The sequence below is a fragment of the Oryctolagus cuniculus genome, chromosome 13, assembly GCF_051225735.1.
Source record: "Oryctolagus cuniculus isolate XC-2025 breed Fujian yellow rabbit chromosome 13, ASM5122573v1, whole genome shotgun sequence".
NCBI lineage: Eukaryota > Metazoa > Chordata > Mammalia > Lagomorpha > Leporidae > Oryctolagus > Oryctolagus cuniculus.
Window position 1 is genome coordinate 91,002,170 of NC_142879.1, and position 142,438 is coordinate 91,144,607.

The 142,438-nt window shown below is 45.5% G+C and overlaps 2 protein-coding genes and 2 pseudogenes across 8 annotated transcripts; 2 read left to right on the plus strand and 2 right to left on the minus strand.

The window, feature by feature from the left end:
• Positions 1-3,719: 3,719 nt before the first annotated feature.
• ACTA1 (actin alpha 1, skeletal muscle) lies at positions 3,720-6,604 on the minus strand. 2 transcript variants are annotated; one of them, XM_051838163.3, is made up of 7 exons: positions 6,530-6,604; positions 5,609-5,749; positions 5,192-5,516; positions 4,800-4,961; positions 4,503-4,694; positions 4,202-4,383; positions 3,720-4,107 (listed from the first exon to the last, which is right to left on the minus strand). In XM_051838163.3, exons 2-7 carry the CDS (start codon positions 5,735-5,737, stop codon positions 3,964-3,966), a joined length of 1,134 nt encoding a protein of 377 aa, XP_051694123.1. In that variant the 5' UTR covers positions 5,738-5,749; positions 6,530-6,604; the 3' UTR covers positions 3,720-3,963. The 2 variants fall into 2 exon arrangements, with proteins under 2 accessions (XP_051694123.1, XP_002722940.2); XM_002722894.6 differs by having other exon boundaries at positions 6,512-6,604.
• A 10,345-nt stretch (positions 6,605-16,949) lies between these two features.
• NUP133 (nucleoporin 133) lies at positions 16,950-81,756 on the minus strand. 6 transcript variants are annotated; one of them, XR_011381648.2, is made up of 26 exons: positions 81,135-81,469; positions 79,153-79,271; positions 74,995-75,098; positions 73,507-73,614; positions 71,045-71,179; positions 69,901-70,071; positions 67,837-67,992; positions 67,513-67,583; positions 62,497-62,644; positions 57,699-57,846; positions 56,662-56,819; positions 55,233-55,324; positions 49,282-49,445; positions 47,697-47,791; positions 44,479-44,703; positions 38,864-38,986; positions 36,376-36,475; positions 35,612-35,863; positions 34,842-34,975; positions 33,991-34,149; positions 31,404-31,539; positions 27,955-28,073; positions 26,387-26,467; positions 25,748-25,812; positions 23,997-24,101; positions 16,950-17,238 (listed from the first exon to the last, which is right to left on the minus strand). XR_011381648.2 is itself a non-coding variant. In XM_002722893.6 (26 exons), the coding sequence occupies exons 1-26, from the start codon at positions 81,314-81,316 to the stop codon at positions 17,102-17,104; spliced, it is 3,471 nt and encodes a 1,156-aa protein (XP_002722939.3). In that variant the 5' UTR covers positions 81,317-81,464; the 3' UTR covers positions 16,950-17,101. The 6 variants fall into 6 exon arrangements, 2 of the variants coding, with proteins under 2 accessions (XP_002722939.3, XP_069911982.1); XM_002722893.6 differs by having other exon boundaries at positions 23,997-24,085; positions 81,135-81,464; XR_016219154.1 differs by lacking the exon at positions 34,842-34,975 and having other exon boundaries at positions 23,997-24,085; positions 81,135-81,756.
• Positions 81,757-90,577: 8,821 nt separating this feature from the next.
• On the plus strand, positions 90,578-92,285 carry LOC103345745 (leucine zipper putative tumor suppressor 3 pseudogene; annotated as a pseudogene).
• Positions 92,286-96,604: 4,319 nt separating this feature from the next.
• On the plus strand, positions 96,605-97,637 carry LOC103345744 (MAP/microtubule affinity-regulating kinase 3 pseudogene; annotated as a pseudogene).
• Positions 97,638-142,438: the final 44,801 nt, after the last annotated feature.

Consider the following 142,438-nt stretch of genomic DNA (forward strand, 5'->3'; position numbering starts at 1 on the left):
TGGAAGGCCTCTGTGTGTGTGTGTGTGTGTGTGTGTAACTCTGTCTTGCAAATAAATAAATAAATCTTTAAAAATATTTTGCTCATTTTATTGCATTTCTAGCTGTTTGTTATTGAATTGTAGTTCTTTAAATGCCCTGAATATCAACCCTTTGTTACATACATATTCTACAAATATTTCCCAGAGTGTGCAGCTTAACTATGCACTTTCTTACTGATGTCATTTGATAAGCAGCTCTTTTAGTTTTTGATGAATTAATTGATTTTTCAGAATGAGAAAAGGGAAAAATAGGACTAGAGGCAATATGTGAAAAAAAAAAAAAGGTTGATAATTTTCCAAGTCTGTTGAAGGAATCAATCCACACATTCAAGAAGCCTATAAATCCTAAACAAAATCCTTTTAAAATATTTTAAATCATTAGTTATTTATTTGAAAATAAGAGAGACGAAGAACAGACAAACATCTCTGATGTGAGGTTCACAATGCCTACAGTCAGGGCTGGACTGGGCTGAGGCCAAGAGCCAGGAACTCAATCCAGGTCTCCGTTGTGTGCGACAGGGACCCAAGTACTTGAGCCATCACCTGCTGCCTTCAGGGTGTACATTAACGGGAAGCTAGAATTGGAAGCAGAGCTGAGACTTGAACCCAGGCACTTCTACATAGGATGTAGACATCTCCAGCATCTCCATATCTGCTATATTAAATATTTGTGCAATAATTTTTTAAAAATCCCAGTCCATGGGGCCAGCACTGTGCATAGCAGGTAAACCCATACAGACCCTGGTTCAAGTCCCTGCTGCTCCACTCCCATCCAGCTCCCTGATAAGGTGCCTGGTAAAGAAGTGGAAGATGGCCCAAGTGCTTGGGCCCCTGCACCTTCATGGGAGACCCAGAGAAAGCTCCTGGCTCCTGTCTTCAGCATGGCCCAGCCCTGGCCATTCTGACCATTTGGGGAGTGAATCAGTGGATGTAAGATCTCTCTCTCTCTCTCTCTCTCTCCTCTCTCTGTAACTCTTCCTTTCAAATAAATTTTTTTAAAAAAGATTTATTGTAAAAAAAAAAAAAAGGGAGACATTTGGGCAGGCAGGTGAGTGGGCTGACCCCACGCGTACCCCCATGGGCAATGCAGGCCTGTGGCATTAGCCCATTTCCCCCTAGTCCTCAGGACAGAGGCACCAGAGGGTGAAGTCATGAGCCCTCAGGGCAAGGGCTGGGGTCAGGTCTCCTGATTACAAGGAGAGATGTGTTTTCCCCCACATGACCCAATGCCCGGACTCCATCAGCCTCATCAGAAAGCACAACTGCACAGCAAGCCAGCCAGCCTAGTCACAACGGCCACAGGATCTGAATGGCTCTTGGTGCAGCCACAGCCTCCTACAGTGTCTGCGGTAAAAAGGGAGTTGAGGCATAAGAGACTTCGGCATGTTGGAGATCACAGCAATGAACTAAGGATGCAACAGCCTGAATATTCTCTGTACCTCTTGCACATAGTAGGTGGTTGTCATCACAATAATCCATTCCAGGTTCTGCTACAAGTCTAGTGACAGAGCAGGTGATCAAGCAACTGGGAGGAACCTGGATGGCAGAGCCCAGGGCGTACCCTGGTCCTGCATTGTTGCATTCTTCCCACACAACCTCAATTCCTCCTTTTAATTCCTGACACATTCTCTCTCCTGCTTTCTTCTCTCGTTCCAGTTTTTTTCCCTCGGATGCTGGTGATGGTAGACTTAAGGGAAAAGGTGTGGTGGCAACTGAATGAGATTTTGTGAAAAAGAAGTAACTCCAATTAGCGCCCCAGTAGCATGGCTGCTGGGTCTAAGGAAACACACCTTAAGCAGTCTCTAGGGGAGATTTTTGTTGTGCTTTTAAATGTTCTTACAGTTCCAAATACAGTTACCCCTCTGTATCCATGGGTTTCATTTATTAGGTTCAACCAACGGTGGACAGAAAATGTAGCCAGGCTTCCATGGTTGTATGTGCACTTATCCTGTAGAGACCCTTTTTCCTTGATGTTATTGCCTGAATAGTACAGAATAACAACTATTCGTATAGAATTTACAGCATATTAGGTCTTCCAAATAATCCAAAGATGCTTTGAAGTACGTGGGAGGATGTGTGTAGGTTATATGCAAACACCATGCCAGTTTTTATAAGAGATACTTAAGAATTTTGGTGTCTTTGGGATGGGGGCGAGGGGCCTGGAACTGAATACCATCAGACATTGAGGAATGGCTCTAGACAACTTTCAAGGGAGCATCTGTAAAATCTCATTTGGGTGTAATATAGGAAATACAGTTCACCAACTACCTGTAATCATAACTAATACAAAAGCAGGAAAGATGGACAACACTTAATAAATGCATGATGATTGTTTTTTTTTTTTTTTCATAGAGAAATGGCAGGAAAGTTAGTTTCCGGATTACACTCATTTTGGGGGAACCACATATTTCATAGTTTTTGCCCTTTTTCTCAGTAGAAGAGTAATGTCATAGGTAGGTTTTACAAACATTGATGATCCAGGAAATGCTACCAGATTATAATGAAAATCATCAGTTCCAAACTATCACAAATCACTTACTGATCCCAATCACAGGAGAAATGGGCCATTACCTCCTCCGATATCTCACTGAAATTTCAAGTCAGTGATTTGGGATCTGGTTAACAAGGGCTTCACAGCATAGCCAGCTGTGAACACGTGTGCTGTTTACTCAGACAGACACACAAGTTCACGTTTAGTAGGATCAATACGCTTATGTATTATCCTATCAGATATTCCTATTAATGGTTAGTCGTATTAGTAAAAGCTAGATTGCTCTGAAAGACTGGAAGTTAGCCTATTTTTTTTTAACTCTTATTCCTCCTGGATGGGACCATACATGTTCAGTGGACAGCATAAACATATGGCTGTGTGGCCTATAATACAGCCACATTTGTCAGTTCTACTCCTCAAGCCGCATGCAAACAAATTTGCAACCCTCTCCGAGTCAAATCTGTTTTCCTTAAGGACCACACCTCTTGGGATCACTGACTAGGAAATATTAAGCTCCTCGACAAAACGGGTCGTACTCTTCCATAGAAATTCAAGCCCAATTTACCCAAATTCTGTTTGCTTTATGCCTTTGGGGCATTGCGGGTACAGCAGTGTTTCCCCAGCTGTTTCTCAGATCCGCACCTCTCAGTGGCTTCACTGCCCGCCTTCCGTGGCTGTCCGCTCCACCCCCCGCCCCCTCCCCACCCCCAGCACAGCTCTTGGCGGCGGGCTCGCTGGGTCCTCCTCGCCCTTGTAGCTAGGGAAGGAGACTCTGCTTGACGCCACTGGAGCCTGGCACGAAGCAAAGGACTTCCCAATCTGGAAATCCCTCACAAATGAAAACTGCCTCGTCGCATGCAAGAATGCAAGCCTTTCGGTTAGGGCCGCCCTCGGTGGAGCGGAAGGGAAATGCGCTCGGACGCACGGCTCTGGACCCAGCACCGTGGTCAGCGCCCGGTAACCGCTCCAGCTCAGCCGAGCCGAGCGCGGCGCTGAGCGCTGGGACCCGCCACCGTCCCGCCCACCGGTATTTGGGAAAGGGCCCGATCGGGACAAACAGCGCGGGAGCCTAGGAAGAGGACGTTTGTCATTTGGATGAGTGCTGTGTAAAGTGATCCGAGAGGGTGGCGTCCCTCCTCTCGTCCCGCACCCTCAAACACACACCCCGAAAATTAACACAACAATCAACTTCAGGTAGTCTAACAGAACGTGACTTTAATGCTTCTTCAAGTTTTCCATTTCCTTCCACAGGGCTTTGTTTCAAAAATAACAAAATGAGGTAAAGTAGGTGAATGTATGTACACGTGGCGAGCAGTGCGTGGGTGTGCGGTGGCAGCAGTGGAAGTTGTCACGGAGGAAGCTCCCGCCCGGCGGCCGGAGCTCAGCCACCTGCCAGAGCCGCAGATCTGTCGGCCTGGGGACAGCTCGCGCGTCTAGAAGCATTTGCGGTGCACGATGGAGGGCCCGGCCTCGTCGTACTCCTGCTTGGTGATCCACATCTGCTGGAAGGTGGACAGCGAGGCCAGGATGGAGCCGCCGATCCACACGGAGTACTTGCGCTCGGGGGGAGCGATGATCTGCAAGACAGCGGGCGTCAGTAAGGTGGAGGCCCCCAGCGGACCCCCAACCCCCCGGAGCCCGCCCGCCCCGCGAGCCCAGGCTCCGGCCCACCTTGATCTTCATGGTGCTGGGGGCCAGAGCCGTGATTTCCTTCTGCATACGGTCAGCGATCCCGGGGTACATGGTGGTGCCCCCCGACATGACGTTGTTGGCGTACAGGTCCTTTCTGATGTCGATGTCGCACTTCATGATGCTGTTGTAGGTGGTCTCATGGATGCCGGCCGACTCCATACCTGCGGGGCGCGGAGGGGGACAGCAGTGAGCGGGCTCAGCGCGCACTAGAGCGCCACGGGGCCTGGCGCGGGCCCAGGAGAGCCGGGGCGGGCCCCGGGGACGGGCGGCCGGCGCTCACCGATGAAGGAGGGCTGGAAGAGCGTCTCGGGGCATCGGAAGCGCTCGTTGCCGATGGTGATCACCTGGCCGTCGGGCAGCTCGTAGCTCTTCTCCAGGGAGGAGGAGGAGGCGGCCGTGGCCATCTCGTTCTCGAAGTCCAGGGCCACGTAGCACAGCTTCTCCTTGATGTCGCGCACGATCTCGCGCTCGGCTGCGAGGGGCAGGGGCAGGAGGAGAGGAATGAGTTCTCAGCGCGGGGACCCCGGGGCTGGCGCCCGCTGCCTCGCCGACCCTGGGTGCCCCGGGAGCCGCGCACCTGTGGTCACGAAAGAGTAGCCACGCTCAGTGAGGATCTTCATCAGGTAGTCCGTGAGGTCGCGGCCAGCCAGGTCCAGGCGCATGATGGCGTGCGGCAGCGCGTAGCCCTCATAGATGGGCACGTTGTGGGTGACACCGTCTCCCGAGTCCAGCACGATGCCTGCGCCGGGTTGGGGCGGCTGCGTGAGCGGCCGGCCGCTCCCCGCAGCCGCTGTCCCGAGTCCTCGCGGGGCCCGGGGAAGCTCGAGGCTGGGGGCGAGCACTGCTCCCACCCCCCATCCCTCTCCCAGAGCTCTGGATGCGGACGGACGTGGGGCCCAGGCGGGGCGTCGGGGACTGGGGAGAGGACTCATCCGCGCCTGGGCTGTGCGTAACCGGTCTGGCACTCACCGGTGGTACGGCCGGAGGCGTACAGGGACAGCACGGCCTGGATGGCCACGTACATGGCCGGCACGTTGAAGGTCTCGAACATGATCTGGGTCATCTTCTCGCGGTTGGCCTTGGGGTTCAGGGGGGCCTCGGTGAGCAGAGTGGGGTGCTCCTCGGGGGCCACGCGCAGCTCGTTGTAGAAGGTGTGGTGCCAGATCTTCTCCATGTCGTCCCAGTTGGTGATAATGCCGTGCTCGATGGGATACTTCAGGGTCAGGATACCTCTCTTGCTCTGAGCCTCGTCGCCCACGTACGAATCTTTCTGACCCATACCCACCATGACGCCCTGCGCGGTGGGAGACACAGCAAACCCGTTACCGCAGTTCCGGCGGGCACCGGGATCCCAGCCCAGCTCCCTCCACCGAGCGGCGGGCTGACCTGGTGGCGGGGGCGGCCCACGATGGACGGGAACACGGCCCTAGGGGCGTCATCGCCGGCGAAGCCAGCTTTTACCAGGCCAGAGCCATTGTCGCACACGAGGGCGGTGGTCTCGTCTTCGTCGCACATGGTGTCTGGTTTCTGCCATCAAAGAGTTGGCGGAGAAGCAGGAGCGTCAGCCGAGGGGCCTCGGCAGCGGCGTACCCCGGACGCCCTCCCTCCAGAGCGCCCTAAAGTCATTCCGGGTCTCTAGGGTTCTGCCTCCCGCCAGGGCGGCGGCCAGAGGGCCCGGTCCAACAGTCGCTCCTGGGCTCAATGCTATAGCGCACAGAGGAGAGGGGCCTAGGGTCGCGAGACCAAACTGAGAAGTCCTGCGCTCTGGTACCCAGGGGCACAGGGTTCCCTGAGGCTTTGCGGGCCACCAGCTCCAAGAGCGAGGCCCTAGTGCCCACCCACTGTGCGCCTCCGGGGCCTCATTTGTTAGGGAGGGGGCACTGAGCTGTCTGCCCATTGGCTGCCCAGGTGCCCCATCCAAGATGGGGAACCCTTGCACCTGTTGCCAGCCCAGAGAGCAGTGGCCCTTGCTGCCTTTCTTCTCCAGTGATTCTCTCTTCAGAGAACCAAAGCATGGTTAACCTCTGTGAAGTCAATCTCCCTAGTTAACGCCCGCTCCCTAGGCGCATCCACAGTGCCAGGTACACCAGCCCGAAGGGGCTAGAAATAAATGCAGCTAAGTTTCCAGAGGTCCGCTGGCATGCTTGATTCCTTTTTAAAGCTCTGTGCCTCTGGGGACCGAACCAAGTGCATGGGGCACAGGTGAGCCGGCTGCATGATCCCCGAGTCCTTTAGGTGGCGCTCAGTGGTACCCTGTCCCCTCGTCCCGCTCTCCCACTCCCGCCCTACCTGGGCGGGTGGCTACACCTGCTGCGCTCCGGCTCAGGCCCTGGTCTCCGCGGGAGGGAAGCGAGGCTTCACTCGGCGCTGTCCGCTGCAGTGACCGAGTGTCTCCCTGCCCAGGTTTTATATAGCCCGGGGGCACTCCCTCCGCGCCGCCCCGCAGGAATGTCGCTGCCCTTCTCGAACCATATTTGGGTGTTGGGCACTACAGCCGCCTCCCTAGGCGGGTTAGTGCCCTATGCCCCCGCCCGGGGTGTCCTGTGCTGACCATAGAAGGAAAGGGCTGGCCTGAGCCCAGGTAACGCGGGCCGAGCCGTATATGGAGTGTCTCCCCAGCACGGCTGCCCCTCCCTGCTGGGTTCAGTTGTCAGCCAGAGGGGTAGGGTGGGGCAAGGGTCACCGCGTGCGCCCGTGGGTGCATTGTGTCAGCCTGTGCTCGGAGAGCTGCACCTGTCCCAACGGATTCCCCATCCTTGTCCATTCTGCACACACGGGCTGGTGCCTAACCGCTGGCTTCCCATACTAGCATTTCACCCCGCTGGGGGAGTTCTTTACTCAGACTCAAACTTCAACGTGCAGTTACTGGGAGACAGAGCAGGGTGTAGTGGTGGGCTTGGGAGGCCTGGAAACACCACTCCCACACCCCAGGCAAGGAACAAGGCAAGCCCAGCGCTGCCAGCCATTTCCATTTCCGTTTCCCCCTCCCCATCCCGGAGCTCCCCTGTGTCCGGAGGGCTGACCCAAGCCGGTCCCTTCCCCCATCACGAATAGAGTGACTGGCGGCTGGAGGGCGCGCAGCTGTCGCAGGGTAGACAACTGGCAGCGGGAGGCTGGGGTAGGAGGGGTGGGGAGGAGGTGCGGGGGCTCCCAGGGACAGGCTAGGCAGTGGCTTTGGCACCATCAGGAGCGAAGCCAGGGCACCCTGAGCTGTGGGCCTGGCTGCGGCACAGTCAGCTCTCCAGCTCCTGAAGAGAGTGAGGGTGCGATGGCTCCCTTTCTCCAGGACTGGCAGACCCTGCTTGGGATAGGCTGAGCTGAACACCCTCTTCCCACCTCCTCTCCCAATTCTGGGTGGCACTCACAACGTGAGTCCCTCTCCTGGGGCTGAAAGACAAGGGTCACAGGCTGGACTGGCTAGATCTGGAGGTGATGGAGGTGGCGATGGGTGAGGGGCTGGACTTTCCTCCCAGTAGAGAGGACGAGGACATTGCACTTGGGATGAGTGCTAGTTTTTCCTTATGCGAAAGCGGAACAAACTCATCTTTATATTTAGCGGATGATGCTGGCCAAGGCCAGGCTGCCTCCCAGTCCACCTTGGAGAGTCACCACCTAGCAGAGCCTGCAGCAGGTTCTATTTATATCACTGATATACGGGGATATGCCTTTCAGATTTTCTAGAAGAATCTGGATCTACTTATGGTAAGGTGGGACGGGAGGGGCGGGTCAATGGAGCTGATCTGGTTGGTGCCTGTCTCAGGTTGGGAGAAGAGGGGAGCTGACGAAAGGAAGGGGACAAGAACAGTTCTGTGGTAGGAAGTACAACTATAAACAATCATCCATGATGCATTCTGTGACATGCTTTAAGGGGCACATTACCAATGCGGTACAGACCCAAGTGGAATTACTCATTTTCTTGATGTGCTTAAGTATTCCCCAAATAGTTGTAATTCTCACTTGGTAATGAACTTGGCAACTGGGACAGTTGTGGCTCCTCCAAAAAGGGAGAAACAGAAACACATGTAGCTCAAAGGCGAGACAAGGCGTTTGATTAGCAGGATGCCTGGGTAGTGGGTCCAAAGGGTTGGTTAAAAGCTCCCGCAGGGCCGGCGCCGAGGCTCAATAGGCTAATCTTCCATAGGCTAATCCTCCGCCTGTGGGGCCGGCACCCCAAGTTCCAGTCCCCGGGGTGCCGGATTCTGTCCCGGTTGCTCCTCTTCCAGTCCAGCTCTCTGCTGTGGCCCAGGAGTGCAGTGGAGGATGGCCCAAGTCCTTGGGCCCTGCACCCACATGGGAGACCAGGAGAAGCATCTGGCTCCTGGCTTCGGATCATTTCGGTGCGCCGGCTGCAGTGGCCATTAAAGGGTGAACCAACGGAAAAGTAACACTTATCTCTGTCTATCTCTCTCACTGTCCACACTGCCTGTCAAAATAAAATAAAATAAAATAAAATAAATAAAAAGCGCCTGCAGTTTTGTAATTAGTTTTTCCAGTTGTCTGGAGAATGAGTGAATAATTGTGACAACCACATTCCAATTATAATATCCCATGTTCTCCCTTGTAGAAATGGGTCATGGGACACTTGAAGACATTGGCAAGTGCACTGTGCCAGTGGATAATTAATGGGAAGAACTGAAATTTGGGCTTTGAAGGTTAGAAGACCTGCGATCGTGCTCTAGAAGTGAAAATGCATTGACATTTGAAAGGGAAGTTGGGACATCAGTTCTTTTCAAACTCTAGTTCAGTGCAGTTAGACTGCTCCTCTGACAAGTTTCTCTATGCTCAGAGTCTACCATCCTCACACATACATTAAAAGCTGACTCTGAATAACACAGCCACAGGCTGAGATCTGCTAGAACAGCAAACCGTGGGCAGGTGCACAGGCCAGGCGTCTGCTCTCCGCCCACGTGACTGAGGCTGGTTTAAATAGTCCCTTGCCGGGTCACCACGGGCTCCCCTCTGTCCCTTTCTGGCCTTATTGAACTCTCATTGGCTTAGAGATCGGATGGAGTTAAGTGCGAGAGCCGCGTCTCCATACATGTACATTTTTGGGGAGCACAGCAGCTCTGCTCTCGCCTAAGCAATTGGGTTCCTGCCTGCATAGCCCTTTGAGAGCTAACACTACGAAAAGGTCAGCCATGTAGGGTATGCTTGACAGGGTTCCTGCTTCTAATTTTTCAAGTGCGGCCTCAGCGCTTCCTTCCCTGATGGGGCCCGCCACTCCCACTGTGCTCCTGTGTCCCCTTCTCTGCCTCACACATTCATATCCCCGCCTCGCCCAGTCTAAGCCTTTTCCATGCTGTTCCCTCTCAATTTAAACACGAATTTGTACATGTTTATGCATTTTCATGTTTCAGCTAGTCCTTATGATAGGTCCTACTTATTCTGTTTTGAAAACAAGAAACCCGAAGTTTAATGAGCTGAACCCGGCGCTGGGTTAAGCAGCGGCCTGTGGAGGACCTGCTGCTTAGGCTGCTCTTTGTTTTACTAGGAGAGGCCAGGGCAGGGCAGGGCAAGGACTGCCCAACGCTTGGTGCATTCTGGAAACATAACAGGTCATCAAGAGATTTTGTTCCATGAAAAGCCAAGGGCAGCCTGAAGTCAAAGCTTAGCCAGCAATGATGAGCTCTCAGCTTAAAAGAATGAGGGGGCTCGCTGACTACATTCAAAGTCAGAAACACTCCAATGATGAAGCCACTAAAACAGAACCTCACTCTCCTCACAAGCCACACATCTGAAAAGGTCACGGTGACTTGGGGCAGGGGAGAGGGCCTGGATTCCCTGTTCCTTTCCTCTGGAAGCTGCTGGCTTTCTCACTTAGGGCCATCTCTAAAAAGCCCAAGGATTAGAATGCAGCCACGTACTCTTCTGTCCTGGCGAGCAGCTTGCCCTTGGGAATCAAGCTGATCTGGACTCTGCCTCTGACAGGCTGTGTGACCTTGCATTAGTCACTTCCAGAAAGACTCAGCACTCTCAACTCATGACAGCACTTCCTCCCTGAGACTGATGATTTGAGAAATAAAACTAGGTAAGGGCTTGGGACGGAACATTTAGCCCACAGTACAAGGACTTTCTTCCAATAGCGAAGGGTCTGGAGAATGTGTGAGGAGGCGCCAGGAGAGGTGAGTGGAGAACATTGAAAGTTACTGGAGGTGGGGCCGGCACCGAGGCTCACTTGGTTAATCCTCTGCCTGTGGCACCAGCATCCCACATGGGCGCCGGGTTCTAGTCCCGGTTGCTCCTCTTCCAGGCCAGCTCTCTGCTGTGGCCCGGGAGGGCAGTGGAGGATGGCCCAAGTGCTTGGGCCCTGCACCCACGTGGGAGACCAGGAGGCGGCATCTGGCTCCTGGCTTCGGATCGGCGCAGTGCCGGCTGTAGCAGCCATTTGGGGAGTGAACCAAAGGAAGGAAGACCTGTCTCTCTAATTCTGTCAAAAAAAAAAAAAAAAAATTTATTGGAGAGTTGAGTAGTACAGCAGTTATCTCATATTCAAGTAGCTGGGTTCAAGTTCCAGCTTCACTCCTGATTCCAGCTTCCTGTTAACGCACACCCTTGGAGGCAGATGACGGCACAAGTAGTTGGGTCCTTGCTACCCCTACGGGAGACCTGGATTGAGTTCTGGGCACCTGAGTTTGGCCTGGCTCAGCTGGAGCCATTGTGGGAATTTGGGACTGAACCAGCAGATGGGAGGATGTCTCTGCCTTTTAACTGAATATTTTAAATGTTACTGGGGGCAAGCACTGTGGCATAGTGGGTAAAGCCACCACCTGTGGTGCTGGCATCTCATATGAGCAGTGGGTTGAGTCCTGGCTGCTCCACTTGATTCAGATCCCTGCTAATGTACCTTGGAAAACAGAAGACAATCCAGGAGGTTGACCCCCTGTACCCACGTGGGAGACCCAGAAGCCCCTGACTGTTGGCTTCAGATTGGCTCAGCTCTGGGTGTTGCATCCATCTGGAGAGTGAACCAGCAGATGGAAGAACTCTCTCTCACTCTGCCTTTCAAATAAATAGATCTTTAAAAATAATCAAATTGAACAGTCAATGTAGTTTTAAATGTATCTGGAGTGCACAAAGATTTATTCTAGCTTTATTTAAAATAGCAAAAACAATTCATGTTTCAATTTTTTTTTTAAAGATTTATTTATTTGAAAGGCAGAGTTACACAGAGAGAAGAGGCAGAGATACATACATACATACGTACATGCATACACACACACACTGGCATGGGAGGTGATTAGGAAAGACTTGAAAATGTCCTGGGCAGGGGTGATAATCAGAAAAATAAACATAAAAAAAGACTGAGAACCACGGATACAGAAAAATGCTAAATTTCTCACATAAGAGAAATGGGTTACAAAATAAAATGCTATTAAGATTTTGAATGGCAACAAGTTATTTCTGTGTGGAACATTATTGGGTTCAATTTTCTTCTACATGCTTTTTTATAGGTTTCTAATTTTTGACAGTATTTTAAAAATAAACAGAATTACACACTCTCATTCTAATGTACTTTGGTACTAGTTAATGAGTAGCTTTAAGATTTATGTATTTAAAAAAGCAAAGTTAAAGAGAGGTGGAGGGAAGGAGGCAGGAAGAGAGGGAGAGAGAAGGGGCTTCCACCTGTTGGTTTACTCCCCAAATGGCCACAATGGCCAGAGCTGCACCAATCTGAAGCCAGGAGCCAGGAGATTCTTTCAGTTCTCCCATGTGAGTGCAGGGGCCCAAACACCTGGGCCATCTTCTACTGCTTTCCCAGGCCATAGCAGAGAGCTGGATCAGAAGAGCAGCTGAGTCTCGAACCAGTGTCCATACGGGAGGCTGGCACTGCAGGCGGTGACTTTACCTACTACGCCCCAGCACTGGCCCCAGTGAGTGGCATTTTTATTTAGGACTATACAAGGGTACTTGAAAAAGTTCATGGGTAATGCAGTCAAACTTTTTTAGCATAAAACATTACAAAATCATGAATAGTTTTTTCATAATAGACATTTTCCCAGAATTTCTTTAGGTTTATTTATATTATTTGAAAGGTAGCGTTAGAGAGAGAGGGAGACACACAGAGAAAAATCCTGTATCCACTGCTTCACTCCCCAAATGGTCCCAATGGCTGGAGCTGGGCTGATCTGAAGCTTCCTCCGGGCCCTGGATTGGAAGTGGAGCAGCTGGGACTCAAACTGGTACCCATATGGGGATGTAGGCGCCATGGAGAGTGGCTCAACCTGTTATGCCATGGTGCCAGCCTCTGCAAGAATTTTTGAAGTAGCCATGTCTGGTCATTTTCCTTTTATGCATTCTTGGAATACAGTGTCCAGGATCAGGTAGGTGGGGCTGCAATCAGGTCTTTGTGGGTGGCTTCAAAAGGCCCAAGAGAGCTGGGCCTTTTGTCAGGAGTGTGTCAGTGCTGGACAGCATGGCCTGCCTCCCAGAACTGTGTGGAACAGCTGTACTCAGGTCTAGGCCTTGGCACGGGCAGTAGCTGATGTGTTAAGGAAACAAGGACTTGGTTTAAAAAAAGACAATTCAGTCTTTTTTTTTTTTTTTTTGACAGGCAGAGTGGACAGTGAGAAAGAGAGAGAGAAAGGTCTTCCTTTGCTGTTGGTTCACCCTCCAGTGGCTGCCGCGGCCAGCGTGCCACGGCCAGCACACCACGCTGATCCGAAGCCAGGAGCCAGGTGCCTCTCCTGGTCTCCCATGGGGTGCAGGGCCCAAGCACTTGGGCCATCCTCCACTGCACTCCCTGGCCACAGCAGAGAGCTGGCCTGGAAGAGGGGCAACCGGGACAGAATCCGGTGCCCGACCGGGACTAGAACCCGGTGTGCCAGCGCCGCAAGGTGGAGGATTAGCCTAGTGAGCCACAGAGCCGGCAACAGTTCAGTCTTTAAAAAGTCATCTGAAAGTGAAAGCCCCCAAACAGGGCTGTAAGGCGCCTGGACGTTCACGCTTGGGGTTTCAGCAAGTCCCTTACTGTCCATCTCCAGGGCTGCCGTCATCCTGGACACAACACGTGCACAAACTCCTCGAGACACCATAGTCCACAGGCTGATGCCATACTCCCTCCTCTGTGGCGATCAAAAACAGCACCAGCCCAGGACTGAGCAGCATTCACAGACAGGGTGAATGTGATATGCTCCACGTCAGTCAGATGTCTCTCTCAGTAGAAAATAAGTGATGGGGCCAGTGTTGTGGTATGATGGGTAAGGCCATCACCTGGGATGCTGGCATCCCTCCCACATGGATGCCGATTCATGTCCCTGCTGGGTGGCTTGGGAGAAGCAGCAGGAAATGGCCCAACTACTTGGGCCCCTGCCATCCATGTGGGAGACTTGGAGGAGGCTCCTGGCTTCAGGCTGGCCCAGCCCTGGCCATTGTGATCATCTGAGGAGTATGCCAGTGGATGGAAGAGCTCTTTCTCTGTCTCTCCCTGTGTTTCTTTCTTCTTTTCTTTTCTTTTTTCTTTCTTTTTTTTTTTTTGACAGGCAGAGTGGACAGTGAGAGAGAGAGACAGAGAAAGGTCTTCCTTTGCCGTTGGTTCACCCTCCAATGGCCGCCGCGGCCGGCGCACTGCGGCCGGCGCACCGCGCTGATCTGATGGCAGGAGCCAGGAGCCAGGTGCTTTTCCTGGTCTCCCATGGGGTGCAGGGCCCAAGCACCTGGGCATCCTCCACTGCACTCCCGGGCCACAGCAGAGAGTTGGCCTGGAAGAGGGGCAACCGGGACAGAATCCGGCGCCCCAACCGGGACTAGAACCCGGTGTGCCAGCACCGCTAGGCGGAGGATTAGCCTAGTGAGCCGCGGCGCCGGCTTCTGTGTAACTTTCAACAAATGAATCCTTTTTTTTTTTTTTTTTTTTTAAGATTTTATTTATTTATTTGAGAGGTAGAGTTACAGAAAGGGGTCTTCCATCTACTAGTTCACTCCCCAAGTGGCTGCAACAGCTGGAGCTGGGCTAATCTGAAGCCAGGAGCCAGGAGCTTCTTCTAGGTCTCCCAAGTGGGTACAGAGGCCCAGGTGCTTGGACCATCTTCTGCTGCTTTCTCAGGCCATAGCAGAGAGCTGGATCAGAAGACGAGCAGCTGGGACACAAACCAGTGCCCACCTGTGATACTGACATTGCAGGTAGCAGCTTAGCCTACTTCACCACAGCACTGGTCCAAAAAAAAAAACAACAAAAAAAAAACCAAAACATACATACATACATATATTTACAGCACTTGTAAAGTTATAATCAGTTACTTGATTTATAAAAAAAATCATTAATAATTCTTTGACGACTACATTGTAGAAACAATTTTAAAAAAATCTAAGAGAGGCCGGCGCCGCGGCTCACTAGGCTAATCCTCCGCCTAGCGGCGCCGGCACACCGGGTTCTAGTCCCGGTCGGGGCGCCGGATTCTGTCCCGGTTGCTCCTCTTCCAGACCAGCTCTCTGCTGTGGCCAGGGAGTGCAGTGGAGGATGGCCCAGGTGCTTGGGCCCTGCACCCCATGGGAGACCAGGAAAAGCACCTGGCTCCTGGCTCCTGCCATCGGATCAGCGTGGTGCACCGGCCGCAGCGCACCGGCCGCGGCGGCCATTGGAGGGTGAACCAACAGCAAAGGAAGACCTTTCTCTCTCTCTCTTTCTCACTGTCCACTCTGCCTGTCAAAAAAAAAAAAAAAAAAAAAACAAAAAACTAAGAGAAAATAATTTTCAAAATTGTAGCTGTTAATTTCCTTTTTTTTTTTTTTTTACAGGTAGAGTGGACAGTGAGAGAGAGAGACAGAGAGAAAGGTTTTCCTTTTTGCCGTTGGTTCACCCTCCAATGGCCACCGCGGCTGGTGTGCTGCGGCCGGCGCACTGCGCTGATCCGATGGCAGGAGCCAGGTACTTCTCCTGGTCTCCCATGAGGTGCAGGGCCCAAGTACTTGGGCCATCCTCCACTGCACTCCCTGGCCACAGCAGAGAGCTGGCCTGGAAGAGGGGCAACCCGGACAGAATCCGGTGCCCCAACTGGGACTAGAACCTGGTGTGCAGGCGCCGCAAGGCAGAGGATTAGCCTAGTGAGCCGCGGCGCCGGCGCTAATTTCCTCTTTACTACTAATTTTAGCTACTGATTATATGGGCTAGAGCTGAAAGAGTAAGACAGAAACACTAACACCGCAAGAACAGTTATTTCACACCCAGATATCCACCAGCAGTCAGGTACTATCAATGGCTTCTCCGTTTCCTTCTGTTGAACCAGGGATAACTGGGTTTGTAATTAACTCTACTCATCAAGTAACACCAAAGTATATTTGTGGCAACATGAAGGAGGCAGGAGTGTGTCCCCAAAGCCACTCTTACCTACTAGGGTGATCTAGGAGCAAACTGAATGCCTGCAGTTAATGTCTCTATAAATCCAAAGCTCTTCTTCCTAAGTACCTTCTTAGAACCCTTCAAGGCCGGCGCCGCGGCTCACTAGGCTAATCCTCCGCCTAGCGGCGCCGGCACACCGGGTTCTAGTCCCGGTTGGGGCACCAGATTCTGTCCCGGTTGCCCCTCTTCCAAGCCAGCTCTCTGCTGTGGCCAGGGAGTGCAGTGGAGGATGCCCAGGTGCTTGGGCCCTGCACCCCATGGGAGACCAGGAAAAGCACCTGCCTGCCATCAGATCAGCGCGGTGCGCTGGCCGCAGCGGCCATTGGAGGGTGAACCAACGGCAAAGGAAGACCTTTCTCTCTCTCACTGTCCACTCTGCCTGTCCAAAAAAAAAAAAAAGAACCCTTCAGTGTATTCCTGGCCTCAGTCCTGATGCTTGCTGTCCTAACCCGCATCTGCACACAGTGAATTCCCAGGCTGCTGATTTCTCCCCTTTGATTATTATAACCAGCTCCGTTAGTGCACAGGTTGAGCTATACAACCTGCAGGGAAGAGGCCACCATGGCTAGACCGGGGCTCTCTTCTCCATGTTTAACTTCTGACCTTTTCAGCTGTTGGAGCAGGCTGGGAGTGAGCCATCATCTGAGCCAAACCCTATGTATGCCAGCAACGCCTCATCCAATCCCTGATCTTTATTTAAGCCAGATAAACAGGGCGGTGACACTGGTCAGGACAAAGAAGCTTTGAGGGAACACTGCTGTCCACCTCGGTTACCATGTTAGGTGAAGTCATAACAGCTTCCATCATTACACATGCTTTGACCAGGTCAGCAGACTGCTGGCGCTGGAATGCAGTGAAAAACATTCTGAAAACACATAAGGCTGATTAATTCCCACACTGAAAAATCGCATTAGTACAATAAGCTTATCAATGGCAGTTTATGAATTAGAAAGCTGCTTTTTCCACTAAAATACTTTCACTAATGCTCATTCTTTCTGTAGAAAAGTTTAAACTATTTCCAGTGAATTCATCAGACATCAAGCTCACATGAATTCAGGTCCACTTTGTCTTATTTTTTTAGTTCCATAAGTCGGCAAAAATTGTGATTTATCTTATTAGATATTTCCCATTCTCCTTAACCAAAATAGATACCAAACACCCCAGTTTCTCTTTAGCACATTATATGCAGTCACAGCCATTCAGACAATCTAGTGCAATCTTGTGATTTTGAGAGTTAGAGAAACAGACCTAGAAGTCATTTGTAAATAGCCAGAAGCAGGACTCACCACACCAAGTGAGATGAAAAAGAAATGGCAATAAATACAGAAACAATTGATAACTTTCAGGTGGAAAAGGAGGAAGGAAATTATCATGTAATTGAAAACCAAAATATTAGTTATGTAACAATTTTATATTAGCTTCCAAATAAAGTATAAAAAATCCAGTCATACATTTTACAAAATGGTGAAAACATCTGGTTGCTAAAGGCCTGAAATATTTATGTTACACAAATTTTAGAAACAATGGTAAGTTTTAGAAAAAAATTATACTTGTCCCTGGACATAATATTCATAATTGGCTTTCAAAACAAACTCAAAGTATGGATTGGACTTGAGGCTTCCAAGGTGTTCTGCTTGCAGGAGGTCCTTCACCTCTGGTAAGTATTCACGGAGCTGAATACCTATCAACACAAAGACAGAAAGGCAAATTTTACTTCTTTAAAACTCAAATGAATTAAGATGATCGATGATGCAAACATCTGTGCTTCTAATTTAAACCATAATGCACTCTGCTCTTGAGAAATACTCTCTGCTAAATTCCTTCCATCTGTCAAACATACTTTCAGGTCTAACAATATGACATTCTTCAGAGACTCCTTGAGGGTTTTTCCCCCTAGTGGTCAAAATGGCCATTCTATTTAAAGTCTTTAATAAAATCTGAAATATTTTGCTTTTCTCACAGCTTAAGACGTAACTTTGATGGGTACATTTTTAATTATTACTTGAAAATAAGCATTTCAAATAATTACATGTTCCTCGTTTTGGGAAATATCCAGCAGAAACACCATGATGAAAGCTGACTACAGTATCCCAGAATGTATTACAGTTTAAGTCTAAAATTAGACTGGCCAAAGCAGCCTTTCTTCACAAGTCATCTACAGAACAGGAAAGCCAATGAACACTAATGAAATGGGAAGTTGAGACCTGTACAGGAACAAAAATGTACATACAGATTTCCTATATGACAAACTGGAGGAACTTTTAAATTACTTAGGCAACAGTATTTTACAATTTTTACGTTACTGTAAGATTCTCAAAATCAGATACTTTTTTAAAAACCCTCAAACTGTCCAGCATCTTATTTCTTGTACTTGTTATACAATAACTATCTGGGTTGATAAGGAGTAGGTGGTGTTGTGCAGCTGGTTAAGTTTCCACTTGCGACACTCACATCTCAGGCTGGAGTGCCAGTTTAAGTCCTGGCTGCTCTGCTTCTGATCAGCTCTCTGATAAGGAGCCTAGGAAAGCAGTGGATGATAGCCCAAGTACTTGGGCCCTTGTCACCCACATGAGAGACCTGGATGGAGTTCCAGGCTTCTGGCTTTGTCCTTACCCAGCCCTGGCTATTGTGGGCATTTGAGGAGTGAAGAAGAGGATGGAAGATCTCTGATGGAAGACTGCTCTCTCTCCTGCTCCCTCCCTCCCTCCTTCCAAGTAGATGACAATAAACACACATTTTTAAAAGTCAGGGTTGATAAAGTTATGAGGCTAAATCCAGAGCATTTCTGTATCATCTGTTACAATTAACACATGTTCAGATTTTTCTCTGTAAAAACAGTATTATACTTTAAAGAGCATGCCTTCCTTAACACTTATTATCTGATAGCTCTTTTTTTTTTTTTTTTTAAAAAAGATTTATTTTACTTGAAAGTCAGAGTTACACAGAGAGGACAGGCAGAGAGAGAGGTCTTCCATCTGATGGTTTACTCCTCAATTGGCCGCAACGGCTGGAGCTGTGCGAATTTGGAGCCAGGAGCTTCTTCCGGGTCTCCTACGTGGGTGCAGGGGCCCAAGCACTCGGGCCATCTTCTACTTCTATCCCAGGTCATAGCAGAGAGCTGGACCGGAAGTGGAGCAGCCAGGACTCGAACCGGTGTTTCAGGCCAGGGCATTTACCCGCTGAGCCACAGCGCCAGCTTCAGCTCCTTTTTCTTTAGAGCAGGGTTTGAAATTCAAATGCCTCCAAAGTCTAGGCAGGAATGAGGGGCGTGAATGCGGGCATCCTGGTAGGCTGAGTCACTAACTCAGCTAAAGCAGCACTCTACACCTCCTGCTGAGTGTCCCATGTAATTACTGTCTGGTGTATGCAAATCAACAAAAGTCAGAAAACAGAACTTACTAGAACCACTCTCAACTACTAGATGTTGGTGACTCATTAGAAAAAAACACTGAATTCCACATATGAATGTGGGCATTTTATCCTATATACATACAATGTGTCATGGAAAAACAAACTGTGTGGGTGATTTAAACATGGGCAGGATGCACTCACCCCGCAGAGTAAAATACCTGGGGAGCTGTCAAAGCCTGTGAAATGTATTGCGAGGTTCTCTCTCTATGCTCAGATTTTGTCTTTTAAAAAAACATTTACTATTGTACACATTAGCGAATAAAAGTTTCCAAAAACAACATCTTTGGCCTATTGTTATAATAAATATACATTCTTTTTATTTATATGTTTATAATATTAGTGCCAGATACCTAATTAGACACAACTCACTTCTGCGGCACTTTTACAAGAACCCATTTCATGGAAAGCATCATATTTGGGTCCTAATCATTCTCTCTTTTTTTTTTTTTTGACAGACAGAGTTAGACAGTGAGAGAGACAGAGAGAAAGGTCTTCCTTTTCCATTGGTTCACTCCCCAAAAGACCGCTACGGCCGGGGCGCTACACCCGATCCAAAGCCGGGAGCCAGGAGCTTCCTCCTGGTCTCCCATGCGGGTGCAGAGCCCAAGCACTTGGCCATCCTCCACTGCCTTCCCAGGTCATAGCAGAGAGCTGGACTGGAAGAGGAGCAATTGGGACAGAACCGACACCCCAACTGGGACTGGAACCTGGGGTGCTGGCACAGCAGGCAGAGGATTAGCCTAGTGAGCTGTGGTGCCAGCCTAATAATTCTTTAAGCTCAGCTGGAGAATCTCTCTAATAGGTACAGACAGACTATATCCAATTATTTCTTAAATTGTAGAAAAGAAGTGTTAAAGACACATTACAACTGTTTTCTAAATTTCAAGTAAAATAATCTTTAAGAAAGATCATTCATTTTGCTATACATCTTCATTTATTTTGTTTTAAATTTCCATTTTTTTTTTTTTTTTAAAGATTTAGAGTTACAGAGAGAGGTAGAGCCAGAGAGAAGTCTTCTACTTGCTGGTTCACTCTCCCCAAATGGCTCCTACAGCCAGAGCTGAGCTAATCCGAAGCCAGGAGCCAGGAGCTTCTTCTGGGTCTCCCATGCAGGTGTACTGGCCCAAGGACTTGGGCCATCTTCTACTGCTTTCCCAGGCCACAGCAGAGAGCTGGAACCAAGTGGAGCAGCCAGGACTTGAATTGGCGCCCCTATGGGATGCCTACACTGCAGGCCGGGGTTTTAACCTGCTGTGCCACAGCGTTGGCCTCCCTAAATCTCTAGTTTTTAAAAAAGATTTATTAATTTGAAAAGTTGAATACCAGAGAGAAAAGGAGAAAAACAGAAGAGGGAAATTTTCCATCTGCTGGCTCACTCCCCAAATGCTCACAAAAGCCCGAGCTTGGCAGGCCAAAGCCAGGAGCCAGGATCTTTGTCAGGGTCTCTCACACGGGTGGCAAGGACCCAAGTATTTGAGCCATCATCTGCTGCTTCTCAGGATGCATGATCAGGAAGGGAAGCTGGATTGAAAAGAAAGGCAGGACTCAATCCTGGGCACCAATATGGGATGCAGGCATCCGAGTGATGGCTTAACTTGTCACAGCAATCACCTCCATTCATTTTTTGACAGTGGAAATGTTTAACTTTCTTGTTCTTTACTCAGCTTTGAGAACAAAAGTACTCATTAAATATCCTGACACTGTGGGGCAATCAAGTTTCTGTTTTTCATAAATCAAGGTGTAGGACAATTCCAAGCAAGTTACAAGCAATCAGCTGTAGAACTGTATTTACATTTGATCAGCTATGAAATAGGAGGCTGACTCTCTGCAGAACAGTGCTACCAGGTCAATGTGGACAGGCTCTAAAAGGAGAAGCACACCGAGTTTGCGCTCTTGACCTCAGAACACTGGCTGCTGTGGCTAGTTCCAGAGTCTTCTCTCCGGGTCCTCCACTTCACCTAGGTAAGCCAGTGCCTCGAAAGTAGAGAACTGTCAACACAGGGTGGAGGAGCCAGGGGCAGAATCTAGGACAGTAGAGATGGGGCTGTGGATTTGCAAATAATTCTATATACTCAAGAACAGATGTTTCCTGAGCAACTGACTGCTGTGTATCAGGCACACTAGGCTGGTGTAATTCAATATTAAATAATGTATCTTCAGATGTATGTACAGAAAATGTTCAAATGGATATAAATCAAAACTATGAATAAAATTCACCTTCACTTAGAAGGACTGCTGAATTTACAACAGCTTTTTGTCATTGTGCTTCTTCCAATCAAAACTAAAATGAGTGTCCTTGGGATAGCCATTTTGCCTAGCAGCTAATGCTGGTTAAGATGCCCACATTTGGGGCTGCCACTGTGGCATAGTGGGTTAAGCTGCCACCTGCAGTGCCAGCATCCCATATGGGGGCCAGTTCAAGTCCCAGCTGCTCCACTACCGATCCAACTCCCTGGGAAAGCAGTGGAAGAGGGCCCAAGTACTTGGGTCCCTGCACTCATGGTGGGAGACCTGGAAGAAGCTCCTGGCTCCTGGTTTTGGGCTGGCCCAGCTCTAGCTGTTGCAGCCAATTTGGAAAGTGAACTAGTATATGGAAAGTTTCTGTCTCTTCCTCTAGCCCTCTGTAACTCTGCCTTTCAAATAAATAAATCTAAAAAAAAAAAAAAAAAGCCTACATTCCAGCATGCCTGGGTTTGATAACCACCTTCAGTATTTTTTTTTTAAAGATTTATTTATTTGAAAGGCAGAGTTAGAGAGAAAGAGCTTACTTCTTCTTAAGACACAGAAAGAGAGAGAGAGAGCTGCCATCAATCAGTTTACTCCCCAAATGCCCACAATGGCCAGAGTCACGCCAAGTTGAAGCCAGGAACTCAATCCTGGTATCCCACATGGGTGGCAGGGACCTAACTGCCTGAGTCATCCATCTGTTACAGGGTCTGCACTGGTGGGAAGCTGAAGCTGGAAACTGGGAATCAAACCCAGGCATCACAATTTGTGACAGGTGTTATCTTCATCAGCATCTTAACCACTGGCCAGAAATCTGCCGCAAGAACAAACATTTCATCTGTAAAAGTCTGATTACCTGTTTGTATCTTTATCCTCAAATGGAATTTTGCTCACTGCTTTAGATACAAAACATCCATGCAGGGGCTGGTGCTGTGGCACAGTGGGTTAACGCTCTGGCATGAAGAACGAGCATCCCATATGGGCACCGGTTCTAGTCCTGCCTGCTCCTCTTCTGATCCAGCTCTCTGCTATGGCCTGGGAAAGCAGTGGAAGATGGCTCGGGTGCTTGGACCCTGCACCCATGTGGGAGATTGGGAAGAAGCTCCTGGCTCCTGGCTTCGGCTTGGCACAGCTCCAGCCGTTGCAGCCATTTGGGGAGTGAACCAGCAGATGGAAGACCTCTCTCTGTCTCTCTCTGTAACTCGATCTTTCAAATAAATAAATTAAAAAAAAAATCTATGCAAAACATATTTCTTGTTTCCATTTTGTTTCTAAATTGGATTTTAGTCTCTTACTATTTAAAATGCATTTATAGGCTGGCGCCGCAGCTCACTAGGCTAATCCTCCGCCTAGCGGCGCCGGCACACCGGGTTCTAGTCCCGGTCGGGGCACCGGATTCTGTCCCGGTTGCCCCTCTTCCAGGCCAGCCCTCTGCTGTGGCCAGGGAGTGCAGTGGAGGATGGCCCAGGTGCTTGGGTCCTGCACCCCATGGGAGACCAGGAAAAGCACCTGGCTCATGGCTCCTGCCATCGGATCAGCGCGGTGCGCCGGCCGCAGCGCGCGGGCCGCGGCGGCCATTGGAGGGTGAACCAACGGCAAAAAAGGAAGACCTTTCTCTCTGTCTCTCTCTCTCTCACTGTCCACTCTGCCTGTCAAAAAAAAAAAAAAAAAAAAAAAAAATGCATTTATAAACATATTTTCTAACTTGTTCTTTATTTTATTTTATTTTTTTATTTTTGACAGGCAGAGTGGACAGTGAGAGAGAGAGAGAGAGAGAAAGGTCTTCCTTGCCGTTGGTTCACCCTCCAATGGCCGCCGCGCTGCTGCTGGTGCACCGTGGCTGATCCGAAGCCAGGAGCCAGGTGCTTCTCCTGGTCTCCCATGGGGTGCAGGGCCCAAGCACTTGGGCCATCCTCCACTGCCTTCCTGGGCCACAGCAGAGAGCTGGCCTGGAAGAGGGGCAACCGGGACAGAATCTGGCGCCCCGACCGGGACTAGAACCCGGTGTGCCGTGCCGCTAGGTGGAGGATTAGCCTAGTGAGCCACGGCGCCGGCCTCTAACTTAAGAATGGTTCATATCCATGGGGCTGGCACCGTGGCTCACTTGGTTAATCCTCTGCCTGCGGTGCTGGCATCCCATATGGGCGCCGGGTTCTATTCTCGGTTACATCTCTTCCAGTCCAGCTCTCTGCTTGTGGCCTGGGAGGGCAGTGGAGGATGGTCCAAGTGCTTGGGCCCCTGCACCTGCATGAGAGACCAGGAGGAGGCATCTGGCTCCTGGCTTTGGATCAGCGCAGTGCTGGCTGTAGCAGACATTTGGGGAGTGAGCCAATGGAAGGAAGACTTTTCTGTCTCTCTCTCTGTCTATAACTCTGTCAAAAAAAAAAAAAAAAAAAAAAAAAAAGAATGGTTCATCCTCTATTTTAAATGTTCAAGCTTCATTAGAGTTAAATGAAAAATTAAAATACATGATTACTTCTCTCAGTACTGATTTTTCCATGTTAGAACCAGTGTTTGTGCCCCACGGGTGACGTTTCTTGCCCATCCTGACTCAGCAAGGTAACTTCACCTGCTTCAGGCACCCAGGGAACCAGGAGAAAGACCTCGCCTTGATACATGTTCTTCCAATAACAGAGGTAGAAAAAAAGTTCTTCCTTTATTAACAAATCCCTCTAATTTTGAGTATGATACTGTTTAATAATCTTAAATCTCCCTGTCATCTGAAATCTCAGCAAGTCTCCATTACTCAAATTTTAAACTGAGAATTGACACTGTAATTTCCAGTGATAACAAACCACTTACCATCTTTTAAGAGTTTCTGTAAGATTTTCACAAATATGCTGTCTTTAGACACTTCAATTGGATCATCTTTACCATCAGAACTGGACCAACTAGAACACAAAATCACTATGAGGGGAAAATGAAATCATCGGCACAGCTGAAATAAATGACTTCTGTTTGCTTATCACAGCTTTGTTCTGATGGCTCTGAAGATACAGAATCTGAGTTCTGCGATACATTCTGAAATCATTAGGATAAAGAGGCTTTAAATGTTCGACACACTTATAGTCTCCATAATACATACAAGATGCAACACTCAGTAGCTCTTCACTTAGTATCACCATCTATTTTACTTCCAAAACCAAATAGTGAGGTATCCTCCCAAAGAAAGTTCTGTAAGTAAGTAACAAATCTAGTATGGACTCTCAGGTATGATCTTGCACAGCACAGGAAATAGTTAGAACATGTTATAAAATATTCTGTTTCATACAGGTAAAATGGAAACCACTGCCTAGTAATAAGAGCAGCTTTCTTTGATCTAGATAGGTCTATCTGCTACTGAAATATAAACCTGCAAAAGCACTGCCTAGAGTAATTTATGTGTATGTATCCTACATGACATCTTCACAATTTTTAAACACAAAGCCAGGACAAAGAACTGTAGTCAAAATGACAGTGTCTTCCTGAGTAATTGGGATGGAACCTGGGACTCAAGTGGGCACACAGCTGGATCTGCAGACGATGACCTCTGCGACCAAATTACACAACAATTCTAACTATCTGGGAGTGACCAGAGAAGGGAGAAATGCTTTAGTAAAAATAGCTCTACCACAATTTCTCACCACCACAGGAAAGAGGAAAGTATATAGGGGGGTGCTTTTAGTACTCAAGGCATGATCTCTTTAAAATTCTTTTCCTGGAGAGAATCTATCCGAACAACTGATTATTCTTAGTCTTTCTCTGCCACTGAATCTTAACACAACCATTTCCATAGATGGAAATCCTCTGCGGAGGGGAAATGATGCTAACAAAGAAGTTGCTATTTAATCACTTAGAAAAAGAACGCAATGGCCCTCAAATTATAACAGCCTCTTATTAGAAAAAGCCTTCAGTGATGTAAGTCATGTGCCTGACATTTGTGAAAATAAAGAACAGGTGTCTTTATTTATTTATTTATTTTTTAACAGGCAGAGTGGACAGTGAGAGAGAGAGAGAGAGAAAGGTCTTCCTTTTGCCGTTGGTTCACCCTCCAATGGCCGCCACGGCCGGCGCACCGCGCTGATCTGATGGCAGGAGCCAGGTACTTATCCTGGACTCCCATGGGGTGCAGCGCCCAAGGACTTGGGCCATCCTCCACTGCACTCCCTGGACACAGCAGAGAGCTGGCCTGGAAGAGGGGCAACCGGGACAGAATCCGGTGCCCCGACCGGGACTAGAACCCAGTGTGCTGGCGCTGCAAGGCTGAGGATTAGCCTAGTGAGCTGCGGCGTCGGCCAAGAACAGGTGTATTTATTTCTGTGCAAGCTGACAGTTTAAATTTTAAAACCAAAAGTAGTGATTTACTATTATTATATCAACGGTTCCAAGTCTTTAGGCTACATCTTTAACCATTAAAACATTTTTTAGGATTACAGGTAGAACCACTTGTAATTTTGCAATGTCTGTTGCAATACAATTAGAAGTTTATAAAACCACTGGCATAATGGTATTATCTTCTTAAAGTGGAGCCCCTTCCTAAAACTTTACCATAGGTTCATGCTATAAAAACTTACTTATCTCTCTGAAGAGCTTTGCAAAGGATTTCCAGTTTTAGATCATTTATATTTACATCTTCCTCCTTCATAGCAAAACAAAAAATTCTGATTAAAACTCAATTTTGAATTAGTTTCACAACTGTCTGTGATATTCTGATTTTATCAGACACTTGAAAGAATTACAATTTTAAAATGTCAGGTAAAAGTCCACATATTATATTTCTAAAACCTACCAAAGCAATTTCAATTGCATGGCCAGTTAAAAGAAGCTTATCTTACAGAATTTTTACTATAGTCTTTTGAAAGCTGACAAACAGCTTCTCTTAGGTTGTACACTATGAAGAATAAACTGATGAAGAGTGTAACATCACATTCAAAATTAATGATTATAAAAGAAAGAAAAAAATACATCATAACTTTGAAAAGTAGCATTCATTTGGGCACAGAAAGACATCTGAGAGCGAGAAATTTATTAGGAAATAAAAGCTCCCCATAGCCCTTTTTCTTTGGTTCCTAAAGGGCTCCTTGTGTTCTAAGAGGGTAGAGATAGGGTCCTTTTTCATTTAAACATTTTCATGACTGACTGCAAAAGGAATTCCTCCCTCCCTCTTTATCTGTATTCAGTTGCCTGAGATCACGTCAAGCAATACTGCTTACCTCATCAATGTATTCCAGCAAGTCTAAAGCTTTCTTGAAGTCATATTCATTAGCTCTTCTGTTTTCTTCACAGATATATAGCTAAAGCAAGTTAAAATAAGGCAGATTTTACAAATTGAGAACTTTGGGAAGAGCATTTGGTATTGTGGTTAAGACACTATGTGGCACACCTGTACCCTATATCAGACTGCCTGGGGCTGAGTTCCAATTCTGCTTTCGATTCTACCTTCCTGTACATTCTGTGAGGCAGCGGGTGATGGCTCAAGACCTTGGGGTCCCCTGGATTGAGTCACTCATGTGGGACACCTGGATTGAGTTCTGGATTTCTGGCTTCTACATGACCCAGCCCCCACTGTTGAGGGTATTTTGGGGAGTGAATGAGCAGGTGGAAGATCTGTTTGTCTCTTTCAGAAAAAACAAAAACACCAAAAAGAAACCCCCAGCTGGCGCTGTGGAGAGTGGGCTAAGCCTCTGCCTGCGGCACCAGCATCCCATATGGGCGCCGGTTCTAGTCCAAGCTGCTCCTCTTCCAATCCAGCTTCCAGCTGATGCACCTGGGAGAGTAGAAGATGGCCCAAGTGCTTGGGGCCCTGTACCACGTTGGAGACCTAGAAGAAGCACCTGGCTCCTGGCTTCAGATCGGCCCAGCTCTGGCTGTTGCAGCCATCTAGGGAGTGAACTAGTGGATGGAAGACCTTTCTCTCTCTCCCTCTCAAATACATAATAAATTAAAAATTAAAACAAAAAGTGAATAGTTATTAAAGAAACCCCCTTTTATTTCACTGTTTCTGAACACACTTTTTTTTCCCACAATCTCTGGAATTGGAATATAGTATTAAACTTGATAGTGTACCAGAGTAAAACTGGCACTTTTTCCCCCTCTCTTAATGATGCATAAAATAGTGATGAGTTACAATACAAAGCATCCTACATTCCTAAATTAAATGTGCTCCATCAGAAGTTGTTGTGAGCTCAGTCGTAGTACATCTATTATCAAGAAAGCCTAAAATTCTCAGGTTTTTCAATTGTTTGCTTTCTTTTTAATATAAACAGAGCAATTCTGGGTGATTCTATATCACTTTTGCATTTGAAATTCCCTCTAAGTAGCAGAGATAAGGCTACAAATGCATAACACCAAATCTAGCCTGTCTAGAATGCAGCCTTTACCCCAGTTACGCCCTCAGAAATGTTACACTCCAGAGGAAAGGGTGAGCATGGCACTTACAGGCCATGCAAATCCAGTTCAACCCGAAAAGTACTTTTCTGGAGAAATAAAGTTATCTCCTGGTACATATTTGTCCAATAATAAAAAAGCAAAACTTCAAATAATGTCTCCTTTTCACCTGGATAAGCACTTTTAGGAGTAGGTGCAGAGGCAGAGGCTGTTCCAGTGCTTTCTACTAATTAGCTTCCTGTTCCCAAGCAGCTTCCAACAATTTTTTCTAGGGGAAAGCTTTCAGGAGGGAGCAGCTGAAAGATGACTCCTAAGAACTATACCACACGGCCCAACAAATGTCTGAGGATGTCTGGAGTTTAAAAATTGGTGTAAGGATTTGAAAAGCACATACGCCAATGAGTTGTGGTGCAGTCAACACAGGCATGGCACTGAGATTCAGCTGTTTCTCTGCTAGAAGCTGTTCAGGTAGGGTCTCCTGGTGCAGTAGAAAGCGCTCCTGCTCAGCCATTTCTAGTAATCAAGATAAGAGAGAGGAAGGGAAGGAGAGAATGATGTAACTTCTACTCTTACGCTATCATAAAGCAAATCTTAAAAAAAAAAAAAAAAGGCAGCTCTATCTAAAGGTGATCCCATCCTCCTCTATGATCTTAAGATGTTATTCTACTTATTCTTGATTGCTGATTATGTTATTAACATATTCACAGTTTGTGTCAAGTCATATGAAGTATTCCAGCAGCCAAAGTAGGTAAAGAAAGGAAACAGATTCTCCTGCTTGAAGAAGTTATAGAACACCTGGCTATTTCATAAAGGATAAATCTCCCAGCTGTGGGGTATCTCAGTCTCAGTTTTTCCTATCAGAATTTATAGTTTCATTCGTAAATGGAAATGATTTCAAGGACACTATATCACCAGAAAAACAAACCTTGTGAGATTATGCACCAAATCCACTAACCAGCCAGGGTTATCTCCAGTGGAGAGGTGCTGGCCTTTTGCTTGCCATATAGTCTCCAGGCTGCCGCACATTACCACAAGCAGTAGTCCATAAAGCTTAAAGAAAGATTCTCCCAAATAATAAAAAATAAGTAAAATAAATAAAAGGTAAATACAAATATCTGATTTGAGTCCTTGATATATAAAAGCCACTTTTCTCAAGAAACACACAGTGGGGCCAGTGCTGGGGCACAGCGGGTAAAGCTGCCACCTGCAGTGCCGGCATCCCATATGGGTGCAGGTTCACGTCAGGGCTGCTCCACTTCTGGTCCAGCTCTCTTCTCTGGCCTGGGAAAGCAGTGGAAGATGGCCCAAGTCCTTGGGCCCCTGCACCCATATGGGAGACATGGAAGAAGTTCCTGGCTCCTGGCTTCAGATCGGCACAGCTCTGGCCATCGCAGCCAATTGGGGAGTGAACCAGAGGATGGAAGACCTCTCTCTCTCTCTCTGCCTCTCCTTCTCTGTGTAACTCTTTCAAATAAATATATCAATCTTAAAAAAAAAATCAAATGATGTTTGTCATTTGATCTTCTTTAAAAAAAAAAAAAAGAAACTCACAGTATCATCAATTCTTTCAAATACCCATTTTACAAAGAAATTCAGGCTCATGAGGGCAAATCTGAGAATAAGCTCTGGAGAAAATATTTAAAACCAGATCTGTCCAGATTCTTTCCACTATACTCATTCCCTCAAAAGGAAAAATGACATCAGTTAAATCTGAATATTAATCTCAGAGACTAAATAAACTCTTTGTGGTTAAGAAATGCAACTGGGGCTGGTGCTGTGGCACAGTGGGTAAATCTGCTGCCTGAGGTACTGGCATCCTATATGGGCACTGGTTAGAGACCCAGCTGCTCCATTTCTGATCCAGTTCCCTGCTATGGCCTGGGAAAGCAGTGGATAATGGTCCAAGTCCTTGGGTGGGTCCCTGCACCCATGTGGGAGACCTTTTCTCCTGAGCTCCTGGCTCTGGATCAGTCTAGCTCTAGCTGTTGTGGCTATCTGGGGAGTGAACCAGCTGATGGAAAACCTCTCTCCCTCTGCCTCTAACTCTGACTTTGAAATAAATATTAAAAAATTAAAAAAAATTTTTTTTAAAAAAGAAATGCAACCAAATATCCAACTTCATATATACTTCACCACATACAGAGTTTTTTTTGCCTATCATTTGAAGGTTGCAGACTTTGTAACATTTCATTTTTAAATACTTAATTTTTAAATAAATATATGTATTTCCTAAGAACAAGAACATCCAATCACAATAAATTACCAGGCCTATAAAATTTCATCAGTACAGTAATCCCACCTATTAAGCATGCTCAAATTTTCCCAGTTATCCCCCTAATATTCATCGTAGTTACCCTGGTTATTTGGGGGATGATCTAGGACCCAATTAAGAATCTTGCACTGCATTTGGTTATCCTGGCTCTTATAACCTCTTTAATCTAAGTTGGTCTTTCATGTTGCTACAGTTTTGAACAGCCCAGGCTGACTGTACTGTCAAATGTCCCAGGTCGAACATTTTAGCAACAGGTGATGATATATACTGTCATATCTTGAGGAAGTATGAGATGTGAATCTGTCTTTGGGGCTGGTGTTACGGGGCAGTAGGTTAAGCCATTGCACTCTGTCAAATAAATCTTAAAACTCTCCCTCCCTCTGCTTTCCTCCCTTTCTCTATTTGAAACGCAGAAAAGAAAGAGATCTTTCATCTACTGGTTCACTCCCCAAATGCCAGCAACAGCTAGGGCTGGGTCAGGGAGAAGCCAGGAGCCTGGAATTCAGGCTGGGTCTCCCTCATGAGTGGAAGGAACCCAAACCATTCTTTTTGTTGTTCAAATTATCCCTGAAGTTGGCTAGTGATGGCTGGCTGTTCAAGGATCTTGTATTCTTGTGACATCTCTACATTAACCTTGCTTTCTCACCCAAAACCTGTAAGGGCATCTTTTCAATATGGCCTCCTTCTTTACTGGGCAATAGTAGTTTGAAACTAAAATATGGAATTAGGAATACCCATGCTACTGCGGTGTCACTGCTTTCAGGCCCTTTCAGTGGAGAGAAATACACTTTTTTATAAAAATTCCAGGGGCAGGCATGTGGCACAATGGTTAAGTTGCTGCTTGGGATGCCCATATCCCACATCTAAGGGCTGCTTTGAGTCCTAGCTCCTCTGCCTTAAATCTAACTTCCTACTAATGTGCACCCTGGGAGGTAGCAGATGACTGCCAACTACTTGGGAGACTTGAATTGAATTCCAGGCTTTTAGTTTCAGCCTAGCCTAGTCTTGGCTGTGGCAGGCATCTGGGGGGAGGGAATCAGCAACACAAGCTCTCTTCAATCTCTCTGACCCTCTATTTCTGCTTTTCAAATAAAATGAAAATTTTAAAAAATAAAAAAAAAATCATTCTATCCATTATGTTCAATACAAATGCAATTATACAGGGTTCTTCCTCACCTTCCTTCTACACTAGTATTTGTATCTCCCTCCTCCTTGGTTCTCAAACATAATACTATATGTAATCATCTTTTCTATCTACAGGGTATACAGAGTATTTCAGAATTACTGCATCATACTACTACCTACAACAAACCCACTATACAAAGGTCAGTGTATCTTTGCAGTTCTTTTTGCTCATATAATATATACTACCAAAAGTACATAATCAGAGTGTTTAGTCAAGCCATTTGAATTTAGGAATTCTTACTGAAAAAAGTTTTCCTCTTAAGTAGAGATGGATGAGTCTTGTTCCTAATGGATTCTACTAAACGATGATAGGAAGACATCTTAAGAGTTCATTGAAGTATGAATGATAACAATTAGTCAAAGTCTTTTTGCTCAAATTCTTTTACCTTCAATTTTTTCTTGCAGTATATCCTCTGAAAAATCTGAAGCTAGTGCGGCCAATTTACTCAAGCCAAGCAGAGTTTTTTTCTTTGCAAAATAACGAGTTTCCATATTTGCCAAACCTAGAAGTGTTGCATGAGCCTACAATAAACAAAACATGAAAACCATGGTAAGATCTTGGGTATCAATTCAACCTAGAAATAAAGGCTGAGTGTACTCCAAACTAGTTTTTTCCCTTTAGCTTTACCAATGAAAAACAAGTTGTTAATTAGCAAACCTATGAGGTGATCAGTGACATATTCAGAGTAATTACACAATACTTACAAAACATCTACCAGACACACTAATTATTGGGGACAGTGACATAACTAAAACATCTGTTTTATAACCATTATAATTCATTTGAATATCATGTTGAGAACAAGCTTTCAAGTTAATTTGTGTGTTTTTATTAGAAGCACATACTCATTACAATAAAAGGCCAATGACCACTATATACATGTTTGCAAATTTTTTGTGATTTTATTGTAATAGACAAAGTATTGTAGGCTATATATTTTTATTGAGTTATAACAGGTAATGTTAACATCATCGTAAATCAAGCAGAATCTTTTATTTAAATTATATGAGAGAATAGGAAAGAATATATACATATGTGTACATTTTAAAGGATTTACTTATTTATTTGAAAGGCAGAGTTATAGACAGAGAGATCTTCCACCCACTGGTTCACTCCCAAAACGACCAAGACTGGGCTAGGCTGAAGCCATTAGCCAGGAGATTCTTCTGGGTCTCCCACGTGGGTGAAGGGGCCCAAGCAGTTGGGCTATTACTGCTGCTTTTCCCAGGTGCCTTAGCAGTGGGCTGGATTGGAAGTGGAGCAGCTGGGACTTGAAATGGCACCCATATGAGATCCCCACATTGCAGGCCATGGCACAACCCACTGCACCACTGTGCCGGCCCCAAGGATGCACATTTTAAAATATCTGTAAGTAGTACCTCCAACTTTTAAAAACTTATAAATTAATTATAATTGTATACATTTGTGAGTAAAAGCGATGTGATGATATGTGCATACAATGTGGAATGATTAAACCAAGCTAATTAATGTATCCATCACTTCAAATGCTTATCATTTTCTGTGGTGAGAATATCTGAAATTTTCTCTTAGCAATTTTGAAATACACAACATATTATTATCAACTATAGACATCACACTATACAACATATCTCAAAGAAACTGGTTTCTCCTAATTGAATCTTTGTACCCCTTGACCCAATTCTCCATTTCTCCTATCCTCCGGCCTCTGATGATCACCATTTCACTCTCAGCTTTGGTATGCTCAGCTATTTTAGATTCCACGTATAAGTGAGATTATACAGTATTTATCTTTCTGTGCCTGCTTATTTCACTTAATACTATCCTCCAAGCTTATCCATGTTCCTGAAAATGATACTTTTATTTTTAAAGGCTGAATATTACTTCATTACATACATTAACCCCGCACATCTTCTTTACCCATTCACTTGTTGATGGAATCCTTGGTAGATTCCCTAACTTGATTACTATAAATAATGCTGTAACAAAAATGGGAATGCAGGAACCTCTTCAAATACTGATTTGAAACCTTTCACATGGGGGCTAGCATTGTGATGCAGCTGCTTAAGCTGCTATCTGCAATGCCGGCAACTGGCTGATGTGGAGTGCTAGTTCAAGTACAGCTGCTCCACTTCCAATCCAGCTCCCTGTTTAATGTCCCTGGGAAAGCAGGAGCAGATGGCCCAAGAGCTCAGGCTTCTGCCACCCACATGGGAGACCTGAATGGAGTTCCATGCTCCTGTCTTTGGCCTGGCTCTGAAGAGTGAATCAGTGGATGGAAGAGTTCTCTTTATGTGTCTCTTTCAATATCACTCTGCCTTTCAAATACATAAAATATATCTTATAAAACATATTTCACATAAATAATCAGAAATATTGCATATGTTAATTCTAGTTTTAATTTTCTGAGGAAACTCCATACAGTTTTCTGTAATGGCTTTTCTTTTTTTTTTAAAGAATTATTTTTAAAATTTATTTGAAGGACAGAATTATACAGAAAGGGAGAACAAGGGAGAGGGGTAGGGGGAGGAAGTGGAGGGGAGGGATCTTCCATCCTGCTGGTTCACTCCCCAAACGACCACAGGGCCAGAGCTGAGCTGATCCAAAGCCAGGAGCCAGGAGCTTCTTCCAGGTCTCTCACATGGGTGCAGGGGCCCAAGGACTTGGGCCATCTTCTACTGCTTTCCCAGGCCACAGCAGAGAACTGGATCAGAAGAGGAGCAACTGGTGCCCATATGGGATGCTGGCACTGTAGGCGGCAGCTTTACCCGCTATGCCACAATGCTGGCCCACATATGTCTTCTTTTTGAGAAATACCTACCTATGCCTTTCACCCATTTTTTACTTAGGTTATTTGTTTTCTTGCTATTGAGTTGAATTCCTTAGTATTTTGGATATTAAGCCCTTATGAGATATATGACTAAAAAGTCTTATTTTAATTATTAAAAGCTAACTAAATCATCATCTACTCCATATAATTAACTCCTTCTTACCTTTTCTAATTCTTGACCATTAATTTCATGTAACCAGCTGAGATGTTCATGAGCTTGCAAAAAATTCGCCAACTGTCCATGCTGAGAAATGGGCTGAGACAATAATTTGCCTCGTTTTCCTTTCTCCAGATACCAACGGAAGAGAAAATCTGAAAAATTCTACAAATGACAAAGTTAATGTTAACACAATTCAAAAACTACATTCCTGATAATGAAATGCTAAACTTCTTCTAAAGGTCTCCAAAACAGAAATATTGCTTTAATCAATACATCCCTACATTGGAGGATCACCTAATGTAATTCTCAGATTTGACAAATTCAGAAAGGCTATCTTGCTCAAGATCATCAATACAGTTTATCCCCTACATGGATGGTGGCCAATACAGTAACCATGGACTACATGTAGCTGTTGTTTAATTGTGATTAAAATTCAACATTCAGCTCCTCAGGCATACCCGCCACCTTTCAGTTGCTGGACAGGCACATGTGGCCACTGCCCCTCATTTTGGACAATGCATATAAACATCTCCAATATCACAGAAAGTTCTACAGAACAGTACTGAGGCTATAAGATTCCAGAAGGGGACATTCTTGGGTAGAATCCTATGTCAGATAGCCGCATGGTTTGGCAAGATAAATCTGAATTTGGAGAGATCCAAACCCCCAGTCAGTTTGCCCCACAGGCCATTTGCCAGATGTTGGGGGGTGGTGTGGAGGTTGGGCTGGAAAAGAAGACTAAAAAGTCTCACAGTGTTCAAGAGCTACTTCCACTACAGTGGGGAGATTCATGAAACTGGAACTAAAAGGAATGTACAAAAAAGCCCACTGCCCATGCACCCCACATCTTGCACCTGGTCAGCAAACTGGGTCATATAGCGCTGGAGTCTGGTCTGGTTGTCAGTCTGCTCACACATTTGCACCAAGATGTCAAAGTCACAGTACTTCTCTGCTAGAGAAGCAGCCCATGGGTACTGGCCTAGTGTGACTATGGAAATGAGAACAGATGGGGAAAAAAAAATCCCCGTTAGCAAAAACTTCAAATACAGAATAAAATGATTAATTGAATTTTTATTATTCTTATCACATGCCAACAATAATTAGTGGAACAGAAACCTTGCCAGTTACTGCCATGGCAATAGAAATATAAAGGTAAAAATTCAATCCACTGCTTTATCACTGCTTCTCTAAACACTACTCCTTCCTTCATGTACCAACAAAACAAGCCACCACTCCCAGCCTTAACAACAACATGTTATTTGCTCATACTATTTTATCTGTATCCCTCTAACAGCTCTTTATCAGGCTACTTTGCAAAGCAGTTATTCACATGGAAGTCTTAGATGCTAAGTTCCCTGAGGACATCCTCCACATGTTAACTTGTTTATTTTTAAATTGTTTCCAGAATCATCTATGGTACCAGACCTGGTAAATACTGAAAAAAAAGAAAAACTGAATGAATGAACAGAGAAAGCTGTATATGTTTTGTATTTACTCTACTTAAGTTTTTGGTTACAGTTGTGGTAACACTATTACACTGAATACATCATATTAACTATGTGATCCCTGCATGCATTCTGCACATTCAAAGACCCATTGCTCTGGCTAAATATTATGCACTTACGAAGAGGAGTTAAGAGATCTGATCTTTTCTGTAGGTATTCCACTTCCAGATTAGAGTATCTTTCTTGATCACTGGATTTCTCCAGAGACTTCAGCTGAGAAACATAACCATCCAGGAAGCAATCAATCAGTGCCACCAGCTGCTCTGTCACGACGTTTCGCAGGTTGCTGTCAGCCTGAGGATATACCATTTTCAGGACAATTCCATGCTGACGTATTATTACTGTTCGGATGCCAGCAGGACCACTTGTTGCTGTGAAATCATACAAAATAATTTGGTAAGTAGGCGCTCTATAGTGGTGCAGGAAGTCCAAATGCCTAAAACTTATTTCACCACTGCTAAAAACCAAAACAAATGGGTCTGCCTATGTCCTGCTTGGATTCCAGCCTCTCTATGGAGATTTCCTCAACAAAGCCAGGTAAACATGCTCCTTCCTCTCTCTGAAGTCCTTTACTGCTGCTCCATGTACTTTCATCTATGAAATCAACATTACAATACTGTCCACACTTCCAGGGCCAGGACCTGCTTCTATGAATGACTACATATGTTAAAACCTAATAGATGCATAATAAATCCCAGTTAAATAAGTAAATTATTGAGAGATCCATAAATAACTCAAGGGAATTAACAAGAACTGATCATTTTGAAGATGGCACTGATTTTTCATTTCACTTAAACACTTGCAGTACAGGAATTACATAGCTTCTGAAAATGATGGATCATCAGAAACGTTGTAAACAGCTATTAATAAATCAGCATATTACCTGTCCAAGGAACATATTCAGGTTCTTTTTCTAGTGCTTCTTCTCTCCTATACAAGGAATTTCTATTTTGGCGATAATGATTAGCAGCCTGCAACATATCCTGGAAGACAAATCAAATGTGTTATCACATGTGCAAAGTGATGGACCACAGCATTTCAGAGAATAATTTGAAACACCAAAGTCTGTTAAAAAAAAGTACCCTGCAAAAGACTGGAGGATTACTTTTGGAATTTTTCTGCTTTTGAAATTTGTTTTAATCCACAATTTAACTTTAATTTTGGAAAACTATAGAAACCTAAGTAGGAAAATCACTACTATAAAGTCTATTAGCGAGGGAAGAGATATACAATTTGGGACATGCTCAAGCTGACTTGCCCCAAATGGTAGATTTAGAAACATACCAGGGGACTCCAATTCAATCCCATCAAGGTGGCATGTACCAATGCCATCTCACTATTCCAAGTGATCAATTTCAGTTCACAATTGATCATAATGAAAGGACTAAGAGTCAAAGGGAGCACATAAACAAGTCTAGTACCTGCTAATACTAACCGACAGAATAAATAAAAGGGAGAGTGACCCAACATGGGAAGCGAGATACACAGCAGACTCATAGAATGGCGGATGTCCTAAACAGCACTCGGGCCTCAGAATCAGCCCTAAAGGCATTCGGCTCCAGCTGAAAAGCCCATGAGAGTATTTCAGGCATGGAAAGCAAAAAAACAAAAAACAAAAAAACAAAAAACAACCTAAATGAAAGATCTCTATAAGTGAGATCCCAGTGGAAAGAACAGGTCTTCGAGGCCGGCGCCGTGGCTCAATAGGCTAATCCTCCACCTTGCGGCGCCGGCACACCGGGTTCTAGTCCCGGTCGGGGCGCCGGATTCTGTCCCGGTTGCCCCTCTTCCAGGCCAGCTCTCTGCTATGGCCAGGGAGTGCAGTGGAGGATGGCCCAGGTGCTTGGGCCCTGCACCCCATGGGAGACCAGGAAAAGCACCTGGCTCCTGCCATCGGATCAGCGCGGTGCGCCGGCTGCAGCGGCGGCCATTGGAGGGTGAACCAACGGCAAAAGGAAGACCTTTCTCTCTCTCACTGTCCACCCTGCCTGTCAAAAAAAAAAAAAAAAAAAAAAAGAACAGGTCTTCAAAGAAGGAGGTACCTTTCTCTGAAGGGAGGAGAGAACCTCCACTTTGACTATGACCTTGTCTAAACAAGATAAGAGTCAGAGAACTCAAAAGGCTTCCATAGCCTTGGAAACTCATGACTGGAGCATAGGGAGATTACTGATGCTATAGACAGGAGTGTCAATTTGTAAAGTCAACAACAGGAGTCACGGTGCACTTACTCCTCATGTAGGATCTCTGTCCTTAATGTCTTAATGTGCTGTACATTGAGACTTAATGCTATAACGAATACTCAAACAGTATATTTCACTTTGTGTTTCTATGGGGGTGCAAACTGTTGAAATCTTTACTTAATGCATACTAAACTGATCTTCTGCTAAAAAAAAAAAAAAAAAAAAAAAGAAATTATCAATTCCCAACTTGACTCTCACTGGGATTAAACATGACAATAGGTCTGATCTGATTTCATCATCATTTAAAAAATCATCTATTATTTTTCACTTTATGTTTCTGTGTGGGAGCAAACTGTTGAAATCTTTACTTAATGTATGCTAAACTGATCTTCTGTATATAAAGAGAATTGAAAATGAATCTTGATGTGAATGGAAGGGGAGAGGGAGTGGGAAAGGGGAGGGTTGCGGGTGGGAGGGACGGTGTGGGGGGGAAGCCATTGTAATCCATAAGCTGTACTTTGGAAATTTATATTCATTAAATAAAAGTTAAAAAAAAAAAAGAAAAGAAAAAATATTAAACAAAAAAAAAATAAAAGAATGAAGCGTTAAAAAAAATAAAGTCTATTAGCTAAAATTAGATGGAATATTTTGATCAATAATATAAGCAAGTTTCTGAGTGGTCAAAAAATAGAAATTAGAGTTATTAGGTATGTTTGTATTGGTTGAAATATTTGTTGAAAAGTTTGCTGAAAGAACAAGACATAAATGCATGCAAAATGTGGCCTAGATGAAATCATTCTCTCTTGCAAACATTGCTCTTCCTTTAGTATTTTTGATCTTAGCCAAAGTCATCCTAATAGCCCAAGCTAGAAACCTCCACCACATTTAAATTGTAAAATTAAAAATAGAAATTAAAAAAATAAAAAAGAAATGAAAGCTATTTAAGTATGTTAATACATGTATTAATTTTTACCAAGGAGAAATTCAGGTTTTATTAAGATCATATATGTGTCCATATATGCACACATAATATACACATTCAGTTAGCGACTGATACTTTTCATTTTAGAAACAGCAAATGGCTAGAACTTCATAAATTATTGATCATGCAGACTCTGAATATGGAAACCGCTTATTGTGTATCGAGACTCTGAGCTTTAATCTGCTGCAGTCTTGATGGTACTTTTATACCTTAAGAATATTATTCACGCTGATCACCACTTCAGCCCATTCGACAGAATCCAGTGCTGCGTCCTTCAAGACTTGCTCCTCGTGCTCCAGTAAACACTCGCAGATAGTATCTACTTGGGACACCTGAGGGGATAAACAGAAGCCAACACTTACAACAAAATTATGATGATGGGTCACAACTACAACCACTCACTGCGTTTCACTCATAACACCAATATACTGAGGTACTGGTGAAAATAAATTTTAAAATCAAGTTATAATCTCCCAACTTCTAAAAGTTAAGTGTTGGGGTCAGTGCTGTGGCGCAGCGGGTTAAAGCCCTGGCCTGAAGCACCTGCATCCCATATGGGCACCGGTTCTACTCCTGGCTGCTCCTCTTCCCTTTTTTTTTTTTTTTTTTTGACAGGCAGAGTGGACAGTGAGAGAGACAGACAGAGAGAAAGTTCTTCCTTTTACCGTTGGTTCACCCTCCAATGGCTGCCGTGGCCGGTGCACCGCGCTGATCTGAAGCCAGGAGCCAGGTGCTTCTCCTGGTCTCCCATGTGGGTGTAGGGCCCAAGGACTTGGGCCATCCTCCACTGCACTCCCGGGCCACAGCAGAGAGCTGGCCTGGAAGAGGGGCAACTGGGACAGAATCCGGTACCCCGACCAGGACTAGAACCTGGTGTGCCGGCACCACAGGTGAAGGATTAGCCTAGTGAGCAGCGGCGCCAGACCTGCTGCTCTTCCTATCTGGCTCTCTGCTATTATCTGGGATAGCAGTAGAAGATGGCCCAGGTCCTTGGGCCCCTGCATCTGCATGGGAGACCTGGAAAAAGCTTCTGGCTTTGGATTGGCACAGCTCAGGCTGTTGCAGCCATCTGGGGAGTGAACCAGCAGATGGAAGACCTCTCTATCTCTGCCCCCCTCTGTGGCTCTGTATTTCAAATAAATTAATTAAATCTTAAAAAAAAAAAAAAAAAAAAAAGAGTGCTCAAAAAACGAAATTAAGGGGCCGGCACTGTGGCTTAGTAGGTAAAGCCATTGCCTGCAATGCCGGCATCCTATGTAGGCGCCAGTTCAAGTGCTTCCCCTAACAAGCAGATATTTAAATTTAACTGAAATATCTGTTTATGATAGCTATTAGTGCTCAGTGTAACTTTCTATCACTTGATTACAAATGACATCATTTTATTAGGTAAGACCCCAAACTATTTACTGGATTACAACAATGACTCAAAATAAAACTTGCTAATTTTTCTTTTAAGAATTTCCTGCTTTTCCAGACATAACAGAAATGTTTGTACAATAACAATTAGCAGGGGCCGGCATTGTGGCATAGTGGGTAAAGCCACAGCCTGCAGTGCTGGCATCCATATGAACACGGGTTTGAGTCCCAGCTGCTCCACTTCTGATCCAGTTCTGTGCTATAGCCTGGGAAAGAAGTAGAGGATGGCTCAAGTGCTTGGGCCCCTGCAACTGTGTGGGAGACCCAGAAGAAGCTCTTGGCTCCTGGCTTCGAACTGGCCCATCTCTGGCCATTGCAGCCATCTGGGGAATGAACCAGCAGACAGAAGATTTCTCTCTGCCTCTGCCTTTCAAATAAATAAATCTTACAAAAAAAAATTAGTAAATAATGAACTATATGATTTCTTACTCTTCTATTTTTTGCCATTAACACATGAAGACAATATGGCAAAAATGTTATTATGAAAACTCTTGTTCGCAGTTTCAGTCCTACAGTTAAACTTTCCCCTTTATTTAATCCAAATAGCACTGCAGCAGGTGCTGCAATACCACCTGCAATACCAGCACCCCATGGGAACACTGGTTTGAGTCCCTGCTTCTCCACTTCCAATCCAGCCCCCTGCTAATGCACCTGGGAAAGCAGCAGCAGATGACTCAAGTGTTGCCACAGTCCCTCCAGCGGGAGACCAGGATGGAGTTCCAAGATCCTAACTTCAGGCTGGCCCAACCCTGGCTGTAGTAGCTATCTGGAAAGTGAATCAATGGATAAAAGATCTCTCTCTCTGTGTATAACTTTGCCTTTCAAATAAATAAATCTTTTTTTAAAAAGCTGATTTGTTGCCCCTCAAGGAGCTCACAAACTTGCTGAAAGAACAAGACATAAATGCGTACAAAATGTGGCCTAGATGAAATCATTCTCTCTTGCAAACATTGCTCTTCCTTTAGTATTTTTGATCTTAGCCAAAGTCAGCCCAAGCTAGAAACCTCCACCACATTTAATTTGTAAAAACTAAGCGCAAGAACTTTTTATATTGTTGACATAAAAAATATAATCAAAGTACAGAAGATATAAAAAGCCAGGAAATACAAAAGCAAATAAGACACCAAAACATTTGCTAGATTTTATCACATGTGTATTTAGTGGTTTTAAATACAGTTAGACCCTGCTTTTATTTTATTTATTTTTATTTTTTGACAGGCAGAGTTAGACAGTGAGAGAGACAGAGAAGGGTCTTCCTTTGTTGGTTCACCCCCCCCCCCCCCCCGAAATGGCTGCTACAGCCAGTGCACTGCACCGATCTGAAGCCAGAAGCCAGGCACTTCCTCCTGGTCTCCCATGCGGGTGAGCACTTGGGCCATCCTCCACTGCCTTCCCAGGCCACAGCAGAGAGCTGGACTGGAAGAGGAACAACCAGGACAGAATCCGGCGCCCCAGCCAGGACTAGAACCCGGGGTGCCGGCGCTGCAGGCGGAGGATTAGCCAAGTGAGCTGCGGCGCTGGCCTAGACCTGCTTTTATAAAGCCTTAGGAAGTACAAGCTCACTTCCCAAACTAGACATGAGAGTCACAGTACAGACTGTACCCTCAGCTGATTCTGTATTACTTTACAGTTGTGTACCATATGGTTTAGTCAGCGATAAACATTTATGATGATTGCCCCATAATCTGACAATGCCTGGTGACACTGTAGTTTCTCAGTTTGTGTCAGTATTCTATGATGTTTATACAACAATGAAATTATCTAACAAAAGATTTCTCAGAACACGTCCCCACTTTCAAGTGATGTAAAACTGTACTTTATATCAGGGCTGCCAAATAAAAGTATCTCCCTACATAGCCCACCAATCACAAATTGATTTGAGTTAACTAGTTTTTCCTAAAATGCTAATTCCCTTTAGAAATATAATTTTCTGGGGCCGGTGTTGTGGTGTAGCAAGTAAAGCCACCCCTGTGACACTGGTACTATATGGGCACTGGTTTGGGCCCAGGCTGCTCCACTTCAGATCCAGTTCCCTGCTGTTGGCCTAAGAAAAGCAACAGAAAAAAAAAAAAAAATGGCCCAACTAAGGAGGCCCTGCTAACCTCGTGGGAGACCGGGATGAAACTGCTGGCTCCTGCCTCTGGCCTGGCTCAGCCCTGGCCATCATGGCCATCTAGGGAGTGAACCAGCAGATGAAGATGTCTCTATCTCTCCATCTTTCTCTGTAACTCTGCATTTCAAATAAACATATAAATAAACCTTTTTTTTTTTTTTAATGTAATTTGCCACCTAGACAATGTGGAGAAGCAGACAGGTAAAAAAGGTCCTTTTGTTGTATGCATGTTCTCTTTTTCTGGCACTGTGGTTATGCCATGTGGGAGGACCTGGAGAGCTACTCCCAAAGGAAACTGAAAACTAGAAGCTTCAAGAGATGTGAAGACAAATGATGATGTGAGGAGTTCTACATGTCAGCATTTTTTTTTATCGGGAGCATTCTTGGGCAAACTCAATCAGATGTTCAGTTATGCTGCATGATATTCCTAAAGCATCACTGCACTACTCATGAATTACATATCCAACAGATCATTTCCAGACCCTTTCTTTCTATTCTGTTAACTGGTAAGTGTACATACACTGCATTAACTATTTCGCTTTGTCCTTGGATACAAATGCAGAAAAAGGAGCTACATAGACTCTTGCTGAGTTCTTTCAAACCATGTCATTAATAATTTTTTAAAAAAACTTTGTTTTTACTATGAAAAATTATTTATGATAAAGCCCACAAGGGATCACTGTTCCTAAATCTGTATATATGGCACACATGAAATCTGTACACTGTCAATAAAATTTTAAAAAAGTGACACAAAAAAATTGTAATAATTGTTAGATCACAAGATTTGAGGTGAGCTTGCTTACTTTCTTACTGATTTCTGGCATATTTCCTAGCTGAAAAATAAAAGAGCCAGCGCCGCAGCTCAATAGGCTAACCGGTTCTAGTCCCAGTCGGGGCGCCAGATTCTGTCCCGGTTGCCCCTCTTCCAGTCTAGCTCTCTGCTGTGGCCCAGGAGTGCAGTGAAGGATGGCCCAAGTCCTTGGGCCCTGCACCAGCATGGGAGACCAGAAGGAAGCACCTGGCTCCTGGCTTTGGATCGGCGCAGTGTGCCGGCCGCAGCGGCCATTGGGGGGGTGAACCAATGGCAAAGAAAGACCTTTCTCTCTGTCTCTCTATCTCTCTCTAACTCTGCCTGTAAAAAAAAAAAAAAAAAAAAAAAAAGAAAAGTTATAGTACATCCAACATCAAGGGAAAAAAAATAGACCTACTGGCATAGGGTGCATGCTATTAGAATATAGCAAGACCATAGAAGGAAGGAAACAAATTTGAAATAAATAGAAATTCTCAAATGTACAAGAAATTCCAAATTTCAGAGTTGAAGAAAGAGCTGACATTGTTTCTATAATGAGATAATGCCACAAAGGGTGAAGGGGCTCTCCTAGTTAAGGACCGTACACTTCAGACACAATCTATCTACAAAATGTCTAAACAAGAAGTGGCACTCTGCTCAGAACCAGGGTCTGTGGCCTCAGCTGAGATAACTGGGCTCCCTGTGTCTTAATAGCACATCTGTAAAGGCAAAGAGTGCACTCTACCCTGCAGCCTCACCAGGCTGTGGAGCACTGGCCCAGGCAGAAGACCTGAGTGAAATCTGAAATTCAGTTGCTGAAAGCTGGCTAGCATCTTCACTGTTTTTTCCCTTCTAAATTTACTGCAGACTTTTTTCCCGTTGTAACTGGAATCAGATTTTCAAAGTGAGGTGTATCAGGATTCTGGGTGGAAGGTGGGGAAAGAGTTCAGTGAAGGGACAGTTTACAATGGAGTAGGCAGAATTAAGGAAGGATCAGAGAGCAACACAGGGCTCCATCATCACCCCTGTTACACTGAGGCCTCAGGGGGCAGTTACTAGTGGTGCAGAGACAGCAGCCAGCTAGGAGCTGTGGATGCACGTGAGCGAGGAACTAGAATAACTACTCTGATCTCTGGCCATCTGCTGGCACCTCACATTTGTCTAACCTAGCAGGGAGCAGAAGGCAGGGGTGCACTTGGAAAAAAACTACGGGGCCAGTGCTGTGGCATAGTGGTGAAGCCGCTGCCTGCAGTGCCGGCATCCCTTATGGGCACTGGTTTGAGTCCCAGCTGCTCCACTTCCGACCCAGCTCTCTGCTATGGCCTGGAGAGCAGCAAGCCGTGTGGGAGACCTGGAAGAAGGGCCCAGCCCCGGCCATTGTGACCAACTTGGGAGTGAACCAGCAGATGGAACACCTCTTTCTCCCTCTCTCTCTCTGTAACTCTGCCTTTCAAATAAATGAATAAATCTTTGAAACCATGTGAAGGGTAAAGGACCCATCTTACCTCTCTAAAGAAGATGTCGGCAGGAGTCAGGCTGGATGGAATCTCACGCTCCCTCTTGTTCAAAGCAAGGGAGATGGCTGTGTTCACGAGGTTGGAAAGGCGAGAGTGGTGGTTCTTGAGAACAATGGCAGCGGACAGCTTTTCAGCATGCTCACAAAGCAACAGTCGCGTGGCCATTGGCATCCCTCTCACTGGATAAGTGCGCAGACGTCCAAATAAGCCAACCTGGCAACAGACAAACTCATCTTCTCAGAAAGCATTACAGTCACACACCGAAGCTGACAGCATTAGAGTAACATACAAAAGGGTATTTCCACCAGATGCAGGCCAGCATTCAAATCACAACAGACACAGACACACACACACACAGTCTGTCTCTTTCTCTCTAAATATAGTTCAACTGCTCTTTTCTGTCTACACCAATAAATTTTTTCAAGACCTTTGGGAGCTGGAAACTTAGCAACCCATATGACTGCCGGTTTAAGTCCTGGCTGCTCTACTTCCAATCCAGCTCCCTGCTAATATGCCTTGGAAAGCATGACCCTAGTGCTCCCCTACACAGGAAAATCAGATGGAGTTCCAGGCTCCTGGCTACAGCCTGGTCCAGTCCTGACTGTTGTAGCCATTTGGGGAAGGAACCAGCAGATGGAACATCTCTTGCTCTAATTTTGTCTTTCAAATAAATAAATCTTAGAAAAAAATTAACGCAGAATGTGAAATCAAAAACAATCAAGTTGGGGCCGGCACTGTGGTGCAGCGGGTTAACGCCCTGGCCTGAAGTGCCAGCATCCCATATGGGCACAGGTTCGAGACCTGGCTGCTCTACTTCCTGTCCAGCTCTCTGCTATGGCCTGGGAAAACAATAGAAGATGGCCCAGGTTCCTGGGCCCCTGCACCCGCATGGGAGACCCGGAAGAAGCTCCTGGCTCCTGGTTTCAGATCGGCACAGCTCCAGCATTGCGGCCAATTGGGGAGTAAACCATCGGATGGATGACCCCTCTCTCTCTCTCTGCCTGTTCTCTCTCTCTGTGTCACTCTTTCAAGTAAAATAAATAAATCTTTAAAAATAAAAATAATCAAATCATCTCTGAAATCTTCTAGAATTGTACCAGAAAGGTAGCCACCAGGTGTTGTGTTATAGCAGGTGGAGCTGTTGCCTGAAACACCGTCATCCCATATGGGTACCAGTTGGAGTCCTAGCTGCTCTACTTCCAATCCAGCTCACTGCTAGTGTACCTGGGAAAGCAGTAGATGGTCCAGGTCCTTGGGCCCCTGCACCCGCGAGGGAGACCTGGAAGAAGTTCCTGACTTCAGACTGACCAAGCTCTGGCAGTTGTAGAAATTTGGGGATTGAAACAGAGAATGGAAGACACCTTTCTCTCTGTCTCTTTCTCTCTCTGTAAATTCTGCCTTTCAAATAAATAAATAAATCTTAAAAAAAAAAAAAAAGTAGCTACTATCCATACTAGCTATTTAAGTTAGTTTATGTTTAAATCAAATAAATTTTTAGTTCTTCAGTAGCTCTATCCACAAATAAAAGACTCAGTAGCCACATGTGGCTGGTAGCTACTACCATACTAGACAACACAGATACAGAACATTCAGAAAGTTCCAGACTGGGGAGTCCTTAACATAGAGGCATTCCTGGACTTGGAAAAAATAAGCCAAAATGGAAATAAAGAGGAGGGAATTTGGTGTAAAGACTTTGCTTGGGATGCCCACACTCTATATCAGAATTCCTGGCTCAAGTCCCGGTCCTGCTCCTGATTCTAGCACTGTGGGAAGCAGCAGGCAAAGGCTCAAATGGTTGGCCTATATCACCCACTCAGGAGACCCAGATGAAGTTCCAGGCTCCTGGTTTTAGCCTGGCCCAGCTCCAGCTGCTATGGGAATTTGGACAGTGAACCAGCAGATAAGAGCTACCTCCATGTCTGTCTCTCTTGCCCTTTTAAATAGATAAATAATATAAATTTTCAAAAATATTTATTTATTTATTTGAAAGATAAAGTTACAGAGAAGCAGAGACAAAGAGAGAAGTCTTCCGTCTGTTGGTTCACTCTCAAATGGCTGCAACAGCTGGAACTGCGCCAATCTGAACCCAGGAGCCAGGAGCTTCTTCTGGGTCTCCCACGGGGATGCAGGGGCCCAAGCACTTGCACCGTCGTCTACTGCTGAGAGCTGCACTGGAAGAGGGGCAGCCGGGACTAGAACTGGCGCTCATATGGGATGCTGGCTCCAATAATATAAAATTTTAAAAGGATTAAACTCCTTCATTTGCATCTGATATATGCCTAGAAACCATTACTGATTATAAACAAAAAAAGTATGAAAATGGGGATACTTCTTTTCAAAGAAAAATACTTTTAATGAGGATTTGATTCTGATACTTAAATATTTTAAATCCACATAAGAATTTATCACTGTCTTAATATATTAATATCACTTAATCTAATACTATATTCCTAATAATATAAAATCAACTATGACAATCTAAGGTTTTACACAAAAGTACACCAAATTCCGAATGAAATCTTGTTTTTAAAAGAACTGGACTACGGCCGGCGCCGCGGCTCAGTAGGCTAATACTCCGCCTTGCGGCGCCAGCACACCCGGGTTCTAGTCCCGGTCAGGGCACCAGATTCTGTCTCGGTTGCCCCTCTTCCAGTCCAGCTCTCTGCTATGGCCCGGGAGTGCAGTGGAGGATGGCCCAAGTGCTTGGGCCCTGCATCCCATGGGAGACCAGGATAAGCACCTGGCTCCTGGCTTCGGATCAGCGCGGTGCGCTGGCCGCGGCACACCGACCGCAGCGGCCATTGGAGGGTGAACCAACGGCAAAGGAAGACCTTTCTCTCTGTCTGTCTCTCTCTCTGTCCACTCTGCCTGTAAAAAATAAATAAAAAGAGACCTTGACTTAAAATACTGTTACCAAAAAAAAAAAAAAAAAAAAAGCTGAAAAGAACATTTCCCCTCAAATACACTATTTTTCTTCTTTTTATTTAATCTTCAATGCAGCCTTTATAGTTAGAGCAATAGGCCTCCAAACAGCCCTAGAATACTTTACTTTTAAGTCAGCACAGAAAACACATCACATCCCACATAAAAAAAAAATCTCCTCGGTACAGAGAGGGGGTATTTCCTGTTACACTGAAGAGAGCTGACAATGTAGAGCACAGACATCAAGAGTCCCCACCTCCCTGTGCAGCAGCCTGGACCCTTACTTGATGAATAAAGTCCATAAGGAAAGAATGGGCTTTCATCTTATCTTCCAGCTGGTGAAGAATAATCAGTGATGTGTTGCTGAACCCAGGTGCTTCTGCAAAAACAGAGTAACAAAACTGAAACCTCCAGCAGACTGGTCTTAGGATAGTGACAGCTACTAAAATGAAACCTAACACAGGGCAGGTGACTGGCCCAAACAAGGCTCAGCCCTTCAGGCTTGCTGGTCTGGCTGAAAAGCCTGTGAGAGCATTTCAGGTACGGAAAACCACGACAATGCGGCAAAAAAATATTCTACATGAAGGATCTCTGTGAGACCCCAACAGAAAGAAGTGGCCATCAAAGAAGGATGCACTTTTCTCTGAAGGAAGGAGACAACTTTCACTTTGCTGATGGCCTTGTCTAAATGCTGACGGAGATTGTGGATTCAAAAGGCTTCCATAGCCTAAGCAGCTCATGTCAAGAGCCTCAGGTGGTCGCTGACATCATACATAAGAGTGTTAATTGTTAAAGGAACAACAGGAGTCACTGGGCACTAACTCTCCATGCAGGACCTCTGTCCTCAATGAGTTATATTATGAGAATTAAATGTGATACTTGTTCCCAGTTTGTGTGTGTGCGCATGTGTGCAAATTGTTGAAATCTTTACTTACTATAGAGTTGGTCTTCTGTGTACAAAGTTAACTGAAAATGAACCTTAATGGAGAATGGGACTGGGAAGGGGAGAGGAAGGAGGGGTCGGGGTCAGGGTCGGAGTATGGGTGGGAGGGTGGGTATGGCCTAAATGGCCACAATGGCCAGGGTGGGGCCAGGCTGAAGTCAGCAACTTCTTCTGTGTCTCCCAGATGGGAGCCTAAGCACATGGGCAACTTGTGGCGCTTTCCCAGGTGCAACAGCAAGGAGCTGGATTGGAAGTGTAGCAGCCAGGACTCAAACCTGTAGCCATATGGAATGCTGGCATTGCAGGTAGCAGCTTAACCTGCTATGCCACTACACCAACCCCACCAACTTCCTTTTAGAAATAAAAATCTTGAGAAAGCTCAGTAATATGCCTCAGATAGAATATAAGGATTTGCTCCAATGTTTCCTCATAGTCTATAATCTAGGTCTGTTCTGAGGCCTTTTCAAAATCTTTACAAGAAAGATTAAAAAATACTGAATTGGAAACTGGCACTGTGGTGTAATACATTAAGCCTAAACCTGCAGTGCTGGCATCCCATATGGGCAATGGTTTATGTCTGGGCTGCTCCTCTTCCAATCCAGCTTTCTGCTTACAGCCTGGGAAAGCAATGGAAGATGGCCCAAGTGCTTGGGCCCCTGCAGCCATGTGGGAGATCCAGAGGAAGCTCCTGGCTCCTGGCTTTAGATCAGCTCAGCTCCAGCCGTTGTGCCCATTTGGGGTGTAAAGCAGCTTATGGAACACCTATCTGTCTGTAACTCCATCTCTTAAATAAATAAACACATCTTAAAAAAAAAAACTGAACTGCCATTAACTTGAGACATTTTAAAATGTGCTTTGAGAGACACTTTTAATACAGATATTACATATTATAAATTTCTTTTTATACAAATACAGAATATCCTTACCTTCTGGGACAGATTCAGCCCATCGTGGGTCAGAAGCTGGATAGTCATCCATCAGGTCTACGCTGATTTGGGTAACAGCCTTGTCTAGTTCACAATCAGAACCCAGATCAGCGCGAGAGGAAAACAGCTCATCAACCATCATCTGAGCATGACCGAAATCTTTTCTGAAATAGAATTGGAAAACAAAAATATTAAGGGTGATAAAACATTTTAAAAACTAACTATGAGGGGAGGCTTTGGGGTGCAGCAGGTTAAGCTGCTCTGCTAGTTCAAGTCTCAGCTACTCTGCTTCCCATCCAGCTCCGATAAGGCTCCTGAGTAACAGCAGGTCATAGCTCAAGTACTTGCGTCCCTGCCACCCATGTGGGATCTCAGATGGAGTTTCTGGCTTCCTGCTTTGGCCTGGCTCAGCCCAGCCCTTGCAGAAAGTGAATTTGGGGAGTGAACCAGTGGATGGAAGATGTCTCGCTATCACCCTGCCTTTCAAATAAATAAATAAATCTCTTAAACAAAAGACACTAACCACAGAAAATTGTGAAATTAAAGTCCCATGTATACATCTTAGCCTGAAGTGTTTTTATTCAAACTTTTTAATTAAAAGCGAGAAAAATATTATGTATCTACTGATTTAATAAATATATACAGAATACTTATAGCTAAAGACTGCACACAGAATGATAAACAAGATTTTAAGAAACAGACCTAAGAAACAGATGTCAGAAAATTAAAGAAGCGATGACAAGTATTGTGACAGGAAAAGAATAGAGGACTATGGAGCACAGCAATGTATCAGAGGGGCAAGACCTGCTGGAGGAAGAGACAGTCAATCCAAGCCCTGATGGCTAAGAAGTTAAACGAGTTGCAGAGAATATAGGGAGGGGGTATGCAGATGCACACAGAGCGTATTTCCATGTCTAATAGCAAGTAAGCTTGATCTCTAGAGAGACCTGAAGCCAATGGATAGGATGAGATTCTACAAGCAGAGAAGTATATGGAAAGAGTTTCCAGAACAACCAAGTAAAGGACAAGTGAGCCCTTAAAAGAAGCAGACTCTTCTAAACTGGTCAGACGTCAGAGTACTACCAGGTGTCAATAAATCAAAGGCAGATTAAACACAGTTCCCATGAAAGAATGAGATAAATTCAGGGGCTGATGCTGTGGCACAGTGGGTTAATGCACTGGCCTAAAGCACCAGCATCCCACATGGGCGCCGGTTCAAGACCCGGCTGCTCCACTTCCGATCCAGATCTCTGCTATGGCCTGGAAAAGCAGTAGAGGATGGCCCAAGTCTTTGGGCCCCTGCACCCACATGGGAGACCTGGAAGAAGCTCCTGATTCCTGGCTTCAGATCGGCGCGGCTCTGGCCATTGCAGCCAATTGGGGAGTGAACGATCTGAAGGAGGACCTCTCTCTCTCTCTGTGTATAACTCTGACTTTGGATTAAATAAATAAATCTTCAAAGAAAAAATAAATGAGATAAATCAGAAGGGCTGGATTATAAAGCCAGAGTAGACAAAGCCTTGTAAACTATATTATGGAGTTTGAACTTAATCATACAGACAACAGAAAGGAACCAAGGTGTCATGATCCCTTCTAGTTTTCTAGAAGATTGTGTTCACTGTGATACAGAGAGGTGACTAAATGGTTATCAGACAAATGCAGTCTTAATTAGAAATAAGGCCTTTGTAAATGTAGTTAAGGATTAGGACGGGCCCTAAATCCAATAACTGGTGCCCTTAGACAACATGAAGACAGCTACGGTGGGCAGAGGCCAAGTGACAATGGAGACAGAAACTGGAGTGATTCATCTACAATGCACAGAATGGGAAAGACCAGCACCAACCACCAGCAGCTAGCAGAGGGGCAAGGAAGGGTTCTTCGCCAGAGCCATTCATCTATTCCAACTCCTACCCCACTCAACATTGAGCAAAGGAAGAAACAGAATGCCAGAAATGTTCAGCGATTTGTTCACAGTCTCACTCAGCTCAAAAGTGAGGGGTAGAACAGTGGCTGCATTCAATTTCCTGAGTGTTCAATCATATATGACTCTATCACATCTCATAAAGACTGTTTCAGAATACATGGCACATAGATAACATATCTAGGTCAACTCAAATCTGAATTCATCTCCCTTGAATGCTTTCTCACTGTGGGCTCAGCCCTTCAACTTGCTCTGACCAACTGCACACTAACAAATGTCACCCAAGCAGAGACCCAAGGGTACCTGTGCACTGAGGCTTGCTCCTGTGCCACTTCTAAACTCTGTGTTATGTAAACAAGCCCAAGGTACATGGCTGTTTTCTAGATGCTATAAGTTCAGGGAGTTCTTATCTAGCTTCTCTGATCTCTGTGCTATAGGAGGCTAAGTCATTTGCTATGAGGAAGGCAGAAAAGAAATGAGAAGTTGGAAGTGATTAGAAAAGGGCTAAGGGGCCAGCACTGTGGCAGTCGGTTGAGCCTCTGCCTGTGGCGCTGGCATCCCATGTGGGTGCTGGGTTGAGTGTCAGCTGCTCCTCTTCTGATCCAGCTCTGCCATGGCCTGGGAAAGCAGCAGAAGATGGCTCAAAGTACTGAGGCCCCTGCACTCACATGAGAGACCCAGAATAAGCTCCTGGATCCTGACTTCTGATAGGCCCATTTCCAGCCATTGCAGCCATCTTGGGAGTAAACTAGAAGATGGAAGACCTCTCTGCCTCTGCCTCTCAAATAAATAACCTTAAAAAAAAAAAAAAAAAAAAAAAAAGGAAGAAAAGAAAAAGGGCTGAAATGACTTTTTGGTTGAAAAGGAGACAAACTGACTAGAGAAATGCACAAAACCTGCCTGGAAGTGAAAGTGCAGATGGAAGCTGGACACCTAATTACACTATAGGTTATGGGACCACAAGGGTTAACTGTGGGGAGCAACTCGGACTAGACTAAGTTACTGGAATTAAGACTTATTCTATGCATCTGCTCTCCCACAATATGGCGCTGGGAGAGAAGAAAACAGCTTCTACACAGCTGCCTCCAGTTCAGCCAATAAACTGTAGGACTTGCTCCTGATTGGAGGAGAGCAGCGTGCTCGGCGTGTGGGCAGCCGAGTTGGGATTGGCAGAGGAGGACTATAAAGGAGGAGAGAGACGGCATGCACCAGGAACATCTAAGGGGAACATCTAAGGGGAACACCTGTGCAGCCCCCAAGAGAGCCGGCCGGCGGTGTGCCGCTCCCCTGCGGAAGTGGGGAATGTGGCCAGGGGGAACTGCCCTTCCACGGAGGTGGAAGGGACAGTAGCCAACCCGGGAAGAACCAGCAGCAAACCCGGGGAGGGCCGAGCAGACGAAAGAACAGCGCAGGATCCTGTGTCGTTCCTCCACGAAGAGGGGGAGCGACATAATGGTGCCGTGTGACTCGGATATGAAGCCTAGCCAGGGTTTAGTGTCGTTCCTCCGTGAAGAGGGGGAGTGACAGTTAACTATGGCACAGATCTAATCAATAATTTCAGAACGTTTCCTAGCACTGTCACGAACAAAAGATTTTGTATTGATATTTTTTTTGAGCTAAATAAAGTGAAACCAAAGAATACAAAGTTAATATTAAAAAAAAATCCTATGAGGGGCTGGCACTGTGGCACAACGGGTTAAAGCCCTAGCCTGCAGTGCCGGCATCCCATATGGTCGCCAATTCCAAGTCCCAGCTGCTCCACTTCCAATCCAACCCCCTGCTAATGAGCCTGGGAAAGCAGTGGAGAATGGCCCAAGTTCTTGGGCCCCTGCACCCATGTGGGAGACTCAGAAGAAGCTCCTGGCTTTGGCATAGCTCAGCTCAGCAGCTCTTGATCAGCTCAGCAGCCATTTGGGGAGTGAAAAAGTGGATGGAAGACCTCTCTCTGTCTCTACTTCTCCCTGTAACTTTGTCTTTCATATAATAAAATAAATCTTTAGAAAACAAAAACAAACAAAAACCCAATCCTATGGAACAGTAAAATCACCTCAGCAGAAAATATGAATAACAATCCAAAGTGCTACTTTACCACTGGTAAAGTATGAAGATAATTTTGGTTTTCCCAAGTTAGCAGGAAGGGTGCTATTGGCATCTAGGGATGCTGCTAGACAGACGACAGGACAGCAACCACAACAAAAAGCCGTCTACTTTCAAGTGTTCATATGTTGAGGAGAGGCCACATGAAGCAGAAAGAGTGGCCCAGAAAGGCTCCAGAAATGTGAGTAAGTCTAACCAAGAGCAGCCAGCATGGCCCCTGACTAAAATGAGTGAAGCCAGCTGGGACCAGTAAAGCTGCCACCTTCCCCCACCCCAAACAGTTGAAGGGTAGAATCCTAAGCTATATTAAATAAGCACTAAGTTTTGTGGTAATATTGCATGCAGCAAAACCTGACTGATAGGCCAGGTCTACTTTTATAACACCAAGAAAATTTCGTATGCAACTTACTTATTTGCCTTAATGTCACATATAAAACATTACTGCATGCTATTTTCAAGATTGTAGATTTTGTTCAGAAGAACCTGGCTTCTGGCTTCGGATCAGTGCGGTGGGCCAGCCACAGCAGCCATTGGAGGGTGAACCAACGGAAAAGGAAGACCTTTCTCCCTGTCTCTCTCTCACTGTTCACTCTGCATGTAAAAAAAAAAAAAAAGAGAATGTAGATTTTGGGGCCTGCACTGTGGCATAGTGGGTAAAGCTGCCACCTGCAGTGCTGGCATCCCAAATGGGTGCCAGTTTAGAGTCCTGGCTGCTCCACTTCTGATCCAGCTCCCTGCTAATGCACCTGGGAAAGAGCGGACAATGGTCCAAGTCCTTGGGCCCCTGTATCCACAAGAGAGGCCGGAAAGAAGCTCCTGGCAACTGATTGGCTCAGCTTGAGCCATTGTGGCCATTTGGGAATGCATGGGCTTGGGCCACCCTTGCCACCTTCCCAGGCCCATTAGCAGAGAGCTGAATTGAAGTGGAGCAGTCGGGACTCAAACCTGTGACCATATGGGATGCCAGCACCGCAGGCTGGGGCTTTAACCCATTGCACCACATCACTGGCCCCTAATAAATAAATCTTAGAAAAAAGCCGGCGCCGCGGCTCACTAGGCTAATCCTCCGCCTAGCGGCGCCGGCACACCGGGTTCTAGTCCCGGTCGGGGCGCCGGATTCTGTCCCGGTTGCCCCTCTTCCAGGCCAGCCCTCTGCTGTGGCCAGGGAGTGCAGTGGAGGATGGCCCAGGTGCTTGGGCCCTGCACCCCATGGGAGACCAGGAAAAGCACCTGGCTCCTGGCTCCTGCCATCGGATCAGCGCGGTGCGCCGGCCGCAGCGCGCCGGCCGCGGCGGCCATTGGAGGGTGAACCAACGGCAAAGGAAGACCTTTCTCTCTGTCTCTCTCACTGTCCACTCTGCCTGTCAAAAAAAAAAAAAAAAAAAAAAATCGCACATTTCTAATGATATATTGTTTCCCTTAGTTGAAGAGGTTCCTAGCCTAGCTTTAACTCTTCTGTAGCTACCAAGCTCAGGCTAAGTCTGCTAAAAATACCACAGCTCAGAAAAATTCTCTTCTTGATGATATCCAAGTTGCTCTCATCAGTCAACCAAAGTTTTTTTTTTTTCCTTCAAAGATTCATTTATTTATTTGAAAGGCAAGGAGTTACCGAGAGGCAGAAGCAGAGACAGAGAGAGAGGTCCTCCATCCGCTGGTTCACTCCCCAATGGCAGCAATGGCTGGAGCTGCGCCGATCTGAGGCTAGGAGCCAGGAGCCTTTTCCAAGTTTCCCATGTGGGTGGAGAAGCCCAAGCACTTGGGCCATCTTCTGCTGCTTTCCCAGACCACAGCAGGGAGCTGGATTGGAAGTGGAGCAGCCGGCACTTGAACCAGCACCCATATGGGATGCCTGCACTGCGTCGGCCTCCAAAGTGGTCTTTTTACTAAAACGTGTCCTCAGACATGAAGACATAATTTTGAAAACATGTTATACCTGCAATATTGCAGAAAGGCAGCTTTTAGCAACTTGGTTTTATCTTCCTGTGCTATGGTTTCATTCCTTGCAGTGTTCTCAAAAATCATACTCTGTAACAAACAACAAACTTTAGTTAGAGGTGAAGGTATCAGAGCATTCTTAATTACTGAACTAAGAACTGGACCCACCCTATGACAGAAAGAACACACACATGCACATGTGTTGTTTACACACACGTCAAATCACTGACTAAAGTAAGACAGACAGATAATTCAGGCATTATATTATGAGTACTTGGGGATTTCATCATAACCAACACAAGCTTTTTCTATATTTGCTTATACAACTCATCACAATGTACACTATGAAGCATAATGGCTGATTATAAGATTAACTATTCAGAAAAATTTTAAAGAAATGGAGTATTCTAAGACAGCTGCACAACATAGAGTATTACAATGACTGCATGACTGTAACAAAATAAAATATTTACTTCCTGTGGAAACTCTGCCAAATCATTTTAATTTTGAAGTACAGAAACAGTCTATGTATGCATTCATATTATTCAACTGAACAATATCCCAAACAGTATTACTTTTTAGTCTCCTGTAAAATAAATGATAAAAATCTTGAGGATAAAGGGTATTCCAGATTTCAGAATTCTCTGACAGAAAAAAAATGGTTTTAACCATACTATCTTTTTCACAAATCACCCTCGGGATAACAAATAACAGAAACCAGAGGACAGGAAAGTGCAAATCAGGAGAAAAACAAATGGCAGAGCTGGGGGAGACAAAGGCAAACCTCTGTATACAGGACAGGGGGCACAAAGCACAAGGAGAGTCTGAGGACGACAGCTGTGCAGATGTTAAGTTTCCAGAGATGGGTCTATGGAAACACCACACAGTACTGAGAAGCACTTCACAGAGCTGCAGGAGTGTGTGGGTGGCTACAACACATTTCTTTCTTTCTTTTTTTTTTTTTTTGATTAAAAAAAAGCAAATATCAAATGAGGCCATTAAATATTCCAACAACACAAAGCTGCATGATATGGAAATCTAATCAGTACTTTACCAGGGTCGAAAACCACAGACAATAATCGTATTATTACTGTGGAATAGTTTATGTTGGGATGGTAAAGGAGAGAAGGAGTGTTAGTTACCCCAAATTCTCACCTACTCTAACAGACAAGCAATAGATGCCTAAAGCTGATTACCAGGGAAACAGCAAAAGTGCATACTACTTAGAAACAGAGAAAAAAATAACAGAAGAAACTACTAATATTCAAAAGCAGCTGATCTAGGAAAGAAGTCAAAGGGGACAAGGGAAGTACCTAATGTTTTCATCACAAAATCTTTTAAAACTGTCTGGCTTTTTGTGTGTGCATCATTTGTGTGAAATACTTTGATAAAAATAAGACTTAACAATTCTTAGGGAACCACATTACCTCATTGCTTGGAGTAGCAACTGAAGAAGCCAAAGAATCTTCCAGATCTTCTGCCAATATGGACACATTTTCTCTTGAAGTAATAGACACCAGACCACTGTTTCTAGAAAAAATGATAGGAACACCACCACAGGAACCAGCACCTAAAATACTATCTCCTAAGAGACAAAAATACAAACAAATACATGAAACCACGACAAAAATGCTCTCTGAAATCCACCACCCTAAGCAAAAAATCATCTTGAAGATATATTAAGACCACATTTTTCCTTTACAATATTACTCCTACTCTGAATTCAGCTGTTTAACCCCAGAATCCAATGTCAAGAGCCTGCTGCTACTTGAAGCAGGCTGTGTGTCCTTCTGCTTTAACAGCAGTAAAAACCAGCTTTGCAAGACTGCAGTGAATACAGAGAGAAAATTCTTTCTGCATATGCATGGGTTTTTTAATCTCACGGAGCCCCCCCGCTCAATTCTGTCTTTCTATATTGGGTCAGCCAGTGGATGGGAGAGTAAGTGCCTTACTAACAACCTACTTACTATGTCAAGGCTCTCATCTTCTGACTAGAAGGCCCACGCTCCACCCTGTGGTTTCATCTGCATTCTGTCATCTTTCATCTGCCCAGTTCTTTTAGATTAGAAAATCTGACTTTTTTCCACTCCTGGCCAGCCATACCCACCCCCTGCACCTCATCCTAAACCTGCTGCCTGAATCTAGCATCTGGGATTCTTCTTACCCAGGGATTCAGACATACCAACTTAAAGAATAGCAGCTCAGAATTAGTCACTCTTACTAAAAAGGAATAAGCAAGTACATCTCTCAGCTTCAGTTCTTTTCTTCTTGATCTCTATCACTGAGGAAAAAATGTTAACTTTCTTTAGTAGGGCTCTGACTTCAGCTGCCATAGATGTGATGTTAGATGTCTTGGTAACACTTGGAAGTATCACGTCGAAACAACACTTACGGAAAGATAGCAAGAACTACTAAGAGCAACTAACAAGCTCACAAATCATGCCTTCTTCAACTGCTACTGTACCTTGCGTATTAAAGGCAATTTTCTCCCGAGGAAGAGAAAATTTCCCAGTTCCTGTGGAGCACACATAGACAGCACTTTCAGTGTACAGATACGCAGTCTGGTTTGAAAAGTTGGGGACCACCAACCGACACATAATCATGTCTTCAGACTGAAAGTTAAATTTAAGATTACATTGAATGAGAATGGAAACGAAAATACTTTTATGATTTTACCACAGTTTTGTATAACATTATCTCACAAAAATAATAAAATTCTGTATCACTGGCTCACTTAACCCTAAACACTATCCATAAGATGACTTACAAACTAGGATAGAGTAAATGTATAAACATTGGTGTGGCTTGAATGTCCCTGCAAAATCCATACACTGAAACTAACCCCACACTGCTGGCATTCAGAAGCACGGACTCCAGGAAGTCGTGAGGGCTCTATCCTTGTGAATGGGATCAGTGTTCCTTATAAAAGAGAATTGCTGGCACCTGTGTGTCCCTTCTGCCACGTGCAGATGCAGCACGGAGGTCCCCTCTGAGGCATGGGCCCTAACTGACATCACAGCTGCTGGAACTTTTTTTTTTTTTTTAAAAGACTCATCTATTTGAAAGACAGAGATACAAAAAAGAGACAGAGAAAGATGGAGAAGGAGAGAGGGAGAGAGTAAGAGGTGGGAGGGATGGAGAAAGAGGGAGGGAGGGAAGGAAGGAAGGAGGGAAGAAAGGAAGAGGGAGAGGAAGAGAAGGAGAAAGAGGGTGAGAGAGAAATATTCCATCTGCTGGTTCACTCCCTAAATGGCTACAATAGCTGGGGTTGGGCCAGGCCAAAACCAGGAGCCAGAAGCTTCATCCAGGTCTCCCATGTGGGTGTGGGGCCCGCGCACTTAGGCCATCTACTGCTGCTTTTCCAGATGCATTAGCAGGGAGCCAGATTAAAAATGGTGGCACCTGGGACTGGAACTGAAGCCCATATGGGATGTGAGCACTACAGGTAGAGGCTTAGCCTTCTACGCTGCAGCGCCAACCTCTGTTGGAGCCTTTCAAGCCTGCAGAGCTGTGAGCAAGTCTGCTGTTTATAAATTACTCAATTTAAACTGGTGGACATATGGGATGCCAGTGCTGCAGAGGGAGGGTTAATCAACCATGCCACAGTGCGGGCCTCCTAAATGATATCAACATAGTGCTTAAAATGATAACTATTTGGCATTGAAAAATAATTCTTAAAACAAAACATTAAAAGTGGGATACTAAGATTTTTCTTTTACTCTCAAACTTGTTTTCTTTGTACCACTCTGCATGCTTTAAAAATTTTTTCTAACACCAATGAGCTTGTTTTTTTTTTTTTTTTTTACATAATCCGAGAAAATATGTCAAGGTTTATTTTCATTTGAATTGAAAAACTCTCTCTATAACTCTACTTGTAAAGAAAAAAAAAGTCATATTAAGAATTAGTCTCGGCTGGTGCCGCGGCTCAATAGGCTAATACTCTGCCTACGGCGCTGGCACACCAGGTTCTAGTCCCGATAGGGGCGCCGGATTCTGTCCCAGGTGCCCCTCTTCCAGGCCAGCTCTCTGTTGTGGCCCGGGAGTGCAGTGGAGGATGGCCCAGGTGCTTGGGCCCTGCACCTGCATGGGAGACCAGGAGAAGCACTTGGCTCCTGGCTTCGGATCAGCGTGGTGTGCCGGCCGCAGCGGCCACTGGGGGGTGAACCAAAGGAAAAGGAAGACCTTTCTCTCTGTCTCTCTCACTGTCCACTCTGCCTGTCAAAAAAAAAAAAAAAAAAAAAAAAAAAAAAAAAAAAAAAAAAAAAAAAAAAGAATTAGTCTCTCTGCTCTCTAACTCTTTCAAATAAATAAAATAAATCTTTAAAAGAAAAAAAAGAATTAGAATTTTGCTGTGGCACAGCAGGTTAAACTGCTGTCTGTAGCGCAGGCATTCTATGTAGCTGTTGGTTTGAGTCCTGGCTGCTTCACTTGGATCTAACTTTCTGCTAACGGCCTGGGAAAACAGCAGAGGATGGCCCAAGTGCTTGGTCCGTGGCACCCACGTGGGAGACCTGGAAGCTTCTGGCTCTTGGCTCTGGATCAGCCCAGCTCTGGCTGTTGTTGCAGCCATTTTGGGAGTGAACCAGAGGATCGAAGATCTATCTTCCTCTGTCTCTGTAACTATGCCTTTCAAATAAATACATCTTTAAAAAAAATAAGACTTTGACAAAATTAGATAATATTTAGTTTGAAAAAAATAAGGTTTTTTCTCATGAACTTCATAGTTACTAAACAGTATATTTAACTGTCACTAATAAGCCTAAAATTAGAGAGCCTGCCTTTTCATACAAGGTGGGGAACATCTGGGCTGCAGGCTACACAAGTTCAGTAATATCACTTGGTCTGGCCCTGTCAAGGAAACTGCAGGTGGCACTTAAAATTCAAGTGATAGCAGGCTAGTCTTCAAACTGATAACTTTTTGTTTTAAAGATGTATTTATTTATTATTATTTTTTAAAATTTATTGTATTTATTTGAAAGACAGAGTTACAGAGAGGTAGAGACAGAGAGAGAGGTCTTCCATCCACTGGTTCAATTCCCAGATGGCCACAATGGCTGGAGCTGTGCCAATATAAAGCCAGGAGCCAAGAGCTTCCTCTGGGTCTTCCACGTGGGTGCAGGGGCCCAAGGACTTGGGCCATCTTCCACTGCTTTCCCAGGCTATAGCAGAGAGCTGGATTGGAAGAGGAGCAGCAGGGACTAGAAACGGCACCCATATGGGATGCCGGCGCTTCAGGCCAGGGCATTAATCGGCTGCACCACAGCGCCTGGCCCCAGATGTATTTATTTGAAAGACAGAGTTACAGAGGAAAATGGAGAGACAGAGAGAGATCAATGTTTTATCTGTTGGTTTACTTCCCAAATGACTGATGACCAGGGCTGGGCCAGGCCAAAGGCAGAAACCAGAAGATTCATTGGAGACTCCTATATGGGTGCAGGGGCCCAAGAACTCGGGCCAACTTCTGCCACTTTCCCAGGTGCATTAGCAGCAAGCTGGATTGGAAGTGAAGAACCAGTACTCAAATCAGCACCCATATGGGATGCCGGCATCACGGGTGGAGGCTTACCCGCTGTGCCTCAACACCAGCCCCTAAGCTGCTAACTTTGTATGGTCCATGAACGATGTTATAAATATGCAAATGACCCTTGGTGGAGAAAAGGTTCTCTACCTCTGGAGAACTTCAGTGACTATAGCACTGTTACCTAGAAATATAATTTTTTTTTTAACAGAGGAGACTGTTTTTGTTTTTCCTTTTTCTTCTTCTTATATTTTTTACAGGTAGAGTTATAGACAGTGAGAGAGACAGAGAGAAAGATCTTCCTTCCGTTGGTTCACTCCCCAAATGGCCGCTATGGCTGGCGCTGTGCTGATCCGAAGCCAGGAGCTTCTTCTTGGTCTGCCATGCGGGTGCAGGGCCCAAGCACTTGGGCCATCCTATACTGCCCTCCTGGGCCACAGCAGAGAGCTGGCCTGGAAGAGGAGCAACCAGGACTAGAACCCGGCGCCCATATGGGATGCTGGCGCCACAGGCAGAGGATTAACCAAGTGAGCCATGGCGCCGGCCTCATGAGGAGACTTTTTTTGTAATACAAGGTACTTTAAAAGTTTGTGGAAAATGGAATTAAAAGATAAATTCACTTTGCTGCAAAAATTTTTGGACTCTATGCACATTCATCATATATGGCCCAAAATTGAACTCTAATTCGTATCAAGTTTTTTTCTTAATTTGACACTGCAGTTCATCATCAGTGTTGTCTGTGTACTGAACAATAGAGAAATGGGGCCCAATGTTTGGCACAGCAGTTAAGCTGCTGTTGGGACACCCACATCCCATATCAGAGTGCCTGGCTCAAGTCTTGCTTCTGCGTTTCATGCCAACTTCCTGCTAATGCGCAACCTGGGAGACAACAGGTGGTGGCTCAACCACTTGGGTCCCTTTCTCTCATGTGGGAGACAAGACTAAGTTCTGGGCTTCTTGCCTTGGTTTAGCCCAGTCCTGGCTATTGTGGGCACTTGGGGAGTAAGTCAGTGGATGGACAATCTCTCCATGTCTGTGTAGCTGTCTCTCTCTCTCTGCTTTTCAAATAAATATATATTTTTAAAATAAGGAAATGATAACCCCTCACAGCAGTAGAGGAGAAGAAAGAAACTGCCTGCTGCTGATGGCTTCCATTCTCATCTCTCTTGAGTTAAGGTTGAGCAAAGGAACAAAGTATAAGGCAGCAAAAAGAGAAAAACTGTGTAAACAGGCTATTCAAAATAGTTCTAAGCCCTATAGATCAATCTCTTAAAGAATGTGACTCTGGCCGGCGCTGCGGCTCACTAGGCTAATCCTCCGCCTTGCGGCGCCAGCACACAGGGTTCTAGTCCCGGTCGGGGTGCCGGATTCTGTCCCGGTTGCCCCTCTTCCAGGCCAGCTCTCTGCTGTGGCCAGGGAATGCAGTGGAGGATGGCCCAGGTGCTTGGGCCCTGCACCCCATGGGATACCAGGAAAAGCACCTGGCTCCTGCCATCGGATCAGTGCGGTGCGCTGGCCGCGGCACGCTGGCCGCGGCGGCCATTGGAGGGTGAACCAACGGCAAAGGAAGACCTTTCTCTCTGTCTCTCTCACTGTCCACTCTGCCTGTCAAAAACAAAACAAAACAAAACAAACAAACAAAAACAAAACAAAACAAAAAAAAAGAATGTGACTCTGCAATGGCTAGAAAAAAACCCAATGTGTTATGGCCACTGCATGATTTAACCTACTGACAGACTCTTACCTGAAAAGGTGGATTATACTGAGTGACTTCCACAGTAACCACATCTGACATTTGGTATCCATTATCTTCTACTGTTACAAGAGAGTAGTAGATGAGACAGGGACTGTCTGCTGGGTGCCACGCTGCTGCCAAAATCAGGAGCCCATCACTAATCAAGGGGAAAAAAAAGATTCAGACTCTGGAAAACAGCTTCTAATAACATTGCTTATACAGCCTGGCAGCCTCACTGCCAGATATCTATCCAGAGAAAACACCACATTCACAGAAAAACCTGCTGTGTAAATGTTTACAGTGGCTTCATTCTTAATTTTCTAAAACTTTCTAGTTTCTATAGCCCAGTAGCTTTCAGGTGCTGAAGAAATAAACAAACCTTAATACATCCATACTATGGAATACTATTCAGCAGTAGTAAAAAGGAAGAAATTACTTAATCAATGTTACATGCCTACGTGAAGAGGAAGAAACCAGACTCAAAAGTCTGTGTATATATATGAATGTATTTATGTAATGTGATTCCATTTATATGGTGTTCTGATAAAGGCAAAACAATAGTGAAAGAAAGAAAACAGAGCAAAGGTTGTGCTAGGGCACAGGTAATTTCTGAGCGTAGTGGAATTATCCCGTACCTTGATTGTGGTAAAACAACTGGATGCATTTGTCAAAAACCAGAGAACTAGTATCTGAAGTAGATAAAAATTATCGTACAAAAATCATGATTCAATAAACCTGATTAAAAAAAAAAAAAAAAAAAAAAAAACTGGGGTAAGGCACAGGTCAACAAATCATCCAGGGGCGAGTGCTTTGGTGCAGAGTAAGCTGCTGCCTGCAATGCTGGCAATTCCAAATCAGAGCACCAATTTCAGTCTTGGCTGCTCTGCTCCCAATCCAGCTCCTTACTAATGTGGTGCCTTGGAAGGCAGAGGATAATGGCCCAAGTATCTGGGCCCCTGCCACCCACATGGGAGACCCAGATGGAGTTCCTGGCTCCTGGTTTTGCATGGTTCAATCCTGGCTGTTGCAGCCATCTGGGGAGTGCATCAGTGGATGGGAGATGTCTTTCTCTGTTACTCTACCTTTCAAATAAAAAAAAAAAAACTATTTAATAATCTAATTCAGTGATTGGCAAAATACAGTCCTCAGGCCAAATCAAACCCAGGCCAGCTTTTGTAAAGGAAGCCTGGCCCTGGAAGGCAGCCAGGTCTTTCATGGATCATCCTGGTAGAGCAGAGTAGTTGCAACAAAGACTACACAGCACCCAAAGCCTAAATTAGTTTCTTTTGGGCCCTTTCCAGGAAAGGTTTGCCAAGCCAAGCTCTATAATCAGTGCTTTGAAGTTTCCTCTGTCCACAGGAAAAACATTTCATTTAAAATTTTAACCGTCAGTTATAGAAGCTTCAAGCTTCAAGCTGCTGTGTATGTGACGACAAACCATCCTGCATCTTAAAGCCTGCATTCTCCTTAGACCATCAAGGGTGTTGCCCTGAACAGAGTGAAATGCTCTTTAGTCTCAACCTTTCAACATCTAGCTGCTTTATTAGCGGCCTTCATTCATTCTCAGAAACATTAACAGGACAGCCAGCACCCTCTACTGACAAAAATAAGAAACAAAGTAACTGAATGACATGACACTTCAAATCTAGCAATCTAACACCACTTCCACTTACATACCAAAGGAATTCAAGAATTTTGGCTCAAATCTGTGACATACTGACAATGTCCTGCAGTTTATAGACAACATATAAAAAGTTTACACACAAGAAAGGCTTGAGAGAGGACTCAAGGGAATGTAGCCTTGACAGTTTCCTCTCTGTTTCAAGCAGGGTGGTTAACAGTCAGCTCTATCTCCAGTCAGGCTCTGCACTGAAATTAAAGATTCGAAGATTGGGGGCCAGCATTGCAGCATGGCAGGGAAATTCCATATGGGTGCTGGTTCATGTTCTGGCTGCTCCACTTCCAATCCAGCTTCCCGCTGATGGCCTGGGAAAAGCAGTGGAGAATGGCCCAAGTGCTTTGGCTCCTGCTACCCATGTGGAAAACTCCGAAGAAACTCCTGCCGCTTGGCTCTGGCCTGGCCCAGATCCAGCTATTGCGGCCATCTGGGAGGTGAGCTGGTGGATTGAAGAGCTCTATCTCTTTCAAATAATTAAATCTTAAAAAAAAAAAAAGAAAAAAGATTTAACATTGTTTGAGAGTGCTACTGAACATGGAGATGTCTACCATAAAGGATTACTTAGGTTGTGGTGCTAAGACCAGTTTTACTTCACAGTTTGTTAAAGAAAAAAAAGAAAACTTCATGTTTGAGAAAACACAAAGCTATTTCATAAAGATGATAGAAAGATAAGTTTTTCACATCAGTAAAAATTTAATAAACTTTTACAAGGGTCTGCCTAAGATAAAAAAATCAAAGCTTTACATCAAAAGTAAAGAAGATATCTGAGCCTTGTATCAGTAATAATCTAGTTAAAATGTTATAAGCTTACTCACTGAAAATATAAGCCCAGGTTGTTGCTCTGGACAAAATGAGCAACAAATCAATGAGTATCAATAAAGACAAGCATGGTGTTTAAACAGAAGGAACCCATTCATTCATGAAATAGTGGAGACAGGTCTAATCACTAGACCTTGAGGGTATGAGTGACAGCTGGCTGTGAAAAGATCAGGAGTAAAGTTAAGAAGAATGAGAATCCCATTAGCATGACAACCTAAAGGCAAGGAGCCCTGGGTCACGCCCAGTACAGTCAGTCCTGAATGTGCTCCAAATCTGAAAGCTACAGGAAAAAGTCATGGCCATTATATGCCCACAGTGGGCTATGTCCTAGCAGGAGTCTTCAATTTCCAACAGTTTTGCTTGGACAAATGAGAACTGGTAGACTCTATTTAGTTAAAATGCTTATGGTAATTAAATATTGACACCAGCATCCCATATTAATGCTGGTTCGTGTTCTGGCTGTTTCACTTCTGATCCAGCTCCCTGATCATGGCCTGGGAAAAGCAGCAGAAAATGGCCTAAGTATTTGAGGCCCTGCCACCAGGTGGGAGACCTGAAGAAGCTCCTGACTTTAGCCTGGCCCAGCACTGGCCACTGAGGCCATGGGGTGAGTGAACCAGCAGATGGAAGATCTCTCTCTCTGTAACTCTTTCAAATAAATCTTTTTAAAAAAATTTTAAATAAATAAAAGGCTGGCATTGTGGCACAGTGGGTAAAGCTGCCACATGAGTCACCAGCAACCCAATTCAGCGTCCTGCTCATGATCAGGGAAAAGCAGTGGAAGATGACCCAAACATTTGGGCCCCTGCAACCCATGTAGGGGACCCGGATGAAGCTCCGAGCTTCAGCTTGCCTTAGCCCTGCCACCTGGTTGTTGCAGCCACTTGGGGAATGAACTCACGGATCAAAGAGCTCTCTCTGTCACTCCCCATTTCTAACTCTGCTTTTCAAATAAGTGAATCTTTTTAAAAATTTTAAATACATATTATCTACATCTTTGACAGATTTTAGGTTTTCAGAGATTATAAAAGAAGGAGCCTAATAATAGCTCCAATAGCCTAAGAGAGAAAAATCACACAGCATTTTAACAGCTACAGTATCCCTTCAAGGAACAAGTAGAATTTGTTCTACTAAACAAAAACAGGTAGGGCCTGTGCTGTGGTATAGCAGGCAAAGCCGCCACCTGCTGTGCTGGCATCCCATATGGGCACTGGTTTGAGTCCCAGCTGCTCTACTTCTGATCCGGCTCCCTGCTAATGTGCCTGGGAAGGCAGTGGATCAAAGCCCAAGTCCTTGGGCCCCTGCACTCAGGTGGGACACCTGGAAGCAGCTCCTGGCTCCTGATCAGCCCAGCTCCAACCACTGGGGCCATCTGAGGAGTGAACAAGCAGATGGAATATCTCTCTTTGCTTCTGCCTCTCTGTAACTCTGCCTTCCAAATAAAATAAATCTTAAAAAAAAAACAAAAACAAAAACATAGGGCCGGCATCCCATATGGGTGCCAGTTCTAGTCCCAGCTGTTCTTCGTCCAATCCAGCTCTCTGTTATGGCCTGAGAAAGCAGTGGAGGATGGGCCAGGTGCTTGGGCCCCTGCACCCGAGTGGGAGACGTAGAGAAGCTCCTGGCTTTATATGGGCGAGCTATGGCCGTTGCAGCCATTTGGGGAGTGAACCAACGGAGGGAAGACCTTTCTCTCTGTCTCTCCCTCTCACTGTCTGTAACTCTGCCTCTCAAATGAATAAATAAAATCTTCAAAACAACAACTACAACAACAACAACAAAACCAGGTAATAAGAACACACTAAAAACTACTCTAAAACACATGAAGGTAACTTTTCTACTTCTGAAGGTTTTTAAAGATTGCTGCTCATATATTTTGGACTTTCTTACAGAAGTCATGCCACAAACAGCTGTTAAGTTCCCTATGACTGTTACACCCAGACAACAACATGGGATATTAGCTTTAGCAGACTAACTTGGAGTCTGAAACCTTGCTTACAGCACTGTTTCTAAGAAATTCACTCTGAGAATAAACCTTGACAGAGTTCAAACTTGTACTTTGAGATGAAACCTTACTGCATCCTCCCTGTACTCAGCACAGCCACAAAGTATATAGGCCTACCATGGCTCCTTCAGCAACAGAAAGAGAGCGGGGAGAAGTGTGCCTGACATGCCCAATGAAAGAAGATCACAGCATGAGGTGCCCAAACGCAGCAATGGACAGGCTCGCAGGCATCTGCTGGCAGTGAAGACTGAGAAACTCCAGGTTTGAGAGCAGAAAAGCAGCTCTAACTAGAGAGATAATTAAGGTAGGAATATGCCATTTAAGGTTGAGAAATGTTTCCATTTCCCAAATGAACTTGTACCACTACACAAAGCACAGCAAGACCACTACTAACACTTAACAAATAGTATGAGAATATAAGCTTTAGAAGAACAGACAGCAAGACTGCTCGTCATTTTACAATAAACATTAACAACTTTTCCAAACTATTATCTATATTCATTATGACAAATTATTCGCTTACCAGGTTTGCTTTAAGTCCAAGTACCGAATGTTGACCCCTTCTTTAATAGCTTCATAGTTACTTTCAGATCCCTAAATGAAAACATCAAGAACTTAAGCTTCTTGAGTATAGGAATCATTTTTTACCTTTGCATCTCCAGTCCCTAGTAAAGTACCTCATCCATGGTAGCTCAGAGAGTTGTTCAATGAATTATATACACATTTAAAAAATCAGTAAGCAAATAAGTCAGTAGGTTCTAATATGTCTACAGATTGAACAATAGGAGTCAGCATTATTATATAACCATAAATGAAAACTACAGATATGAATATTATTATTCCTTACCCAAATAGCATCAGTAATGTTCTCCTTCAGGGCTCTATTTATATCCCAGCTATGTGCTTGTTTTTCTGAAAAATCATCTAATTCCCATTTACTGATATTTGAACTTGTCAGGCTATAAAAACTTGATCTCTCTCTATCCCAAAGAACACTGGAAAGCTGTATGGAGAGAAGAAAGAGGTTTCTAGGGTAAATTCTTAAATTAATAAGCAGTTTTTCTGAAATGCATATTTTATGAATTTTATACTATTTGTTCAGTAATTCCAGCAGAATAATCAAAGGAAGGAGTGATGCTAAATTAGACCTTGAAAGCAAGGTGGGATTTCCTCAGGCAAAAGTACAAAGGCAGAAGGCCCAGGAAAGACCAGAGTTGGGAGATGGGAAAGTCATAGTTCTCAGGCAACAAGCAGCAGTCCTGTTAAATTGGAATGTAGATTGTAAAAAAAAAAGGGGGGGGGGGCTTCTTTAAATTGTAAGAGTGAAAATTCAGGGATATATAGCAGACAGCCTTGAATGCAAGTTTGTAAAACTAATAACGGAAATATTATCGATGGCTTTCGAACACAGAGCTGGGATCAAATAAATCTGATGGTCATGTAATTAGTTATACTTGGGTGTGTATTTCTGCCTTCTAAGTATAAAGCACAGATGTGTGTGTGTGTATGTTTACAAGCAGGGTATATATGATTTTTAAATAAAACCCTGTCTTCAATCACCCTAACCATAGCCACTGATGGGGCAGGGAAAGCCAATGGGTAAACTGGACTGGACTCAGGATCTTAAGTGAAATTTGCTAGGAGTGTAAGTTAGGGCCTAAGAAGGAATAGAAAAAGGGGGATAGCAATAAGAGCCAACAGAAGTTAAAATTACAGTACCTGTTAAAAGGAGAAGGAAGCCCCAAAACAATCAAGGTCTTATGCATGCCTCATGGAAAAAGTTATGGTGACATTAACAGAAACAGGTCAAAGGAGGCATGAGTTTTGTAGGTTGAGGGTACAGTCAATAGGAAAGAATATGATACACGTCTCTGGACACTTTAAGTTTTAGGTTCAAAGAACATTCAATGAAGCAGGCAAGGATAAGCTTCTTGAAATGTGAGAGAAAGCACAATAAAAAAAATGCTTCAAATTCAGACAGGCCTCATTATGACTCTAAAGCTGTGCCACTCGATAGTGGTACAACCTGAACTTTACCAAAGCTGTTTCCCCATATCTGCATTGTAAGGAATGTTCTACAAGTCGTCATAATGATTACATGATATAACAAATACAGAGCAGCTGGCAGTGAGCAGATACCCCATAAATGTTGGTTCGTAGCACCCCCCTTCGCTGTCCTGGAGGATGGGGCAGCAGTACAGCAACAGAACGAGACTGAAGTCATCCACACAGATAGCCAAAAGTGGAGACAGACTTCTGATTATGTCTAAAGGGTCAAATGAATCCTTAAGAAACATATGTAAAATCTTACATATTGGGGCTGGTGCTGTGGTGCAGCGGGTTAACATCCTGGCCTGAAGCAGTGGCATCCCATATGGTCACCGGTTCGAGACCCAGCTGCTCCACTTGCGATCCAGCTCTCTGCTATGGCCTGGGAAAGCAGCAGAAGATGGCCCAAGACCTTGGGCCCCTACACTCATGTGGGAGACCTGGAAGAAGCTCCTGGCTCCTGGCTTTGGATCAGCGCAGCTCCAGCTGTTGTGGCCAGTTGAGGAGTGAACCATCGGATGGAAGACCTCTCTCTCTCTCTCTGCCTGTTCTCTCTCTGTGTAACTCTTTCAAATAAATAAATAAATCTTAAAAAAAAAAAATCTTACATAATTGTTTTAATAAAAAAAAAGTACTTATAAGATGATGTGTCTGAAGTGAGGGTATTAATGTTACAGTGTAAAGAGAGGGTTAGTATGAACTGATTTATCATCATAAAAAAAATGGTTCACTGAAGAAAATCAAAGGTTTTATTTTGTGTGTACCATTATTCATATGGTGCAATGCCAACTTCATAAGAAACTTTCAACCTAACCAATTTCACAAAGAATTAAGTATGAAAGCAGTTACTTTATAAACTTACTATGAGATCACTACTAGGAGACAAAATTCCAAAGAGAGAAGAAACTCTTCGCCCAATGCCTGAGAGCATGCCTTGCCCCTGAGGCAGAATATGCTGATGAATCTTTCCTGAGCTTTCAGGGATCAACCGAATTAGTTGGCTTCCCGATGAGGACAAAATAAAACTTCCTCCCTGTGAACAACATCATGAGATTAGTTCAGTTATGCATCTAACAATAGGACAGAGTAACAAAAATGCTTTGATACAGAGAAAAATTATCTTCACCTTAAATAAATCTAAAGAATAATAAAAAAGAGCAATATTATTTTATTAACATAATTCTACTCAGGAGTCCATCCATTCAAAATGAAAAGTTTTTGTAGCAGAAAAAAGTTCACCATATATTTTTAAATTCTGACTTTTAAGTTATAGGCTCACAATATTGCATGTACAACAAATTAAGTATGAGATTTTATTTCTTTGGTAAACCCACAGAGTAGATATTAGAAAAACATTCTTCACAGTGCCTCAGAGGTTCAAGCTACTTCACAAAATGTCTCTGTAAGAAATGAACCCCACAAGGCCGGCGCCGTGGCTCAATAGGCTAATCCTCCACCTTGCGGCGCCGGCACACCGGGTTCTAGTCCCGGTCGGGGCGCCGGATTCTGTCCCGGTTGCCCCTCTTCCAGGCCAGCTCTCTGCTATGGCCAGGGAGTGCAGTGGAGGATGGCCCAGGTGCTTGGGCCCTGCACCCCATGGGAGACCAGGAAAAGCACCTGGATCCTGGCTCCTGCCATCGGATCAGCGCGGTGCGCCGGCTGCAGCGGCGGCCATTGGAGGGTGAACCAACGGCAAAGGAAGACCTTTCTCTCTCTGTCTCTCTCTCTCACTGTCCACTCTGCCTGTCAAAAAATAAAAAAAAAAAAAAAAAAAAAAAAAAGAAATGAACCCCACTGACTACCACCCAACACTGCTAGCTGAGAGTCCTACGTGAAGAATCTCCTTTGTCTTAGTGTTTAAGATCCTTACATTCTTTTTCCTTAACTTTTTTTGATGGATCCCTGGTCTGAATGATCTGTTCAAATCCCTAGATTTGTATTCATTCAAATCTCACTTCCAAGTCAAAATACAATTTTCCAATCAATATAAGCAATATCCACCATACCTGCACTGCTTTTAGGAAATTGTAAGTCTTATCACCTCCCAAATCTACAGAAGTTTCTGTGTAGGTGTCTTCCCCAGCCAGGCTTGGCCAATAACGGATGGATCCTTCTCTGGTGGCAACCATGACAGCAACAGCCTAAAACAAGCAAGTAACACAGTCAGAGATCTTATTAAAAGGACTCAAAAACTGGGAGTCTGATGGCATGGATATAAAGAAACCAGGATAAATTTACTACACAATTAAAAAAATCAGAAGTAACTACTTAAAAAGTTTTACAGTTAGCACACAGTAAAATTGCAGAATAAAATCTCACAGAATGTAACCACTGGCAATGGCTTATATCAATACGTCTTTGAGATGCAACCATCAATCTCATTTTACTATTCAGTAGTACCCCATTAAATGATGAACCACAGTTTATGAATGATGAACCAGTCATCTGCTAAAGGGCATCTTGGCTCCTTCCAGCTTTGGCTGTCACAAGAAAAGCTGCTACAGTATTCATGTCTCTAAGTTAAAGGCAGGGATGCAGGGAATGGAATTTTCCAGTCATATACTAAGTGCCTCTGTACAAGAAAATGAAGAACATGTGGCTGTCACTCTGCATCAGCAGTATATGAGTTATAGTTGCTCCATACCCTTGCCAGCACCCAGCAGTGTCAGGATTTCTTATTTCAGCTGTTCTACCAGATCTGCAGTGGTCACTGTCGATCTAATCTGACCTTCTCTGATGTCCACGATGGTAAACGACTCTTCAGGTGCCTATTTGCCATCCTATGGCCTCTGTGGTCAAGTGTCTATGCAGGTGCCCACGCCCTGTTTTTTTAGTAAGCTTGGCAGTTCTTTTTACATTCTCAATACATGCTTTCTGTTGGGTATATGACTTACAAATATTGTCTCCTAGTCTGTAACTTGTGTCTTCATTTCCTTGTCTTTGGAAGAACAAAGCTTTAAGTTTTGATCTTACTTTAATATTAGTATTACTTTTTGTCAATTTTATCCTTGTATGGATCATGTGTTTATGATTTCCAAGAACTTTTGGCTTAATCTCATGTCATGAAAATTTTCTATGTTTCTTTCTTTCTTTCCTTCCTTTCCTCCTTTTTTTTTTTTTTTTTTTTTAAAGATGCAGAGTTACAGAGAGACAGAGGGGAAGAGAGAGAGAGAAGTTTACCATATACTGGCTCACTACCCAGATGGCCGCAACAGCCAGAGCTAAGCTGATCTGAAGCCAGAAGCGAGGAGCTTCCTCTGGATCTCCCACATGAGTGCAGGGGCCCATGGACTTGGGCCATCTTCCACCGCTTTCTCAGGCCACAGCAGAGAGCTGGCTTGGAAATGGAGCAGCTGGGAGTGGAACTGGCACCCATATGGGATGCCAGCACTGCGGGCAGCAGCTTTATCCACTATGCCACAGCATCGGCCCCTCTCTAAAAGTTTTACAGTTTCACATTTTACAATCAGATCTATGATCCATTTTAATTTGATCTTTGTATACAGCATGAGGTTTAGGAGAAAACTCATTTTTCAAAACTATGGGTGGGGGGCCGGCACTGTGGCGTAGAGGGTAAAGCCTCTGCCTGCAGTGTCGGGATCCCATATGGGCACCACTTGCTCTACTTCTGATCCAGCGCTCTGCTATGGCCTAGGAAAGCAGTGGAAGATGGCCCGAGTCCTTGGGCCCCTGCACTCATGTGAGAAGACCTGGAGGAAGTTCCTGGCTCCTGGCTCCAGATCGGCCCAGCTCTGGCCGTTGCAGTCAACTGGGGATTAAAGACCTCTCTCTCTTTCTGCCTCTCCTTTTCTCCCTTTGTAACTGTGCCTTTCAAATAAATAAATAAACATTTAAAAAATAAAATAAAAATAAAACTATGGATGAACAACTGTTCCAACACCATGTACTGAAAAGACCATCTTTTCTTCACTGAATTATTTTCACATCTGTGTCAAAGATCAAATAGGCACTGTTGTGTGGGTCTGTAACTGTATCCTCTGTCCTGCTCCACTGTCTATCTCTTTGCTTAGTGTCTTGATTTCTGCAGTTTTATGTTTCCAAATCAGGTGGGATGATTCCTCCAACTTTAGAATATCCTTATTTTTATTTATTTATTTTTTATTTGACAGAGTTATAGACAGTAAGAGAGAGACAGGTCTTCCTTCCGTTGGTTCACTCCCCAAATGGCCGCTATGGCCGGCGCTGTGCTGATCCAAAGCCAGGAGCCAGGTGCTTCTTCCTGGTCTCCCATGCGGGTGCAGAGGCCCAAGCACTTGGGCCATCCTCCACTGCCCTCCTGGGCCACAGCAGAGAGCTGGACTGGAAGAGGAGCAACCGGGACTAGACCCCGGCGCCCATATGGGATGCCAGTGCCACAGGTGGAGGATTAACCAAGTGAGCCATGGTGCCAGTCCCTAGAATACCCTTATTTTCAGAATTTTTTATTTCAAAAGTTTCAGTCACCTACCTGAGTAGAATGTGCTTCCCCGGGGGTGGTAGAATAAGACAGAGCCACCAAGTCTGCACTCCAGTTGAAATCACTAGGTGGCAGCTGCAGTTCTTTGCAAATAGATAACTGTAGGAAAAACCCAAACAGAAAACCTTTCATATCAAATCCAACTTCTAAAATATTTATTATTGATTTTATTTGAGAAACAGAGGCAGACAGACAGCTCCCATCTGCCAGTTTGCCCCCCCAAACTCCCAGTGGCAGGGGCTTGGCCAGGTGAGGACAGGCCAAAGCTAGGAGCCAGAAACTCAATTGAGATCTCCGACATCAGCAGCAGGAACCCCAACCATTGGTCTATGCCCTGCCGCCTACCAGGGTGTGCATCAGCAGGAAACTGGAATTGTGTGCCAGAGATGGAACTCAAGCCTAGGTACTCCAACACAGGATGGGAACATCCCAACCTCCAGGCAAAATACACACCCACAAATATAATATTTGAACAGGCATCCTTTCTCAGCCTCTACATACATTGCTGGAAGCACCATTTTATAAATATTCTTTCTCCTCACGTCTCTTTTTCATCAGGCTTTCATTAATTTTTCAACAAAGTGTCTGATGATACAGAATGGGGAAAACGGAAGAGCTAGAACCCAGAACAGATCAATGTCAATCCAATCCACTCCCGAGCTAAGATAGCCAATGTTAAGAGACGTGTTTAGGCTTCTTATGGAACTTTCCTGGCCTAGTCTAGATTTGTCTGATGTTTGTCTGCCCAGAGAGTAATTATACTATGTTGACCAGAAAATTATCTTAAGAGTCCCAGTCCCACATCAGGATCCCTCTGCTGACACAGCATGTCCTCAGAACAGCTCCTTCACCTACTGCTCACTACAATTCTCCCTTCCTAGGCAACAGTAGCACTGAGGCCAGCAGATGAGTGTGGGTAAGCAGGAATCCCAAGTCCCAAAGGAACACCACCACCACAGTGAGCAACATGTGGTGCAAGAGAATGTGCCTAAGCTGTGACAAAACGGAAAGAGGCCACGGAAGACACACAAATGAGAACCCTGTGGGAAGCTGACAACTCTAAACTGAGCCAGCGATCGGTATCATTTTTCCTGGTTTGTTAAGGATTATTTAGTAGAATCAACAAAACATAGTTCTCTCTTTCCAGAAGTAAGCAAACTCACAGTTCATTAGCTTCTATGGATGGCATTTAGTCTTAGATTTCAGTCAGCAAAATGATTTGCATTATGTTCATTAAAAAATATGTCTCTGATTTTATTAAATATAAATGATGTTTAAAAATTACTAATGGGAAGAAAGCCTTTTCTTTAATACACAAATGTGTATACATGCTTGGCATTTCATACTACTACGGAAATCCTAGCCCATAAAGCCTGAAGCACATTACTACCCTTTACTGACTAGAAAATGAAGGTCAAAGGTAAGACCAATTGATAGCCCTCTCTTCTATCTCCTTCAAGCTCTCTCAAGAATCGTTACCTTAGTAATAGGTGACAGAGAAATCTTCCAAATAATCAGTTTCTCTTTGCAGACCAGACAAGCCCATCCACTTTCATCAACATGAACACTCAGCTGATCATCAACTAAAGAAAAAAAAGAGGGGTTTAAAGTGTCAATAGGTCAAGCTGTTAAAATTTCTTTATATTGGCTGGCGCCGCGGCTCAATAGGCTAATCCTCCGCCTTGCAGCGCCGGCACACCGAGTTCTAGTCCCGGTCGGGGTGCCGGATTCTGTCCCAGTTGCCCCTCTTCCAGGCCAGCTCTCTGCTGTGGCCCGGGAGTGCAGTGGAGGACAGCCCAAGTGCTTGGGCCCTGCAACCCATGGGATACCAGGATAAGCACCTGGCTCCTGGCTTCGGATCAGCGCGGTGCACCGGCCATTGGAGGGTGAACCAACGGCGAAAGGAAGGCCTTTCTGTCTGTCTCACTGTCCACTCTGCCTGTCAAAAAAAAAAATTCTTTATATCAAAAAAAAAATTTTTTTTAAGATTTATTTATTAATTTGAAAGGCAGAGTTACAGAGAGAGAGAAAGAGAGACAGAGAGATCTTCATCCACTGGTTCACTTCAGAAATGGCCACAAAGACCAGGGCTGGGCTGGGCTGAAGCCTGGAACCAAGCGTTTCTTCCAGGTCTCCCATGTGAGTGGTAGGAGCCCAGGGACTTGGGCCATCTTCCACTGCCTTCTCAGGTACACTGACAGGGAGCTGGACTGAAAGTGGAGCAGTTGGGACTCGCACCCATATGAGATGCTAGTGCTGCAGGCCGCAACTTGACCTGCTACACCACAGCGCCGGACCCATATACCAAAACCTTTACTATCACGTGCTTCGCCAAAAAAGGTAACTGTCATACACAGCAAATATTATTCACAGCAAAAACTACTTTTGAATATTCAAAACTTAACAAAACACCAAAACAGATAACAAAGTTCTCTACTTAACTTTTTTTTTTTTGGACAGGCAGAGTGGACAGTGAGAGAGAGACAGACAGAGAGAAAGGTCTTCCTTTGCCGTTGGTTCACCCTCCAATGGCCGCCGCGGCCGGCGCGCTGCAGCCGGCGCGCTGCAGCCGGCGCACCGCGCTGATCTGATGGCAGGAGCCAGGAGCCAGGTGCTTTTCCTGGTATCCCATGGGGTGCAGGGCCCAAGCACCTGGGCCATCCTCCACTGCACTCCCGGGCCACAGCAGAGAGCTGGCCTGGAAGAGGGGCAACCAGGACAGAATCCGGCGCCCCGACCGGGACTAGAACCCGGTGTGCCGGCACCGCTAGGTGGAGGATTAGCCTAGTGAGCCGCGGCGCCGGCCTCTACTTAACTTTGATAGCCACTTTAGAAATATATCTAAAGGCAAAAATTGTATCTTGGGCTTAGGTTTAACATTCTTTCATTTCTGACTCATAAATCACAGCCTCCGCCATCCTCCCTCTGGGCAGGAGGCCTGTAGCAGTGCCTGGGGAGTCTCAAGCCCACCTCCTTACAGGGTCACCAAAAGCACCACCACACTTTCTGTTCAATTTCAGTTCCCTTTGTGGGGAAGCAAGCATGAGTTTCATAGCAAACTAAGTTATATTTGTTCTTCCTCTGGGAAATTGTTTTTTTTTTTCTCTATACATGGGGAAATTAGTATTTCAATTTCATATAATCAGATAACGTTCTGTGTCTCTTTAGACTATGATTTGTTAATTCTCAGGTTTTCCTTTCAGATTACTGATTCTTGATGTTTATCTCTAATAACATCATAAATATCATAAAAAAATTATTTTTCCCAGTATTTTAGGCTGCTATACCGTGGCATTCTAAGTTTGTTATAGCAATATAAGCAGTTTATATAACAAATGAATAACACATCTGAAAAAAATTCTTTCATTTTTATTATAAACAGATTATTTCACCCTCTATAAGAAAATTAGCAATGTGCATAATTTTTAACCAAGGAACACAAATAACTTCTCACTTACATTAAACATTTCAAAGAAAAATCATGTTCCTCAAAAAGAACCTCATTTTCAAAAAGGTGTTGCTTAAAGGTATAATAAATTACTTCACTATGAGATATACAAAATACATTCTCTATTAAATGACAAAAACTAAATTAACCTATTGCCATGTCTGGTAGTAAACCTTCATAAACATGTTAACAGCGCTAGGAATTTAGTTAATTTGAGATTTCTGTTTGCTTAAAGGCAGAATGGTGGAGGAGAGGGGTTACAAAACAGAAGAAATCAGTAATGTACAAGCTAAAATATCAAATCGTGTCAACATGTCAAGGCTTTTAGTGGAACTGGAACATCTACTCAGTAATTTCATTTTTTCCTGAAAGCACTGCAGTAGCTCTAGATCCTTGAAGGGAGAGTCTTTAAGGGCTTGACTTAACACAGAACTTTGTAGTTTTCCCATGCAGGGAAGAATTCTTAGGTTCACACACCTCTTCAGTTTACACATCCTTACTTTTAAAGAGACTTGCTCCTCTGAATTTCTAGATTTGAGTCTAGGTACTTATTATTTGTTACTAACATAGTCGGATGGCATGGACCAGGAGTAGGTTAAAAGGTTTAATCACTTAAAAAAAAAAGATTTGTTTGAAAGATAGAATAAAAGAGAGAGAGGAGAATACAGAAAAATCTTCCATCTGCCGGTTCATTCCCTAAACGGTCACTATGGCCAGAATTGTGCCAGGCCAAAGCCAGGAGCCAACAGCTTGTTCCAGTCTCCCACGTGGTGCAGGGTTCCAGACTTGGGCCATCTTCCACTGCTTTCCCAGGCACATTAGTAGGGAGTGGGATCGGAAGTGGAGCAGCCAGGACTCACATCAGTGCCCAGATGGGACACCCGCATTGCAGGCCATGGCTTAACCTGCTATGCCACAGTGCCAGCCCCTTAATCACATTTTTGATGGAAACTTTAATCACATTGAAACTGAAATATATATGTATCTTTATTTACTTATTTAAAACAGAACAATGTGTGACAGAGGTTAGCAGTTTAGTTGTCTGGAAACAAAAGCCCCAAGGACTTATGGGCAAAAATGTAAAAGTTCAAGTTGGTGAGAAATATTCCTTCCTCTAGAACAAAGTATTTTAAACTTTTTCAAAACTATTATTCACGGTATAAATAGTTTTACTGGAGATTCACTCTGATATTTTGCATTTTATTCCATTTACTATTTTTTTTAAATGCTGGCCATGAACCACTAAACTACTTTTTAGTCACCACAATGAAAAACACTGTTCCAGAAAATAACAAAAATCTGCAAATGATTCCTTAATAGAAATTACTTAGGCAGATGCTGAGGACACTGAATTTTGTTGTTACTCTGTTGCCGAATTCCTGAACCTTCAAGTTGTTTTTCTTTATCTGCAAGGCAGAGTGACAGAAATGGAAAGAGAGCAAAATGCTCCATCAGCAGATCCACTCCCTAAATTCCCCTAACAATCAAGTGTGGACCAGGCAGGAGCCAGGAGCCAGGAGCCAGGAGCCCCATCTGGGTCTTTTCACGTGGATAGCAGAAATGCAAGCACTTGGGTCCTCTTTCACTGCCTTCCCTGGTCACTTAGCAGGGAGCAGACAGGAAGTGGAGTAGCCAGGACTCACAATCTGATACTGGATGCCAGTGCCGCAAGTGTTGGCTTACCCCATTTTGCCACTATTGGCCCTTAATGCTGCTTTTCTAAGCTTGTATTCTTTGCATCTTCCAACTGCCACACTATTTCTCTGCCAACAGAACCTTTTGAAGGCACATCACAGTGGTAACCTCATGAATTTGTGTACACAGCCTCTCAGGTACTACACAGGATCCAGAAATGGAGGTAGGACTTGACTGTACTGCCAAGTAACGCATGGCACTCCTTTTTTTTAAAAAACTAAACTTCATATACCTGATCAACTTTTCAAATTGGACTAACTATTCATATACAGTTCCTAAAGCCACTTAAGACTGAATGTGACTGTGCCACAATGAACTCATACTGCTTCTCAAATTCATTACGTATCTCAATTACAGTTGAAACACTAGACAGCTAGCCATTTCTATTCGCTTAAGTGTAGGTATATCAGAGGAAGCACAAATGCCCATCTCCATGGCAGATCTGGGCTCCAATCAGAATTGCTAACAGAGGCGAGTGGAAAGACGATGCCTACCTTCAGCCAACGTTAGGGCTTCCATGACTTTGACAGGGAGAGAAGATCCAAAGGTCTTGACATCGTAGTTCACAGTCTCAGATATGGAGTGCTGTGGGAATATTCGTGTAGGCGTTCCTCTAAGGAAAGAAACCATACTATTTCATTTATCACATACAATGGATCATTATCCTAATTTTTATCTAGATTTACACAACAGAGGTATCTTGATACACAACATGAAGTGCAACCGTGGAAAAAAAACCATTGGATTGGGGCCGGTGTTGTGGTGGTAAAGCTGCCGTCTGCGACCCCGACATCCTATATGGGTGCTGGTTCGAGTTCCGGCTGTTCCACTTCCAATCCAGCTCCCTGTTAATGTGTCTGGGAAAGCAGCAGAGCATGGCCCATATGAGTCCCTGCACCCATGTGAGAGACCTGGAAGAAACTCTGGCTCATGGCTTTGGAGCAGCCTAGCTCTGGCTGTTGTGGCCATTTTGGGGAGTGAATCGGTGAATGGAAGATCTCTTTCTCTCCCTCCCTCCCTGACTCTGCTTTTCAAATAAATTAATATTTAAAAACAAACACCACTGGCTTATGTATACTGTGTATTTAAATGTATTTTTCCATAAAAAAAATTTTTCAGGACTTAGAAAACTGGGCATCAGATCCTTAAGCTTCTCTCAGCTTCTCCATTTAAGAAAAGTGTGAGTCTTCTTCATGAGTACAGTTTCTGTTCACAGTCATGAAAGGCAAAATGTATTTGCCTTTAAAATCTTTCATCATCTTGATAAAACAGAGCACTAAAATCATATCTAATTAAATGTTTTAAATCTTCTAACATTTTTGACAAACATGCCCAAATAAAACTCCAACTGGAGTCTTTTTGATTTTGACCTTGAATTTGGGATTTTCCAGTTGGATCTCTGCAAAGTCACAAGGGATATACTTGTATGTTAAATTACATTAGAAGCATTACCAAACTGTAAGTGCTGCTAAACTTTAAGCTATATTTATGATACCCTATTGACTTGAGTATTCCAAAAATTATATGAGATTCCTATAAATCTAGTGTTATCAGTCTGAACTCTGGTTTTTATGAATATCATAGGAAGAACTACATTTTGTAAATGGCTGGTTATAATGAACTGTCCTATTTCCAGTCATGGCTGTTCTAAGTATTTGTCATAGACAGAGAGTGGTTTTGAAGCATCTACAAAGAGCCACAGTCCAATATTACTTTTTCTTTAAAGAGATTTACAAAAGGACTCAAATGTCAATTTCTGGAACTACAATCTACCACTGGACTGGGTAAGAAATTCTAGAACTTTAATGAACAAACTAATGGCTTCCTGAACTGCTATGTCAAGATCACACAGAATGGGGCCAGCACTGAGGCACAGTAGGCTAAGCCTCTGCCTGCAGTGCCGGCATCCTATAGGGTGCTCGTTTGAGTCCTGGCTGCTCTTCCGATCCAACTCTCTGCTACAGCCTGGGAAAGCAGTACATGACCCAAAATCTCCCTGGAAAAAGCTCCTGGCTTTAGACTGGCCCAGCTCTGGCCATCGTAGCCATGGAAGACCTCTCTCTGTTTCTCCCTCTCTGTCTGTAACTCTCAAATAAGACTGGAAAGCCAGAATTATAGTAATAGTGAGTAGCGCTAATACCCTTAGCATTAAGTAGAAACTGTTAAATGAAAATTACGGGAACCATGGTTTTGGACTTCGCCTGAGCTGGCCCTCAACACACAGACAAACCAAAATGGACCCATTTATGCTAAATGTCATATAAACTGAAACTTTTTGAAAGCCAACCCCAGTTTTCCCCGAACGTATGAAGTTAATCACGTGACACTAAAATAAGCCGCGAGAAGGTCTATTCAGCCCACTTCCCCCGACCCTCGGCTGCTGCTAGTGCCCAAGGTTTCCAGAACCCCCACCTCACGGGCCCACCGCGACCTGAAGCCTACCAATCGCTGGAACCAACCCGGGGCGACCACCTACCGCGAGCTCAGCGAGCTCCGCCGGCCTACGGGAGAGAAGAGAGCGGGAGAGCTGACCGCAGAGCCCAGAGACAGACCTCGCCGGCTGGCCGTTCGGGGCGTGGAACCCGCCCCGACTCCAGCCGGCGGGCCCCTTCGGGACCCAGGACCCGGGGTCCGCGGAGAAGGAACGGCCGGGAACATGGCCCGAGGAAGTTCCAGTCGTAGAACACGAGCAAGACTTGCGACTGAAAATTGAACACCCGAGGCGGGAGGGGCGCCTAGTGATGACGTCCGGGGCGGCGCGGCGCGGCGCGACGGCGTAGACGGAGATGGGCTGGCGCGCGGTGATGACGTCAAGCTTAGCGCCGAGGCGCCGTTTCGCTAAGTCCGTAGAAAAGAAGGTGGGGGCCCCTTACGCGCGATCCCAAGCTGGGGGGTTTTCGACCTTGCAGGTGCGTGGAAGTGAAAAGCTAAGAGCTTTCTCGGCTGCTCTAGGTGGCACTGGTCCTGCACCTGAACGTAAAGCTTTTCCCCACGCTGGTGGTTCTTGAGCGTCTCGGGAAATGGAAGATATTTTAGAGTCCATTCTTTGGGAGGAGAAATACCGTGAAGTTGACTCTGGTTTCACTTGAAATGTTCCATTTGTTTTTCTCTAGGTTTGCCATTTCCCCATACAACCCTGTACAGTCTCGTCCGCGCAAACCCAGATCCAAACCCCAAATTCTAGACCCCCAGCCGCTCCCTAGTGCACACTCCCTCCTGCGCAGCCTGCAGACTCCTAAGAATCCTCTTTCTAAAGGCTGAATCCACGTTTCCCTTTAGGACGCCTGTCTTCCTACCGCCTCTGTCCCGTAAGGTAAAAAAGAAGAGCCCTAGCCCTTGGTCCTGCTTCACGCTGACCTCCACCCTACCATGCCCGGAACTGTAGCTCTCACATTCGCGCTGACTCTGCCCTCCTTACCTCTTCCTGGGTCACTGCACAGCCCGTTTGGGGGGGAAGGGGAGCGTCTCCTGGCCTCTGTAGCCCTACTCCAATCTGTGTAGCCTTACTCCACCTGTGTGTCCAACACAATTAAGTAAAGGCAGACCTGCAAGATCTTGGTCGTGTAAAATGACCGTGGGTTATTTGCTAAATTCCTTTGCCAGATGCTTTGTTATTTAATTCTGGCTGGCTGGGGCAGGGGCAGTGGATTAATGCTACACGCACAATGCAATGCTGGCACCCCATATGGGAGTGCCAGTTTGAGTCCCAGCTACTCCTTCCTGCTAATGCGCCTGCTAAGGCAGCAGAGGATGGCCCAAATACTTGGGCCCCTGCCACCCACGTGGGAGCCGAGGAAGCAGTTCCTGGCTTCACGTGGCCCTGCCTTCTTTGGGGAGTGAACCTGAATCCACAGATGGAACAGCTCTTTGTCTCTCCTGTATTGCTTTTCTTTGCAAATAAATATAGCAATACATTTAAAAAAATTCTTTCTGGCTTTTTTTTTTTTTTGTCCCTATGCTATTCCCACCACTGCACTTGACATTGGAAGAATTTCAAAAACCCACATCCTACTGCAGTACCCTTGCATGTTTCTCTCACTAGAATGCCCTTCCCTCCCCTGTTGGCTCAAGCATCTAGTTTTAGTTCAGTGCTATCTTCTCAGGGGTAGATAGCCCTTTATCCTTTGTACCCCTAGTCTATATTTTTTCTCTTGCTCTTCATTTTTACTGAACTACAATGGGGTAATCATTAACATCATCCAAGTACAGATACAGTATCATCAAAACTTAACACTTAGTTTAAAACTCCTTAAATTTATCAGAGCAAAGCAAGGTATGCACAAAACTATTTAGCTTCTTTACCCCGAGATCTCAGAGCTGCTAGGACTTACTCATTAACTCTTAGTAACAAACACTAACAATAACAGGAAAACTTGGTAAATACCAGGAAGCTCTTTAAGGTGATCAGTAGCAGAACTAGGAACAGGGTGAAACAAAGTAACCCTAATCGGTTTATTTTGCCAAGCATCTGGAGGGAAGCACCATGCTGTCAGATGAGCAACAGGCAACCCATTCCACTTAGGTCCTTTCTTGGGAACAAGGAAAATCAGGTGCCATTGCACCAGGTTTATCATCTCCATTGTACTGTGTCTGGCTGGGAAAGGTCAAGCCCAGAGCAGCCCAGCACCATCGAGATGCTTGAAACTTATTCCTGTTTTAGAAGCTGTACTTCTACACTAAGCTATAATAGTAACTAAGCTCCCACAGTGGCCAGGGCCACTGCTTGTCACTTCCAGGACAAGTCCTGGAGGTCAGAAAGACTTCCTAGCAGGATGTGGCTACTGGGTATCCAAGGAGAAAGCACACCTAGTCCTCCAGGAAGTTAATTATTTAGGGACTGTCCTCACCCCTGGGGAGAGAAGACTAGCCCCAGAGAGGATACAAGCCACAGAGCAAATTCCTATTCCTACAGCCCTTAAGAAAGTTCCAGCATTTCTCAGATTATTGGGTTGTAGATCCCTAGATATTAGAGAGACAGAGCGAAGCTCCTGGATCAGGTTCTGCATCAGGCTCTCAAGAGCAAACCAGAGCAGGGCCCCCTCCTTTGGGAGAAAGAACCAAACACAGCCTTTGCCCAGTTAAAAGCTGTCATGACGAGGGCCCCTGTGCTAGGGTGGCTAAACTCAGTCCTTCAAAACAGGCAGACCCTAGATGTGCTAACTGCTGCCCAAGGGGGTTTCTGTGCCACGCTCCAGGAAGAATGTTGCCTTCAGGTGAATCAGACTGCACAGGTACATGGCCATCCTTTCTTGGGGAAGGCCACGTAATTCCAGGACCAGGCTGATCAAAGCTGGGATTTTTCACCTAACATCCGGTCATGGGAATACTGGCTGTTGCCCTTCCTTGGCACTAAAGCTTCCATGCCCTTACTGCTGCTCTTTGGGTCACGTGTCTTCAATGCTCTTGTTGGTTTTGCCTCCAACAGAATGAAAGCCATTCGGCTCCAGATGGTCATGGGATAGGGCTTCCAGCCTACCCCACTGGATGATATGACAAGTCCTCTGGGCCATGCAGGACAATCTTTACCAGAGCCAACCTCAAACAGCATAGGACAGAGAGCAACAGAAGAACATCCATAAGCAGCAGTACCTCCATATGTCATCTTTTAGAAGATACACAAATTAGACCTTCACCTACTCTACCCCCATAAGATGACGGGTAACTTCTCTTGAGGGAGGAATGTTAGCTTAGGAAGTTGGAAATTAGCCTCTGTGTGTTACCAGGGGCCTAAGGAAAACAAAGCACATGTGGATAGGAATGTAGCAGTCTTGGAAACACACCTTGGAAGCTGTGCAGTACTTTTTTAAAAAAAGATTTTTTATTTGAAAGCCAGAGTTACACAGAGAGAGGAGGAGAGGCAGAGAGAGAGAGAGAGAGTCATTTGCTGGTTCACTTCCCAACTGGCTTCAATGGCTGGAGCTGTGCCAATCTGAAGCCAGGAGACAGGAGCTTCCTCCGGGTCTCCCATGCAGGGTGCAGGGGCCCAAGGAATTTGGTCATTTTCTACTGCTTTCCCAGGCCATAGCAGAGAGCCAGATTGGAAGTGGAGCAGCTGGGACTCAAATCGGCACCCATATGGGATGCCGGCACTGCAGGCGGTACTTTACCTGCTGTGCCACAGTGCTGGCCTCACCTAGTACTTTATATTACAAAGTCCTGTCCATATCCCATAACTTTACAGATGATCACAGTCTTCCTATAAAGAAGGCACCCCAGGGGAACCTCCTCTGCCTGGGGACAGGTGGGCTAACCAGGCTGGTAACAATGGGCAATAAAGCCTTGAGAGGAATTTTACCTATTTCACACCCAGCAAACTCTTTGTCCAGGAGAAGAAGGAGAGGGAGAAGGAGAAAGGCAGGAAGAACTGGACCTGGACCTTGTTCCCTTATATGCCCCAGATTGAATCCAGACTGACTCTCAGTATCTCCTCAGATGCCTGCCTGCCTACCTGGCCTGGCAGGTGTATTCTCTCCATTAAAATATGTAACCTTCATGGGCCAGCACTGAGGCATAGTGCCACCTGCAGTGCCGGCATCCCATGTGGGCACTGATTTGAGTCTTGGCTGCTCCACTTCCAATCCAGCTCTCTGCTATGGCCTGGGAAGGCAGTGGAAGATGGCCCAGGTACTTGGGCCCCTGCGCCGACATGGGAGACCTGCAGGAAGCTTCTGGCACCTGGCTTAGACTGCTGCAGCTCCACCCATTGTGGCTATCTAGAAAGTGAAGCAGTGGATGGAAGATTCTCTCTCTCTCTTTCTGCCTCTGCCTCTCTTCAATTCTGCCTTTCAAATAAATAAATCTTAAAAAAAAGATAAAATATGTAACCTTGCTTACCCCAGTGTGCATGGCTAGTCACCCTCTCTGATTCCTTCTGCAGAGTGCCCATCCATTCTGATGCATGCCCTTCCCCATCACAGCTGCTTCCCTGCTTACAGCTACTCCTCTGTCTCATGCCCAAATTCTTTCCTGCATGAAGACAAGAACCTCTGCTCTCTTCATCTTGGTTAACAGAAGCAACCTGCATGTTTTTTCTCTCACTCTGCCTCTCAAATGAACAAATAAATAAATCATTTTTAAAAAGGAAAACAAGCCTGCTGAGGTTAAGTACTACTCAGTGGAATTTCTGGAACACCTTTGAAGCAGGAAATAAAACTGAAATTATCCACACGTCAGACATTTCAGAAAGTGGTGAGGCTCTTTTCATAAACTGTAAGAGCAAATCCTAATTAGAAAATATTAATGCAGTCTGGAAATCCTTGGAGAGTTTCTTGGAGCACAGAAATTTGCTACAGAACAGTAGGAGAACCCACCTGAAAGGAGAACACCCTTTTCTCCGACCACAGTGTCGAACCCCTGGGGGAAATTCTGAATGAACGTGACTGCGTTGGCCAGTGCAGCCACTCTCTCCACCTGCGCAGCAGTCACTGAGGATGGGTTGTCGGCACCATAAGCAATGTTCTCGGTGATGGAGTAAGAAAACAAAATTGGCTCCTACAAATTGGAGAAAAGAAATTTCCAGGAAATTCAAAAGAGACTTCAGGGGTCAGTGTTTGGGTCAGTGTTTGGCCCAGTGGTATCACCATTTTCCCAGGTATGTTAATACCCACATTAAACCCACATTCCATATCAGAGTGCCCTGGGCTCGAGTTCAGGCTCTGCTCCCAATTCAAACGTTCTGCTGATGCATACCATGGAAAGCAGCAGGTCATCACCCAAGTACCTGGATCCCAACATACATACAGATTGCATTCCCAGGTCCTGGCTTTGGCCTGGCCCAGTCCTAGCTGTTGTGGGAATTTGGGGAGTGAAATAGCAGATGATATCTTTCTTTCAAATAAATAAGAATAAAAATTGAAAGAAAAAAACAGACTTCAGACAGGTCCAGCATTGGGGCACAGCAGACTGGGCTGCCACGTACACCAACATGTCACCTGCAACACCCCACATGTGAGTGCTGGTTTGAGTCCTGGCTGCTCCACTTCCAGTCCAGCTCCTGCTAATGTGCCTGGAAAGGCAAAGGATGTCAGCCCAAGTGTTTGGGTCCTTCCAACCCATGTGGAGACCCAGATGGAGATTCTGGCTGCTAGCTTTGCCTAGTGTAAACCAGGCTGCTGTGGGCATTTGGGAAGTAAACCAGTGGATTGAAGATCTCTCTCTGTCTCTCCCTGTCACTCTGTTGCTCTGCCTTTTTTTTTTTTTTTTGATAGGCAGAGTAGACAGTGAGAGAGAGACAGAGAGAAAGGTCTTCCTTTTGCCGTTGGTTCACCCTCCAATGGCCGCTGCGGCTGGCGCGCTGCGGCTGGCGCACCACGCTGATCCGATGGCAGGAGCCAGGTGCTTATCCTGGTATCCCATGGGGTGCAGGGCCCAAGCACTTGGGCCATCCTCCACTGCACTCCCTGGCCACAGCAGAGAGCTGGCCTGGAAGAGGGGCAATCAGGACAGAATCTGGTGCCCCAACCGGGACTAGAACCCCGTGTGCCGGCGCCGCAAGGCGGAGGATTAGCCTAGTGAGCCACGGCACCGGTGCCTTTCAAATTAAAAAAGCAAACAAACACGCCTAATAAGTGCAGTGGGGCTTAGCATAATACTTACATCTATGAAATTACTCAGGAGCTCCCAAAGAAAACAGATTTTCTTGGTTCTACTTCCTCATTCTCCATAAATTCACCCAGTATATTTTCTTTTTTAAAGATTTATTTATGTACTTGAAAGTCAGAGTTCCACAGAGAAAGGAGAGGCAGAGAGAGAAAGGTCTTCCGTCTGATGCTTCACTCCCCAGATAGCGCCAATCTGAAGCCAGGAGCCAGGAGCTTTTTCTGAGTCTCCCACATGGGTGCAGGAGCCCAAGCACCTGGTCCATCTTCTACTGCTTTCCCAGGCCATAGCAGAGAGCTGGATCGGAAGTGGAGCAGCCTGGACTAGAACCGGCACCCATATGGGATGCTGGCACTTCAGGCCAGGGCATTACCCGCTGTGCCACAGCGCCAGCCCCAACCCAGTATACTTTTTAAAAGCTCCAATTTTGAGGCCAGTATTGTGGTGCTGTAGGTTAAGCCACCACCTGTGATGCAGGCATCCCCTATGGGCATTGGTCCAGCTGCTCTACTTCTGATCCAGCTCGCTGCTAATGCACCTGGGAATGCAGCAGAAGATGGCCCAAGTGCTTGAGTTCCTGCCACCCAATTGGGAGAGCTGGGCTCCTGGCTTCAGCCTAGCACTGGACATGTGACCATCTGGGGAATGAACCACTGGATGGAAGATCTCTAACTCTGCCTTTCAAATAAATAATCTTTAAAAAAAAGGGGGGGGGTGGGACAGTGCTGTGGCAAAGCAAGTAAAGTCACCGCCTGCAATGCTGGCATCCCATATAGGTGCTGGTTCCTGTCCTGGCTGCTCCACTTCTGATCCAGCTCCCTGCTAATGCACCTGGGAAAGCAGTGAAGGACAGCCCAAGTGATTGGGCCCCTGCACTCACGTGGGAGATCTGGAAGAAGCTCCTGGCTCCTGGCTTTGGCCTGGCCCAGCCCTGGATGTTGCTGCCATTTGGTGAGTGAACGAGCAGATGAAATTCCTCTCTCTCTCTCTGTCTCTCCCTTTTTCCCTCTGTAACTCTGCCTTTCAAATAATAATAATAATAATAATAAGGCTCAAATTTTATCATAAACAGGAGAAATGAGACTCTGTGGCAAATGCCCACATGGCATGTGCCAGGGAGGACCATCACAGTAAATGTGAGACCTGCCTTCCACTAAGGACAAAGGAGGAATGCATCCTCACCCATTACTTTTTGAAACACACACAAACCAGATGGGAACACATTTTTACAGAGCTCTGTGGAGTAGCCCTCAAAAGAAGGCAAACTTCTCACTTCTTTTCCCTATTCATAATCATATGATCTGATCTTACATGGCTGAGTACTCCCCTCACAGCCCCGTCTGAGCCTGACCCAGGGGAGTGAGGTCAGGAGGAGGGTATGGGTAGGGCATGGGGGGAGGGGAGCTCATTACAGGGAGAGGCTCACAGGGAGGTGCGGTTCAGGTTTGTCTGCTGTGCACATAGCTTGGGAATAGCAGTAAAAACAGGCATGGCAAATGTTCCTGCTCCAAATGGCCTTATGAAAACAGCTCATTAATGAGAGCACATTATATTCATATTTCACTTTGCAATCTGCAGTTTCCTCCCAAGGGGACTCTGGTTCGTGCCATAGTCTTTATCCCTGAAACAGTAGACTGGGGCTGGTAATGAAGATGGGAACTGAGGATGAGTCAACAGAAGCTTCTACCATTTCCTCTGCATTACAAGGTAATGTCAGCCCCAGGGTTTGGATACAAAGTCAGTGCTTCAACTGGTTAAGTGCTTGAAGTCTTCAGGAAATCACAGCCCATTACAAACCTAAACAACCTGCCATGTGAAATTAGTTAAATATATCTGGAAAGCTTCCATTTCTTCTCTCTCAAGAGATTCAAAGCCAAGGAAATAGCAAATGACAAAAGCTAATTTTTTTTAAAAAGTGAAACAAAAATAAAGACTTCTTTTCTTACCTGACTCACTGTCCCAATCTTGGACCTCAGCCAGCCTGGATTTAGCTGACGGATGTCATGGTCATGGAGACTGATAGCTCCTTGTAGAGAGGAAAGCAAAGAGTCACGGGGTGTCACAGGGTCGGTGATCAGGGTAAACACAGAAAGAATCCAGTGGGAAAATTCTGGACTCGGCTTTTAAAGATCAGTCCCAGGTGGCAGAGCTTTTAAAAAATCATGTGCTAACTCTCTGATGTCACTAGCGGGTTTAGTTCCATACAATGAAGGTGTTCAACAGTGCTTGGTGAGGACAACAGTGACAGCATAAGAAATGTCTTGCCTTCCTGGTGCTGTGGAATCATACAAGCCAGCTGGGCACTTCTGTAAACTGGCAAAAACTTCAACTCTTTGATTAAAAGCACAAGTGCTCCACAGAGTACACACGGCAGAAATACAAGTATAAGCTCCATTCTTGATGTAGTCAACGTGACGAAGGGATTCCAGACTCAATATTTTGACTTCATTTGCATCCACCCGACTAGATATTTTCTTTTACCTCAGATTTCCTGGCACATAAACAGTGAATCGAGACAGTGATTCCAGAGGGAAACTTCCATTTTAAGACAGGTGATGACTCCATGCGTCTGGATTTGCACAGGTGGAGGAAAGTGCCTCTGCCCCACCCCTGGGTGAACCACTTACCAGAAATGGGGTCGTACAGCTTCAGTAGGAGGGAAACCACTGTTGATTTGCCAGAGTCTCTTGAGCCAACCAGGGCTGTGACAGATCCGGCTGGGATGGGCAGGCTGAAATCCTGAAATATGGGCACCTCCGGGCGAGCCGGATAGGCAAAACGCACATTCTTAAACTCCAAAACACCCTGGAAGCTTTTCTCTTTTAAAATGACGCCCTCTGAAACACAAGATGGAATATGAATTAAAGCAAACTATCAAGCTCACAGCTGAACTCGGTTCTCCTACTCCTCCGACCATGGATGGAGGAATCCAGCAGAGTGAGTCCTGGGGTGGGAGCTCTAAGTGGCATGCCAGGAAGCGAGCACAGGCCTGAATACTCACAGTGTGCCTACTCTGCCCCTGCCGTGTACAAGGTACCACACACACCTGGGGCACTTGATCCTTGCAGCCCTGAGGAGCAGATGTTAAGATTCCCATTTTATAATAAAGACCACAGACAACTTGCCCCCAGCTCACACGTACTTTAGATCCACCCTTGGAGCACAGTGGTCCAGTTTCAAACCCAAAGGTCTTCTCCCCATCCTACTGTTTCTGTGTAGTTCTCCTCATCCGGAGTTTATCTTTTCTACACTAAACAAATGTTTTGAAAGAATGTGGCCCACCATCTTGGGGCGCCTGGCACGTGGCAGCTCCGCGAGGTAGGTGCTTTGTTCCTCCCATCTCAAGGAGAACAACGCAGGCCAGGATGGCTCAGCTGGCTCCTGCAAAGTCGCACGGCTGGTTCGGGCCGAGCCCTGACTGCAAGAGGGATGCACGTGGCCCCTGCAGACTGAGCCTCTGAGGGGCCCAGGCTTGAGGATCCTCTGGCCTTTGCACCACGGCCATGAGCAGTGTGGGCAGTGGGGTGGCCCATGCCCAGGAGTTCGCCATGCAGAGCGTGGGCACCCGCACAGGGGGTGGCAGCAGCCAGGGCGGTTTCCCTGCTCCCCGTGGCAGTGGCAGCGTTAGCGGGGCTGGCAGGGAGAGGCCAGGCCACTTCCCCTCAGAAGACAAGGCTCTCGCCAACTCCCTCTACCTCAATGGCGAGCTGAGGGGCAGTGACCACACTGATGTCTGTGGCAATGTTGTGGGTAGCAGCGGTGGCAGCAGCAGCAGCAGCAGCAGCAGCGGTGCCCTGTCACAGTACCGTGAGTGAGCCCAGCCACCCACCCAAGCTCCTGGCCACCACTGGCAAGCTAGACCAGTGCTCAGAGCCTCTAGTTTGGCCATCTGCCTTGAAGCCTGTTGTACCCAAGAATTTCCACTCCATGCAGAACTTGTGTCCCCCATAGACCAATGGGACCCCTGATGGATGACAGGGCCCTGGAGGCCTCAAGGGTGGACTGGACAAGTCTCGGACCATGACCCCAGCGGGTGGAAGTGGGGGTGGCCTCTCAGACTCAGGCCGGAGCTCACTCACAAACCTGCCCACCTACAGGTCCAGCTATAGCCAGCACCTGGCACCCCTCAGTGCTCCACCAGCCACATCGACCGCATTGGCACTGCCAGCTATGGGAACGGCAGCAGCAGTGGGGGGTCGGGATACCTGGACCTGGGGACCTCCTAGGGCGGGTGGCCCTCCAGCAAGAGTGGGTCGTCGCGATCCATGGGGAGGCCAAGTCACCTGGGATCAGGGGAGGGCGGCGGGGGAGGCCTGCCATCTGAAGCCTGCTCACCGCCCCCTCCCAGTGCTGTGAGCCAGGAGCTGGAGAGCGGCTGTGCAAGGAGCAGGAGGTGGCAACGAAGCCTGGAGCAGAGCGAGGCGGCCGCAGCCCGGGTCCTGGAGGAACGGCAGAAGGCGTGGGAGCAGAAGCTGGCCGCACTGCGGCAGGTCTGTAGCGGCAGGCTGCCGCCCCCGAGGCGCTGGCCACTTGCGAGAGCGACGAGGCCAACCTGCTCAGTCAGGTCAGAGTGGCCGCCGCCGTCTCCCTGGCCTCCGTGGATCGGAAGGCGGATGCCGGCAGGGAGAATGGGATGCGGGCCCTGCGGCGGGAGGTGGGGCGGCTGGCCAGCGTTGCGCCCGGGAGCGCCAGGGCGCCAGCTTCGCCGAGGGGCGCCGTGTGTGGCTGGAGGAGGCGGAGGAGGTCAGCGAGTACCAGAAACAGCTGCAACTGACCTACATGGAGATGTACCAGAGCAACCAGCAGCTGCAGCGGCGGCTGCGTGAGCGCGGGGCCGCGGGGGGCGCCAGCACGCCCACCCCGCAACAGGGCGATGAGAAGAAAGCCTGGACCCCCTCCCGCCTCGAGCACATTGAGTCCACTTAGATCTGATCCACCGCCTGGGCACTTAGCCTTCCGACAAAAGCCCTGTCAGGAGCCCGGGTCCCCACGGTCCCCCTCCCGCCCATTGCTCTTCCCTGTGTGCCCCCCAAAGAAGTTCTCAAAGCAGCTGCGACCAGGCTCTTCCCTGAGCCCCCACCCCCACCCCCGCCGTACTCTTCAGCCCTATCTCAGTGGCCTGCCCTCTCCGGAGGGAATGGGGGAGGGCAGAGTGAGCAGTGTTGAGGGCCCAGGCAGCAGGAGAGTGGGGCCCCCCTTCTTGGCACCCCTTGTTGGAGAGGGAGGGGGCAGGCCTGCTGTGCCATGAGGTTGTCCCAGCCCCTCTGGGGGTCTCGGCCACCGCTGTGGGTCCTCCTGTGTCCAGTGGCACTCTCTCCAATCTCCTCCCATGACTGGTGACAGTTTAATGCGCTGTGAATCCCCCACAAAGACAGGAATGCCCCTGCACATGGTCTCTTAGTCGTGCACAACCCCTGCTGGGTGGTCCTCACCATGTCTCTGGGCTGGGGAGGAGGCCGCCCTGGCGACCACTGCCTTCACCCTTCACTGCACTTGCCCCAGAACCTGGGCCTGGGCCACAGGTCCTGGGAGAAGAGAAGGCATTAGTAGGAAAAACAAATAGAAAATATGACAGTCTCAGCTTCAAGATATCCACAAAAGAAATTACGTAAATATATATCTCTACCATATGTGACGGGAAGACTTTGTTTTCCTTTCCCAAAGAAATAAAATGGAGAAAGCCTCTTGGCAAAAAAAAAAAGAGAGAGAGAGAGAGAGAGAGAGAGAGATGAGCAGCGGAGTGCTGCTCCCTAGCCATGGGACCAGATGGGCGTCAGAGGTCTGTTCTCGCCTGGTGTTAACCTGCTGCGGACGTGGGGGATGCTGCTGAGCCTTTCTCAGCTAAGCTTACTTCCTACAGTCTGTCAGGCTTTCACTTACTGACCTGGAGCTAACAATGTCCTGGGAGTCAGTGAGTAATTGGGAGTGGTTTACTCCTCACAGCCACTTCTCATGAACCTCAGCTGGCTGGCCCTGGGCCCACCATGCCAGGGGAGTCATTGATAAGAAAGGAGAAGGTTCTAGACATTTAGTATCAGCATCCTCCACCTTATCCCCAAATGCCAAGAAAATTAGGGACTTTACTTTTATATGTATGATGATCCCTCCTTCCTCTCACCTGGTACCCCAGAGGACTATCAGAATCTCTATGGAATGTTAGTCTGGTGGACTGGCCAAAACCCTTCTTGAGAGTGGCACTCGTTGCGGCCAGTTGGGGAGTGAACCATCGGATGGAAGACCTCTCTCTCTCTCTGTGTATCTCTGACTTTCAAATAAATAAATCTTTAAAAAGAAAGTAATGTTGCACAGCACTGAAAAGCTAGTTTTATTAAATTAACAAAGGATACAGTATCACCCAGAAACTATTTTCTTATTAAGATTTATTAGTTTGTAAAGCAGAATGACAGTGACGTATGAGGGAGAGGAAGAATGAGAATTCTTCCATCTACTCTTTCATTCTCTCTCTTTTTTTAAGATTTACTTTATTTATTTGAAAGACACAGTTACAGAGAGAGATTGAGCCAGAGAGAAAGAGACCTTCCATCCACTGGTTCACTCCCCAGATGACCACAATGGCCAGAGCTGAACTGATCCGAGGCCAGGAGCCAGGAGCTTCCTCCGGGTCTCCCACTTGGGTGCAGGGGCCCCATCACAGTCACTTGGTCGGCTGCGTGACTCCTACTTGGATCCTGTAACTCAAGGCAGAATCTAAAGGACAATAAGGCTCACAAGAATGTCACCCTCCCCCACTTCCTTCCTCCTGAAGAGACCCCCCCCCATACCTGTGGGAGAGCCACTCATGACCTCTCATATCCCCTTGCGAAACAGCTTACAAAGCAGCTTGCTAAACAGGATAAGCGAAAGGCCTATAAGGCTTCTGGAAGCAAGTTCTCTCTCCCACCAGTGGCAACTTCCCTTGACAACCAGCTAAAAGCCCAGCCCTACATGTGCCCTGTGTGCAGTCTCTTTGCAAGAACAGACTGCCGCCCCTCTGTGCTTCAATAAAGCAACCTGTCTCTGTTGAGGTTGGTCCTTGTCTCTTTTCTCCACTCCTTTCTGGGGGATACAAAAATCAGAACCCTGAGGTGTTCATAACCTGACAAAAGCTAGTAGAATGGCTGCCAACTCCTAAGTGTTAATGACTAGGTGTGGAGCCAGGAGCTTCATCCAGGTCTCCCACATGGGTGGCATAGGCCTGAACATTAAGTAATTTTCTGCTGACTTTTCCAGGCCATTTGCAGGGACCTAGGTTGGAAGTAGAGCAGCCTGGATGTGAACTGTGCTGACATGGGATGCCAGTATTGTAGGCAGAGGTTTTACCTGCGATGTCACAATGTCAGCCTGTTGTTCACTACTTAAGTGATTCCAACTATTTTTTTATAGTTTAGAGTGTGCAAGGCTTTTTTAAAAAAAGAATATTTATTTGAAAGACTGACAGAGAAGGAGGGAAAGACAGACATCAAGATTTTCCCCAAATGGCTGCAAAGGCCATGGCCAGGCCAGGCTGAAGCCAGAAGCAAGAAAATCCATCCAGATCTCCAACATGAGTGGAGGGGGCCCAAGTACTTGGGACATCTTCTGCTGTTCTACCAGGCACATGAGCAGGAAGCTGGAGAGGAGGCAGAGCACTCAGGACTTGAACTAGCACTCCAAAATGGGATGCCACCATTGCATACAAGTGTTAACCTGGCCCATTATACACATCTAATACTTGTTTCTTAAAATTTTCCTAAAATTTTTTTCTTTTTTGGTGTTATAATAAATACAATTTGGTTAACTGGTATACTGGTTTTGTATCCTTCTACTCTGCTGAACCCATTTTACAGCTCTAATATTTGAAAATTTCTCAGGATTTTCTCTATATATGACACTATCAAACACAAATACTTTAGTTTTTCATCTTCCTTTGTAATCTTATTACTGAAAGTCTGGTCCTTGCCAACGGTATTGAATCAGAATAATGAGGAAGAGGTTTAAGGATAAAGGAAGGAGGAAATTCAGTCCACTGATGATAAGGAGGGCAGTAGACTGAGAGTCTCAGTAACTATCATCTTACCCTGTGAAAGTGGTTTGGGCTTTTAAGGAATGCAAGAGAACTTGGGCTGAGAACATGATTAATGGAAAAATCAGGGTAAGATATTCAGGTACTGAAGTCAGTGGCTGGCCTGTTTTCTTTTCTTTTTTTCTTTTTCTTTCTTTTTTTTTTTTTTTGACAGGTAGAGTTAGATAGTGAGAGAGAGAGACAGAGAGAAAGGTCTTCCTTCCATTGGTTCACCCACCAAATGGCTGCTACGGCTGGCGCACCGCGCCGATCCGAAGTCAGGAGCCAAGTGCTTCCTCCTGGTCTCCCACGCGGGTGCAGGGCCCAAGGACCTGGGCCATCCTCCACTGCCTTCCCGGGCCACAGCAGAGAACTAGACTGGAAGAGGAGCAACCGGGACAGAATCTGGCGCCCCAAGCAGGACTAGAACCCAGGGTGCCGGTGCCACAGGTGGAGGATTAGCCTAGTGAGCCATGGCGCCGGCTGGCCTGTTTTCTTTTCAACTTAATACTTCATTAATTTTTTGAGATAATATTTTAGATTTACATTACCATCAATGAATTAATGATCTACTAAAATAGACTTCAACAAATACAAAGTAAAAAAGACCAATGTTCAGAAGCAAATAGGCAGGGCTGGTGCTGTGGCACAGCAAGTCAAAGCCCTAGCCTGAAGTGCCGGCATCCATATGGGCGCCGGTTCTAGTCCTGGCTGCTCCTCTTCCAATCCAGTTCACTGCTATGGCCTGGGAAAGCAGTAGGAGATGGCCCAAGTCCTTGGGCCCCTGCACCCATTTGGGAGACCCGGAAGAAGCTTCTGGCTCCTGACTTCAGATCAGTGCAGCTCCAGCCATTGTGGCCATCTGGGGGAGTGAACCAGCAGATGAAAGTCCTCTCACTCTGTCTCTACCTCTCTCTGTAACTCTTTCAAATGAAAAAAAATAAATTTATAAAAAAAAGAAAATAGGCAAGGCCTTTTAACAGTAGAAAAATAAATAGATCTTCAACTTTGATCATATGAAGTAAATTTTAAAGTAGTCACAAAATAATTGAAGCCATGAGTATATAATTTTAAATAACTTTTAAATGTAAGAAACACATCTACTAAAACGTGTTTCAAAATGTTTACCCATATAAATTCCCATTTTTATAGAAATGCTTTCATTGGCTCTTGAATTTTTAAAAGTACAGAATACAGGCCAGAGCTGTGGGGACGGGAGATTTCTCCCTCTGACAAAAACCCCCAGAGGCACACTGGCTGCCAGTGCCTCCACTCCCCTTATTCTGGGAAGATGGACTTTCCCGCCTATGGAGTTCTGTGGGCATCTTGCCTACCTTCAACTCGCCTGCCCACCGGGATTCAAAGTCAATGGGGACTATGGGTTTCTCCCTCATCACAAAGTACAGAGAAGTGTTTCTACAAGCCAGAAACATAGAAGGTACAGTGGCCATGCTGGACCAGCTATTCCTTCAGTTGTGGCCTATCCAAAAGGGAATCAAGCCAGCACTGCAGATAGTGACCTCAAAGAAGATGGAATCCCCTCCTGGAGAACAAGCATCAGTGCTTTTGGAGGAAAGGGAATTGCTCCAGCCAGCCCAATGCTTGGGAATGCAAGTAATCTCAGTAAGGCAGATATTCCTGAACACAAGAAAAGCTCTGCTGTCCCCAGAAGTAACACAACATCTGGTGGAATGACATGGTGAAATACTTACATTTGCAGTGAGAGAACCACAGCTGATAGACACTCAGTGATTCAGAATGGCAAAGAACAGCACTATCCCTGACAAGAGGACCCCAGTTGCTTCAACTCATAGTACTGGCAGTGCAGCCACTCTGGATCGAATCTGCTTCCCAAGAGGCACTGCCACCAGTAGCACTTTCCACGGCCAGCCCTGGGAGCAGTGAACTACAACATACAATGGCACACCTGCCTCACCCAGCCTGTCCCATGAAGCCACACCACTGTCCCAGACTCAAAGCCGAGGCTTTGAGTCTTTTTAGTAAATTAAATTCAAAACTCACAAGGACGAGAAGAAAGAAGCAAAACCTCGCTCCCTGTGCTTCACCTGGAGCATGAAGACCACCAGCTCCATGAACCCCAGCGACATGATGTGGGAGATCTGCAAAGTGCTGGACACCAACAGCTGTGACTATGAGCAGAGGGAGAGCTTCTTGCTCTTCTGTGTCCATGGCGACAGGCACGCAGAGAACCTAGTGTGCAAGCTGCCAAGACTGTCTCTGAAAAGGGTCTGGTTTAAGTGGATATCAGGGACATCCATAGCTTTCAAAAATATTGCTTCCAAAAGTGCTAAAAGCTGTAACCCAGTAATTATGGTGTAAGTTAAGTAGCACTTGAAAGTGTTTTCCTGAACACTGATGGAAATGTATAGAATAACATTTAGGCAATAACGTCTGCATCTTCTAAATCATGATATAAAGCCCAAGGACGAGCACATGCCTGGGAGCAGAAGCTGCCTTTTTCTACGAATGCACTACATTAAAGATGTGTGACCCATGTGCCCTGTCTTATTTCCATTGCCCTGGAAGTCAGCGTGCGACCCCATATCCACATGCCTCCTGTCTGTGTGGTGTGAGAGTGGGCCGTGTGTGTGGGGAGTGGTGTGTACTGAGCATCTCCTGACACTGGCAGCCATCATTGTTACTAGTACCTCTGCAGATCATTTGGTGCTAAACCATTACAAATGCCAAGGAGGAAAATACTAAATTACTGCTAAGAATTAACCTTAAGACTAGTTGATAACTAATACAGGTTTACAGTTCATGCCTGTGATTTTGTGTTTGTTGTTTAGTGTTTTTTTTTTAGTGCAAAATATTTAAATTTATAGTTGTGAACTTTGTGTGTGTTTTTCTAAGTAGATTCACAAGATAGTTAAAAATTCACTTTTTCTCATAAAAAAGAAAATAGATGTTAGTAAAAAATAAGAATGGGAATAGGAGAGAGAGGAGGAAGAGGGGTGGAAGGGCGGATATGGTGGGAAGAATCACCGCGTTCCTAAAGTTGTAGTTATAAAATATATAAAGTTTGTATTTCTTAAATAAAAGATTTCTGGGGAAAAAAAGAAATCAGTGTACATCACCTAGGGAGTAATTACACTAAAACTAATCAAACTCATACAGCCAGCTACCAATTCCCAAGAGAACACAGGAAAGGGAAACCTGTTAATCAGCACCAAGGGGTATAATCAGCAAAACCCCAATCATGGCAGACTCTGTAGTACGAATGATCAGGCTTCTTCTCCTAATGCACTGAAAAGTGAAAGGAGCCAAGAGCCACCATAAAAAAAAATGGGGCTCCTGAGACAAACCGTTCCAGAGACGGCCTTGGGAAATGGGGAGTAAACCGGTTCACAGAGAAAGCAGTCAGCTACTAACCAGAGATACACAGAACACCTGCCTTGTAGATAAGCCCCTTCCCTACGCTTGCTCAAGGTTAACTAAAAAAAGCTACAAGGCACATAGCAACCTATTCCTCTCTCCTAGAAACCCCCTCCCCTAATGTATCCCTTTGACCTGGTACTTTTCCACCGACATTACCACTTTTAGACTGCCATACAAGGCCCGCTACTGAAAATTATCCAATGAACTTACGCCAGCCTATAATATGTTAATTTTGTGGTTTTGCCCTTTAAAAGCTGTGTGAGATAGCTGCTCGGGGCTCCTCTCGCTTGCTTGCTGCTTGCAGCAGTAGAGGGCCCATTTGTACAAATGAAATAAAATTACCTCCTGTTCTATTGCATCGTCTGGTCCGGAGTCTGTGTTTCTGGGGTCGTCACAAGAGGACACCGCTTTTGGGGTCCTACAAAAGAAGTTTTTTTGGGGCCACAATATACTAACAGACCTATAAACTAATTTCAAGGAGAGAGACTTAATTGGATTCTAATTTAATTAAAACATTTTGAATTATGGTATTTATGAGGCAGATATTTAAACTTTGAAATTGATGCTATTAAGAAATTATTGTGAAGATGGCGGAATAGTTAGGGCATGCATTGATAGTCCGGGAAAACATAGTTTAATAAAAGTGGAGTTACTGTAGTTTCAGGGAAAGGCTAGGGAAAAAAATTGCAGAGGAAACTCTTCTGGATCTAGTGGATGTGACACGGAGGACCTACAGGGAGAGCAAGGATGCCCATGGCTGGGGAGCCCAGCCGCGGAGTCTACACACCAGCACTGGAAGGGGAGGTGAGGTCAGTAGCCCGAGACATTGGCAGGGAAACGGCAGAAAAAGCCTAGAGGGAATGAGGCTTGAAACCCCACTGGGGAAAGTTCGCCAGGCTAACTAGAAGAGAGAAAAATAAATAAAAAAAGGGACCGGCACAGACACGAGCCTCTCTCTTCACTCAGCTTACAAAGGCAAGCAAGACAAAGAGCAGGTGCCATTTTGGACATACGTAAAGCGGCGCCTGCCATCAACCAAGCAGAAAAACCTGACTCTGGTGGGGAGAAATAACAGGAGGTTAGGACGTAGTGAAGGTGTGGAGCTAATGACCTGAGACTCAAAATCTGAGGGTGTGGGAGAGAGTACACAAACTCAGTAACCTTGGCAACCCGGTGGGAGACTGCAGGGAAATTTCAGATCACAAAGAGGACTGCATAGACCCTTTGTGTGGTCCTTGGGGCAGAGCAGACAAATATTATACCCACAGGGGCCAGATTTTATACATTGACTACCCCCAATTCCGCTCAGCTGAGCGGAATTATTTCCCTTCTGAGTTAAAAAAAAAAAAAAGAGAGAGTGAGCGAGCGAGAGAGAACAACCTGGGTGAGTCACCTTGGCACACCCTTAACCCTGAATAACCAAAGAGAGCTCTCTGGCCACACCCATCATATGCCTCTAAGGATCCATCAAAAGCAGACAGTCCACTTAATCTAGAGTCATAGTATAATGAGAAAAAACACCACAGCGAAGAAACCAAACAATATCTCCACAATGCCAAGCAACAAATGCAGAAACCAAGGAAACAAGAGCAAGGAAGACACTATGACGCCCCCAAATGAACAAGAAACCCCAATTCAAGATTATAATGATGAGATAGAAGAAATGCAAGAAACAGATCTCAAAAAATTGATAAGAACAGTAAAGTTCTCAAAAACAAATTCTTGAACTACAGAAATCCTTACTGGACAGGATAGAAAATCTCTCTTGTGAACATGAAATATTAAGGAGGAATAAAAATGAAATGAAGCAACTAGTAGAACATGAAATGGTGATAGTGAAGAGAAATCATAATGAAATGAAGAGCTCAATAGATCAAATGACAAACACATTGGAGAGCCTTAAAAACAGAATGAGTAATGCAGAAGAGAGAATATCAGACTTAGAAGACAGGGAACAGGAAAGTATACAGTCAAACCAAAGAAAAGAAGAGGAAATTAGAAATCTAAAAAATATTGTCAGGAATCTTCAGGATACTATTAAAAAACCCAACATTCGGGTTCTAGGAGTTCCTGAAGGCATGGAGAGAGAGAAAGGATTAGAAGGCCTTTTTAGTGAGATACTAGCAGAAAATTTCCCGGGTTTGGAGAAGGACACAGACATCCTAGTACAGGAAGCTCATAAAACCCCTAATAAACATGACCAAAAGAGATCTCACCATGACACATTGTAATTAAACTCACCACAGTGAAACATAAAGAAAAGATCCTAAAATGTGCAAGAGAGAAACATCAGATTACTCTCAGAGGATCTCCAATCAGACTCACAGCTGACTTCTCATCAGAAACCCTACAATCTAGGAGGGAATGGTGAGATATAGCCCAGGTACTAAGAGAGAAAAACTGCCAGCCCAGAATATTATATCCTGCTAAGCTCTCACTTGTGACTGAAGGTGAAATAAAGACCTTTCATAGCAAACAGAGGCCGGCGCCGCGGCTCACTAGGCTAATCCTCCGCCTAGCGGCGCCGGCACACCGGGTTCTAGTCCCGGTCGGGGCGCCGGATTCTGTCCCGGTTGCCCCTCTTCCAGGCCAGCCCTCTGCTGTGGCCAGGGAGTGCAGTGGAGGATGGCCCAGGTGCTTGGGCCCTGCACCCCATGGGAGACCAGGAAAAGCACCTGGCTCCTGGCTCCTGCCATCGGATCAGCGCGGTGCGCCGGCCGCAGCGCACTGGCCGCGGCGGCCATTGGAGGGTGAACCAACGGCAAAGGAAGACCTTTCTCTCTGTCTCTCTCTCTCACTGTCCACTCTGCCTGTCAAAAAAAAAAAAAAAAAAAAAGACCTTTCATAGCAAACAGAAACTTAAAGAATTTGTCACTACTCGTCCAGCCCTGCAAAAGATGCTTAAAGAAGTGCTACACACAGAAACACAGAAACATGGCCATCAATATGAAAGAAGGTAAAGGAAGAAAACCTCATAGTAAAAGATCACAGGAAGCTCAAAGCATATACTAGAAAACTTCTTTGGGAAAATGGCAGGGCAAAATTACTACTTATCAATAGTCACAATGAACATTAATGGCCTCAATTCTCCAGTTAAAAGACACAGACTGGCTGAATGCATTAAGGAACAAAACCCATCTACTTGCTGCCTACAAGAAACACATCTTTCCAACAAAGATGCATGCAGACTGAAAGTGAAAGGTTGAAAAAAAGATATTCCATGCCAACAGAAACCAAAAAAAGCAGGTGTAGCCATCTTAATATCAGACAAATAAACTTAAACACATAAACTGTTAAGAGAGACAAAGAGGGGCACTATATATGATTAAGGGTCAATTCAACAGGAAAATGTAACTATTATAAATGTATATGCACCTAATTACAGGGCACTGGTCTATTTAAAAGATATATTAAGGGACTTAAAGGGAGACTTAGATTCCAATACCATAGTACTGGGGGACTTCAATACTCCACTCTCAGAAATAGATAGATCAACTGGACAGAAGATCAACAAGGAAACAGCAGGTTTAATCGACACTATTGCCCAAATGGATCTAACAGATATCTACAGAACTTTTCAGTCCGACATGTAAAGAATTTACATTCTTCTCAGCAGTGCATGGAACCTTCTCTAGGACTGACCACATCCTAGGCCATAAAGCAAGTCTCAGCAAATTCAAAAGAATTAGAATCCTAGCATGCAGCTTCTCAGACCACAGTGGAATGAAGTTGCTACTCAGGAGTCCCTAAAGAGTATTGAAACACATGGAGACTGAACAACATGCTCCTGAATGAACACTGGGTCATAGAAGAAATCAAAAGAGAAATCAAAAACTTTCTGGAAGTAAATGAGGATAACAACACAACATATCAAAACTTATGGGGGGCCGGCGCCGCGGCTCACTAGGCTAATCCTCCGCCTAGCGGCGCCGGCACACCGGGTTCTAGTCCCGGTTGGGGCGCCGGATTCTGTCCCGGTTGCCCCTCTTCCAGGCCAGCTCTCTGCTGTGGCCAGGGAGTGCAGTGGAGGATGGCCCAGGTGCTTGGGCCCTGCACCCCATGGGAGACCAGGAAAAGCACCTGGCTCCTGGCTCCTGCCATCGGATCAGCGCGGTGCGCCGGCCGCAGCGCGCCGGCGGCGGCGGCCATTGGAGGGTGAACCAACGGCAAAGGAAGACCTTTCTCTCTGTCTCTCTCTCTCACTGTCCACTCTGCCTGTCAAAAAAAAAAAAAAAAAAAAACAAAAAACAACAAAAAAAAAAAAAAAACAAAAAAAAAAACTTATGGGGCCGGCGCCGCAGCTCACTAGGCTAATCCTCTGCCTAGCGGCGCTGGCACACCAGGTTCTGGTCCCGGTTGGGGCTCTGGATTCTGTCCCGGTTGCCCCTCTTCCAGGCCAGCTCTCTGCTATGGCCCGGGAGTGCAGTGGAGGATGGCCCAAATGCTTGGGCCATGCACCCCATGGGAGACCAGGATAAGTACCTGTCTCCTGCCTTCGGATCAGCGCGGTGCGCCGGCCACAGTGCGCTGGCCGCGGCGGCCATTGGAGGGCCTCCTCAAATGGCCACAAGGGACAGAGCTGGGCCAATCCAGAGCCAAAAGTTTCTTCTGGGTCTCCCATGTAGGTGCAGGGGCTCAAGCATTTGGCAATCTTCCTCCACTTTCCCAGGCAACAAGCAGAACGCTAGATTGGAAGTGGAGCAGCAGGGACTAGAACTGGTGGCCAAATGGCATGCTGGTGCCACAGGCAGAGGATTAACCTACTGTGCCACAGCGCCAGCCCTACCAAACTCTGACATTAACCCACGAGAAAGATTAAAGGTCCACCACCCTCAGCCTTGTACCCTCATTTGTAAAGATACCATTCCAAACTTTCTTCCAGGATATTAGATGCACGGGTATAAAGTGGAATACAGAAGATAATGAGATTTTTCATCATTGCTACAAAGGCTCAGAAGTACAAAGATACTACAGAAGTCACTTTTACTTTCTGCACTATATTAAAATATATCAAAGTATTTGTTATAAAGAATTGGACTGTACAGGGTTAAGAACGGATGATCTAGGGGTGTGTGTGCATGAGTGAAAATGAAATTTACACAGCATACTGATTCTTTCTGTACTGTTGCTTTAGGGTTCCAACGTGTGTCTATGAATAACCGATGACAAGTATGTTAGATTGGAACATACACCCACGCACTGACGTGTGTGACACACTCGAATTTCCCGGTCTCACGAAGGCTCAGTGTGAGTTGGGAATGGGTGGAAAGGCTCAGTTTGGCAGCTCTGTCTGCAACACCAAGGCTAACACTGATGTTGCTGCTCTTCTACATGGGGTCTGCCTCATTTCCTCCTTACATCACCCTAAATAACAACTGTGAAAGGAACCACATCCACGGCAAATGCTGAGAGAAACTTCTCGGACACGCAAAAAGGAGCTAAGTGCACAAACTGTTCTGGGCATGACGGCGAACTTTTCAAGAAAACTAAACGTTCGCTCACACCTGAGTATACTGGAATCTTTCCTAGGCCAGGTGCCACCATCAGCGTGGAAGTTTCTGGAAAGCACATGTGTTCTCCAGGCTCCCTGCCACCAGCTCCCTCCCCAACACACATCCAAGTAAAGGATGTCACTGAAAACCTCCTGAATGAAGGGCCCAGTGTTGGTCAGTGCCACACAGGGAGCATCCGGCACCTTTGCTGCAGCTCCTGTCAGCCCTCTGAGAAGTCCGGGAGAGCCCAAGGACACCCCCTAGTCCTATCCTCAACCTCACGCCCGTGGTTCTCACCATTCTCAGCGGAAAGGTGGGGGTGATCCTCTTGCCCTTCTGCTTCTCCTCTCATCCTCTGGCCCAGTGGCCCTTTGAGCCCTGTGGCTGGAGTACCACAGACACCCCTCAGCCACACATTGAAACCGGGGGTGGGGGGACAGGGTGGGGTGCGTGCATTTCCTGAATCCACGGAAGCCCACCCAAGCCCACTCAGCTTCCAATCCCAGAAACTCGTTCTGTCTGAGAGGGAACCAGCTAAGAGCGTCCCGACGGACCACAAACACAACTCCCGCGCCACCTGCCGCTGTCCTACCCAGAGCCATGGGACTGTCAGCCCATCCACGTGGCCAGCAGGGTGCCTGGCACCTGCAGCTCGCACCCGCCCCTCTGCCTGGCTCCCACAGGGTGTCAGGAAGCACACTCTGGACCCTGGCAGGAAAACCCGCCATGCCCCATAGGGGAGGATCCGAGAGCATGCAGCTTGCAGCTTCCCCCTACCCTCCCCCGAGGACCAAGCCTCTGCCGGCCCCCACCCTACACCTTACCTCTTGAACCCAAACTCCAGGCACCGGGCTTGCCCAACCCCCTCTGGACACCTGGAGGGCCTGCGTGCGGCCCCCAGTGCCCGCTCACCCAGCAGTCGCAGCGCGTTCGGCTTGGCAGCGCGCCCGGCGCTCCCCACACCACGTCAAGCTGGGCTGGGCCTGGGCCTGGGCCTGGGCCTCGGGGGCATTTGGGGGGCCGACGCCGCAGCTTCTTGACCTCCCCACGCACAAACTCACCATTTCCGTGCGTCCGGAGAGAGCCGGTCCCAAGACAGCCACAGGCGGGGGCACATCGGGCTGAGGAGATTCCTCCCGAGGTCACTTACCACTCAGCCCTCCGCTCAACGCTCCAGCACCCGCAAAGCTGGCTGCCTCCACGGGATCACGCCCCCGCCCTCCGCCCACGCACACAGATGCACCCTGACATCACAGAGGGCAGCGCCAGGGAGCCCCGCCCCAGGGCTCGCCCCTCAGCCCGAGGCTCCGCCCCCTTCTCACCTAGTGGGGGGACCCACACCATCACCTCTTGACACCTGCCTGGCCTCTCCACACCTGGCAGCCAGGCCAGACTCGCACCAGCCACACTCCTCTACGCTTTCCCCAAGCAACACGTTTCACATTCATCAATGCAATGCATCAAGCTCTGCTTTAGATCTTGCCTTGGGGGTTGCACTGGAAACTGATTATGGAACCCAAGATCACTTTTCTTCGCCTCAGCACATTTGACCTTATGCATAAACATACCTCCTGCTCCCTGAGTTCTGAAAATGTTCTGAAAATGCAACTTTTGTTTCAGGTTCGCTTCTCATTTTAATTCACTGTGCCTAGAGTGGCTTCTCCACCTCTGCTTGCTCACATCCACCATTTCCGCGGGCACAGGACACGGGTGGCCCCCGTGAGATCCCGACAGGACCTATGGGACAGAGGGGGCACCTCCAGAGGGCACTGCCTTCGGTTCGACCCAGCTCCAGCCACTGTGGTCATTGGAGAGTGATCCAGAAGCTGGAAGTCCTCCCTCTCTCTCTCTCTCTCTGTCTCTCTCTCTCTCTGCCTCTGCCTCTCCTAACTCTGTGTTTCGAAAAAAATAAACAACATCTGTTTAAAAATGGAATCCCATTTGTCTCTTTTTGTCGTCATGGCCTGTGCTGTTGTGATCTTGTCCAAGACGCACATCCGTGCCACGGTGCTCTGGACGCCGCCACTCACATGGCACAGCCCTCTGAGGTTTGGGCTCCGGGTTTCCTCCTGGACCATCTCCGCCAGATGGGGGCCCTAATCATAACCCTACCCCTCAGACTAATCCTGACCCTAAGCTTAGCCCTAGCCTCGGCCCTCAGCCTCAACTAGCCCTGGCCATAATTATATTGCTAAACCTAACTCTAGCCCTTTCCCTAAAACCAACCATGAATTCTAAGAATAACCCAAACTGTCACATAGCCCTAACCCTAACCCTTACCCTAACACTAACCCTTAACTTAACCCTAATCCTAACACTATCCCTTACCATAAGAATCACACTAGCCCTAGCATTAGCCTTAGTTCAAAACTTAACCCTAGCCATATACATAAAAGCAAGCACAAATTCTTCTTCTTCTTTTTTTCTTTTTTTGACAGGCAGAGTGGATAGTGAGAGAGAGAGACAGAGAAAAAGGTCTTCCTTTTGCCGTTGGTTCACCCTCCAATGGCTGCCACGGCTGGCACGCTGCGGCCGGCACACCGCGCTGATCCTAAGGCAGGAGCCAGGTGCTTCTCCTGGTCTCCCATGGGGTGCAGGGCCCAAGCACTTGGGCCATCCTCCACTGCACTCCCGGGCCACAGCAGAGAGCTGGCCTGGAAGAGGGGCAACTGGGAAAGAATCGGCGCCCCGACCGGGACTAGAACCCGGTGTGCCGGCGCCGCTAGGTGGAGGATTAGCCTATTGAGCCGCGGCGCCGGCGGCAAGCACAAATTCTAACAATAACCCTAAGTGTCAAAAAGCCCTAACGCTATTCCTTTTTTTATTTTTATTTTTAAAGCTTTTATTTAGTGAATGCATATTTCATAGTTACAACTTCAGGAATATAGTGGTTATTTTCTCCATACCCAGCCTGCCACCTGACACTAATCCTAATCCTAACCCTAAACTTAGCTCTAAGCCTCACACTAGCCCTTGCCTTAGACTTTCTGGTAAACCTAACCCTAGTCCTAACAGTAACACTAACCACTAATTCTAACAATTACCCTAACTGTAGTATGGCCCTAACCATAATTTGAAACGTAGACCTAAAACTAACCATAACTCTATCCCTAGGCCTTGACTTAACCCTAACACTATCCCTAGCTGATGCCCAAGCCCTAAACATAACTTTATTCCTAACCTTTACCCTAACCATTAATCCTAATCATAACACTAATGCTACCATAGTCTGAGCCCTAATCTTAAATCCAAACCTAACCCTAAACCTAACCCTAACCTTCACCATAACCCTAACCCTAGGACTCACCCCAATACAAATAGTCCACCTCACCATTGCCTTGGCACTAAAACAAACTCTAGATGTAACCCTCAGCATAAGCATTAAAACTAAACATAACACTAACTGAAGAGCAATCATAACCCTAATTAACCATACTACTAACTCCTACCCCTAAGCCTAACCCTAATCCTAAATCTAACCCATGCCCTGACCCTAAGCCTCAAACTAGCCCTGGACATAACCTTAGTGCTGAACCTAACTCTAGCCCTTTCTCTAACATCAACTACAAATTCTAACAATGACACAAAATGTCACATAGCCCCAACTATAATCCTTAACCTAAACCTAACACTAACTTTAACCTTAACCGTAACCCTAACCCTAGCCCTAACCCTAACCCTAGCCCAAGCCCTAAGCCTTACATCAGCCCTGGCCTTAACCTTAGTGTAAAACTTAATTCTAGCCCTATACCTAAAAACAAGCACAAATTCTAAAAATACCCTTGTCACATAGCACTTATACTATTCTTAAACCTAACCCTGATTCTAAACAAAAACTTAGTCCAGTTTCTAAGCCTCATACTAGAACTTGCCTTAGCCCTACTGCTAAACCTAACTCTAACCCTAATTTTAACACTAACCATTATTCTTTTTTTTTTTTTTCAGGGAGAGAGTTATAGACAGTGAGAGAAAGACAGAGAGAAAGGTCTTCCTTCTGTTGGTTCACTCCCCTAATGGCCGCTACGGCCAGCACTGTGCTGGTCCAAAGCCTGGAGCCAGGTACTTCCTCCCAGTCTCCCATGCGGGTGCAGGGATCGAAGCACCTGGGCCATCCTCCTCTGCCCTCCCGGGCCACAGTAGAGAGCTGGACTGGAAGAGGAGCAACCAGGAATAGTACCCGGCACCCCAACCGGGACCCACCAGCACCGCAGGTGGAGGATTAGCCAAGTGAGCCATGGCGCCAGCCAACACTAACCATTATTATAACAATAACCCTAAATGTAGTATAGCCCTAACTCTAATCCAAACCTCATCATAACCATGACCTCAACCCTAAATCTAGGACTCAGCCTAACCCTACTACTAATAATGTTATTCCTAAACCTAACGCTAAACCAAACCGGAACCCTAAACCTAGGCATGGCTCAAAGCCTCATACTAGTCCTTGCCTTAGGCCTACTGCTAAACCTAACTCTAGCCCTAACCCTAGCACTAACCATTAATTCTAACAATTACTCTGACCATAGCATAACCCTAAACCAAATCCTAACCCTAACCTTCATGCTTGGCCTCAGCCTAGACCTAACACTATCCCTAGCTGAAGCTGAAGCCATAGAACTAACTGTGCTCCTAGCCTTTACCCTAACCATTAATCCTAGCTATAATACTAATGGTACCATAGCCCTAGCCATAACATTTACTGTAAATGTAACCCTAACCCTAACCCTAACCCTAATTCTAACCTTAACCCTAGCCCTGGCCATAATCCCCACACTAGCCTGGCCTTAACCAAGAGCAAAACCAAACTCCAGCCCTATCCCTAAAACCAAGCCTGAATTTAAACAATAACCCTAAATGTCACACAGCCCTAATACTACTACTAAACTTCACCCTAGCCTTACCCCTAGTCCTGGTCCTAAGCCTCACACCAGTCCAAGCCTTAGCCTTGGTGCAAAACCTAACTCTAACACCAACCCTCACACTAACTACAAATTCATACAATTACCCTAACCTTAGCATAGCCTTAAACCTAATTCTAAACCTAATCCTGAACCTCACCTAGGCCTCAGCCTAGCCCTAACACTATTCCCAGCTGATGCACAAGCCCTAAAACTAAATGTACAACTAACCTTCACCCTAACCCTAAATCAAAACCTAACTCTAACCTTAAACCTGACAGAAGCATGAACCTTCACCCTAACCCTCATCCTAACCTTAAACCTACACCCTAATCCTAACCCTAATGAATTCCTAAACATTAGTGTTGTCCTAACACTAATCCAAACTCTGACCCTAACCCAAACTCCGCCTTAACCCTAAGTCTAACCCCAAACCCTAGACAGAAGCCTAAACCTAATGCTACCATGAACCAAATACTTGACCTAATCCCTACACTATCCCTAACCCTAATGAAACTACAAACCTAAACATAGCCTTAAACCTATTCCTAACCCTAACATTAGGCTGTAACCAAACCTCAACACTGAAACTAACCCAAAAACTATTGGTAAATCTACCAGTCATCCTAACCCTAACCTCAAAACCCAACACTAACCCTAACCATAATGAAACTCTAAACTGCTCACCTCTGAGAAGAGTTGTCAGCGCTGCCTCTTCATTCCTTCTCGTGACCGCCGGCCCATGAACTGAGCGCCCCGCCAACAACGTCCCACGCAACCCCGACGCTAGGGACGCGGACACCGACGTCGCACACGGCGCTGCGTCAGGGACGTGGAACGTCATGGGCAGAGCAGCTGGGTTCATCTGCCGGCGGCAGCAGGAAAGGATGCCGCGACTCTTCTAAAAGGTAGGAAAGGCCGGCGCCGCGGCTCACTAGGCTAATCCTCCGCCTGCGGCGCTGGCACACCGGGTTCTAGTCCCGCTCTGGGCGCCGGTTCTGTCCAGGTTGCCCCTCTTCCAGAGCCAGCTCTCTGCTGTGGCCCGGGAGTGCAGTGGAGGATGGCCCAAGTGCTTGGGCCCTGCACCCCACAGGAGACCAGGATAAGTACCTGGCTCTTGCCTTTGGATCAGCGCGGTGCGCCGGCCGCGGTGGCCATTGGAGGGTGAACCAAAGGCAAAAGAAGACCTTTCTCTCTGTCTCTCTCTCTCTCACTGTCCACCCTGCCTGGGGAGTGGGGAGTGCCTGGGCGAGTTTATGGTTAAATTTAGGGTTAGGATTTCATTAGGATTAGATTTAATGTTGGGGTTTAGTTTAAGTGTAAGGACTAGTGTTAGTGTTATTGTTAGGCTTCTGATTAGGGACTACTCTAGTGTTTAGGGTCTCACTAGAGTTAGGGCTTAAGGTGTAAGGTTAAGTGTTTTAGGTTAAGCTTCAGGCTTGGGTTAAGTTTACCTAAGTGTTTGGGTTTGGGTTAGAGTTTTGTTTTTGTCTAGGGTTAGGATTAGGGTTAGTATTAGGGATATGCTTAGGTTTAGGGTTTCATTATGGTTAGGGTTAGTGTTAGCATCTAAGGTTAGGGTTAGGAGGATGATTAGGGTTAGGATTCCCTCTTGCAATAGGTTTACCAATCAATTTTGTGGGCTAGGGCTACCCTTAGGTTTGTGATTTCATTAAGCTAGTGTTCGTGTAGGGATTAGGGTAGTATTAGGGCTAGTGTTAGTGTTAGGGTTAGGCTTCTGAGTAGGTTCTGGATTTAGACTTAGGGTTAAGGCTGAGTTTGCACTAGAGCTGGTGTTTGGGTTAGTGTTAGGGCTATGCTAATGTTGGGATTTCATTAGGTTTAGGGTTAGGATTAGAGTGTGGGTTTAAGGTTAGGATGAGGGTTAGCATCAAGGTTTGGGCTTATGTTAGGTTTACCTATAGGGTGCAGTTTAGGGTTAGAGTTAGGTTTTGCTTTTTGCCTAAGGTTAGGGTTAGGATTAGGGTTAGGGATTGGGTTTCATTAGGTTTAGGTTTAGGAAGGCAGGGTTAGTTTTTGGGCTTGCTTTAGGTTTACCTACAGTGTTCAGGTTAAGTTCAGTGGAAGAGTTTGGGTTCAGCTTATTGTTAGGTTTAAGGTAAGCATAAGGGTTAGGGCTACCCTTAGGGTTCAGGTTTAATTAGGGTTAAGGTTACAGTTTAGTGTGTAATGTTATGTGTTAGTGTTAGTGTTAGGGGTAGACTTCTGGCTAGGTTTAGGTTTTAGGCTTAGGTTTAGGGTTTGGGCTAGGGTTAGTATTAGCATTAAGGTTAGGATTATGCTTATGTTTGGGGTTTCATTAGGATTAGGTTTAGGATTAGGGTGTAGGTTTAAGTTTTAAGGCTAAGAAGAGGATTAGGGCTATGAATTGGGCTTATGTTAAATTTACCTATATGGTTTGGATTTGGGATAGGGTTTGGTTTTGTCCCAGGATTGGGGTTGGTTTTGGTGTTAGGAATGTGCTTAAGTTTAGTATTTCATTGTGCTTAGGGTCAGTGTTAGGGTTTAAGGTTAGTGTTACGATGATGGTTAGGGTTTGGGTTCCCCCTTGCATTATGTTTACCAATAGTTTTTGGGTTAGTTTCAATGTTAGTGTTGTTTAGGTTAGGGTTTGGGTTTAGATTTAGGATTAAGGCTGAATGTGGGCTAGGTTTAGAGTTATTGTTAGGGTTAGGGCTATGCTAGTGTTTGGGTTTTCATTAGGGTTAAAGTTAGGAATAGAGTGTAGGGCTAAGATTAGGATGAAGGATAGTGCTAAGGTTCAAGCTTGGGTTAAGTTGTACAGTCTGGTTCATTTTAGCGTTAGGGTTAGGAATATGCTTCTGTTTTGGGTTTCATTAGGATTAAGGCTAGTTTAGGGTTTAGGATTAGGATTAGTATGATGGTTAGGGTTAGGGATCAAAGTTGTGTTCGGTTTACCTATTTTTGAGGGGATAGGATTCATTTCAGCCTAGGGTTACTGTTATGGTTCAGGTTAGGGCTACACTTAGTTTTAGGATCTCATTAGGGTTAAGTTTAGTGTTAGCATTTTGGTTATGTGTTAGGGATAGTTTTAGTGTTAGGGTTAGGCTCTGACTAGGGCCTGGGTTGGGACTTAGGGTTATGGTTAGGGTTCAGGCTAAGGTTAGAATTAAGGGTAGTGTTAGGGCTATGCTAATGTTTGTGATTTCATTGCTATTAGGGTTAAAATTAGGGTGTAATTTTATGGTTAAGAGTAGGGTTAGAGTGAAGGTTCTGGCTTCCATTAGGTTTCCTTATAGTTTTCAGTTTAGGGTTGGTGTTAGGGTTTGCTTTATGCCTAGATTATAGTTACAGTTAGGGTTAGGGAGTTGCTAGGTTTTTGGTTTCATTAGTGTTAGAGTTGGTGTCAGGGTTTAAGGTTGGATTCAGAAATACAGTTAGGGTTCGTTTGGGGTCTTGCTTTAGGTTTACCTATAGTTTTGAGGTTAGGTTCATGGTTAGGGTTTGGTTTTTCTTGTAGTTAGGTTTAGGGTTAGTGTTAGGGTTAAGGCTACACTTAGGGTTTGAGTTTCTTTAGGGTTAGGTTTCATGTTAGGGTTTAGGGTAAGGATTAGTGTGAACGTGAAGGTTAGTGTTCAGGCTTGCATTGATATTAACTATAGTTTTCAGGTTAGATTTGGGGTTATGGCTTGGTTGTAGCCTAGGCTTAGTGTTATGATTAGGGTTAGGGCTATGTTAAGGCTTGGGGTTTCATTAGGGTTAGTGTTAGGATTTTGGGTAAGTTGTAGGCTAGTGTTAGTGTTAGGTTTAGGCTTCTGGCTAGGGGTCAGGTTTAGGCTTTGGCTTAGGGTTAGGGTTTGGGTTAGAGTTAGAGTTAGGGTTAGGGTTAGGGTTAGAGTTACACTAATGTGTAGGGTTTCCTTTAAAGTTAGGGATAGGATTGGGATTAGGATTAGGATGTGGGTTAGGGTTAGGGTTTGAGATATGCTTAGGTTTCTGGATTTGTTAGGGTTAGGGTTAGCGTTAGGGTTTAGGGTTAGTATTAGGATGATTGTTAGTTTTAAGGTTTGGGCTTGCATTATGTTTACCTGTATGGTTTGGGTTCAGGTTGGGTTATGATTTGGTTTCAGCCTAGAATTAGGGTTAAGTTAGGTTTAGGGCTACACTTAGATTTGAGGATTAATTAGGGTTAGGGTTAGGGTTTAGAGTAAGTGTTAGGGTTAGTGTTAGCATTAGGGTTAGGATTCTGGCTTGGGGTCAGATTTAGGCTTTGGTTTAGGGTTAAGGTTTGGGCCAGCACTAGAGTTAAGGTTTGTTTTAGGGCTACGCTAATGTTTAGGCTTTGTTATAGTTATGACTAGGATTAGGGTGTAGGGTTATGGTTAGAAGGGGGTTTAGGTTTAAGGTTCAGGCTTGTTTTAGGCTCATCTATAGTTTTTGGATTCAGGTTTGGGTTTGGTGTTTGCCTATTAGGTTAGGGTTCTGGTTTGCATAACATTCATCTATATTTTTTCCAGATTAGGTCAGAGTTAGGGTTTGATTTCAACCTAGTGTTAGGGTTAGGGTTGGGGCTATGCTTAGACTTATGGTTTCATTGGGTTAGGGCTAGTGTTAGTATTAGAGTTAGGCTTCTGACTATGGTTCGGGTTTAGGTCTGGGGTTAGGATTAGTGTCCGTACTAGGATTAGAGTTGGGGTAAGGTTAGGGCTATGCTAATGTTTGGGGATATGCTTTGGTTTTGTCCTAGGGTTAGGGTTAGTGTTAGGATTTATGGTTAGGGTTAGGATGGCAGGTTTAGAGTTCCCTCTTGCATTAGGTTTACTGATAGTTTTCAAATTAGTTTCAGTGCTAAGGTTTGGTTACAGCCTCACATTAGGGTTAAAGTTAAGATTAGGGCTATGCTTAGGTTTATGATTTTATTAGGTTTAGGGTTAGTATAGGGATTAGGGTAAGTATCAGGGCTAGTGTTAGCTTTAGAGTTATGCTTCTGGCTAGGATTCAGGTTTAAACTTAGGGTTAAGGCTGAGTTTGGGCTAGGGTTACAGTTTGGGTTAGTGTTAGGACTATGCTAATGTTTGGGATTTCATTAGGATTAGGTTGTAGGTTTAAGGTTAGGATGAGGGTTAGGGTGAAGCTTCTGGCTTCTGTTCAGTTTACCTATAAAGTTTGGTTTAGGGTTAGGGCTAGGGTCTGCTTTTTTAGGGTTAGGGAAATGCTTAGGTTTCAGGTTTCACTAGAATTAGGATTAGAGTTATGGATTAGGTTAAGGGTTAGGGCTAGTGATCATGTTAGGGTTAGACTTCTGGCTTAGGTTTAGGGTTCAGGTTCAGGCATATGTTAGAGTTAGGGTTAGGGTTAGGGCTAGGGCTAGGGCTACACTAATATTTGGGATTTCATTAGGGTTGAGGTTAGGATTGAGGTGTAACGTTCGGGCCAATGCTGTGGCACAGCAGGTAGATGCCCTGGCCTGAAGTGCCAGCGTCCCATATGGGCGCTGGTTCGAGACCCGGCTACTCCATTTCCAATCAAGCTCTCTGCTGTGGCCTGGGAAAGCAGTGGAAGATAGCCAGGTCCTTGGGTCCCTGCACCCACGTGGGAGATCCAGAGGAAGCTCCTGGCTCCTGGTTTTGGATCAGTGCAGTTCTGGCCATTGCAGCCAATTGGGGAGTGAACCATTGGGTGGAAGACCTCTCTCTCTCTTTCTCTGTCTCTGTCTCTCTCTCTCTGCCTCTCTGCTCTCTGTGTAACTCTTACTTTCAAATAAATAAGTAAATCTTAAAAAGGTGTAATGTTAATGTATGGTTAGGATTAGGGTTAAGATGCTTGCTTGCATTAGAGTTATACTTAGGTTTTGGGTTTCAGTAGGGTTAGGGGTTAGGGTTAGGGTTAGGGCTACCCTTATGTTTGAGATTCATTAGGGTTAGGGTTACTACTGAGGTTTAGAGTGTTAGGAGTAGGGCAAAGGTTAATCTTCTATCAAGGATTAAGGTTTAGGCTTGGCATCTAGGCTGAGGTTATATTTTGAGTTAGGATTAGGGCTATGCTAATATTTTGGATTTCTTTAGGTTTACAGTATAGTGTAGTGAGGCTGAGTTGAGGATTAGGTTTAAATTTCAGCCTTGCATTAGGTTTACTTATAGGTTTTGAGTTCTTGTTGGGGTTATGGTTTGGTTTTTCCTAGTGTTAGTCATAAGGTTAGGGTTAGAGAAATGCTTAAATTTTGGATTTCACTAAGGTTTGGGTTAGTGTTAATTTTGCTTTGTTTTGTTTTATTTGACAGGTAAAGTTATAGACAGTAAGAGAGAGAGAGACAGAGAGAAAGGTCTTCCTTCTGTTGATTCACTCCCCAAATGGCCACTACGGCCAGTGCTGTGCCAATCCAAAGCCAGTGGCCAGGTGCTTCCTCCTGGTCTCCCACGTAGGTGCAGGGGCCCAAGCACTTGGGCCATCCTCCACTGCCTTCCTGGGCCACATCAGAGAGCTGGACTGGAAGAGGAGCAACCGGGACTCGAACCTGGTGCCCACATGGGGTGTCAGCACTGCAGGTGGAGGATTAACCAAGTGAGCCACGGTGCTGGCCCCGGGTTAGTGTTAATGTTTATGGTTAGGGTTAGGATGATGGTTAGGATTAGGGTAGGGCTTGCATTAGGTTTACCTATAGTTTTTGAGTTAGTTACAGTTAGTGTCTGGTTTTGGCCTAGGGTTAGGGTTAGGAATAGGACTGTGCTTAGGTTTGGGGTTTCATTAGGATTAGGATTAGTTTTGGGTTGTATGTTTAAAATTAGGGGGAGGGTTAGGGTTAAGGTTTGAACCTGCATTAGATTTACCTATTGGGTTTGGGTAAGGTTAGAGCTAGGTTTTGGAATTGGTCTAGGGGTTAGTGTTAGGGTTAGGGATATGCTTAGGTTCGGGTTTTGTTAGGGTTAAGGTTAGTGTTAGTGTGAAGAGTTAGGGTTAGTGTTAGAGATAGGGTTTGAGTTAAGCTTAGGTTAGGAGTAGGGTTAGAGGTACATGATTGTTTTGGGTTTTGTGAGGGTTAGGGTTAGGTTTAGAATATAAAGTTAAGATTAGGATTCAAGTTAGGGGTAAGGTCCAGGTTTGTGTTAAGATTTAACTGTAGGATATGGGTTAGAGTTAGTGTAGGGTTGGTTTGGCCTAGGGTTAAGGATATGCATATGCTTTGCATTTTGTTAGGGTTAGGGTTAGATTTTAGGGTTAGGGTTAGGAAGATGATTAGGGTTAGGGTTCTGGCTGGCCATGAGCTTACCTACAGTTTTTTGGGTTAGGTTAGGGTTAAGGTTTGGTTTTGGCCTAGGTTTAGGGTTAGGGCTATGATAATGTTTGGGGATTTTGGGGGGCTCAACTGAGGGCTACAGTTTGTGTTAGGTCTAGGCCGAGGATTAGGTTTAGGGTTTGTGTTAGGATTGTTTCAGGACTAGTGTTAGGGCTATGCTACAGTTAGGGTTATTGGTAAAGTTAGTGTTCTGTGTTGTGATACAGCTAGAGTTAGGTTTAGCACTAGGTCTAAGGCCAAGGCTAGCATGAGGCTTAGGGTCAGGGTCAATGTTAGGGCTAGGGTTTGGTTCAAGGTTAGGGATAGGGCTGTGCTACTTTTAGTGTTATTGTTAAGATTTTTGGTTAGGGTGAGAGTTAGGACTAGACTTACATTTAGGGCTTAGAATATAGCTTGGGGTAGTATTAGGGTTAGGCTGGGCTTAGAGTTAGGGTTAGTGTTATGGTTTGGTTTAGGATTAGGATTTGGGCTATGCTTCTTTTAGGGTTATTGTTAGAACTAGTGGTTAGAGTTAGGGTTACAGGTAGATTTACATTTAGTACTTGGGCTAAGTAGTATGCTACTGTTTTGTTAGGCTAAGGCCTAGGGTTATGGTTAAGTTTAGGAATAGGGTCAGGTTTAGGTTTAGGGTTAGGAATAGGGTTACAGCTATGTAACAGTAAAAGTTATTGTTAGAATTTATGGTCAGTGTTAGGGATAGGGCTAGATTTAAGTTTGGTACTATGGCTAAGGCCTGGACTAGTGTGAGGCTTAGGACCAGGACTTGAGCTAGTGTTAGGGTTAAGGTTACGGTTAAGGTTAGGGATATGCTATTGGTTAGAGTTACTATTAGTATTAGTGATTAGGGCATGGATTACTGATAGAGTTATGTTTAGGGTTTAGGCTATGGCTAGGGCTAGCATTAGGGTTAGGCTGATGCCTAGGGATAGGCTGAGGCCTAGGGTTAGGTTTTGGGTTAGGGTAAGGGCTATGTTACAATTAAGGTTATTGTTATAATTAGTGGTTAATGTTAGGGTTGGGGCTAGAGATAGGTTTTCAGTAGGGCCAAGGAGAGGGCCAGTTAGAGCCAGGGCTGTGATTAGGGTAAGGGTTAGGAGTAGGGTTAGGGATAGGGTTAGGATTAGGGCTAGGGCCATGCTAGGGTTAATGTCAACTTAGTTTTAGAGGGTAGGGTGAGGGGCTAGAGTTAAGTTTAGTGCCAAGGGTAAGGTGTGGGCTAATTTTCTGCTTGTTTGAGGGCTAGGGTTAGGTTTATGGTTAGGAATAGTGTTAGGGCTATGTGACAAGGATATTTTTAGAATTCCTGGTTGATGTTTTGGATAGGGCTAGAGTTAGCTTTAACACTAAGTAAGGCTAAGGCCAGGACTAGTATGAGGCTAGGATTAGAGTTAGGGTTAGTGTTCAGATTAGGCTTACTGTTAGAGTTAGGACAACGCTATTGTTAGTGTTATTGTTAGAAATAGTGGTTAGGGTTAGGGTTAGGGTTAGGAGAAGAATTGGTTTAGAGTTTGGGCTATACAAAGTGCTAGTGTCAGGTTTAGACTGATGTCTAGGATTAGTGATAGGTTTATGGTTAGGATTAGGGCTATGCTATGGTTAGGGTTATTGTTAGAATTAGTGGCTAGTGTTTGAATTAGGGATACAATTACATTTAGTGCTTGAGGTAATAAATATGCTGCTGTTTGTGTTGTGATTAGGCCTAGGGTTACAGTTAAGTTTAGGGTTAGAGTTAGGGTTAGGTTCCGGAATAGGGTTAGGGCTATGTGACAGAGTTATTGTTAGAATATGTGATTGGTGTTAAGGGTAAGGCTACAGTTTGCTTTAGCAATTACGCTAAGGCCAGGACTAGTGTGCAGCTTAGGGCCAGGGCTAGAGCCAGGGTTATGGATATGGTCAGGTTTAAAGTTTGGTTTAGGTTTTGGATTAGGGCTAAGGCTATGTTACAGTTAGGGTTATTGTTAGGAGTAGTGCTTAAGGTGTAGGTTAGGAGAGAGAACAGTTTTAGAGCTTGGGGACTGCTAGGGCTAGTTTTAGCCTTAGGCCAAGCTCTAGGGTTAATGTTAGGGTTAGAATTAGGTTTAGGTTAGATTAGGGTTATCTACAGTTAGGGATATTGTTGGAATCAGTAGTTAGTGTTAAGATTAAGGCTAGAGATAGGTTTAGCAGAAGGGCTAAGGCTAGGGCTAGTGTGAGGCTTTAGAGCCAGGGCTAAGGTTAGAAGAAGCGTAGTGTAGGTTTAGTTTTAATGGTTAAGGTGAGGCTAGGGCTAGAGTTTGGTTTGGTGCTTGGCTAAGTGAGAGCTACTTGTTGTGTTAAGCTGAGGCCCAAGGTTAGTGTTGGGGTAGGGTTAGGTTTAGGTTAAGTTAGGGCTAAGAATAAGGTAGAGATATGTAACATAGGATCATTATTAGAATTCATGGTTGGTGTTATGGATAGGGCTAGAGTTAGGTTTAGTACTAAGGCTAAGGCCAGGGCTAGAGTGAGGCTTAGGGCCAGGGCTAGGGCTAGGTTTATGGTTAGATTTAGGATTATAATTAGGGTTAGTTATATGCTAGAGTTATTTTTTTTTTTAAGATTTATTTTTATTTATTTGAAAGAGAGAGTTACAGAGAGTGGTAGAGACAGAGAGAGAGGTCTTCCATCTTTCACTGCTCTCCCAGGCCATAGCGGAGAGCTGGATTGGAAGAGGAGCCGCTGGGACTAGAACCGACGCCCATATAGGATGCTGGCACTTCAGGCCAGGGCTTTAACCCGCTCTGCTGCAGCATGGGCCCCTGTTATTGTTATTGTTAAGACTAGTGATTAGGAGCCAGTGCCGTGACTCACTGGGTTAATCCTCCACCTGCAGTGCTGACATCCCATATGGGCACCGCATTCTAGTCCTAGTTGCTTCTCTTCCAGTCCAGCTCTCTGATGTGGCCCGGGAAAGCACTGAAGGATGGCCCAAGTGCTTGGGCCCCTGCACCTACGTGGGAGACCAGGAGGAAGCACCTGGCCCCTGGCTTCGGATAGGCTTAGCTCCGGCCATTTGGGGAGTGAATCAACAGAAGGAAGACCTTTCTCTCTGTCTCTCTCTCTCACTGTCTAACTCTATCTGTCAAATAAAAAATAAAAAAGACAAAAAAGACTAGTGATTAGGGTGAAGATTAGGAAGAAAGTAAATTTTAGGGCTTGGGCTAGGTCTGGGGCTACATTAGGCTTAGGCTGATATCTAGGGTTATTTTCAGGGTTAGGGATAGATTTAGGATTAGGGTTAGGACTAATCTATTGTTAGGATTAAAGTTTGAATTAGTAGTTAGCGTTATGGGTATGGCTAGAGTTAGGTTTAGTGTTTGGGTAAGGTATGGGCTACTGTTTATGTTACGTTGAGGCCTAGGGTTAGGATTAGGGTTAGGGTTAGGAATAGTGTTAGTGATAGAGTTATTGTCAGAATTTGTAGTTGGTGTTAGGGATAGGGCTAAGTTATGACTAGCACGAAGGCTAAGACCAAGTCACGTGTGAGGCTTAGGGCCAGGGCTAGGACTAGAATTGGGATTAGGCAGGGTTAGTAATAGGGTTAGGGATATGTGACAGGGTTACTGTTATAATTCATGGTTTGTGTTAAGGATAGGACTAGAATTAGGTTTAGCCATATGGTTAGGGCCAGGGCTAGGTCTAGAGTTAGCATTTGGGTTAGCATTTGGCTAATCTGAGATTGGGATTATTATTAGAATGAGTGGTTAGTGTTAGGGTTAGTGGTTAGTGTTAGGATGGGTAAGGGTTAGGTCTAAGTTGATCTAACTGTTTGTGTTAGGCCAAGGCCTAGGGTTATGGCTAGTGTTAGGTTTATGGTTAGGAATAGAGCTAGGCCTATGTGACAGTTAAGGCTATTTTTAGAATTCCTGGTTGTTGTTAGTGGTAGGGGTAGAGTTAGATTTAGCCATAAAGCTAAGGCCAGGGACAGTGTGAGACTTAGGGATGGGGCTAGGGCTAGGTTTAGGGTTAAGATTTAGTTAAGTTTAGTGTTAGTGTTAGGGATAAGTCTGTGCTATGGTTAGTTTTAGTGTTAGGATTAGTGGTTAAGGTGATGGTTAGGAGTAGAGTTGATTTAGGGTTTGAACTATGGCTAGAGTTAGGGTTAGGCTGAAGCCTAGGGTTAGTGTTAGACTGAGGTTAGGTTTAGGATTAGGGTTATGGTTTGCTGTAGTTAGTGTTATTGTTAAAATTAGTGGCTAGTGTTAGTGCTGGGGCTAGAGTTAGGTTTAGTGCTTAGGCTAAGGTGAGAGCTACTGTTTGTGTTAGGCTGAGGCCTAGGCTTAGTGTTGCATTAGGTTTAGTGTTATGTTTAGGAATAGGGTTATCTGACAGGGTTATTGTTAGAATTGGTGGTTTTATTAGAAAGTGTCTAGTGTTAGGTTCAGCACTAAGGCTAAGGCCAGGGTTATGAGTGTTAGGACCATGGCTAGGGCTAAAGTTAAGGTTAAGGTTTAATTAAGTTTAGTGTTAGTGTTAGTGCTAGTGCTAGGCCTATGCTGCAGTTGTGTTATTGTTAGGAGTAGTGGTTAGGGCAAGGGTTAGTTTAGTGTTGGTGTTAGGGCTAGGCCTATGCTATAGTTGTGTTATATTTAGGAGTAGTGGTTAGGGTGTGGGTTAGGAGTAGTTAGGTTTAGGGTTTGGGCTGTGGCTAGGGCTAGTGGCAGACTTAGGTCAAGCTCTAGGGTTATTATTGTGGTTAGGGTTAGGTTTAGGATCAGGTTATGCTAATCTGAGATTGGGATTATTATTAGAATGAGTGGTTAGTGTTAGGGTTAGAGCTAGATGTAGGTTTTACAGTAGGTCTATGGAGAGGGCTACTGTGATTCTTAGAGCCAGGACTAGGGTTAGGTTAGAGTTAGTGTTAGGTTTAGAGTTAGGGTTAGCTGTAGGGCTAGTACTATGCTATGGTTACTGTTAGGTTTAGATTTAGTGGTTAGGGCTAGAGTTTGGTTTAGTTCTTGGGCTAAGTTTAGGGGTAGATTTTGTGTTGGGTTTAGGGTTAGGGTTAGGTTTAAGATCAGGGTTAGGAATAGGTTTAGGGCTATGTGACAGTCAGTGTTGTTAGTATTCATGGTTTGTGTTATGGATAGAACTAGAGTTATACTGAGTGCTAGAATTTGTATTAGGGTAGGCAAGGCCTAGGTTTAGGGTTTTGGTTAGGGTTAGGTTTAGGATTAGGGTTAGGGCTGTGCTGTGGTTAGGGTTATTGTTAGAATTAGTGGTTAGTGTTAGAGTTTGGACTAGAGTTAGGTTTAGCAGTAGGGCTAAGACAAGGGCCAGCATGAGAGTCACAGATAGGGTTAAGGTTAGGGTTAGGGGTAGGGTTAGGATAAAGGCTAGGACTATGATATGGTTAATGTTATTTTTAGTTGTTTGGTAACAGCTAGTGCTAGAGTTGTGTTAATGCTTGGGCTAAGGTGAGGATTACTGTTTGTGTTAGGCTGGGTCCTAGGATTATTGTTAGAGTTAAGTGTAGAGTGAAAGTTAGGACTAGATATAGGGTTGGGGTTATGTGACAGGTTGATTATTAGAATTCATCTTTGGGGTTAGGGATGGAACTAGAGTTTGGTTTATCACCAAGTCCAGGACCAGGGCTATTGTGAGGCTTAGAGAAAGAGGCAGGTCTAGTGTTAGTGTTAGTGCTTGTTAGTGTTAGTGTTAGTGTTAGTGATAATTTTAGAGTTAGGATTAGTGCAAAGGATATACTACAGTTAATGTTATTGTTAGGATTAGTGGGTAGGGTGAGCATTACAAGTAGAGTTAGGTTTAGGGCTTGGGCTATATCTAGGGCTAGTGTTAGGATAGGTTGTGGTAGGCCAGCGCCATGGCTCAATAGGCTAATCCTCCACCTTGCGGCACCGGCACACCGGGTTCTAGTCCCAGTCGGGGCGCCAGATTCTGTCCCAGTTGCCCCTCTTCCAGGCCAGCTCTCTGCTGTGGCCCGGGAGTGCAGTGGAGGATGGCCCAAGTCCTTGGGCTCTGCACCCGCATGGGAGACCAAGAAAAGCACCTGGCTCCTGGCTTCGGATCAGCGCAATGTGCCGGCCGCAGCGGCCATTGGAGGGTGAACCAACGGCAAAGGAAGACCTTTCTTTCTGTCTCTCTCTCTCTCACTGTCCACTCTGCCTGTCAAAAAAAAAAAAAAAAATAGAATAAGTTGTGGCTTGTGGCTTAGGGTTGGTTTAGGTTTAAGATTAGGGTTAGGTCGTTGCTATGGTTAGAGATATTCTTAGAAATAGTGGTTAGCATCAGGGTTAGGGCTAGAGTTAGGTTTAGAGTTGGGGTAAAGGCGAGGGTTAGAGTGAGGCTTAAAGCCAGGGCTAAGGTTATGGTTAAGGCTAGGGCTAGTGGTAGGGTTAGGGTTAGGGTTGGGTTTTGGCCTAGGGTTAGGGTTATGGGTAGAGTAGGATTAGGGATAAGGTAATGCTATGGTTAGTGTTAGGTTCATTTTAGTGATTAGGGTGAGGGTTAGGGCTAGAGTGAGGTTTAGTGCTTGTTCTAAGGTAAGGTCTACTCTTTGTGTTAACCCAAGGCCTAAGGTTAGCATTAGGGTTAGGTTTAGGGTTAGGTTTAGGAATAGGGTTAGGGATATATGACAGTTAGTGTTATTGTTAGAATTTGTTGTTGGTGTTAGGGTTAGGGTTAGAGTTAGGATAGCACTTAGGGTAAGGCCTGTGATTGTGTAGGTTAGGTTTAAGTCTAGTTCTAGTGTTAGGGTTAGGGTTAATTTTGTTTTAAAGCTTGGAGTAGGGCTAAGGCTATGCTGAGGTTCATGTTAGGACTAGAGTTATGGTTAGGTTTATGTTAGGATTGGGATTGGAGTTATTGTTATTTTTAAGATTAGTGATTAGAATGAGGTTTAGCAGTAGAGGTAGGTTTAGGTTATGGGCTACATCTATGGCTATAGAGTTAGGCTGAGGACTAGAGTTAAGTTTTTGGTTAGGATTAGGTAGAGGATTAGGGTTAGGGCTATGCTAGGATTATGGTTATTGTTAGATTTAGTGGTTAGGGTTTCTGTGAGGGCTAGAGTTAAGTTTAGCAATAAGGCTAATGTGAGGGCTAGTATGAGGCTTAGAGGCAGGGCTAGTGTTAGGATAAAGGTTACATTTAGGGAAGAGTTAGGATTAGGGTTAGGGCTATGCTATGGTTAATATGAGGCTTAGTTTAGCTGTTAAGATGAGGATTATGGCTAGACTTATGTTTAATATTGGACTATGGTGAGAGCTACTGTTTGTGTTAGGCTGGGGCCATGTGTTAATGTTAGAGTTAGTGCTAGGATTAGGGTTACAAATAAGGTTATTGCTATGTGACATTAGGTTTATTGTTTGAATTCCTTTTAGGGGTTAGGGATAGTGCAAGAGTTATTTTCAACCCTAAGGCTAAAGCCTGGGCTAGTGTGAGGCTTATGGCGATAGTAAAGAATAGGGATAGGGCTGAGATTAGTGTTAGGGATAGGTTTAGGATTAGGATTAGGATTAAGGTTAGGGTTAGGGTTTAGGGTTTGGCTGAGGCCTAGGTTTATGGTTAGGGTTAGGATTAGGTTTAGGATGAGGATTAGGGCTGTGCTCCGGTTAGGATTATTGTTAGAGTAGTCAGTTAGTGTTAGAGTTAGGACCAGAGTTAAGTATAGTGCTTGGGCTAAAGTGTGAGTTATTGTTTGCTTTTTTGACAAGGGCTATGTTAGTGTTAGGGTTAGGGTTAGGGCTAGGATTATGGTTAGGATAGGGGTAGGGTGGAGGCAGGATTAGGATTAGGTCTAGGGCCATGTGACAGTTAGGGTTAGTGTTAGAATACATGGTTGGTGTTAGGGATAGAACTAGAATTAAGTATAGCACTAAAGCTAAGGCCAGGGCTGGTGTGAGGTTTAGGGCCAGGGCAAAGGCTAGAGTTAGAGTTAGTGTTAGGATTAGGGCTAGGCATATGCTACACTTAGTGTTACTGTTAGATTAGTGGTTAGGGTGAACAATAGGACTAGAGTTAGGTTTAAGAATTGGGCTTTTACTAGGGTTAGTGTTAGGGTTATGCTGAGGCCTACAGTTACTGTTAGGGTTAGGGTTAGGTTTAGGATTAGGGTTAGGGCTATGTTATCCGTTGGGTTATTGCTAGAAGTAGTGTTTACTCTTAGGGTTTACTGTAGAGTTAGGTTTAGCATTAAGGCTTAGGCGAGGGCCAGTGTGAGGCTTGGAGCCATGGCTAGGTTTAGTGTTAGGGCTATGATTAGGATTAGAGCTAGGATATGTCACAATTAGTGTTATATTTAGTTTTGTGGTTAGAGTGAGGGTTAGTACTAGATTAATTTTCATGCTTTGGCTAAATTTAATCTTTGGTTTGTGTTAGGTTGAGGCCTAAGGTGAAAGTAGGGTTAGAGTTAGAGTTAGGGTTAGGTTTAGGAATAGGGTTAGTGCTGTGTGACGGTTAGGGTTGTTGATAGAATTTATCATTGGTGTTCATGATAGGGATAGAGTTATGTTTAGCACTAATGCTAAGTACAGGTCAAATGTGAGGCTTAGGTCCAGGGCTATGGCTAGAATTAGGGTTTGGAATAGGATTAGAGCTAGGCCCATGGTGCAATTAGTGTTATGTTTAGATTTAGTGGTTAGGGTGAGTGCAGGGATAGAGTTAGGTTTAGTGCTTGGGCTATGTTGAGGGCTATTCTTTGAGTTAGGCTGAGGCCTAGGGTTAGGGTTAGGGTTCTGTTTAAAGTTAAGGTTAGGTTTAGGAATAGGGTTAGGTTTATGCGGCAGTTAGGGTTACTGTTAGAATTTGTCACTAGTTTTAGGGATAGTGCTGGAGTTGAAGTAGCCCCCTGACAGTAGGGACTCCATTTTAGAGTCCTTGAGACTCCAACACCCCCCCCCTCACCGTGAGACTCTGATCTGAAACTATGGTTTCAAATAGTCAAACAATAGCAGTACACTATATCACCCTTGGCAGAGCACAAAAACCCCCTAGCATGATTGCTCAAGCTTACAAGCACAAAAAGTTGCCCCTGGGTTACCTGGGTTCATAATGAAGATGTGATTTGTCTGTGTCTTACATTAATGTCAAGTCCTAATTGCTAATTGTAAGATTGTAGCTAGTATTGTCAAGATTATGATAAATATTAATTTCACTTAGGTTTTAGGTTATGTTGACCCCAGTAACCATGTACTCTTTTGATTCTCCTTTGGTCTTAACAATTGTGTATAGCAACCGTGCATAGCAACCGTGTATCCCCCCCCTTCCCGGTTTTTGCGGTTTTTGCCTTTATAAACCCTAACCTTTGGTTATTCGGGGCTGCTCTGTTCATGTATGATCAGACAGCCCCAGCATGCTGGATAATCAATAAAACTTCCCCGTGCTGTTTGCATAAGAGACGTGTCTCTTGGTGACGTTTTTCGGGTGGTCGACTCTCACAGAGTTAGATTTAGCACTAAGTCTAAGTCCTGGCAAGTGTGAGGATTAGGGCTAGGGCTACCATTAGATTTAGGGCCAGGGTTAGATTAGGGTCAGATATAGGGTTAGGTTTAGGTCTAAGGTTTTGCTAAGGTTAGGATTCATGTTAGAAGTAGTGGTTAAGGTGAATTGTAGAAGATTTGGTTTATGGCTTGGCCTATGGCTATGACTACTGTTTTGGTTAGGTAGAGGCCTGGGGTTAGGGTTAGATATAGGGTTAGGATTATATGATGGTTAGGGTTAATGTTTGAATTAGTTGTTAGTGTAAGTTTAGGGCTAGAGCTAGTCATAGCAGGAGGGTAAAGTTAAGAGCTTTTTTCAGGCTTAGAGCCAGGGCAAGCGTTAGGGTGAGTTAGAGTTAGTTTTTACAGTGGGGTAAGGTTGAGGGCTTGTTTCAGGCTTAGAGCCAGGGCAAGCATTAGGGTGAGTTAGAGTTAGTTTTAGCAGTGGGGTAAGGTTGAGGGCTTGTTTCAGGCTTAGAGCCTGGGTAAGTGTTAGGGTGAGGCTTAGGGCACTTAATTTAGTGCTTGGGCTAGAGAGCTATCATTTGTGTTAAGCCAAGGCCTAGGGTTAGGGTAAGAGTTAGCTTTAGCAATAGGATTAGAACTATGTGACAATGTTATTGTGAGAATTTGTTGTTGGTTTTAGGGATAGGACCAGAGTTAGGTTTAGCGCTAAAGCTAAGGCTGAGGCTAGTGTGAGACTTAGGGCCAGCACTGGGGTTAGGGTTAGGGTTAGGATTAGGACTAGGGCTAAGGCTAGGGCTATTCTACAGTTTTAGTGCTAAACCTAACTCTAGCACTATCTCTATCACCAACAATGAATTGTAACATTACCCGGCAATGCGCCGGTCGTAGAGGCTATTTGGGGGGTGAACCAGCGGAATGAAGACCTTTTTCTCTGTCTCTCTCTCTCACTGTCTAACTCTGCCTGTCAGAAAAAAAAAAAAAAGAATTCATAGTTGGCGTGAAGGATAGGGCTGGAGTTAGGTTTAACACTAAGGCTAAGGCCAGGGCTAGTGTTATGCTTAAAGCCAGTACTAGTGTTAGGGTTAAGAATAGCGTTAGGCGGTAGACTGGATAAAGAAATTATGGGATATGTATTCTTTAGAATACTATACCACAGTAAGAAACAACGAAATCCAGTCATTTGCAACAAAATGGAGGAATCTGGAACACATCATGCTGAGTGAAGTAAGCCAGTCCCAAAGGGACAAATACCATATGTTCTCCCTGATCGGTGACAACTGACTGAACACCAAAAAGGAAACCTCCTGAAGTGAAATGGACACTATGAGAAACGGTGACTTGATCAGCATAGCCCTGACTGTTAATGAACAACTTAATACAGTATCCCTCTTAGTAATTTTTTTGTCTGTTCTACTTAATATGACAGGTTTAATTCTGTAATTATCACACAGTTATTCTTAAGTGTTGAAAATTAACTGAAATGTGATCCCTGTTAAACATCAGAGTGGGAATAAGAGAGGGAAGAGATGTATAATTTGGGACATGCTCAAGCTGACTTGCCCCAATTGGTAGAGTTAGAAACATACCAGGGGATTCCAATTCAAGCCCATCAAGGTGGCATGTGCCAATGCCATCTCACTATTCCAAGTGATCAATTTCAGTTAACAATTGATCATAATGAAAGGACTAAGAGTCAAAGGGAGCACATAAACAAGTCTAGTACCTGCTAACACTAACCGATAGAATAAATAAAGGGGAGAGTGATCCAACATGGGAAGTGAGATACTCAGCAGACTCATAGAATGGCGGATGTCCTAAATAGCACTCTGGCCTCAGAATCAGCCCTAAAGGCACTCGGATCTGGCTGAAAAGCCCATGAGAGTATTTCAGGCATGGAAAGCCAAGACACTCTGGCAAAAAGATCTCCGTGAGTGAGATCCCAGTGGAAAGAACAGGTCTTCAAAGTAGGAGGTACCTTTCTCTGAAGGGAGGAGAGAACCTCCACTTTGACTATGACCTTGTCTAAACAAGATAAGAGTCGGAGAACTCAAGGGGCTTCCATAGCCTTGGAAACTCATGACTGGTGCATAGGGAGATTACTGATGCCATAGACAGGAGTGTCAATTGGTAAAGTCAACAACAGGAGTCACTGTGCACTTACTCCTCATGTAGGATCTCTGTCCTTAATGTGCTGTGCATTGAGATTTAATGCTATAGCGAGTACTCAAACAATATATTTCACTTTGTGTTTCTATGGGAGTGCAAACTGTTGAAATCTTTACTTAATGCATACTAAACTGATCTTCTGTAAAAAAAAAAAAAAGAAAGAAAGAAATTATCAATTCCCAACTTGACTCTCACTGGGATTAAACATGACAATAGGTCTGATCTGATTTCATCATCATTTAAAAAAAATCATCTATTATTTTTCACTTTATGTTTCTGTGTGGGAGCAAACTGTTGAAATCCTTACTTAATGTATACTAAGCTGATCTTCTGTATATTAAGATAATCGAAAATGAATCTTGATGTGAATGGAAGGGGAGAGGGAGTGGAAAGGGGAGGGTTGTGGGTGGGAGGGACGGTATGGGGGGGAAGCCATTGTAATCCATAAGTCGCACTTTGGAAATTTATATTCATTAAATAAAAGATTTAAAAAAAAAAGAATAGCGTTAGGGCTATGCGATATTAGGGTTATTGTTAGAATTCCTGGTGTCATTGTTAGGATTAGTGGTTAGTCTGAGCATTAGGAGTAGAGTTAAGGTTATGCTTGGAATAAGGCTAGGGACAGAATTAGGATTAGGCAGAGGCCTAGGGTTATGGTTAGGGTTAGTATTAGGGTTACTATTAGGATTAAGGTTAGGGAATAGTGTAAGGGTTAGCTATAGAGTTAGGCTTAGCAGTAGGGCTTAGGTGAAGTCTGGTGTGAGGATTAGAGCCAGGGCTAGGGATAGGTTTAGGGTTAGGGTAGAGTTAGGATTAGGATTACAGCTAAACCTATACTACAGTTAGTGCTATGTTTAGTTTTAGTGCTAGGGTGAGATTTAGGTAGGTTTAGTGCTTGGGCTAAATTGAGGGCTAATGCTTGTGTTAGGCCAAGGCCTAGGGTTAGGGTTTGGGTTAGCATCAGTGTTAGGGTTAGGGTTAGAAATAGAGTTAGGACTATGTGACAGTTTGGGTTATTGTTAGAATTTATGGTTGATGTTAGGGATAGGGCTAGAGATAGGTTAGCATTAAGACTATGTCTAGAGTTAGTGTGAGTCTGAGGGCCAGGGCTAGGGCTAGGGTAAGGGTTAGAATTAGGATTAGAGCTAGGTCTAAGCTACAATTAATATCATATTTAGTTTTAGGTTGTTGTTAGGAGTAGTTGTTATGTGAGTTTTAAAGATTTGGTTTAGGGCTTGGGCTGTGGCTAGGGCTACTGTTCCTGTTAGGTCAGTGTCTGAGGTTAGGGTTAGAGTGAAGGTTAGGGCTATGTGAACATTAGAATTATTGTTTGAATTAGTGGTTAATGTTAGCATTAGGGCTAGAATTTAGTTTAGCAGTAGGGCAAGGTCAAGGGCTAGTGTCAGGCTAGAGCCTGGATAAGTGTTAGGGTCAGGGTTAGGATTATAGTTTGAATTAGGTGTAGGGTTAGTACTAGGGCTAGGACTACGGTTTGATTAGTGTTAGGTTTGGTTTTAGAGGTTAGGGTGAGGGTTAGGACTAGAGTTAAATTAGTGCTTCCATTGAGTTGAGACTATTTTTTTGTGTTAATTGAGGCCTAGGGTTAGGGTAAGAGTTAGTATTAGCAATAGGGTTAGAGCTATGTAACAGGGTTATTGTTAGAACTCATAGTTGGGCTGGTGCCGTGGCTCACTTGGCTAATTCTCCACCTGTGGCACCAACACCCTGGGTTCTAGTCCCAGTTGGGGCGCCGGATTCTGTCCCAGTTGCCCCTCTTCCAGTCCAACTCTCTGCTATGGCCCGGGAAGGCAGTGGAGGATGGCCCAAGTGCTTGGGCCCTGCACCCGCATGAGAGACCAGGAGGAAACACCTGGCTCCTGGCTTCGGATTGGCACAGCGTGGCGGCGTATTCCTAACCATAACACTAATGGTCACATTGCCCAAGATACAATATTAAACATAAAACTAGCCATAAAACTAACCCTAACCCTAACCCTAGCCCTGGCCCAAAGCCTCATACTAGCCCTGGACTTAGCTTTAGTGCTAAACCTAACTCTAGCACTATCTCTATCACCAACAATGAATTGTAACATTACCCGGCAATGCGCCGGTCGTAGAGGCTATTTGGGGGGTGAACCAGCGGAAGGAAGACCTTTTTCTCTGTCTCTCTCTCTCACTGTCTAACTCTGCCTGTCAAAAAAAAAAAAAAAAAAGAATTCATAGTTGGTGTGAAGGATAGGGCTGGAGTTAGGTTTAACACTAAGGCTAAGGCCAGGGCTAGTGTTATGCTTAAAGCCAGCACTAGTGTTAGGGTTAAGAATAGCGTTAGGGCTATGCGATATTAGGGTTATTGTTAGAATTCCTGGTTGGTGTTATGGATAAGGCTAGATTTAGGTTTAGTATAAGGCTAAATCCAGACCAGATAAGGCTTAGGGCCAGGGCTAGGGCTAGGATTAGTGTAGGATTAGAATTAGAGCAAGATCTATGCTAAAATTAATATTATGTTTAGTTTTAATGGTTAGAGTGAGGATTAGGATAGTGTTAGCTTTTGTGCTTGTAATAAATTGAGGGCTACTGTTTGTGTTATGTTGAGACCTTGGGTTAAGGTTAGGGTTAGGACTAGGGTTAGGGTTAGGGTTAAGTTTAAGAATAGGTTTAGGATTACGTGGCAGTTAGGGTTACTATTAGAATTCATTGTTGGTGATAGAGATAGTGCTAGCGTTAGGTTTAGCACTAAAGCTAAGTCCAGGGCTAGTATGAGGCTGTGGGCCAGGGCTAGGGTAAGGTTAGGGTTAGGGTTTTATGGCTACTTTTATGTCTAGTATTGTATCTTGGGCAATGTGACCATTAGTGTTATGTTTAGGATTAAGCATTAGGATGAATTAGGAGTACAGTTAAGTTTAGGTTTTGGGTGTCGACTGGGGAAAGTGTCAGGGTTTGACCAAGGCCTAGGGTTAAGTTTAGGGTTAATGTTAGAGTTACTGCTAGGATTAAAACTAAGTTTAGGGCTATGCTACAGTTAGGGTAATTGCTAGAATTGGTGGTTAGTGTTAAGGTTGGGGCAAGAGTTAGATTTAGAAGTAGGGCTAAGGCAAAGTCTAGTGTGAGGCTTAGATCCAGGGCTAGGGTGGGGTTGGGGTTAGGATTAGGTTTAGGTTTAGGAATAGCTTTAAGACTGAGTGAAAGTTAGATTTATTTTTGGATTTCATGCTTGATTTTTGGGATATGGCTAAAGTTAGATTTTTGCACTAAGGCTAAGGCTAGTCTAGTATGAAGTCTAGGGCCTGGGCTAGGGTTAAGGTTAGGGTCGGATTAGGGTTAGGGTTAGTGTTAGAGTTACACATAAGGTTAAGTTTAAGGTTAAGATTTGGGCTAGGGCTATGATACCATTAGTGATATAGTTAGGATTAAGGGTTAGGGTGAAGGTTAGTTGTACATTTAGTTTTAGGGCTTGTGCATCAGCTGGGAATAGTGTTAGGGCTAGGCTGAGGCCTAGGTGAGGTTCAGGATTAGGTTTAGAATTAGGCTTAAGGCTATGCTAAGGTTAGGGTAATTGTATGAATTTGTAGTTAGTGTGAGGGTTGGTGTTAGAGTTAGGTTTTGCACCACGGCTAAGGCTTGGACTGGTGTGAGGCTTAGGACCAGGACTAGGGGTAAGGCTAGGGTGAAGTTTAGTAGTAGTATTAGGGCTGTGTGACATTTAGGGTTATTGTTTAAATTCAGGCTTGGTTTTAGGGATAGGGCTGGAGTTTGGTTTTGCTCTTGGTTAAGGCCAGGCTAGTGTGGGGATTATGGCCAGGGCTAGGGTTAAGGTTAGAATTAGGGTTAGGGTTAGGGTTAGGGTTAGGGTTACATTTACAGTAAATGTTATGGCTAGGGCTATGGTACCATTAGTATTATAGCTAGGATTAATGGTTAGGGTAAAGGCTAGGAGCACAGTTAGTTCTATGGCTTCAGCTTCAGCTAGGGATAGTGTTAGGTCTAGGCTGAGGCCAAGCATGAAGGTTAGGGTTAGGATTTGGTTTAGGGTTATGCTATGGTCAGAGTAATTGTTAGAATTAATGGTTAGTGCTAGGGTTAGGGCTAGAGTTAGGTTTAGCAGTAGGCCTAAGGCAAGGACTAGTATGAGGCTTTGAGCCATGCCTAGGTTTAGGGTTCCGGTTTGGTTTAGCGTTAGGTTTAGGAATAACATTATTAGTAGTAGGGTTAGGCTGAGTCCTAGATTTAGGGTTGAGGTCATGGTTATGATGAGGTTTGGATTAGAGTTAGGGCTATACTACATTTAGGGTTATTGTTATAATAATGGTTAGTGTTGGCTGGCGCCATGGCTCACTTGGCTAATCCTCCACCTGCGGTGCTGGTGGGTCCCGGTTGGGGTGCCGGGTACTATTCCTGGTTGCTCCTCTTCCAGTCCAGCTCTCTACTGTGGCCCGGGAGGGCAGAGGAGGATGGCCCAGGTGCTTCGATCCCTGCACCCGCATGGGAGACTGGGAGGAAGTACCTGGCTCCAGGCTTTGGACCAGCACAGTGCTGGCCGTAGCGGCCATTAGGGGAGTGAACCAACAGAAGGAAGACCTTTCTCTCTGTCTTTCTCTCACTGTCTATAACTCTCTCCCTGAAAAAAAAAAAAAGAATAATGGTTAGTGTTAAAATTAGGGTTAGAGTTAGGTTTAGCAGTAGGGCTAAGGCAAGTTCTAGTATGAGGCTTAGAAACTGGACTAAGTTTTTGTTTAGAATCAGGGTTAGGTTTAAGAATAGTATAAGTGCTATGTGACAAGGGTATTTTTAGAATTTGTGCTTGTTTTTAGGTATAGGGCTAGAATTAAGTTTTACACTAAGGTTAAGGCCAGGGCTGATGTAAGGCTTAGGGCTTGGGCTAGGGTTAGGGTTAGGGCTAGGGTTAGGGTTAGGGTTACGGTTAAGGTTAAAGTTAGTGTTAGGTTTAGGTTAAGGATTATAGTTGGGGCTATGTGACATTTTGTGTCATTGTTAGAATTTGTAGTTGATGTTAGAGAAAGGGCTAGAGTTAGGTTCAGCACTAAGGTTATGTCCAGGGCTAGTTTGAGGCTTAGGGTCAGGGCATGGGTTAGATTTAGGATTAGGGTTAGGCTTAGGGGTAGGAGTTAGTAGTACGGTTAATTAGGGTTATGATTGCTCTTCAGTTAGTGTTATGTTTAGTTTAAATGCTTATGCTGAGGGTTACATCTAGAGTTTGTTTTAGTGCCAAGGCAATGGTGAGGTGGACTATTTGTATTGGGGTGAGTCCTAGGGTTAGGGTTATGGTGAAGGTTAGGTTAGGTTTAGGGTTAGGTTTAGATTTAAGATTAGGGCTCAGACTATGGTAGCATTAGTGTTATGATTAGGATTAATGGTTAGGGTAAAGGTTAGGAATAAAGTTATGTTTAGGGCTTGGGCATCAGCTAGGGATAGTGTTAGGGTTAAGTCAAGGCCTAGGGATAGAGTTATGGTTAGTTTTAGGTCTACGTTTCAAATTATGGTTAGGGCCATACTACAGTTAGGGTAATTGTTAGAATTAGTGGTTAGTGTTACTGTTAGGACTAGGGTTAGGTTTACCAGAAAGTCTAAGGCAAGGGCTAGTGTGAGGCTTAGAGCTAAGTTTAGGGTTAGGATTAGGATTAGTGTCAGGTGGCAGGCTGGGTATGGAGAAAATAACCACTATATTCCTGAAGTTGTAACTATGAAATATGCATTCACTAAATAAAAGCTTTAAAAATAAAAATAAAAAAAGGAATAGCGTTAGGGCTTTTTGACACTTAGGGTTATTGTTAGAATTTGTGCTTGCCGCCGGCGCCGCGGCTCAATAGGCTAATCCTCCACCTAGCGGCGCCGGCACACCGGGTTCTAGTCCCGGTCGGGGCGCCGATTCTTTCCCAGTTGCCCCTCTTCCAGGCCAGCTCTCTGCTGTGGCCCGGGAGTGCAGTGGAGGATGGCCCAAGTGCTTGGGCCCTGCACCCCATGGGAGACCAGGAGAAGCACCTGGCTCCTGCCTTAGGATCAGCGCGGTGTGCCGGCCGCAGCGTGCCAGCCGTGGCAGCCATTGGAGGGTGAACCAACGGCAAAAGGAAGACCTTTTTCTCTGTCTCTCTCTCTCACTATCCACTCTGCCTGTCAAAAAAAGAAAAAAAGAAGAAGAAGAATTTGTGCTTGCTTTTATGTATATGGCTAGGGTTAAGTTTTGAACTAAGGCTAATGCTAGGGCTAGTGTGATTCTTATGGTAAGGGATAGTGTTAGGATTAGGGTTAAGTTAAGGGTTAGTGTTAGGGTAAGGGTTAGGGTTAGGGCTATGTGACAGTTTGGGTTATTCTTAGAATTCATGGTTGGTTTTAGGGAAAGGGCTAGAGTTAGGTTTAGCAATATAATTATGGCCAGGGCTAGTTGAGGCTTAGGGCCGAGGCTAGGGCTAAGCTTAGGGTCAGGATTAGTCTGAGGGGTAGGGTTATGATTAGGGCCCCCATCTGGCGGAGATGGTCCAGGAGGAAACCTGGAGCCCAAACCTCAGAGGGCTGTGCCATGTGAGTGGCGGCGTCCAGAGCACCGTGGCACGGATGTGCGTCTTGGACAAGATCACAACAGCACAGGCCATGACGACAAAAAGAGACAAATGGGATTCCATTTTTAAACAGATGTTGTTTATTTTTTCGAAACACAGAGTTAGGAGAGGCAGAGAGAGAGAGAGAGACAGAGAGAGAGAGAGAGGGAGGACTTCCAGCTTCTGGATCACTCTCCAATGACCACAGTGGCTGGAGCTGGGTCGAACCGAAGGCAGTGCCCTCTGGAGGTGCCCCCTCTGTCCCATAGGTCCTGTCGGGATCTCACGGGGGCCACCCGTGTCCTGTGCCCGCGGAAATGGTGGATGTGAGCAAGCAGAGGTGGAGAAGCCACTCTAGGCACAGTGAATTAAAATGAGAAGCGAACCTGAAACAAAAGTTGCATTTTCAGAACATTTTCAGAACTCAGGGAGCAGGAGGTATGTTTATGCATAAGGTCAAATGTGCTGAGGTGAAGAAAAGTGATCTTGGGTTCCATAATCAGTTTCCAGTGCAACCCCCAAGGCAAGATCTAAAGCAGAGCTTGATGCATTGCATTGATGAATGTGAAACGTGTTGCTTGGGGAAAGCGTAGAGGAGTGTGGCTGGTGCGAGTCTGGCCTGGCTGCCAGGTGTGGAGAGGCCAGGCAGGTGTCAAGAGGTGATGGTGTGGGTCCCCCCACTAGGTGAGAAGGGGGCGGAGCCTCGGGCTGAGGGGCGAGCCCTGGGGCGGGGCTCCCTGGCGCTGCCCTCTGTGATGTCAGGGTGCATCTGTGTGCGTGGGCGGAGGGCGGGGGCGTGATCCCGTGGAGGCAGCCAGCTTTGCGGGTGCTGGAGCGTTGAGCGGAGGGCTGAGTGGTAAGTGACCTCGGGAGGAATCTCCTCAGCCCGATGTGCCCCCGCCTGTGGCTGTCTTGGGACCGGCTCTCTCCGGACGCACGGAAATGGTGAGTTTGTGCGTGGGGAGGTCAAGAAGCTGCGGCGTCGGCCCCCCAAATGCCCCCGAGGCCCAGGCCCAGGCCCAGGCCCAGCCCAGCTTGACGTGGTGTGGGGAGCGCCGGGCGCGCTGCCAAGCCGAACGCGCTGCGACTGCTGGGTGAGCGGGCACTGGGGGCCGCACGCAGGCCCTCCAGGTGTCCAGAGGGGGTTGGGCAAGCCCGGTGCCTGGAGTTTGGGTTCAAGAGGTAAGGTGTAGGGTGGGGGCCGGCAGAGGCTTGGTCCTCGGGGGAGGGTAGGGGGAAGCTGCAAGCTGCATGCTCTCGGATCCTCCCCTATGGGGCATGGCGGGTTTTCCTGCCAGGGTCCAGAGTGTGCTTCCTGACACCCTGTGGGAGCCAGGCAGAGGGGCGGGTGCGAGCTGCAGGTGCCAGGCACCCTGCTGGCCACGTGGATGGGCTGACAGTCCCATGGCTCTGGGTAGGACAGCGGCAGGTGGCGCGGGAGTTGTGTTTGTGGTCCGTCGGGACGCTCTTAGCTGGTTCCCTCTCAGACAGAACGAGTTTCTGGGATTGGAAGCTGAGTGGGCTTGGGTGGGCTTCCGTGGATTCAGGAAATGCACGCACCCCACCCTGTCCCCCCACCCCCGGTTTCAATGTGTGGCTGAGGGGTGTCTGTGGTACTCCAGCCACAGGGCTCAAAGGGCCACTGGGCCAGAGGATGAGAGGAGAAGCAGAAGGGCAAGAGGATCACCCCCACCTTTCCGCTGAGAATGGTGAGAACCACGGGCGTGAGGTTGAGGATAGGACAAGGGGGTGTCCTTGGGCTCTCCCGGACTTCTCAGAGGGCTGACAGGAGCTGCAGCAAAGGTGCCAGATGCTCCTTGTGTGGCACTGACCAACACCGGGCCCTTCATTCAGGAGGTTTTCAGTGACATCCTTTACTTGGATGTGTGTTGGGGAGGGAGCTGGTGGCAGGGAGCCTGGAGAACACGTGTGTGATCATCGACAGATGTGTGTTCAGGTGACGTAGGAGTTCATGTTTGTTACTGGGATGCAGACCATGGTCCCCAGGCCCCGCCTCGACATCGGCATCTGGGAGTTGTTGCCTGGCCCTATCGGAAACTTTATGTGCTGCTGGCTAGGACTTCCCCCTCGCCTGCCTCCCATGGCCCTCCCTTTCACAGCTAGATGCACCTTTTTTGTGTCCTGTCCCAAAAGGCCTGCAGTGCCGTGTGCTTTGAAACAGGCACACGGCTGAAATGAGGGGGCTTCAGGTGCGGGACACGAATGCCAGTGCGTGTGCGTCCCTGGGATGCGTCCCAGGTGTTGGTGTGTCTTGAGGCCAGAGGCAGGCGTGGCTGGGTGACGCTTATTGCCCTGCTGACCTCCCCCACTGGGTTGGAGGACCCGAGATGCTTAGCAGTATTCACTGGGCCACATGTCCTTTGTCGGTGCTCTCTGGAGAAGTGGCCCAGGCCCAAGATGAGAGAGAGGTGCATGAGAAACCCAAGGAAGATGTGGGTCTGCTGTGTCACCTTGAGAGGTGGACTTGGTATCCGTTGGGGTGGTTTTCTCTCTGTGCTAGCTGAATTGAGTTCAGTTGCACGTCGGGGCACCTCGGGAGAGGACAAGCCTCCTGTCCTTCGTGCAGCTGATGCCTCTTGAGCTCCTCAGTAGGGCTGAGAGCAGCAACAGAAAACCAAAGGAAACAGAGCAAAGTCTTCTGCTCTTGTAGGAGCTACAGTCTCCTGGAAGTCCGAGGCAGGCATGCACAGAGTCGTCGCGACACGAGGCTTGACGGGATCCAACGCAGCGTCCAACTTTGTGCTTGTGGACTGTTTCCTCAAAGCCTGGAGGGGAGCAGGGAGCTCCTTGCAGGTTGAGGAGTGAGGACTGTTTCCCCCCTTTCCCGATTCCTTTCCGTTTCTCTGTTTGTTCTCCCTTTCCTTTGCATATGGCTCCTCCGGTGTCCCTCCCTTGTGTCCACAGAGGATTCTTGCACACGTGCCTAGTGTCTTGTACATGGACAAGACGCCGCTTGCTTCTGTGGAATTGCACTTGCCACGCTTTGCTGGGATGCCCACGGGGAAGTTCTGTCGTTCTGCAGTGAGCGTTTAGGGTCCTGGGATTCTGGACAAGCTGAGCCCTGAGCAGAGCTTTGCCCAGGTGTTTTTGCAGGGGGCCCCTTGGAGTCGGGCTCTGGGGTGGGGACGTCCTGCTCTCAGTTGGAAAGGAAATAGAGTCAGAGATTCCGTGTAATACAGTGTGATGAGACATTTTTGTCGGTAGTTTGGGAGAGGGCGTGTGATGTGGCCGTGATTACCGGCGCCCAGACCAGTTTAGAGGTGAGGCAAGATGTACAGCCTCGAAGTAGTCTGTGAAATGGTGACTCTCAGCCCATCTGTGAGCTTTGTGAGGTCCTAGATGGTGGCCTGTGCCGAGAGTAGGAGCCAAGAACTTCAGAGTGTTGTGCCATGTGAGTGTTGTGGTCCCAAGCTCCATTGCACTGATGATCTTCTGGGACAGGACCACAGCAACAGAGGCAATCAAGACAAAAAGACACATGGGATTACATTGTCCAAAAGATGGTGTTTATTTTGTCGAAAGACAGAGTTGGGGGAGGCAGAGGCAGACAGAGAGAGAGGGGACTTGCACCCGCTGGTTCATTCTGGAAATGGCCACAATGGCCAGGGCAGGGCTGATCCGAAGGCAGCAGAGAGGAGCTTCTGCATGGACTCCCATGCGTGTGCAGGGGTCCAAAGAATTGGGCCATCATGTACTCTTTCCCAGGCCAGAGCAGAGAGCTGGAGCAGACGTGGAGCAGCCGGGACTCGAGAAAGTGCCCAAGTGGAGTGCTGACAGTACAGGTGGCGGCTTTGCCCGCTACAGCACATCGCTGGCCTGAGGATTTGTGACTGTAAAGAAAATGGAAAGTAGGTTACCGTAAAGACGAAAAGAAGAATAGAAAAGGAAGGGAGGATGGGCGTGAGGGCTGGAGGATGTGTATGGTGTGTGGAACATCTCTAGGCTCTTAGAACTGTATCTGTGAAATCAATGAATTTCTTTCCTTGTTACTAATTGAAAAGATGTAAAAGGAATACAAGAAAAAAAAAGGCCAGCTGGGGTGGTGGTGTGGAGGCAGGGTGAAGGGGATTGGACTTCAGGGGGTGGTCCCTCGCCCTGGCCATCTGTTTCATCCTTAGGCACAAGGTATAAGGTGGGGGAGTGTTGCAGTGCTGGTGGTCAGCCCAGCGGGTCCCCGAGCCAAGGAGGCAAGAGAGAGAGCAGGACTGAGTCATAGGTGCCCTCTCGAGGTGCCTCCTCTGTCCCATGTGTCCTGGTGTCGGTATCTGATGTGGGACCACCGGTGTCCCGTGCCCAGGAAATGGTGGGGGTGTCAGCGAACGATGGTGGAGGAGCCACTCTAGGTACACTGGAGTAAAATGAAAAGGGAGACCAAAAACAACAGTTGCATTTTCAGAACATTGAACTGAGGGAGCATGAGGTATGTATATGCCAAAGATCAAATGTGCTGAGGCGAAGAAAAGTGATCTTGGGTTCCATAATCAGTTTCCAGTGCAACCTCCAAGGCAAGATCTAAAGCAGAGCTTGATGAGTTACATTTCTGAATGTGAAACGTCTTGCTTGGGGAAAGCATAGAGGAGTGTGGCTGGTGCGAGTTGGGGCTGCCAGGTGTCAAGAGGCCATGCAGCTGGCAGTTTGTGGCAGAAAGTGAACCTCCATTTCAAGATGGCAGCCCCAGTGTCTGGCGCAGCCCTCACTAATCTTGGAGGGTATGGGAAGCAGCCCCCTGGTATAGTTGCTGAGCACGCCTGTGTTTCTGCTGTTTGAAAATCTCGTTTGGTAGTTTATTTATTTATTTTTGTCTTTTCCAGTAAAAATCGTTACCTTGTTTTTACTAAAATTAAAAGGAAAAATAATGAATGCATTCTGGAATATTTCTAAATTAATGGGATAGGGATATGTATTCGAAATATTTTTGTCTTAGATGATTTACACTGTGGAGGACTTTTCCTATTGTCACAATTTGAGTTTCTTTTCATCGTTTTATGTGGCTGGAAAATTTTTAGATTATAAAGTGTGTATTTTTTTTTTGCTTATTGTTGCTGTTGTTTCCTATTTATTTCTGTTGGCATGAATTGTTCCTATCAGAGAGATATTAGCCAGTGCAAAATGATTGTTTTTGGCCAGCACGCTTGTATTATGAAATGAGGCCCTTACTAAAGAGGAAAATTCATCATTGTTATAATATGCTAAATGGAGAGAATGGAAGATATTCAGACAAATCCAAGAGAGGTTTTCTTTAGCTTTCAAAGATCACCTAAAACTAGTTTTAGGCTTTCTGACAGCCTTTGGGTGTCATTTGTCAGTCTAAAAATGTTCTTGGGGGCACTGCTTGGGATGTCAGACCCTGTGCTACAAGTGCCTAGATTTGAATTCTGGATCCATTTCCAATTCTGGCTTTCCTGGCAATGTGTGTCTTGGGAGACAGTGTCTGGATCCTTGTCACCTACATGGGAGATGGAGTTCCTGGCACCTAACTTCAGCCTGACCCAGTTCTAGCTGTTTGCGGGCATTTGAGGTGTGAGGGAGTAGATGGGAGAGCTCTGTCTCTGCCTTTCAAATGAATAGTTAAAATTTTTCAAAAATGTGCTTTTTATCTATTCTTAAAATTTATTTCAGATGCAGACACTCATACATGCACACACACAAATGTACACACACAATATGCAAGAAACATATAAAGGGGACTCCTATCTGCTGGTTCACTTCCTAATTCCCACAACTACTGAGCCTGAGCCTGGCTGTGTTGAGGAGTTGGGAACTCATCCCGTGTTTCCCACATGGGTGATGGGTACCCAAATATTTGAACCCTAACCACTGCCATCCTGGTCCACATTACAAGAAGCTAGAGTCAGGAGCCAGAAACAGGTACCCAATTTATTGAGCTATCACAACATACCTTCTAAGTCCCCATTAATAGGAAGTAGTGCCAGGAGCCAGAAGTGAATACTGAACCCAAGTACTTCTGGTATGAAATGCAGGTGAACTTAATGGGCATGTTAACTAAGATTTCAAATCCTTTTCCCTTGAGTTATAAAAATCATTACAGTTCTTAACAGTTTTAAAAGGAAATTGAGAACTTACAATGTGTTTTAATTTTATTTACTTCATATAGTTCTCTTTGTGAATTATCTCCATCTTTTTCATATGTGTATACACATTTTATGTAAGTACATTAGTACTATGTGAAGTTTTCTCTTGTCACATTATATGAAATTTATTAACGTATCACACTGATTATAGTTAATATATTTCAGTATTTGTACTGAAATGTACCTCATTTTCTTAGTTCTATATGAAGTTTTGCATTTTTTGCAAATAGGTAAGCAGTGATGTAATGAACAAATGAATGTGCATTGTTTTCCTCAGTATTTATTTATATATTGTTTTTATTTTAATAGTGTTTGTAACAGACTCAGTGTGCTTTTAGACGCATTGTAAGAACACAGGGACATTCCCTTCCTCCCTCCCCATTTCTCCCTTCCACCATGTTTCCTTCTCCCTTTTCTTTCTGGCTTTGGTTTAGTTTTTGAGAGAGCCAATTTTCAAATTATATTACAGTAAAAATGCTTCATACAATATCAAATAAGTTTAACAAGTAAAATCAAAATGCCAGTTTAGTGAGAATATAGACTGAATATGAAGAGTGCTTTTCACCCTTGTGCAGTAAATTTTAAAGTAATTACAGATCAATAACATATGATAGCATAACATCTTTCATTGTTGGTTTCACCTAAGTATAAAACAAAGTTTTACAAAACTGTATTTGTAGCAATACTGATACACAAAACATTTCTTTCTTCTTTTTTATTTTGTAAGATTTCTCCCTCCTCCAGAGTATATAAGTGTTCCCATTTCACCACATCCTTGCAGCATTTTTACTGTGTTTTGGATTTTAGCCATTCTTATAGGGCTGAGAAGAGACCTCCTTGTGGTTTTGATTGGGGTTTCCCTGAAGCCTGGAGATGTTGAGCATTTCTTCGTGTGTGTTTTTTGCCATCTGTATTTCTTCATTTTGAGGAAGGTCTGTTGAAATCCTTTTCCATTTCTGAACTGGATTGACTTCGTTGTTGACTTTTTTAAGTTGCTGATATATTCAGGATATCAGTCCTTTGTCCGATGGTTTGCAAATACTTTCCCCATTCTGTTGGATGCCTCTCCACTCTAATTATTGTGTCGTTTGCTTTTGAGTTTGATACAGTCCCGTTTACTTAGTTTTGCTTTTGTTGCCTGTGCTTTGGGGTTCCTGTCCAAGAAGTTGTTCCCTGCACCAGTGTCTTTGAGTGTTTCCCCTATGTTTTCTTTCAGAAACTTCATAATGTCAGGTCTTAAATTAGGTCTTTGATCTAAGTTCAGTTGATGTTTGTATGTGGTGAGAGATACAGATCTAATTTCGTTCTTCTACATATATGAATCCAGTTTTGTCAGTACCATTTTGAAGATATTATCATTAATTCCACTGTGTGTTCTAGCACTTTTGTCAGAAGTCAGTTGGCTGTAGGTATGTGGATTAAATTCTGGGCTCTGTCTCCTATTCCATTGAGCTATATATCACTTTTTATGCCAGTACCAAGCTATTTTAATTATTATAGCTTTGCAGTATGCTTTGATATCAGGCATTGTGATGCCTCCAGCTTGGGTTCTCTTGTTCAGGGTCACTTCAGCTATTCTTGGTCTCTTGTGATTCCATATGAATTTTAGGATTGTCCTTTCTAATTTTGTGAAAAATGCCATTGGTATTTTGATAGGGATTCCATTGAATCTGTAAATTACTCTGGCTGTGTGTGTGTGTGTGTGTGTGTGTATAATCCTAACTTTTCTAATCAATGAGCAAGGAATATCTTTCCATTTTTGTTTGTATCTTTCATCAGTGTTTGATAGTTTTGATTGCAGGGATCTTTCACTGCTTTGGTTAAATT

Bases quoted from the DNA above. Each gene is read 5' to 3' on its own strand.
- ACTA1 (XM_051838163.3), bottom strand. From the start codon at position 5,737: ATGTGCGACGAAGACGAGACCACCGCCCTCGTGTGCGACAATGGCTCT. The intron at 4,962-5,191 runs GTGAGTGCCAGA...AACCCGGCGCAG, and splicing joins CGCCTCCGGCCGTACCACCG to GCATCGTGCTGGACTCGGGA. The intron at 4,108-4,201 runs GTGGGCCGGAGC...GCTGTCTTGCAG, and splicing joins CCAGCACCATGAAGATCAAG to ATCATCGCTCCCCCCGAGCG.
- NUP133 (XM_002722893.6), bottom strand. From the start codon at position 81,316: ATGTTCCCGGCCGTTCCTTCTCCGCGGACCCCGGGTCCTGGGTCCCGA. The intron at 36,476-38,863 runs GTATAAAAGTAC...TTTGTCTTCCAG, and splicing joins GCGTGAATAATATTCTTAAG to GATATGTTGCAGGCTGCTAA. The intron at 34,150-34,841 runs GTGCAAGATGTG...TGTCATTTGTAG, and splicing joins TGACCCAGTTTGCTGACCAG to AATTTTTCAGATTTTCTCTT.